At 50.3% G+C, this 139,589-nt stretch overlaps 6 protein-coding genes and 1 long non-coding RNA gene across 29 annotated transcripts in view; 4 read left to right on the forward strand and 3 right to left on the reverse strand.

Annotated features, from left to right (window-relative positions):
• The window catches only part of LOC114022212 (zinc finger protein 184), a 68,834-nt gene extending 64,326 nt beyond the window's left edge, over window positions 1-4,508 (forward strand). Inside the window, 2 exon segments of the mRNA XM_027833293.3 lie at window positions 1,884-1,991; window positions 2,818-4,508. Of these exon segments, the coding sequence (XP_027689094.3) occupies window positions 1,884-1,991; window positions 2,818-4,313 (1,604 nt within the window). The 3' untranslated portion in view covers window positions 4,314-4,508.
• Window positions 4,509-14,326: 9,818 nt separating this feature from the next.
• Window positions 14,327-25,892, reverse strand: LOC119567492 (zinc finger protein 883). Of its 7 annotated transcripts, none has more exons than XM_037913521.2 (5): window positions 25,448-25,892; window positions 22,230-22,334; window positions 20,800-20,928; window positions 19,392-19,487; window positions 14,327-18,477 (listed from the first exon to the last, which is right to left on the reverse strand). In XM_037913521.2, the coding sequence occupies exons 2-5, from the start codon at window positions 22,276-22,278 to the stop codon at window positions 16,562-16,564; spliced, it is 2,190 nt and encodes a 729-aa protein (XP_037769449.1). In that variant the 5' UTR covers window positions 22,279-22,334; window positions 25,448-25,892; the 3' UTR covers window positions 14,327-16,561. The 7 variants fall into 7 exon arrangements, with proteins under 7 accessions (XP_037769449.1, XP_037769448.1, XP_043384636.1 ...); XM_037913520.2 differs by having other exon boundaries at window positions 14,327-18,480; window positions 25,448-25,891; XM_043528701.1 differs by lacking the exon at window positions 22,230-22,334 and adding an exon at window positions 21,412-21,524 and having other exon boundaries at window positions 14,327-18,480; window positions 25,448-25,890.
• Window positions 25,893-32,167: 6,275 nt separating this feature from the next.
• Window positions 32,168-40,730, forward strand: LOC122463001. Its single transcript, XR_006285924.1, has 3 exons — window positions 32,168-34,260; window positions 36,102-36,244; window positions 40,156-40,730. It is a non-coding gene; the product is annotated as an uncharacterized LOC122463001 (long non-coding RNA).
• Window positions 40,731-41,259: 529 nt separating this feature from the next.
• Window positions 41,260-53,060, forward strand: LOC114022214 (E3 ubiquitin-protein ligase TRIM7). Its single transcript, XM_037913568.2, has 7 exons — window positions 41,260-41,941; window positions 45,940-46,026; window positions 47,033-47,266; window positions 48,773-48,798; window positions 49,372-49,487; window positions 50,635-50,667; window positions 51,167-53,060. The coding sequence occupies exons 1-7, from the start codon at window positions 41,513-41,515 to the stop codon at window positions 51,691-51,693; spliced, it is 1,452 nt and encodes a 483-aa protein (XP_037769496.1). The 5' UTR covers window positions 41,260-41,512; the 3' UTR covers window positions 51,694-53,060.
• Window positions 53,061-54,629: 1,569 nt separating this feature from the next.
• LOC102930190 (zinc finger protein 436) lies at window positions 54,630-94,952 on the reverse strand. 13 transcript variants are annotated; one of them, XM_037913530.2, is made up of 12 exons: window positions 94,691-94,952; window positions 93,777-93,854; window positions 92,452-93,138; window positions 89,111-89,237; window positions 88,063-88,111; window positions 87,512-87,652; window positions 85,843-85,971; window positions 78,675-78,737; window positions 77,704-77,782; window positions 76,881-76,995; window positions 75,848-75,947; window positions 73,807-74,634 (listed from the first exon to the last, which is right to left on the reverse strand). In XM_037913530.2, the coding sequence occupies exons 2-12, from the start codon at window positions 93,798-93,800 to the stop codon at window positions 74,250-74,252; spliced, it is 1,899 nt and encodes a 632-aa protein (XP_037769458.1). In that variant the 5' UTR covers window positions 93,801-93,854; window positions 94,691-94,952; the 3' UTR covers window positions 73,807-74,249. The 13 variants fall into 13 exon arrangements, with proteins under 13 accessions (XP_037769456.1, XP_037769452.1, XP_043384641.1 ...); XM_037913531.2 differs by having other exon boundaries at window positions 92,452-93,135; window positions 94,691-94,950; XM_037913528.2 differs by lacking the exons at window positions 73,807-74,634; window positions 75,848-75,947; window positions 76,881-76,995; ... (6 more) ...; window positions 92,452-93,138; window positions 93,777-93,854 and adding exons at window positions 54,630-56,106; window positions 56,695-56,808; window positions 57,553-57,669; ... (1 more) ...; window positions 61,665-62,348; window positions 62,896-62,973 and having other exon boundaries at window positions 94,691-94,942.
• Window positions 94,953-104,152: 9,200 nt separating this feature from the next.
• Window positions 104,153-126,599, reverse strand: ZNF692 (zinc finger protein 692). Of its 5 annotated transcripts, XM_043528725.1 has the most exons (13): window positions 125,273-125,680; window positions 124,761-124,972; window positions 124,201-124,232; window positions 119,755-120,231; window positions 118,917-118,922; window positions 118,245-118,293; window positions 117,694-117,834; window positions 116,033-116,161; window positions 108,351-108,413; window positions 107,380-107,458; window positions 106,526-106,640; window positions 105,656-105,755; window positions 104,153-104,975 (listed from the first exon to the last, which is right to left on the reverse strand). In XM_043528725.1, exons 1-13 carry the CDS (start codon window positions 125,324-125,326, stop codon window positions 104,591-104,593), a joined length of 1,842 nt encoding a protein of 613 aa, XP_043384660.1. In that variant the 5' UTR covers window positions 125,327-125,680; the 3' UTR covers window positions 104,153-104,590. The 5 variants fall into 5 exon arrangements, with proteins under 5 accessions (XP_043384660.1, XP_043384662.1, XP_037769476.1 ...); XM_043528727.1 differs by lacking the exons at window positions 118,917-118,922; window positions 125,273-125,680 and adding an exon at window positions 126,389-126,599 and having other exon boundaries at window positions 118,245-118,308; XM_037913548.2 differs by lacking the exons at window positions 118,917-118,922; window positions 125,273-125,680 and adding an exon at window positions 126,316-126,599 and having other exon boundaries at window positions 118,245-118,308.
• Window positions 126,600-133,074: 6,475 nt separating this feature from the next.
• On the forward strand, window positions 133,075-133,503 carry LOC119567657 (histone H2A-beta, sperm-like). The gene has a single exon (XM_037914441.1). The coding sequence runs from the start codon at window positions 133,075-133,077 to the stop codon at window positions 133,501-133,503; it is 429 nt and encodes a 142-aa protein (XP_037770369.1).
• Window positions 133,504-139,589: the final 6,086 nt, after the last annotated feature.

The raw sequence follows: 139,589 nt of genomic DNA on the forward strand, positions 1-139,589 counted from the left end.
AACAGAGGCCTGCCTGAAAGGGGAGGCGCCAGAGGAAAGAGATTGTGGCGCGGGATAAGAAGGGCTGGCAGGCAGGAGGCGATGGGGATTGAAAGGAGGAATCTGAAGAAACTGAGGTGGTGAACTGAAGATCTGAGGCAAAGTAAAGATACTTTCAGTTTCCCAGTTCAGTAACCAGGAGGAACGGGCTGGATGGTGTCTGTCAGGGCCCCAAACCGCCCAGGCTAATGCATGAGAATTCAGGCACCCTGGATGGTCCCAGACATGCTAACATTGGTTGTAGGTGCTTGGACCCCGCTCCCACCACAAACAGCTCTGGGTTGGCTCTCCTAGCTTTTGCAGGAGAGCATCATTAGCTCTGTTTTTTTTACAGAGGAGGCCTGGGGTAAAATGAGTGGAAGAACCAGGAATTAAACCTGGTTCTCCTTACTGACCACATTGCTGCTCCTCGGCTGCTGCGAACGGTCCGTAATACAGCCCTGTGAACAGCAGCAAACTGAAATCTGAGTCATTTATAGATTTAGTGCAAAATCTGCTTTATTTATTGATAGTCTACATGCTCTAGGCCAGGGGGAAGGAAGGTGTCCACGGAGTCAGAGGACAAAAGGAGAGGATGGCTCGGCCTAGCGCAGAGCAGGATGACACAGTCAAGGCCTTTGATCTACACCAGAGAATGAAGCCATTTGAGCTGAACAGCTGTAATCCCAAGGGTCTCAGCGGTCTCCTGGCTTACTGAACCACTGCAGGTTTGTCCTGCATTCACCTCCCAAACGGCAGTGCCCTCTGGGTAGCCTCTCCGACAGCTGGAGAGTCCACGGACGCTGCTGTTATTTTTGTTACTTGGAGTGACCCCAGCCAAGATTGGGGTTCTGTTGTACTTCGCCTCACCTTCAAACCTAGCTGGTGGGGATGCCTGCCCTGAAGAGTTTGTACTTCAAATAGATAAAGGGTGGGCGGGAAAACAGAGGCAGTGACTCTCCCGAGGTCACCCAGGAATAGAATCCGGGCATCCCGACTGCCAGCCCAGCGCAGTGTCCATAGGACCAGCTGTGGTTCGGCCACAGGACTAGTCGGACAGTTCTGCCTAGCTTACCTTCCCTGCAGCACTAACATCATGACGGGGCGTTGATCAGTGTTCACATCGCCCTCCCCGTCAGTACCCGGCTCGGGGAAGCTAATGATCCAACCAACGTGCCCAATTCGGTGATGAACCCTGGTCACATGCCCCCTGAGGCATGTCGCACATACGCTAAGAAGACTAATGCAGGTCAGACTTCAGCCCTGGAAAGTCCTTACTCACATAGCCCAGGTCATAACTGTGCCCATCACGTTTGCAAGTGGACCCAGGGCGTGCTACAAGCATGCAGGGAGGTTGAAACGGCTCTTAGCATGGTTAATTTCTCTGGTGCAGTCAAGGCCGCTGATTGGACAGAACAGCAACATGTATGGTCTTCTTTTAGGGCTGGGCAGGCTATAAAGACCAGAGGATAGGCCAGAGGACAGGAGGTTTGGAGGAGACGGACAGAGAGGAACGACAGTAAGTGAGTGTAGAAGAAGAAGGCATAGACTTGAAGGCTGTGAGCTTGGAGTCAGTAGAGTTAAGGGGAGAAAGACACCAGAGGAGTTAGGGAAGTTGTGAGTGGCAGGGGCAGGAGGATGAACTGGGGGACAGGGAAATGAGATGAGGCCTGGATCGGAAAGAGAAAGGAGAACACATCACAGAGACCAGGCCAGGAGAGAGGGACTCAGCTGTTGAACAACTGAGCCAGCGAAGAAAAGAGATCCCCAGGACAAGGGGCAGCCAGAAAGGCAGAATCAGAGGGCAATGAGCTGGAGTAGAGACACCTAATGAACCCTGATATCACCTGTTTTTCCCCCACGAGCACTATTTCCGATTTCTAAACCCGACCTGATCTCCTGGATGGAACGAGGGGAGGAGCCATCCGCCCGGGATTTCCAGGGACGGGAGAGCCCCCGCGGAGCCCACGCAGGTGAGCAACCGGGTGAATCAGACTCCCCCGGCCCATCCACCTGGGTCAACGGGGCACAAACGACAGAGCCGCTGGAATTCCCGTGAGCTCCCTGCTTCTGCCTCCTCCCACCCGGGTCAGGTTTGTAGCCTGCAGCAGACGTTGTGGCTATAGCTGGTTGGAATTTGCTCATTAACATTTTTTTTTTTTTAAAGAGGGAGGGCCAAAAAAAGGAGCGTTTTCACCAAAACAAACATTTTTGCAGGAAATCTTCATTTTGGTCAAAATTTCCACTTTTTCAGCCCAAAACTGGAAAATCAAAATAATCTGCCCTTCTTAAAAAAACTGTTTTGCAATAAAATGGTTGGTCGGTTGGTTGATTTATGAAAACTGAACATTTTTAGAGACAGCTCAAAGTTTTAAACTGCAGATGGTTTTTCGAAAACTGACAATTGAGGGAAAGGGATTTCAGACTAGATGTCCCGGTGGGTCCCTTTTTAGCCTTAAATTCTGTGACTTTTCTGACTTCATGTTCTTACAGTGACATTTTTGGTGTGGGAAATTAAACAACATTAAAATTAAAAAACATTTAAAAAAAATTCTCACAAATCATAATTGTCGTTTTTCAACTAACTCCAGATGTGTATTTGTGGCAGATGTCAGTCATGGTTCCCCAACCGTCCTGGCTCATACCTGGCGGCAGCTCCCTTCCCTGGAGTCTTCAGATGGGATGTGAAGGCAGAATAAACCCCTTCCTCTCTCTTCTTTGGGGAAATCCGGGTTCCTTCCCCCCCCACCCCTGTGCAGGGAGTGACTCATGCCTGGACTCTCTCTCCCTTTATCCCAGCAGCTGATGGTTTGGTGAGCGACAACGAGGAGGAGGATGCTGAGGAGGAGGAAGAGGAGGAGGAAGGCTCAGAGGAGCTGGAACCACGCACGTCTCAGAACCCTGAGTGGGAAAAGAGCCCTGCTGGCTCCGATGAACAAAAGAAAGCCCAGCCAGGGAACAAGCATGACAAAGCCACACAGCGCGGTCCAGGCCTGAGGAAGCCGAAGGGCACCGTGGCCCAGACTCGCTGTGGCGACTGCAGGAAGAGTTTCAAGTGTGGGGCGGCTGGGGGCCGGCAGCGTAAGGGCAAGCCGACCGAGGAGCGCGCCAAACCCTTCCGCTGCCAGGACTGCGGCAAGAGCTTCATCTGGGCCTCGCACCTGGAGCGGCACCGGCGCATCCACACCGGCGAGCGCCCCTTCCGCTGCCCCGAGTGCGGGGAAAGCTACAGTCAGAGCTCCCACCTGCTGCAGCACCGCCGCACCCACACCAGCGACCGGCCCCATAAGTGCGGTGACTGCGGGAAACGCTTTGCCCAGCCTGACGAGCTGGCCGCCCACCAGCAGGGCCACGCGGCGGACAAACCCCACAAGTGCAGCCACTGTGGCAAGGGCTTCATCTGGGCCTCCCACCTGGAGCGGCACCGGCGCATCCACACCGGTGAAAAGCCCTTCAAATGCCCCGAGTGCGGGGAATCCTTCAGCCAGAGCTCCCATCTGGCAAAGCACCGGCGCAGCCACACAGGAGAGCGCCCCTACCGCTGCCCGCACTGCGGGAAAAGTTTCTGTCAGAGCTCGGACCTGGCCCGCCACAAGCGGATCCACCTGGGCAAGAAACCCCTGCGCTGCGGTGACTGCGGGAAGTGCTTCCGGGCTGGCCCGGCCCTGGCCCGGCACCAGCGCTCCCACCGGCGGGAGAGAGCCCACCGCTGCGGTGACTGCGGCAAAGGCTTCGTCTGGGCCTCTCACCTGGAGCGGCACCGGCGGGTCCACACGGGCGAGCGCCCCTTCCCCTGCACTAGCTGCGGGGAGCGCTTCGCCCAGAAGGCCCACCTGCTCCAGCACCGCAAGACCCACTCCCCCGACCGGCCTTACAAGTGCGGGGACTGCGGCAAGCGCTTCGGGGACAACGCCGCCTTCCTGGCCCACCAGCAGGGCCACGCAGCGGAGAAGAGCTACAAGTGCAGCGACTGCGGGAAAGGCTTCGCCTGGGTCTCCCACCTGGAACGGCACCGGCGCATCCACACTGGAGAAAAGCCTTTCAAATGTCCTGAGTGCGGGGAATCCTTCAGCCAGAGTTCACATCTCACCAAGCACCAGCGCAGCCATCTGGGCAAGCGGCCCTACAAGTGTAGCGAGTGCGGGAAGGCCTTCGGCCTCACTCTTGACCTCATCATACACCAGCGGACCCACATGGGCGGCAAACCCTATAAGTGCTCCCAGTGCAGGAAAGGCTTCACTCGCCGGGCCAACCTCATCAAACACCAGAGGAGCCATGGGGAGGAGGAACCCTGAGGGGATGCAGGGACTGGGCTGCAGGGTGGAGGGAGCGAAAGGGGGATAGGATAAACATGACAGTTGGAGGCTAAAAAGCGTGTGTGTGGTGGGGAATGGTATAAATGTGAGGCTCAGAAGCTAACAGGCTAGAGGAAAGATATAGATGTGAAACTTGGTGGCTAATGAGGTGGGGGAGCAGTATAAATGTGACACATGGAGGCTAATGGGGTGGGGGAACAGTATAAATGTGATACATGGAGGCTAACAGTGGGGGAACAATATAAACGTGACGCTCAGATGCAGTATAAATGACCCTTGGAGCAGCTGCCCTGGGATTCCCTGTGTCTCACGGTAGGGTTGCCAGTTTTGGTGGGATGTATTCCTGGAGGTTTCATCACATGATGTAATCTTTAATTAAAAATTAATCTTTAATTCCTGGAGACTCCAGGACAGTCCTGGAGGGGTGGCAACCCTAGTCCCTCGAAAGGTATTTCCAGATGTCTCAGAGCATGTGTGAATCTCCCGTAGAGACAGAGACCCACCTGCGCCTGACCCTAGCTCAGCATGAGAGGCCAAGGGCCTGGGCTGACAGGTCTTTGCCTCAGTCTCTGTGCCATGGAGATGAATTCACACAGCATAACGGAGAAGAGCTGGTTTCTACGGCGCTTCCCAAGGAAGAGGGGAAAAGCATTAGTAGGCAGATAATCCCACTTCAGCCACCCAGAGTGTTACATTTATACTGTAGCCCCAAACCCTGTTACCTATGAGTCTCACATTTATATTGTCACCTCCCACCCACTGATCTCTGAGCGTCATCCTGGCACTGTCGCCTCCCATGCTGTTAACCTGTGAGCATCGCCGTCGCCCTCCCAGAGGCAGCAACAGGAACAGGGTAGGAAATTACTGCCTGTTCCCTGCAGTGATGCAAGATGCAGTCGAGGGGATACAGAACTGGGAGACTGCAGCGTTAGCTCATGCAGACTAGACAGCTGAGCCTGAGAACTGTGAACTCGTTGCACTGCGGACAGGCAAGAAATGTCAGGGGAAGCCATCCCTGAATTCTAAAGAGCTACAGATGAGTGACGGAGGTGGTGGTGGGGGCAGGGTGGCAGCGCCCCCTGATTTCTGAAATGATGAGGCTGGGCAGAGATGAGAAGGAAGCTGAAGAAATCAACTGTTCTGGCCCGCCCCCAGTCACGGAGGGAGACAAAAAACCTGGCAGGCCAGCTAGTCATCTCCCCCTGCCCCCCATTTGCTATGGGGTCCTGTGTAGGGATAATGGAGATTTAAACAGAGACTCTGCTGCACTCACACCCCTCCCTCTGCAACATACCCAGGATGGCCCAGACCCTCAAAGGTATTTATTCCTTTGATATCAGTGGATTTTAGGAGCCTAAATGTCATTGAGGTTCTGGGCTAACATCCGCAGGGTGAGAAAAGCCTCCACCGGGATCGGAGCTGCAGATACTGCTGTGACCTGCCCTTGCCTGTGAGAGCAGCTGCCAGCAGATGAGGGGTTCGTGCCGGGCCTTGCTGCGGCCGCTGCCTGCCATTTCTCCAGCAGAACTGAGCTCCCTGAGGACGGAATCAGTTCCTTTTGTCACCAGATCCCAGCGTGGCTCCCCAGAGGCCTGTCCTCTCCCAACCCCTGTAGGAACGTCCGTCTGACGCTTCCGGGAGCTGGGATCTGTTTGTGGCCGCATTCTTGGTTATTTTTTTTTTGGAATGCGTCGTGCTGAGTTTAGTTCTCCACCACTGAGTCGTAGACGATGGTTTATTTGTGACTTTTCTTGCTTTCTGTTGGAGGCAAATAAAATAGAATGTAGTTTTACCAGCGTTAGCCTCCAGGATACTTGGCATGATTAGAAATACAGCACGATACTCATTGGAATAGAGTCTGTTTAATTTGAACAGGAGTGTTGTAGATCTAATAGGTACCATTAACTCAGGGCTGGTTCAGACAAACCCAGGACTTCTGTGGAATATTTATTTAGGATCCCCCGCAAGGGAGAGAGACTGCACTCTCTCTTCAGTTAAAGTTATCAACCGGGAGCCCATTAACAGGCCAAGCCTTTCATAAGTGACGAGCTATTTGAACTCCCCCAAGTACTAAACCTCACATCTTCTACTCCAAGTGCAGGGTTTCTTTGACCTCCCATTTGGAACTTAAGGATATAGTGACATGCATATTGGTTTTAGAAACCCTTACCAAAACAAGACACTCTACTGTACACGCTTCTCCTCTAGGGTGGTGTATGAGAGACCAAAGTCGCTTAGTGCCCAGCTGGAAGGCGCTCAGATACTTGGGAGATGAGCGCAATAGAAGAACCTATATAGAAAAGAACAGCTTTTGGGTGTCCACCTTGAGACTCCATAAAGGTGTTTAATTTTCCGAAGGGCAGGAGCTTGGCCCTTTCAGGCAGCTCATGCTGGGCACCCAAACTCCCTAGGCACCTCTGGAAATCTGTGGCCCAATTTTATTCTGACCACCAAATAAAAGGCCCAATTTTCAATCCCCTTCCCTTCCCTCCCCTCGCCTGCAAACTCCCAAAATTAAAATACCTGCAGTCTCAAAATTTTACGGCAAATGGGGGAAAAAAATTACAGAAAATTTCAGAGGCCTGGCAGAGTTTCACTGGTTTAATGAAGGTCTTGTCTACGCACGGTTTTTATAGCGGTGTAATTATCATGGTTGGAGTGTGATTTTTCTAATGAACGAATTGCACTAGTTTATTGATATAAAAGTACCTTATTCTGGTGTAACTTAGATAACAAGGCAGCTTACTTTGACCTAACTGTGGAAGTGTCTACACTTAAATTTCGCTCCTGTGGATGTAACTGCCCCGCTACAATGATTCCATCTCCATGAGCATCGTAGAATCAAGGTTCATGTAGTTAGGTCAATGCAGTCTCAGTGTAGACTCTGCATTGCTTAAGTTGATTGTTACTGGCTTTCAGGACCCATCCCACAATGCCCCATATTGACAGTACAATTGATACAAGGGTTCCTAGTGATGACACGCACCAATACAAGGAGCAAAGTATAGACACGGACAAGTGATACAATTACTGCGGCAGCTGTATGGTGACGTAAGTTAGTCAACTTAATTTTGTAGCGTAGACATGGTCTTATTCCCCTTCCCTCCAGGTATAGCTATTCTTGTATAAGTACTTTTATACTGAGGTCAGGTCTATACTACAATGTTTTGGCAGCATAGCTATGTTGGTCAGGGGTGTGACCAACAGCTATGCTGACAGAAGAGCACTCCTACTGACGTGGCTAATGTCAGTGGGGGAGGTGGTGTTACTATGCCAAAAGAAAACCTGCTTCTGTTATCATATGCTGTGTCTACACTAGAGGGTTTGCTGGTATATCTGTACAGGCAAAGCATTTGTAGTGTAGACCAGGCCTGACATAACTTTGTCCACACCGGTATAGATAAAACGGTACAACTTTTGTATGTAAACAAGTGCTAAAGTTGACATTTTAAAGTGATTCAATTCAACCAATGCAGCTTTATGTATGGACACACTGAAGTTGGTTTAAGCCTGTTTTACAATGGTTTACCTTGCACTGGCAAATTTTCAGGTGCAAGCTGTGTTGATATAACCAGTTTTAAATCAAAGTAAGGTGGTTTACACCAATTCAGCAAATTTAGGTGTGGACACAAGCAAAACAAAGTTGACACAGGTTGATTTAATGTTGTAATGTAGACCAGGTTTAAATTGGCTTTTAAACCAAATTAAGTAAAACCGGTGCAACTTCTGCGTGTCGACATGATCTAAGAAATTAAGCATCTTTTAAAGGATTAGAAAGTCATGACACTGGCTCCTTCTTTGAAAGTGCTTGGAGCTCCGCTGTGGAGAAAATACGAGGTAAGCGCAAATTATTACTGACTGCATCTTTCCGCTGGGATTCTGAAGGGGTGGAGGATAGGTAGGTGCACAGTGATCTGGAGCAGTAGAGGGAATTTCCTGGCTGTGGAACTCAAGAGATTCATGTTTGACTTTTCTGAGGTTCTTTAGCATGTTCAGAGGGGAGGCAGCCATGCCGTGAGGCCATGCATCACTATCCTAGGTGACCTTTGGTACATAGAACTCGTGTTGTGCGTTTATAGTAAAATCCCCAACTCTCCAGATTGCCAGTCCCATGTATTCAAAAACCATGGGTCGGGCCCCCGAAAGTCACAGGTGGCTTAAAAAAAACCCTTAAAAAAAATTAATGCTGGATTCTCTGTATTTGCTTTCTGAGCCTTTAGGGGTTAACATGTTCAAGCTTTTCTCTGCAACACAGGGGACTGGATGACGACTTCTCTCTCTAAAAAATGATTGTGGAGAGTTTCACAGGACTCCAGGAGCTGGGGCTTTTAGACTGATCAAATATCACAAGACCGGTGGTAAAGATGTTGGCAACTCTGGAATGTACTCCCCTAATTGCTGCAATTAGGGCCAGATTAAAAGCCGCCAGGGTCCTAGCCATGTCACCTGTGCCCCTCTCCACACTACAGCCCCACCCTACTTGGGATGCTAGCAGCAGAAGCTACCCCCGCAAGAGCCAGCTGATGGAAAGCCTCTGCCTCTCCTCTTTCAGCAGCCTGAGTCTGCTGTTCCCTGCCTTCAGGCAAGTGGAGATCTCACCTGGGCTTGACTCAAAGGATTCTCTCTGTAGGGGCCCCTGCTGAGCCACAATGCAGGGCAGCAGCACCCAGGGGCCCAACCCAGAGCCCCCAATTTGGCAATAGCAGTACAGGGCTCCCCAGAGCAGTCAAGTTTCCGAGTTAAAATTGGGATGGATAAGGTAGCTCCCCCACCGCCCCATCTCAGAGCAATTGTCTCAGCCTCTCTGCAGACTCAGGCAGACATCACCACAGGGGTTACACTCTGGTCACATATTAGAGCTTAACCACCACAAAGGCTAGGAACCTTATTATTATAAAAAAACAACAACTAAGTACGGGAGTTAGGGCCAGTAGTGCCAAAGGGTTAAGTTTTCAGAAAGTACCTATGGGATTCAGGAGTGACATAGTTACATAAGAGCCTAAGTCTCACTGAAAGTCAATGAATCACCTTTGATGGTGGGACATAGCATCACAGAGCCACAGGATTTGATCTATGCCTTGCCTTGCAACCAGACCCGTAGAAGTGACCCTTTTAGTGTGCCAGACCCTTCAGGGGCAGGCCCCTAGCCCCAGAGGGTATGTTGACACTGCAAAGAAAAACCTGCAAAGGCAAGTCTCAGGGGCCAGGTCAATGGACTGGAATAACCATGTAGGTGTTCCCACCCAGGATCCAAGACCCTCACAGAGTCTGGGCCTGCAACCCAAGCCTGAACATCTACAGTGCTATTTTTAGCCCCACAGCCCGAGACCCAGCCTCTGAGACTCAGCACTGCAGGTCTGTCTTGGGAAGGTAGACGTACCCCAAGATGGCCTTCAGGCACCAGCGCTCCCTGTCTCTGTCCATGGCTCCCTGCAGCGAATCCAACCCAGCCAGATTCCTGCAGGAGGTTTGGATTGGGCCACTTCAGGGCTCTCAGGGATTATATCCAGAGTCACCAGACAGCCTTTGCAAAACAAGGTCACCATTGATTAGTCCCTGGGTGTACAGAATCAGAGAGCCCCTACGCTAGCACAGCGAGAGGCAGAGTTCAGCCTGTCCAAGGCTCCCGTCAGCCGCGCTGCCATCAAAGGCATCTTGTATGGCTCTCACTCCCTTTGTCCTTGTATCCCAGCCACCTGCCCCCTTTGTTCTCCAGCTGGGGCCTTTGCTCCATTTCCCTGCCAAAGGGTGTGGGGGGGGGGCAATCTCTTTCCTTTGGGGTGCTGGTTGCGAACATCCTGGCCATTGGGGTTCCCAGATCTTCCACTGATAGGTCGTCAGTTTCAGCCATTCCTTTCAGGACCCAGTCATACCTGCCCCCCAACAGCCCGCCCCCCAACAGCCCACCCCCCAACAGTTACGAACACCTCACAGCTCCTGCTCTGCCCTAAGAGCAGCTTTTTAACCCATTTGCACTCACTAGGGAGCTATGCAGAGCACAGAGGGAAACTGAGTCGTGCATAGCGATCATAAAAATATTACCAAAATCCCTGCTTTGTCACACGCCAGCCTGGACCCCCAAAGGGTATTTAGCCACCTAGTTCCCAAAGGAGCTACCTTTGAGGCTCCAGGTCAGCAGTGAGCAGAACAATTCCTGAATACCTTTAAAAATCTGGGCCTAAGTCACTTTTGAAAATGGCACCTTTGAAAGTGGCACCGTAGGTCTTAATCCGGTTCTGAGTCCGATGGAGATTATCTGACCTCCAGAGCTCACTGCAAGGCAGATGGTGTTCTTGTGTTAAAACGAGAGCTTGTAGAGAAGCACGCGCATATTTTGAGTCAAATATCACATAGTACAGAAGCAGAGCCTGCTGCAAGCTGTCTGCAGCAGATAGCCCCGCTCCTCCACACAGCGTCTGCCTGCATCCTACGGCTGCTTTTGGCCCGGCTTGCCCAGGGCAGGTGGCTCTCTAAGACAGGCTGAGCTATCAAAGGGTTGATCGCAGGCAGAGCTGAGCAGGCAGTTGTCACAGAGAAGCATGGGCTTTAGCAGGCGTCTTCTCCAGGTTTGCAGAGCTGCCCGCTGCTGAGCTGTCCATATCAGCATGACTTCCAGCAACATCTCTGTCACACAAAGCCCCTGGCTGCAGCCACAGATGGATGCTGCTGGCTGAGTTTTATGTCCAAGCTCCCATCTGCCACCACCGAATAGGCCATGGAGTTCTTACCAAGGCTGCTAAGTCGGTGCTGCAGGCTCCAGGCCAATCATCTTCCGAACAACCCCATTAAGCTAATGTTCTCCAGGGCTTCTGTCTTATTGTGGTAGAGAACTCCGGTCGCTGTGAGCACAGAGGCCCACCAGCCAACAACTAGCCAGAGCGAGCCATCCTGTCTCATACCATGTGGCCGGCTTTGGCAGTGTCCCACCTGAAGCTGGTTTATCTTTTATTCTCTTTAGCTAAGAAGTGATCCGTGGGGAGGGTGATTTTCTCCACTAAAGAGCTGGGGTTTGTGTTCCTTCAAAGAAACATTTTTTTCTGCAAAGTTAAAGCATTTCTGCAGCATCCTTCCCTGGCCAGGTTGTGGCATTGCTGTGGCACCCCAAAATCCACACACACACACACACACCATAAAACACATTTGGTTCCTGTTCCACCCCACCCCCCTTTTGGCTCCTGTCTCCCTTTCCCATTAGCCCCCCCCCCCCCCCCCCCCCCCAAAATCATTTGGTTCATATCCCTCCTCCCCATATAATTTGGCTCCTGTTCTGTCTCCCCCCTCCCCACACACCCCGGAAATAATTTGGCTCTGTTGTCTCCCCTACTCACACGCCTTTGTTGTTGTTATAGATTGTAAGCCCCGCAGGGCAGAGACAATATTTTTGTTCTGTGTTTGTACAGCACCTGGCACAATGGTGTCCTACTCCATGGATGGGGCTCTTAGGTGCTACAGTGCATCATGGTAGCCCTGAGAGACCCCAACTGAGATCAGGCCCCCTGTGATTCCAGGGGCTGCACAGACATGTGAGAAGTCCCACCACCTTACAGGCAGGCAGATGACGGGCCAGCAAAACATACCCCCCTCCCCAAGTTCTGCACCTGGAAAGTTTTTTGGCTTTGCTAATTAGCTGCCCTAAGGGAGCCCTCCCCTTGCTGTACTAAGTGCTAATCTACCACTACTGGCACATAAGGCCCTCCCTTCCCAGGGGAACAGCCCCCTTCCCTGGCTGTCCTGCCACCCTCCCCCTCTTTCCTGCCCCACAACCAGAGCACAGGCAGGGGGCTGGGAGGAGATCAGGTCACTCCATCGGGCAGAGGTTGTGGGGGCATCACCCACACACCCCTGCCATAGCAACCCATTGGCTCCAGTCCCCCTCTTCAAACACCCTACCAAAAATCATTCAGCACCAGCAACCCCCCTCACAAAAAAAAAAAATCATTTGCCCCCCCATCTCCCCCCTACTCTGCCCCCTCCCTTACCTGGAAAGGAGGTGGCATTCAGGGCGCCCACAGCTGTGTAACAACAGGAGGGACCAGCTCTTGTCCATCAGCATCCCCAGGGGTCTCTCGTCTCAGAGGTGGATAGAAGGGGGCTCTAGCCTCCCAGCTGCAGTGTTTCCAGTCAAAATGGAATTAGGATGAAATCTAGACACTGTATAAACATGGGACTAAACCTGCCTGATTCCTTTGCAGCTGAAATTTCTCTTGCACACCTGGTTCCTTGTACCCACTTTTGCACAGACCAACAGCAGCTGTGCACAGCAGCTGGCAGGGGCTGGGCTCGGCAGCAAAGTGGGCATGTGGCGAGAGGGGTTGATGAGCAAAATTAGAGGCACTTTTGAAAATCCACATATCTTACGCACAGCAAGGTTGCCCACTCTCCCCATTTTAAGAGTCTCAAGGTATGTGCCCAGCTCCTGGAAAATCTGTAGGAAAATCTTTTTAAGTAAGTTGCTAGCTTCTGTGGTTGCAGAAAAAAGCTTGAGACCATGACCCACATGCATAACCCAAGGGCTCAGAGACCAGAAGGGGAAGAAAAAAATGTCTTTAAAACCCTGGGATTTTTAAAAATGGCAATCTCCTGATTTTGAGGCTTCTCTCCTTGTTTTGAATGCTTCCAGCTGGTGCTATTGAAGACAGACTCCCTATACTTACTCCCACCATTGGTGGCCTAGGGCATAGAGCACTGGACTGTGACTCTCAGAGGCCGATTAGGGGTTTGTGGGGCCCTGGGCCAGAGCAAGTGGGGTCCCATCACCCCCAGGGAAATGAGATTGGGGCACGGGGGCTTGCCTGCTCCCTGGCAGGAGCGGCGGGTGGGCGGAGAGCAGGTCAGGGTGATGTGGTTGCCCATTTTTCCAGGTGCCCCCCATTGGCTGGGGCCCCTGCAGATGGGCCCCGTTGGCCCAGTGACTAATCCACTATTGGTGACTCTGGAGAGCTGGGGTCTATTGTTGGCTTTTCCCCAGGCCTGCTAGGTGGCCTCAGGCAGGTTGCTCTGTTGTGCCTCGGTTTCCCCATGTGTACGAGAGGGATAATGATACTGTCATGGAGTCACAAGGTCTGGTCTATGTTCCCGCCCCCACCCCCACCCATCACCAGTCTTTGGGGAGTGACCCCCTTAAGTGTGCAGGACCCAGAGGGCAGGCCCTCGGCCTCCGAGAGTGAGTCTTAGGCAGTAGTGATCCCTGTCTCTCTCTACCCGCAAATCCAGCTGAGCCAGATTCTTGCGGGAGGCTTGTACGGCAGCCCTTCAGGGCACCAGGCTCTCTGAGTCCTGCAGAGATGCAAGCAGCCTTTCCTAAACAAGGGAACCATTTATTAGTCACCTGACACACCAGATCTGAAAGGCCTCAGGGCAGCAGAGAGAGGCAGAAATTATGCCAGTCCATCCTGGCCAAGCGAGTGCCATGAGCCAAGCTGTGATGGACTCCCTCCCTGTCTCCCCCTCCCCTTTGTCTGCCCAGCTCACAGTTCCTGTGTCCCTCCAAAAGGGCAACTCTTAGTCCAGTTCACATATCCTGCCTGCTGGGATTTCCTGTTAGGCATTGATTGTTCAGTCCTTGGGGGTCTCACTTTGTCTTGCTGCATCCTCTGTTGATCTGGGTCTGTTTCAATCAGTTCCTCAATGACCCAGTCATTCCCCCTAGACAGCGAGGTGCCACACACCCATCTCCTGCACTGTTCCAGGAGCAGCGTTAACCCTTTTGCACTCATGGGGTTGCAATGCAGCGTACCAAGGGAAACTGAGGTATGCCTAGGATTCATAAAAATATTACAGAAAATTCCCACTGATGACCACCTTTGTAAAATACTTTGAGATCTGCGGATGAGAAGCTCTAAGTAAGAGCTGGATATTATTGTTTGGGCTCTCACCACAGATGGATGCAGCAAAGACAAATACACTTCCTTCTGTCTCCCAACACTCCCCCTCCACCACACACACCCTCCCTCTCCCTCCTGTTCTTTATGAACGACTCCAGACACGCTGAGTTTTGCTAAACTACGTTCTACTTTATTACCCTCTAATCCAAAGCAAGGAAGTCAAAAGTTAAACCCTCGTCCCACCTCCGTGCCCGCAGCCCAACTACACCCCTGTGCCATTCCCAACCCATCTCTGTCCCAGTACCCACCTCCCCCAACAATAAACCAGCCTTTCAGGCTCTTCCCTGAGACAAACCGCTCGAGCGAGTGACAAAAGCCAATGATGCGGCCGGGAGAACCCGGGTCCAAGGAGTCACCTGCTGTGGTAACTAGGAGATGTAGTGTTAGCCCCTTGTCTGTCAGCAGCCGCGCTCCCAGGAAGGAGGTGGATTCCGGCAGCTGAGCTGTCAGGGTTCCCGACTCCTTGTGGCCTCCTCACCGATGGACTCAGCCTGGTCTGGTTTCAGGGCCGGCCTGGCCTGTTGACTTCCCCAGCTTTCTTTTCTGACCAGCCTCTTCCTCTCAGGAACCGGCAGACACCCCTTTCCCACACTGTTCCCTCCTCTTGGGGTGTCATGCGTAGCCCTTTAGGATTCAGGGCAGCTTTCCCTGATACTCACAGGACATTTCCTGTCTGTCCCGGTGCAGCAAGTTCACGGTTCTCAGCTGGCTGGCTCTCAAGAGCAAACGCTGTCGTTTCCCAGCGCCCTTATCTTTGACCTTCACTCCCTCCTGACTGTGTGACATCACTGCAGAGCTCAGGCAGTAACTTCCTTCCCCAGTTCGGTCTGTCTCCGTCTCTAGCTGTGAGCATCGCTACTTAACCAACTGGCCCCAAAAGGCCAGAGAGGATTTTTCCATTGACACCCACCCAGGGAAGCACAGTCAGACCCAGCGTTAGTGCAGCCAACGTAGAAAATATACTAGCTCAGCCTTTCTAACCAACCTTTGTCTAGCATGGGATGTGTCACGCCGAATCTGACGGGAGCAGTATGAATGAAATGCTCGGAGGCTCCGGAAAGGAAGGACAGTATAGACATGACACCCTGAAGCTAACGGAACGGAGGGGGAACTGTATAAATGTGACCCCTCCCAGGCTAACACAAAGGCGGGGATCATATAAATATGACACCCCAAAGCTAATGCTATTGACATCGGATTCCCTGGGTCCACAAAGGCTGTTCTAGGCCTCCCACAAAGGGGAGGGCCCATGGAAACCAGCTGCTGCGCTGCATGGTCCTGGGTGAATTCATCCCCCTGGAGCAGAGAGCAAGGCAGAGTCCTGAGCCTTGCCTTTCACATCCTGAAAGAGGGTCAGGACCCATGGAGCGGGACTTGTGCATCTGTGGCTCTAGGGCCAAATTTCACACCTTTGTCAGGCATTGGGTCACTGGCCCCTCCTTTCTCCTGGGGATCCCTGATCTGCCTATAACAAGGCAGATTCCCAGCCACAGAGGCCCTTCACTGCGCTTATTTCTCCAGGTGTCTCCAGCAGCAGGGAGTCCCACTGGTGAACCGTGTGCTGCTCCAAAGCCATTCCTTTGCTCCAGGGACAGATCCCCCGGCCCTGCCACTCTCTCTCTCCCAACCTCTGCCCCACATCCCCCACGCCTGTCTGCTCTGAGGTCTCCCCCATTTCTTTCTGAGCCGGCAACAGCACAGAAGCAAACAGAGTGGAGCAGGTGGAAAAAGTCGTATCGGTGGGCGGCACCTCCGTAATCCCATCTCTACCCCACGATGCTAGATACCCCCCTGCTCCCAGCACACCCATAAGCTGCAAGCTCCGTCTGCTTCCCATCCAACCCTCTGAACCCTAAACACTCAGCCCCCCACCTTGCTCTGCTTCCCACCCTCCCTCCACCCAATGTCTGCTGCCCCCTCTGGTTCCTACACCCCCAGTCCCCAAACTCTCATCCCCCCCTGCTTGATGTCCACCCCACCTCCCCCCATATCTAGTCCCTATCCCAGACCCAGCCCTCCACCCCCTTCCCTTCTAGCTCTCATTTCCGCCTGGGTATGGGGTGGGTGGGGGGAACCCCCTGGCCCTATGGCATTCTGGGGGGCGGGGGGAGAAGAGGGTCTCAGCTACCAGGCGGCTCAAGGGCCATTTTTCTGCATCAGCAGTGAATCATGCTGCCGGTGTGAGGGGGCAAACTTCCACCCCCCCTTCACCCGCAGAGAATCCCCTGGCTGGGGGGGAGAACATGCCAGTCCCCCAACCAGCCCCATCCAGGGCAGAGGGTGTTTCTGGCTCTCTCCAAAGACAGGGGTTCCCCCTCCCCCTACACACCCTGCTTAGCCATGTTAGGAGCTGGGAGGAGGTTGCTGGGCCCAGCTCTCCAGAGGGGCAGCAGCACTGGCCTCCCGTTCCCCTGGCCTCCATGCGCCGGGAGCTGAGAGAGACTTGGTCGCCCAGGCCCGGGGGGAAGCAGTCGGAGAAGCGGAGGGGACAGGGCATTGGAAGCGGGTGGCCGGATCCTCAGCCCAGGCCTCGGGCGGTGGCGTGGTCGTCCCGGTCCTCCTCTCGGCCTCCCACCAGGCGGGCGGCAGCAGGGAGAGCGGGCTGTCGGTGCCAGCGGTGTGGAGTCTCTGGTGGGCCGCCAGGGCCGCGCTGAGGCTGAAGGCTTTACCGCAGTCAGGACAGACATGCCGTTTCTCCGCGCCAGCCTGGGCGTGGGCCCGCTGGTGCCGGTTGCGGTGGGAGCTGCGGCCAAAGCGCTTTCCACAGTGGGCGCAGGGGAAGGGCTTTTCTCCGGTGTGGGTGAGCCGGTGCCGGTCGTAGTGCGAGCTCCAGGCGAAGCCTTTGCCACAGACACTGCACTGGTAAGGCTTCTCACCCCGGTGCAGCCGGCGGTGCCGCTCCAGGGCTGCGGCAGCAGTGAAACCTTTGCCACAGTCAGGGCACTGGTGAGGCCTCCCCTCCCGGGTGGCGTGGGTGCGCCGGTGAGCCAGCAGGGTGGAGCTGACGGCAAAGCTCTTGCCACAGTCGCCACAGCGGTAGGGCCGCTCACCAGTGTGGATGCGCCGGTGCCGCTCCAGGTGGGAGCTGACGGCGAAGGCCCGCCCGCACTCCCCGCACCGGTAGGGCTTTTCTCCCGTGTGGATGCGCCGGTGACGCTCCAGGTGCGAGATCCAGCCGAAGCTCTTCCCGCAGGCCCCACACGGGTACGGCTTGCCGGCAGCGCCGGTGTCAGGGGCCGGCGCCGGGTCCTCGGCGGGCCTTTCCCGGGTGTGGGTGCGCCGGTGTTTGGCCAGGGCTGATCCCCAGCGGAAGCGGCGCCCGCAGTCCGGGCAGGCGTAGGGCCGCTCGCCCGTGTGCACGCGCTGGTGCTTGAGCAGGTTCGAGCTCTGGCTGAAGCATTTGCCGCACTGTTGGCAGCGGTGGGGCCGCTCGGGGCCACTCTCCTCGACCTGGCAGGGCCCCTCTCCCAGCCCGCCGCCGTCCTGGGTCTGCGTCCCCTTGTGCTTGAAGCGCTGTGGGTCCGTCTGGTGGTTGAGGCGCTTACCGCAGTCAGCGCATCTCTGCGGCGGGGGCGGGGCTTCCTCCTCAGCCTCCTCCTCCTCCGCAGCTGCCGCGTGGGTGCGCATGTGGCGGTCCAGATGGGAGCTCCAGGCGAAGGCCCGGCCGCACTCCCCACACTGAAAGGGCTTCTCTCCCGTGTGGATGCGCTGGTGCCGCTCCAGGTGGGAGCTCCAGGCGAAGGCCTTGCCGCAGACGCCGCACTCATACGGCTTGCCGCCCAGGTGGCTCTTCTGGTGCCGGGCCAGGGCGTTGGGGTCGGCGAAGCTCTTCCCGCACTGCGGGCAGCGGTTGGGCTTCTCTCCACCCGGCGCATGGGTGCGCTGGTGGGTCAGCAGGGAGGAGCTGACGCTGAAGCGGCGCCCGCAGTCGGGGCAGGCATAGGGGCGCTCCCCAGTGTGCACCCGCCGGTGGATGGTCAGGTCCGAGCGCTGGATGAAGGTCTTGCCACAGTCGGGGCATTCATGGGGCCTCTCGCCCGTGTGGATCTTCTGGTGCTTGGCCAGCGCCGACTTGTGGCTGAAGGTCTTGCCACACTCGGCGCAGGTGTTGGGGCTCTCCCCGCTGTTAGCCGGCGGCTTCTCCCCTGCCTCGGGGCTTTGGGGAGCCTTCCCAGCGCCGTCGGCTTTTCCCGGGGCTGGCTCCTCTGGCCTCGCTTCCTGCGGTTTCTCTTCTTCTTTCCCACTGGCGGTGCTGTCTGCTGCTAGGGGAGAGAGACCCAGACACGAGTCATTCCCTGCATGGCGAGGGGAACAAACCACAACTGCCGAGGAGTGTTCGTGATGATAATGCAGCATTCAGGCCTCTATATTTGCTGGAGATAGAATTTTGGGTCTTGTTGGCCCGTTTGGCTTTTGATATTTTTATATTCTTACTAATATGGGTGAACAAAGAACACTGTGTGTTACATCTGCCCACAAGGAGATGGGGGGAGGGGGAGGAAGAGATAAGAAATAGAGCTAAAGTGTTGCTGAGTAGAGTGGGGGTGTAATATACGAGCGTACACTTGAAAACTGCCTCAAATCCTATCTCAAGGCAAGGTCAGGCAACCAGTCGGGAGGGGCGAAGGGACTGGAGTGGGGCAGGGGGGTATAAGAAACACTAACAAGCCAAAGAAATGCCTGTCCCTGACTGAAGCATAACCTCACTCCTTACCCCTCCCATGGGGTACAAAAGAGGTGGTACCGAAGCCCCCAGACCGAAGTCCCTCCAAAATGGCACATGACCATAAATGGTAAGGGGTTGGACAAAGGGCGTGCACTACAGGTATAATTATGCCTGCTATGGAGGGGGGAATGGGGACACTGGGGAAACAGGCTCTGCCAGCGTGCAGAGCTATGCCTATGCTTGCCTGATTAACGCCAATAAACATCACGTTGCCTGCACTTTGGACTCCTGGTCTTCTGCTTTCTGTCTGCCCTCAGCAGGGAGATTGAACGGCCAGCAGCCACATCTCCCCCCAGAACCCGACCCCAAAAGGAGGGGGACCGATTCTGCCTCTGCATCCCATCCGGACGCTCGCAGGGAGGGAGCTACTGCCGGGGCTCAGTCAGGGTTGGTGGGTAGCCATGCGTGACATTGCAGGGATCCTCTCCTTCCTGGAGAGGGACTCACCTGCCCGGCCACCTCTGGGTACGTGAAGATCCAGGGCTGTCGGCTCATCCCCTCGGTCCAGCCGGGAGAGCAGGTCAGGCTTGGAAATTGGAAATTCTGCTCGGGGACAGGGCGAGCGACAAAACGAGCAAGATCAGAGCAGGTTGGGCATTGCCACGCCCCCCCCCCCCCGCCTCCCTCAGCCTCAGTGGCCCCTTCCCAGAAGCCCATGGGGCTCTTGCTCTCTGCCACAACCAGGTCCTTCGTCCTTCTCCCCTCTGTGAGAGGCCTCAGCTCCTATCCGCCTTCAGCCTCTCTCCTCACCGCTCAAGAAACCCAACGACATCATAGCCCATCAGAGAGGAGTCACATTTCTACTAGCTTGTTCCCCACCCCGTTACTCCTGCCCCTGTTAAATAGGCTGCTTTTCCCTTTCCCCACCCCAGAGGATCCCCTCTCGCTCAGCCCTGCTATCCCATCTGCCAATTCTCACCCCAAAGCTCCTCAAGGGAGATCTCTGTGTCCAGCCCTCAGATGCCCGCTCTCCCACTCAGATTCAGCCTCCCTCCGCTGCCTTTCCTAGTAACTCTGAGGGGCCTGTCCCCCGCACTCCTGGACATATCCTCCTCACACCCTCTGCTGCCTCCAGTGCAGGGACCCACCTCCTTCCCTCCCAGACCCTTCTGGCACCCTGGGACATGTCCTGTCCTGTTTTTCGGGCTTCTGCAGCCCTGCCTTTGGGATATCCTTTTCCTCCGCCTTTGTCTCCCTCTGTTATCACTAGGGTCCTACCAAATTCAGGGTCCATTCTGGTAAATTTCACGGCCATAGGATTTGAAAACTGGTAAATTTCACGTTTGCAGATGTTTAAATCTGAAATTTCATGGTGGTGTAACCGTGGGGGTCCCAACCCAAAAGGGGATTATGGAGGAGTCACAAATCTGTTGGGGGGGGGGTGTCACGGGATTGCCCCCCTCACTTCCATGCCACCTTCAGAGCTGGACTCTGAAGGCAGCAATCAGGGAGCTTCCTGGAAGTGGGTCTGAGCTCTCCTCCCCGCCCCCGCCCCCGAGCGGCTGTGCAGGGGTTGGACAAGTCCTGTGCCTCCCCAGGGCAGCTGGAGCTAGGAGCCCGCTGGCTGGGGCTCTCCTAGCAGCAGGAGGAGATCAGATTGAATGGGGAAGGGCTTATTTCATGGTCTGTGACCTGTTTTTCACAGCCGTGAAATTGGTAGTGCCCAAGCTACCACCAGCCCTAGCTACCACTTGGGACCCACTGTCCCACTCCCATGGCTTCATTCACTCCCTTCTCCACTACATCCCTGAGTTCTGGGGCATAGGGGGAAGCAGGGGGTGGATTCCCCAGCAAGAAAGACCCCTGAATGGGGCCACTCGCGGCTCCCTACGGAGAAGAGGAAGCGATTACTTACCAAGGGCCATCAGGGTTTCGTAGCTCTCCTGCATGACATCCCTGTACAGGGCCCTCTGCCGGGGATCCAGCAGCACGTACTGCTCCATGGTGAGACACGGCTCCTGCCTCCTCCACCGGTCGCCGACCCCTGCAACAACAAAACCTCCCCTGCTCAGCACCCGCCGCCCCAGCCGTAAGTCCGCCGGCGCAGGCACCGCAGGGCCAGGCTGCCCTCTGCCTCCCGGGGTGGACTGTCGTTCCCTCCCCTGTGCAGGCCTAACGTGCTTCTGCTAAGCCCCTACCTCTTATTCCTGGGAGCAGCCCAGGCTGCAGCATCAGGTTCCTGGTTATTAAGTAGACTCTGTGGGTGGTACCCTGATTACAGCAGCTGGTGGCCCTCCATGAATCAGAACTTTCTTGGAGGTGCCTAAGGCAGTGGAATAAACTCTCTCAGGAAGCAGGGACCCTCACAAACCTCCCCACCACCAGTGCAAAGCCCAATTCTTGGACCTGGCTTCTCCGACAAACATATAGCACTGGGGGAGGGGGATGAATATAGATGTTAAAAATTGTGATTGCAAAGTGCATAAGTGCTACAATAACGAAGGCCATGTAAGCGCCCAACACTGACATGTAAGCGAGCACAGCTGTGCAGAGTACGGAGGTTCCACGTCACAGAGGGTTTCATGATTTCTAAACGGACCTGCGTTCGGAGTTGGCACGAACACCGGAAATTTCGAAATTCTCGGCAAAGGAAAATTCAAAAAGTCATTTCAGGGCATTTGAAAAGTTTTGTTTTGACTTGTTTCATTACTATTTTGCATTATATGATGGCAATTTCAAAACGAGTCATTTCAAAACACACAATCAAAACGTTTTCTTCCCTTTTTTCCCCCAAATCAATCTGATGACAGAACTGCATATTCCGATGGCATAAGGTTTCCATCCCAGTGTCTCCGACCAGCTCTAGAACTAAGGGGTGAAGTTTTCAGAAACAGCGAGGAGACCCAATTCCCATTCATTTCAGTGGGGAAGGGGCTGATAGCAGGAGGCGTGGAGCAGGGGCAATGGGGAGTCTGGAGTCTCAGGAAAATGTGTTGGGGGGGGTCTCCCCCTTTCTCCCCCATACCCAGGGGCTACTCTGCTGTTGACACAGGGGCTGGAGGGAAGCAGGTGCGCATGTAAGACAGACCAGCTGATCTGGAAAGGTCTATGCCAGGGGTTCTCAAACTGGGGGTTGGGACCCCTCAGGGGTCGTAAGGTTATTACATAGGAGGGGGTCACGAGCTGTCAGCCTCCACCCCAAACCCCGCTTTGCCTCCAGCATTTATAATGGTGTTAAATATATTTTGAAGTGTTTTTAATTTATAAGGGGAGTCGCACTCAGAGGCTTGCTATGTGAAAGGGGTCACCAGTACAAAAGTTTGAGAACCACTGGTATATACTAACCAACTTCAACTTCTCCATCTGGTGGCTGCATCCTCCTGGCAGCCCACATCCTGGTCCCATCTGTGCTGCATTCCAAGCCAGGAACAGACTCAGCCAAGGATGAGACTGGAGGGAGGGGAAGAGACCAGATCCCTTTCATCTACTGAGGGCATCATACCCCTCACCCTCTCTTGGCTAGAAGCAGAAGGGTAAGATTCCCGCTCCTGGGTGGGACTCAAACCTGCAACCTCTAGATCCAACAGTATGAGCTGCAATTGCCAGACGTAAGAGACCCAGGTGGTGTGCCCCACCATCAGGAGCCAGCTCAAAGCTCTACATGTTTCTGTCACTAGAGGGGAGAAAGCCACACTAAGCATGAGTTATATCAGTGTGTGTGTGAGGGGAGCGTAGCAGAAAGGTAAGGGTAACTACAGTATTGCCAACCCCAAAGCATTCAGGCCCTAACCAAAAAATGAGATTTAAAAAATAATGATAAATGATGGGGGGGGAGGGGGTATTTTCTTTCTGGTTTTTGAGCCTATAGGGGTCACATTTTCAATCATCTCTGCAGTTTAGGAGGCTGGAAACTCAATGTTGTATTCTTGCGATTTTATCTCATGGCATTTGGTGCAGGAAATTTGGAGAAAAGGGCTTAATTTAAATGTTTACATAACTTCAGTCCTGAAACAGTGTGAGATTTTCAAGCAATATACAAAACACAGTCCTCTTTCACTGCTGCATGGTATTCAAGCCTCCATTTTGCCTATCCCCAATGAAATGGCCCTAATCCATTGGCTAAATTTCAGCTCCAAGTGGACACCAAATTACAACAACAATAATCTCCTTTGAGCCCAATAATTAAGGGTACAAGGATTATCACAGCCTTGTGAAAGAGCCACGTGCAGAGAAGGGTCAATAGCAGAATATGAACACAGAATCTTCCGCCATCAAAGCACATATTTGAGCCTCTTGAGCTAAAGGAGGAACTTCAGCAGCTGGTGCCAGTAGTAGCCTCTTATCCTCTCTGAGGATAGAGGGTGCTGTGACACACACACTCTTTACAGGGGTCAAGAATAAAATCCCCACCTTCACTACATGAATCTCCAGGTGAAATCCTACACAGGAGGTCTGACTAGTGACCAAAGAGATCCCTTCTGGCCATACAATTTAGGTCTTTAAGTGTGTTACAGTTAGCCCCTTGGGGTGGATCATTTACACCTACACAGGGTGGGTGCAAAAGTCAACCAGATCAGAACGTTGGAGCTTTTGCATTTGCTTTGCACGGATGCGACCGAGCTGCAACAAAATGTGAAGCAGATGGAGAATTACACCCCACGATTTCAGAGGGGCAGGATGGGGTCAGGGTGGGGAAAGAGGCAAAAGCCTGGGGGAAGGAGAAAGGAAGAGTTAAAGTAGTGGTCTGTCCCAAGCAGGGACTTGGTGGAAAAGGCATCGTGAGGGGTTGTGTGTTGATGGTGTATCCCATGTGATTTCCATGTGCCAGTCCCACCCAGCCTGGGCCTCATGCAGAGGGTAAATCCGAGCCGCTCCTGTGCAGTGTCTCTCTGCTAATTTACACCAGCTGAGCATCTGTCTCTGGTTTTTAGCCGATGTTTCAAAGCTAAACTATTTTCTACTCTTTAAACCCTTTTTCTTGGGCAGCCAACACAAAACTTCTTAGTCAACCACAAAAGCATGTCCTGTGGAGTCGGTAACACATGCCTTGAGTTGCTGAAAATTGCCTCCCTTTATTTTCACCCACTTCTACCAATTTACAACCCAGCAGCAGGTTCAAATCATTCCCTCCGTTGTGCATTGCCATGCATTCATTGACACAGATGTTCTTTTGCCCATTTGCCCAGCTAGGTTAGTTAATGGTTAAGAGTTAATTGTTGACTCAAAACTCTTGCAGTTAGTTATTTGCAAAGGGGGCCACCTCGTTTCCAAATCACTAATATATTAAACCTCCTAGTCTGGAGCTGCTATTAAGCTTTTGTATCTATGTTAACTAGCCATTTATACCTACTGTTTCCTGTCTCTTAGCCAATTTCCAACCCAGAATAGAACTTTACCTCTCATCCCATCATTATTTGGTTTTCTTAATAGCCTTTTGTGAGGGGCTTTGTCAAAGTTTTTGAAAGTCCAAATTAAACCTGTCTACTGCTTCTCCATTATCCACTATTTGCCGTAGTTCTCCACCTGGAGTATGCGTACCCCTGGGGGTACACAGAGGCCTTCCAGTGGACACAGCAGCTCCTTTAGATATTTGCCTAGTTTTACAACAGGCTACATAAAAAGCACTAGCGAAGTCAGTACAAACTAAAATTTCATACAGACAATGACTTGTTTATACTGCTCTATAGACTATACAGCGAAATGTAAGTACAATATTTATATTCCAATTGATTTGTTTTCTCATGACATGGTAACAATGAGAAAGGAAGCAGGTTTTCAGTAATACTGTGCTGGGAGCCTTTTACATTTTCAAGTCTGATTTTTTTAAGTAAGCCGTTTTAAGTGAGGTGAAGCTTGGGGGTATGCAAGACAAATCAGATTCCTGAAAGGGGTAAGTAGCCTGGAGAGGTTGAGAACCGCTGTGTTAGTGAACTCTGATAGCTTAGAGCAACATGATGTTGCTCTGCAGAAGCTATGCTGGTTAGTCTCGATCACATAATACTGATCTATCAGCCTATAAAGCTGAGGGTTTATAACCGTCTTTAAATATTGCTGGAAAGAGATTTTCCAGATACTGAAATCAGGCTCACTCATCTGCAATTCCAAGGGCGAGAGCTCTTTACAAATGTATTCGCTACCCTTCAATCCTATGCTCTAGCAGCTGATTCTCATGTCTGATTGCATTTTCTTTTGGTGTTGGCATCATATTTCTCCTTCTCTAGCAAGGACACTTTTGCGAGAGCTGGCTAATTAAATCCCACCTTTCCGTGCATGATCATACAGGGGCTTTTTGAAATCCAATTTACATCCCCCCCAGAGCCAACCGCAGCTCCATGCCGCCTTCAGCAAGTTAAATCACACACAAACACACACAGAGGAGAATGCTAACTTCTGGATCCACTCATGCAAACCGGAGCAAGAGCCCGGGCTGGCCAGTGACAGCAGCAGCTCGGGGACTCGCGGACCCCCGGGGAGCAGAGATTATGGGGAGGGTAAGGAGGAGCCATTTTTACAGTCTGGCCACAGCCAAGACTGAATTCTCTCTCTCTCTTTCTCTCAATCACCTGCAGGCTCCGGCTCAGGAGCTGGTGTGGGCAGAGCCCGGGGCAGGTCCCAGCCACCGGAGAGAGTCCCAATCTGGGCTGGGCGCAGAGGGCGCTTTGCTGAAGGTCTTTCCCTGGCGCAGCAGCTGCTCAGTCCTGGCTCTTGGGTCACTATGGACGCAGCTGCTGGCACTCAGCGTCTGACCCAGGAAGCTCAGCCCCCTGATATCCTGAGCGAAGGAGAAGCAGCAGCAAATACAGAGGAAGAGAGCAAAGGCATAAGCCAGAGCAGCCTCCCGTCCCTCCGCAATAACCAGAGCCCTCTGGTGGCACCAGCTCCTGGATCCGCATTGCTGCGCTCCCCCCGGGGCAGAACATGGCCCAAAGGGGGCGGATCTGGCCAGAGGGATTCTGCCCCCACCCCAGCCGCCTGCGGGGAGTGTGTGTCGGGAATCCGGGTCCAGCCAGGGCCGTGCTCGGCAGCCGGGCTCTCCATGCCCCTGTGCCACGCAGCGCCCCGCGGGGAGCGGGGCTGGTCCCCGCCGGCCTCGGGAGCCAGGCGTCAGGCCGGATGCTGGCGGGTGTAAATCAGCATCGCTCGGCTGACTTTGTGGAAGCTATGGCTGGTTACACCGCTGGGGATCTGGTCCCCATTGACTCCCATGGAGCGATGCTAATGTACACCCGCTGGGGATCTGGTCCCCATTGACTCCCATGGAGCGATGCTAATTTACACCTGCTGGGGATCTGGCTCCACTGACTCCCAGGGAGCGATGCTAATTTGTACCTGTTGGGGATCTGGCCTCCAGGGAGCGATGCTAATTTACACCCACTGGGGATCTGGTCCCCATTGACTCCCATGGAGCGATTCTAATTTACATCAGCTGGGAATCTAGCCCCATGGAGCTATGCTAATTTACACCCGCTGGGGTTCTGGTCCTCAGCACTTACATGGGGATCTTCAGCCAGACATCTCAAAGCGCTTCACAAAGAAAGGTAAATCTCATTATTATCTGTAAAAAGAACGCAGAGTACTTGTGGCACCTTAGAGACAAACACATTTATTTGAGCACAAGCTTTCGTGGGCTAAAACCCACTTCATCAGATGCATGCAGTGGAAAAAAGAGAGATATATATACACAGAGAACATGAAAAAATTTTGTTGCCACACCCACTATAACAAGCGTGATCAGTTAAGGTGAGCTATTATCAGCAGGAGAGAAAAAAAAAAACACGGAAGGGCTGTGACTTGCTCCGGATCATGCACCAGGTCAGTGCCAGAGCCCGGAGCAGAACCGAGGAGTCCTGCACAGGAACGACCCTCCAAAAATGTGTTCAGGTTCCCACACCACATAACAGCCCAGCAGGAAGCTAGAGCGGAAGTTGCAGCCCAGGGGGGATCATGTATCCTGTTATTGTTCGTACAGCACCTAGCGCAATGGGACCCTAGCCTATGACTAGGGCTCATCGGGGGCACCACAGTGCACAGAACGGAACGCTAGACACTCCTATCCCTTTGGAGCGCCTGAGACACGCAGCAGGGTTCGCTGGGAGGAGGTCAGGGAAAGACCCAACAGGAGTCTAAGCTGGTCTAGAGAGATCAGATGTGACAGAGACTTGGCGGGGAGATGGACAAGGTCTATTCACACGGTGAAATCCTAGCGGATCTTAAACATAAAAAAGAAGCTTACAAGAAGTGGAAGGTTGGACATATGACCAGGGAAGAGTATAAAAATATTGCTCGGGCATGTAGGAATGAAATCAGGAGGGCCAAATCGCACCTGGAGCTGCAGCTAGCAAGAGATGTCAAGAGTAACAAGAAGGGTTTCTTCAGGTATGTTGGCAACAAGAAGAAAGCCAAGGAAAGTGTGGGCCCCTTACTGAATGAGGGAGGCAACCTAGTGACAGAGGATGTGGAAAAAGCTACTGTGCTCAATGCTTTTTTTGCCTCTGTCTTCACTAACAAGGACAGCTCCCAGGCTGCTGCGCTGGGCATCACAACATGGGGAGTAGATGGCCAGCCCTCTGTGGAGAAAGAGGTGGTTAGGGACTATTTAGAAAAGCTGGACGTGCACAAGTCCATGGAGCCGGACGAGTTGCATCCGAGAGTGCTAAAGGAATTGGCGGATGTGATTGCAGAGCCATTGGCCATTATCTTTGAAAACTCGTGGCGAACGGGGGAAGTCCCAGATGACTGGAAAAAGGCTAATGTAGTGCCAATCTTTAAAAAAGGGAAGAAGGAGGATCCTGGGAACTACAGGCCAGTCAGCCTCAGCTCAGTCCCTGGAAAAATCATGGAGCAGGTTCTCAAGGAATCAATCCTGAAGCACTTACACGAGAGGAAAGTGATCAGGAACAGTCAGCATGGATTCACCAAGGGTAGGTCATGCCTGACTAATCTAATCGCCTTCTATGATGAGATTACTGGTTCTGTGGATGAAGGGAAAGCAGTGGATGTATTGTTTCTTGACTTTAGCAAAGCTTTTGACATGGTCTCCCACAGTATTCTTGTCAGCAAGTTAAGGAAGTATGGGCTGGATGAATGCACTATAAGGTGGGTAGAAAGCTGGCTAGATTGTCGGACTCAACGGGTAGTGATCAATGGCTCCATGTCTAGTTGGCAGCCGGTGTCAAGTGGAGTGCCCCAGGGGTCGGTCCTGGGGCCGGTTTTGTTCAATATCTTCATAAATGATCTGGAGGATGGTGTGGATTGCACTCTCAGCAAATTTGCGGATGATACTAAACTGGGAGGAATGGTAGATACACTGGAGGGCAGGGATAGGATACAGAGGGACCTAGACAAATTGGAGGATTGGCCCAAAAGAAATCTGATGAGGTTCAATAAGGATAAGTGCAGGGTCCTGCACTTAGGACGGAAGAACCCAATGCACAGCTACAGACTAGGGACCGAATGGCTCGGCAGCAGTTCTGCGGAAAAGGACCTAGGGGTTACAGTGGACGAGAAGCTGGATATGAGTCATCAGTGTGCCCTTGTTGCCAAGAAGGCCAATGGCATTTTGGGATGTATAAGTAGGGGCATAGCGAGCAGATCGAGGGACGTGATCGTTCCCCTCTATTCTACATTGGTGAGGCCTCATCTGGAGTACTGTGTCCAGTTTTGGGCCCCGCACTACAAGAAGGATGTGGATAAATTGGAGAGAGTCCAGCGAAGGGCAACAAAAATGATTAGGGGTCTGGAACACATGACTTATGAGGAGAGGCTGAGGGAACTGGGATTGTTTAGTCTGCAGAAGAGAAGAATGAGGGGGGATTTGATAGCTGCTTTTAACTACCTGAGAGGTGGTTCCAGAGAGGATGGTTCTAGACTATTCTCAGTGGTAGAAGAGGACAGGACAAGGAGTAATGGTCTCAAGTTGCAGTGGGGGAGGTTTAGGTTGGATATCAGGAAAAACTTTTTCACTAGGAGGGTGGTGAAACACTGGAATGCGTTACCTAGGGAGGTGGTAGAATCTCCTTCCTTAGAAGTTTTTAAGGTCAGGCTTGACAAAGCCCTGGCTGGGATGGTTTGATTGGGGATTGGTCCTGCTTTGAGCAGGGGGTTGGGCTAGATGACCTCCTGAGGTCCCTTCCAACTCTGATATTCTATGATTCTATTCTGCACCCAAACACACACTTTGGAAAGCATAGGCGCTCGGTGGCCGGTGAGCACAGAGGAAGCTGGGACACTATCATTAACCCCCATTTTACAGATGAGGAAACGGAGGTCTGGAGAGCGGAAGTTACCTGGCTAAAGTCCTCCAGCAGGCCAGTGGCAGAAGAACCCAGGTGTCCTGCTCTACGCAGTAGTCACACTTGCCCATGGGGAAATAGCTGCTGTGAGCAGAGCCAGAATGGGGGACGGGCACTGATGGGGAGCAGCATCCGGGCACAGGTAGGGGGAGGGCTCTTGTTGGGAGTCACCCCTCTGCTCCTCTTGGACTCCCCAAGCTGCCCCCCAACTTTTGGTGGCTTTCCCACCCCACATACATTTTTCCAGTCCTTCTGGCATCACTGGAGGAGATGTGAAGGCAAATGAAGAAGTCATTAGAAGAAAAATACACAGGTGGTCAAGAGGAGGCATGAGTGACTGGAGCTTGCTTCAGTTTCTCCCTCTGTAAAAAGGGGTTAGTGATAACTGACCTCCTTCGTAAAGCACTTTGAGCTCTACTGATGAGAAGTGCTAGATAGTAAGTGGGTGTCACTCCTGTACGAGAGCGAGGTAGTCGTATTCCATGGCCTTGGTGAGTCCCCCCACCTGGCATATTACATAGGCATAGCAATCCTGTCACAGAGTGGCCCCTCTCTATGACACTGAGGTGATCCCCACCCCCACCTAGGATCCTGCACGCACATTTATTGCGCGCAGGAGCAGGGCACAGACACAAGAGAAAGACCAAGTGCAGAGTTTATACAGAGCTGGCTCGACTTCTGCAAGTGTTCAGGGGAGCAGAGCCTGAAGCGGGGAGAGGGGGGGTCAGGGAGGGCAGCAGCTCTGGGACTCACAGACCCCCGGGAGCAGAGGTGGGGCAAGGAGGGGCTGTTTGTGCAGCGTCACTTTCCTGCCCAGGCCTTTCCCCCGGGTCTCTCCCCTCACCTGCAGGCTCCGGCTCAGGAGTGGTTCCAGCCACTGGAGAAAGTCCAACCCATAGGCTGAGCACAGTGGGGGCTTTAATGAAGGTCTCTCCGCAGGAGAGCAAGAAAACAACAGGGCCCAATGGGCCGACGCGGGATGCTCAGCATGCATGGGGGAAAAGCTGATTCACTTCCTCCAGGCTCACAATCATACATCCCTGGTGATGCTGCAGGAAACTAGCTGGCCTCTGAGCTTGGGCTCAGAACTGGGGGAACTGCACTGCACTGCACTGCCTGAGGATTGTCTGAGCCCGGCTGTCTGATGACCCCAGCTGTGGAGAAGGACTACAGTTTCCAAGGGGGAGCGAGAGCTCCCAAGGAGGAAAAAGAACTACATTTCCCATCCACCGCTGGGAGTGCAGGCCAGTTTTCCACTCTCAGCTTCAGCTAGCCCAGGCTATTTCTCCTGCTGTTTTGGACAGGGGAGAGACAGCCACACAGTGCGCAGCGGCCGTCAACAAAGCTGACAGAATGTTGGGAATCATTACGAAAGGGATGGATAATAAGACAGAAAATATCATATTGCCTCTATCCACGGCACGCCCACACCTTGAATACTGCGTGCAGATGTGGGGGTCGCCCCCCCTCAAAAGGGATATATTGGAATTGGAAAAGGTTCAGAAAAGGGCAACAAAAATGATGAGGGGCATGGAACAGCTCCCAGAAAAGGCGAGATTAATAAGACTGGGACTATTCAGCTCGGAAAAGAGACGACTAAGGGGTGATATAATAGAGGTCAATAAAATCATGACTGGGTGTGGAGAAAGTAAATAAGGAAATGTTATTTATTCCTTCTCATCACACAAGAACTAGGGGTCACCCAATGAAATTACTAGGCAGCAGGTTTAAAACAAACAAAAAGAAGTATTTCTTCACACAACGCAGAGTCAACCTGTGGAACTCCTTGCCAGAGGGTGTAGCAAAGGCCAAGATTATAACAGGGTTCAAAAAGGAACTAGATAAGTTCATGGAGGATAGGTCCATCAACAGCTATTAGCCAGGCTGGGCAGGGATGGTGTCCCTAGTCTCTGTTTGCCAGAAGCTGGGAATGGGCAACAGGGGATGGATCACTGTAGGGTTGCCTGTTCTGTTCGTCCCTCTTAAGCACCTGGCATTGGCCACGGTCAGGAGAGAGGATACTGGGCTAGATGGGCCACTGGTCTGACCCAGTATGGCTGTTCTTATGTTCTTATCACTGCTGGTGTGAAGTAGTTTGGGAAGGCACTGGGAGCTACAAAGTACCTCGACAGACAAGATGAGGGGGATGGCTTTGGGACACAGGCTGCCAGGGGATCCATCTAGGGCCTGCAAACAGCTGAGCTCTGCAGTTGGGGCACCGGACTGTTCCAGAACTGCACCTTGGGTGATGAAATCGCTGTTGACCCACAGGGCTCTGACTCAAGTAAGTAGAAGGTAGGGAGGGTGTGAGTGAGAGAGATGCTCCCTGGAGTTTCCTTCTGAGCCACAGCAAATATGAGAGTCAGGACAGTGGGATAGGAAATGTATCCCAGATCTGGGAAAATGTATCCAAACTCCTGGGCAGGAAGGAGGGAATTTGTCTGGTTTTGGAGAAGGGTCTGTAATGCACAGAAGACTCTGGTGCTGTGTTTATAACCCAGCTGCTCTGGGCAAAGGCATCAGGTATTAGACATGGACACAATGAGGAGCACTGGGACAGAGAAACACACACTGTGTGTGTAGAGCAGATGATAGGCGGTATTAGCAGAAGGCAGGTCTTGAAAGAGAAGAGTGACAGAGGATCAGGATGGGTTAGGCCGGAAGGAGTTCAGTGGGACAATATTGCCACCTTTCTCAGAGGCTAGTGACTATTTATTATTTTATTACCATAGCACATAGGAGCCACAGTCATGGGCCAGAACCCTGTTGTGCTCGGCACTGTAAAAACACAGAACAAAAAGATAGCCTCTGATCCAAAGAGCTTATTAATGAATTGCAATCATTGGGCTCGGGTATGTGGGTTTAGCACAGAAAAGTGGTGGTGGGGGGACTCTGTGGGGAAAAATTCAGAAGCCACTTGCAAGTACGGTGACCATACAGCAAATGTGAAAAATTGGGAGAGGGGATGGGGGAGGTAATAGGAGCCAAAAATCAGGACTGTCCCTATAAAATCAGGACATCTGGTCACCCTACTTGCAGGTCACCGACAGTGGTAGGGGAGCGGAAAGGTATAGGGACATGAGGTCTAATCCTCTCTCTCTGTGAACAGCATATAGTTGGATGGGTTTTTATTACAGAGGTACCAGTTGTAGCTCCATGGTGAAGGCTGAGTTACATATTATGCTTAAAGAGAATGAGTCCTTTGCTCTGGTACAAATGAAAAATGCAAGGGATCCCCCCACAAAATTGATAGCAGTGACTTGGAGCAGGGAATTCATTTTCTAAGAATTTTCAAGTAAATCTGTTAACTAGTTGAGGGGTAGTTTAGATCATAGGCACAGCTCTGCTAACTCAGTTGGTAGCGCATGAGACTCAGTCTCATGGGTCATGGGTTGGAGCCCCATGTTGGGTGGTAGGTTTGGCCCCTGATGGAAGACAGGATACTGTGCTATGGAAATGTACAGTTAGGAAACCCAAATCACCTTAACTCAGCCTTTCAGCCTCCCAAGCGCTTAGAAGTAGTCCCTTTGCAAATTAATTGGTGACCAAACAGTAAGGATTAATTTTCTTGATCTGCAACACATTTTTGTCAGTCAGTAACAAAGTGAAGGACAGCAGCCCAGTCCAACAGGTAGAGCACTGGACTGAGGGGTCAAAAGGAGTGAATTCAAGCCAGTGAGTCACTTTGCAAACTTGGTCAAATCACTTCACCTCACTGTGCCTCAGCCTTACCAATCTGTAAAATGGGAACAATGTTACATACATCTCTCTTTACAACACGCCTTGAGAGCTAGGTTTCAGAAGCATTACACATAGCTTGACACAAGAACAAGCACAAGGAAACATTACACACACTGACTAAGTGAAAGACAGCTACTGCCTGTTGCAAAATGATCACTTTAGGGCATCAGCTGTTTGTCTTTGCCCAATTTAAAGGGCCAGTGTCACAAAAGGCATTCAGGGGGGAAAAATTCCAAAAAGAGGGCAATCTTCCAGTAGAGAGAGTTAATAGAAAATAAGAAGCTTTGAGGGAAGGGAGCAATGGTACTTAAGTTATGCTTTGGCTTGTAATGTCATCACTTGATTAATAATAATAGTACTTTTCAATGGGAGGTTTTTTTTTTTTACAAAGGATCATTAACCCCAGTTTACAGATAGGGAAACTGAGGCATAGACCAATGTGACTGCCCCAAAGTCACGTAGAAGTCAGAGCCAGGAACAGAACCAATGTCTTTAGGGTCTTAGTCCAGTGTCATAGCCACTAGGTAACACTCCCTATTATAGCAACTATTCCTACAAACTTTCTTTTCTAACCCATGCACGAACATGCTTCTTCGTAGCATCCAATTAAATTTTCCATGGGAACACCAAATAGATTGAATAGATGTATAGATTCCAAGGACAGAAGGGATCATTGTGTTCACCTCGTCTGACCTCCTGTGTAACACAAGCCATAAGACTTCCCCGAATCAATCCCTGTTTGAACTAGAGTTGACCTTTTAGAAAAATGTCCAACCTTGATTTAAAAATTGCTTATGCTGGAGAATTCACCACAACCCTTATTAAATTATTCTAATGGTTAATTACCCCCATTGTTAAAAACTTGTGCCTCATTTCTTGTCTGAATTGGTCTAGCTTCAGCTTCCAGGCACTTGATGTTGTTAGACCTTTGTCTGCTAGATAGAAGAGCCATTCAGTGGAGTCGCATCATACCCGCATTTAACTTACGCGAATTCAACTATACGCGCTCGGCAAAAAAAAAGAAAAATAACAATAACTCGCGGCGGTGGAGTACTGTACAGGAGTCGACGGGAGAGCACTCGGGGGGGTCGATTTATCCTCGGGGGAAAATAAATCCTCTTGCCTCTAGATAAAGGGCTGCGGCCTTGCAGTCTAGGAATGTATCAGAAGCACTAACGTTTCCTTCCTGTTTCTCTGTCTCAGACACGGTGCCTATTGCAAACCCTCTCCAAAGCCTCCAGGACGAAGTCACCCTCTCCCTCTGCCTCGACTATTTCAGCGATCCCGTGACGCTAACCTGCGGGCACAGCTTCTGCCTGGCCTGCATCAGCCTTTGTTGCAATGTAAATAGATTCTCCCCCTCCCCGCCGGCATACTTACAGTTTCTTTCTAGAATCTCTTCCCCAATGGCTCTGGAAATAGTTATCACTTTATTTGTGCACTTTCCCCTCTTTTAAAAAATTTCCCCTCTTTTAATATTTTTTGAAAGAAAGTGTGACCTTAAAAAAAATCATATTTTGGAATAAGAATAGGACATTGGATGTGGCCCAGCACACTCCTTAATCCGAGTTGAGGCAGAGGTGGGACGTATCGCTATTTGCAGTGTGGCCTAGTGGATAGCAAAGAGGAGTGGGGTGCAGGAGGCCTGGATTCTATCCCTGGCTGTGTCACAGGCTTGCTGGGTGAGTTTTGGGCAAGTCACACTCCATGCCTCAGTTTCCCCATCTGTAAAATGGAGATAATGATATTGAACTCCAGTGTAAAATGCTTTCAGATTGATGAAAAGCATTATACAAGGGTAAGGCATAGTGCCAAGAGTTCCAGGTTCCATGTTGCTGGATGACTGTAGAGGCACACAGTGAAAGACAGTCCCTCTTGGGAACAGTTTACAATCAAACTGCTGGCTGACCACACTTCACCTCAGTGCCTCAGTTCTCCATCTGTAAAATGGGCCTACACTTGAGGTGGCTGGCAGGTGAGGCACCAAAGCCAAAGAAACTGACAGAAGTTGGCCCTTGTCACAGAGTCACTGGGGTGATGCTCTGGAACTACTCCATACAAAGCCAGACAGGACTCTGGGGGAGCCTCCTCTCTCTGAGCATACTGTCTCCAGGGCAAGAAGCTTACACAGCTTCAACCTTCCTGGATCTGACCTCAGAGCATTCAGTATCCCCTTCCACACCGTGTGCTTCCTGCAGGGAGTCTGCCCAGGCAGGGCTCCTGGGAAAGCCAGAGGGTCCTGCACCCCAACTCCGCAGTCATATGTGACTCTCAGCCAGCCAATAAAACAGAAGGTTTATTAGTCAACAGGAACTCAGCGTAGGACAGAACTTGGTAGCACAGAAATCAGTGACTTTCAGCAAAGTCCATCTTCGGGGAGGGGAGCCCAGAGCCAGGGCTCTGGCCCTCCCCCTGCACCCCAAGCCAGCGGAGACTGAGCTTCCAGCTACCTGCCCCGGCCCCCCCGCCTGTTGCTCCTCCTCCAGCCTTTTTTCTCGCCTCCCGGGCCAAGAGTCACCTGGTTGCATCCCCTTCCTGGGTCTCAGGTTACGAAGGGGCTGCCATAGCATCCATGCAGGCAGCTGGAGCAGCCCCTGCAAAAGTCACACACCTAGACATTGGTGCAATACACCGGGAAATTGAGGCACACACAGCATTCATGCAAAACAGTATGACTCACATGGGCTCACATACAGCATAACAAGGGAAAATCCCCACTATGTCACTGCCCTTCCCAGCCTTGGTGTGGGAAACAGGAGCTGATGATGCACCTGACCTCCTAGGTAAGCTCTTTGAGATCTGCTAATGAAAAGTGCTATATAAAAGCTAGTGGTTGTATTATTCAGCTCTGGCCTTGATACTGCTTGTTTAATTTCTTTTGTTACCGCACCCACGGTCTGTATTTGTCAGATGAGCTTGAATAACATACTCACAATATCGAGTAACGTTCTAGGGGCAATAAGAACTTAAATGAGATCAGGCACATCCCATAATCAATGCTGCCAGCTCTCATGGGTTTATCACAAGTCTCATGATTTTGATGTTTTATTGAAAGCCCCAGCTCTTGGGGACAAGTCTAGCTATTTATCAAACTTATGTGGCCCCCCCATTACCAAAGTATCCAAGTGATTACATGAAAATCTCAGCTCTCATTTTGTTAAAAAAGTACATTTCTGCCCCTTAGGGTTACAAAGACAAATGTGGAAACCTGACTCAAGTGTATCCTGAGGACTCAAACCCCAGAAGGCAAAGACAAAGAACTCAAAATTTCTGTGACATAGGGGCAATCAATGATTTTGACCTCCTTTGTAAAGAACCCTATGGATGGTAAGTGCTACATAAGAACTAGAAAGTATCAATGATCATTATTTCAAAAATTAGTGATTTTCAAGCCAATCTTGTGATTGGGGCCTGACATGATTTTTGAACATCTGGTGTAGGCAATACCACACATCATCTCACCCAACTCTGGCATAAGAACGGCCGTACTGGGTCAGACCAATGGTCCATCTAGCCCAGTATCTTGTCCACAATGGCCAGTGCCAGATGTTTCAGAGGGAATGAACAGAACAGGCCAATTATTAAATGATCTAGTCCTAGCTTCTGGCGGTCAGAGGTTTGGGGTCACCCAGAGGATGGGGTTGTGTTCCTAACCATTTTGTCTAATAGCCATTGATGGAGCTACCCTCCATGAACTTATCTAATTCTCTTTTGAACTCAGTTACACTTTTGGCCTTCACATGCTCTGGCAAGGAGCTCCACAGGTTGACTGTGTGTTGTTTGAAGAAATACTTCCTTTTGTTCATTTTAAACCTGCTTCCTATTAGTGTCACTGTGTTATGTGAAGGGGTCAGTTACACTTCCCTATTCACTTTCTCTACACCATTCATGACCGTATAGACCTCTATTATATCCTCCCTTAGTCATCTCTTTTCTAAGCAGAACAGTCCCAATTGTTTTAATCTCTCCTCACATGGAAGCTATTTCATACTCCTAATTATTTTTTGTTGCCCTTTCCTGTAACTTTTCCAATTCTACAATATCTTTTTTGGGATAGGGTGACCAGAACTGCATGCAATATTCAAGGTGTGGGCATACTGTTTAATGATCATAATGGTCCCTTCTGACCTTAGTATCTATGAATCTATACCATGGATTTCTATAGTAGTATTATGATATTTTCTTTCCTATTAGCTATCTGGCATATCCTATCTGGCTGGGATAATTTAGCTGGGGATTGGTCCTGCTTTGAGAAGGGGGCTGGACTAGATGACCTCCTGAGGTCCCTTCCAACCCTGATATTCTATGATCTCTTTCCTAATGTTTCATAACATTCTGTTAGCTTTTTTTTGACTGCCACTGCACATTGAGCAGATGTGTTCAGAGAACTAGCCACAATGACTCCAAGATCTCTTTCTTGAGTAGTAACAGCTAATTTAGACCCCATCATTTTGTATGTATAGTTGGGATTGTTTTTTCCAATGTGCGTTTCTTTGCACTTACCAACACTGAATTTCACCTGCCATTTTGTTGCCAAGTCGCTCAGGTTAGTGAGATCCCCTTGTAAATCTTTTCAGTCAGCTTTGGACTTAACTATCCCAAGTAATTTTGTATCATCTGCAAACTTTGCCACCTCCTTTTCCAGATAATTTATAAATATTTGAACAGCACAGGTCCCAGTACAGATCCCTGGGGACCCTGATATTTACCCTTTTCCATTGTGAAAACTGACCATTTATTCCTACCCTTTATTTCCTGTCTTTTAACCAGTTACTGATCTAGGAGAGTACTTTCTCTCTTGTCCCATAACTGCTTACTTTGCTTAAGAGCCTTTGGTGTGGGGCCTTGTCAAAGGCTTTCTGAAAGTCCAAGTACACCGAGTCACCCTTGTCCACATGCTTTTTGACACTCTCAAAAAATTCTAATAGATTGGTGAGGCATGATTTCCCTTTACAAAAGTCATGTTGACTTTACCCCAGCAAATCATGTTCATCTATGTGTCTCATAATTCTGTTCTTTACTATAGTTTCAAGCAGTTTGCCTGGTACTGAAGTTAGGCTTACTGGCCTGTAATTGCCAGGATCACCTCTGGAGCCTTTTAAAAAAATCGGTGTTAAATAAGCTATCCTCCAGGCATTTGGTACATTGGTTGATTTAAGTGATAGGTTACATATCACAGTTAGGTTTCAGAGTAACAGCCGTGTTAGTCTGTATTCGTAAAAAGAAAAGGAGTACTTGTGGCACCTTAGAGACTAACCAGTTTATTTGAGCATGAGCTTTCGTGAGCTACAGAGTGAGCTGTAGCTCACGAAAGCTCATGCTCAAATAAACTGGTTAGTCTCTAAGGTGCCACAAGTACTCCTTTTCATATCACAGTTAGTAGTTCTGCAGTTTAATCTTTGAGTTCCTTCAGAATTCTTGGGTGAATACCATCTGGTCCTGGTAACTTATTACCTGTTTAATGTATCAATTTGTTCCAAAACTTTCTCTATTGACACCTCAATCTGGGACAGTTCCTCAGATCTCTCACCTGAAAAGAATGACTCAGGTATGTGAATTTTCTCCACATCCTCTGCAGTGAAGACCAATGCAAAGAATTCATTGAGATCTCCACAATGACCTTGTCTTCCTTAAATGCTCCTTTAGCGTTGTGATCATCCAGTGGCTCCACTGAGTGTTTAGCAGGCTTCCTGCCTCTGATATACTTAAATAAAATTGCAGTTGGTTTTTGTGTCTTTAGCTAGTTGCTATTGGGATTCTTTCTTGACCTGTCTTATTATACTTTTACGTTTGATTTGCCAGAGTTTTATGCTCCTTTCTATTTTCCTCACTAGGATTTGACTTCCAATTTTTAAAGGATGCCTTTTTGCCTCTAACTGTCTCTTTTGCTCTGCTGTGTAGCCATGGTGGCATTTTCTCATCCTCTTACTGTTTTTATTAATTATTATTAGGGGTATACATTTAGTTTGAGTCTCTATACGGTACATCAGGAAACAATCACCCAATGGAGGAAGCTTTAAATTCACAGTAGCTTTCCTGTGTAGACAAACCCTCAGACTCCAGATCTTCAAACTTTAGATCCTCCTCAGTTTAGCCACTTGTCTGCACTGATACGTGACATTCACACGTTCTTTACTCCATTCAAACCACTGAAGACACATTCGTTCAATTTCAGCATGAACTGGTAATTTGAAGGCACCGAGGCTGGTTGAAAACCAGGAGGGAAAATGTGAATGTATTTTCAGTTATCCCCTCCTCTGTTTTTTCACCAAAGATTGAAATGTCCATTGAATTTGAATTCAAACCCAGAGCTGCAGCCAAGGCTGTGTATTTCTGAGAGCCCGATTCCTTTGGAGTATGCCTGGGGGAAGCCAGTGGGGAACTAGGGGCATGGCTCCCTGAGAGGCAGGGAGTTTGGAAGGTGGTGGGGGTGGCTAAGAGACGCTCAAGCTCCAGTAGCCACTAGGGTGGCCACCACCCAGCACAGCCCCTTTTCTGAGGTAGCTGGCCCAGACCAAGTGGTTCGGATGTCCCGGTCTTTTATACCTCAGAGGTGACAACCCTAGCAGCCACAGCTTGGGAACCCCTGGCCTAGGGCATTGGCTGAGGTGGATGGGGAGCCAGGTCAACCGTGGCTGAGTGAGGGGGATAGATCCAGGGGACTGGCTGAGGAAAGGGTCAGGCCTGGCAGGGTGCAAACCAAATTGAGAGAGACCTGGCCATGTGTTGCTGGTGGGCTTACCCCAGGTGTCCAGCGGCTGGGGAGGGGCAGGTCTGGCTGGGGGCAGAGTGGGAGGAGGCCTGGCTGCTTTGGGGCTGACTGAGGTTGTGGGGGGTAGGTCTGGCGGGCCGGTTGAACAGGGTCAGGCCTGGCTGAGGGTTGGGGATGAGCCAGGCCAAGCTAGGAGAAATCTGGCTGGGGCTGGCAGGGCAGGCTGGTCTGGTTGGCATGGAGAGGGGGCAGACCTGCCTTCCTAGGGGTTGGAGGAGGGAGGGCAGGCCTGGCTGGTCAGGGAAGGGTTGTTGGGGGTCAGGCCTGGCTGGGGACAAATGGAAGGCTAGGAGAGGATTGGGGAATGGGATGGGGCTGATGGGGGGGAAGGACAGTGCTAGTAGGGGAGCCTGGGGGATTGGGGAGCTGGCTGGCTGGTGAACAGAGCAGACTGGATTGGTGGGGTGGGTTTGTTGGGCCTTTGATTCCTCCCTCAAGAGGCATAATTTTTTTTTTTTTTTACAAGTTGCCAACCAAAAATCCAGAGAAATAATCACCCTGGCAGAGAGGAGCCTGATGGGAAATGTACAGACAGGTAAACGGAGGCCAAGAGAGGGGCTGGGACCTGCCCAAAAGCCATAGAGGGGTCAAAGGCCCAGCCATTAATAGAACTCAGGAGTCCTGACTCCCAGGTCCTTCTGCTCTAACCACTAAATGCCACTCTCCTCCCAAAGCTGGAGAGGGAACCCAGGAGTCCTGACTCCCAATCCCCTGCTGTTCTAACCCGTAAACCCCTCTCCCCTTCCACTGCTGGGGATAGACCCCAGGAGTCCTGACTCTAAACCCTCCTGCTGCTCTAACCAGTGAACCCCTTTCCCCTCCCAAAGCTGTGGATAGAACCCAGGAGTCCTGACTCCCAGCCCCTCTTTTTTAACCCATTTAACCCCAACCTGCCTGGTGCTCCTGCTGGGAAACAGGGGAAGCCCCATGCCCCAACCCCATTTCTCCAGGAGGAGCACCGGGGGCAGGGGGCGCAGAGGGGACTGCAGACGGAAGGGTTGGGGAGGGGCCCCCATTTGCTCTAGTCAAGGGCCTCAGAAACCCCTAGTCCACCTCTGACCCCAGGCGTCCTGATTCCCAGCCCCCTGCTGCTCTAACCACTCTCCCCTTGTAGAGGTGGGGACAGAACCCAAGAGCCCTGACTCCCAGCCCCCTTGTTCTAACCACTAGACCCCACTCCTGTCCCAGGGCCCTGGACAGAACCCGGGAGTCCTGACTCCCAGCCCCCCTGTTCTAACCACTAGACCCCACTCCCGTCCCAGAGCCCTGGACAGAAGCCGGGAGTCCTGACTCCCAGCCCCCTTGTTCTAACCACTAGACCCCACTCCCGTCCCAGAGCCCTGGACAGAAGCCGGGAGTCCTGACTCCCAGCCCCCTTGTTCTAACCACTAGACCCCACTCCCGTCCCAGAGCCCTGGACAGAACCCAGGAGTCCTGACTCCCAGCCCCCCCCGTTCTAACCGCTAAAGGCCACTCCCCGCCCAGAGCCCTGGACAGAACCCGGGAGTCCTGACTCCCAGCCCCCCCGTTCTAACCGCTAAAGGCCACTCCCCTCCCAGAGCCGGGAGAGAACCCAGGCGTCCTGCCTGTAGCTAGCCACGAGAGAGCGCTGCGCTGTCTATTGCTGCAGGAACCAGACGAGCCTTCCCCTCTCCTCCCTCTTCCTCGGCTGCCTGCCCGGCGATTGGCATCTCCTCCGGGCTCGCCTGCGCTCGCTGCGGTGCAGAGCCACCCCTGCCCGGCGGCCCCGCTTGGGCCCGGGCCCCGCGGGAGAGGCGGCTCCGGCGGCCCCTGCAGCCCTTTGTGCGTTTGCAGCCGCAGCCATGGAGGGCGCGGCCGGGCCGGCCCGCAGCCTGCGGGACGAGCTGACCTGCCCCGTGTGCCTGGAGTACCTGCGGGACCCGGTCATGGTCTCGGACTGCGGGCACAATTTCTGCCGCGCCTGCGTCACCAAGTGCTGGGAGGACTCGGAGCGCAGCCTGGGCTGCCCCCAGTGCCGGGAGCCGGTCCCCCACCGCCTCTTCCGGCCCAACCGGCAGCTGGCCAACATCGTGGCGATCGTCCAGCGCTTCGGGGCCCAGGCGGCCGCCGGGCCGGGGGCGGCCGGGGCCGGGGTGTGCGAGCGGCACGGGGAGGCCCTGAAGCTCTTCTGCCAGGAGGACCGGAAGCCCGTCTGTCTGGTTTGCCACCTGTCCTGGGACCACCGAGCCCACCGGGTGGTGCCCATAGAAGAGGCTGCTCGGGGCTGTAAGGTAGGAAAGCCGCCCGGTGCTGGAACTAGGGGTGCGTCCGCACCCCCCTGGCTTGAAGCGGTTTCCGTCCTATACAGCCCGGCTTCTCAACCGTTTTCTTTCCGAGGCCCCCTCCAACATGCTATAAAAACTCCACGGCCCGCCTGAGAGTCCCAACAACTGCTTTTCTGCATATAAGGGCCAGGCAGTTGATGGAGGCCCCGCACCAGAGGGGGGCCGGCAAAGCTATGGTGCTCAGGCTTCAGCATCAGCCCGGGGGGGGGCCGGGCTCATGGACCTGTGCTTCAGCTCTGTGTGGGGGGGCTTCGTCTTTCTTTCCTTCCAGTGAGTCTAATGCCAGCCTTGCTTCGTGGACCCCCTGAAACCTGCTTGCGCCCCCCCCCCCCCCCAGGGGTCCTGGACCCCTGGTTGAGAACTGCTGGTATACGGGGTTTCCAGTTTGGTTCAGTGGCTCTCAGGACTCCCCTGTGCGATACAAGTTGTGCCAGCTCCCCTGAGCTGGTGTGTTGCTAGGGTTTCCAACCTGGAGTCTCCAGGAATTAAAGATGAATCTTTAATTCAAGATTCTGGCATGCAATTAAACCTCCAGGGATACCTCCAGGGATACATCCCACCAAAATTGGCAACCCTATAGGGGCAAAATCGTGGGGTGTGGCTTTGCCTGGGAGAAGTGTCTCTTGGGTGGCTTGCACAGGCCAGGGTGTGTTTCATCTTCTGCAAGGTAATCCTGTATTAAGAAGGAATCTAAATCGGGTGTTAAGGAAGCACGTCAGTCCTGCGTCTGGCTGAAGGAAACAGGCTGCTCTGATTATTTTCCTTCCTTCCTCTAATCAGCTTTCTTTGGATAGCCTGATCTTCGAGTCATTGTGGATAGTTCTCTGAAAACATCCACTCAATGTGCGGCAGCAGTCAAAAAAGCTACCAGAATGTTGGGAATCATTAAGAAAGGGGTAGATAATAAGACAGCAAATATCATATTGCCTCTATATAAATCCATGGTACACCCACACCTTGAATACTGCGTGCAGATGTGGTCGCCACATCTCAAAAAAACTATATTGGAATTGGAAAAGGTTCGGAAAAGGGCAACAGAAATGATTAGTGACATAAAACAAACACAATCAAATTTATTGCAGGCCTTTGTAACTGAGACAGGTTCCTACTGCAGGGTGAGGCCTAAATGCTAGCCCGAAAGCCTGGATCGGAAGCAGATTTTTATGAGAATTTGAGGGGATCTCTGGAGCTGGGGATTTAAGGTGGGGGGCGAAGGTTAGAGAAAAGGTTTAGAAAACCTGACCTGAGAGGAGAGGTTAAAAATCTGCACATGTTGCCTTGGGAAAAGAAGAGTGGGAGGAAAACCCTAATAAGTTTTCAGTTCTGTTAAGGGCTATTATAAAGGGGACAGTGATCATTTCTTCTCCATGTCCACAGAAGGCAGGACAAGAAGCAATGGGCTTAATCTGCAGCAAAGGAGATTTCAGTTAGATATGAGGAAAAACTTTTTAACTGTCAGGGTAGTTAAACTCTGGAATAGGCTTCCCAAAGGAAGTTTTGAAATCCCCACCATTGGAGGGAATGGCCAACACCTGTCAGGGATTGTCTAGGTTTACTTGGCCCTGCCTTAGCGTGGGGGGGGATGAGATGAATTCTTGAGGTCCCTCTACATTGCTATGATTCTATGTCTAGGGGTTTGAGGGGAGGGGGGCAATGTTTGGTTCCAGTTGTGGGAGGAGCAGAGCCGGACGTAGGGGTGTTCCGAGCTGGGGGGGATCGGTTTGGGTGTCGTGTTGGAATGACTGAGGGTATGTCAGGAGGGGTGGGAGATTTGCAGGCAGGGGCTGGGAGCTAATTTTGGGGCAGTGTTTTTGCTGCCATGTCTGGGGATGTTCAGAGCTGGGGTTTTAAGGGATGCGTGGATTTGGACTCGGTTTTTGAAGTAGGTTGGAGGGGCTAGGACTTGGTTGCAGTGGGTTGGTTTGGGCAGGATGGATTTTTTTGGTACGTCAATACATGACGGAATTTCTGTCTGGGAGGTAAAACGAAGAAGGCTCCTCTATTTCCAGTTGTGCCTGAGGTTTTTTGTCCCTCTTCCTTCCCCCCCTCCCCCGGTTGAAGATCCATTTGTCCTGTTGCCTCCTCTTCTCACATCTGCATGGTTGAGCGTGAAGTGTAGCTAAGAAACAAAGTCCCAGAGAGGCCTACATCTCGCCCTCAGACATGCAAGTGAGCAGTCCCAATGGCTCCTAGGGAAGCTGTATGTGTTTTTGCAGAATTTGTGCCTGGATTTGTTGGGCTACGTAAAGGGTAAAGAATAACAAGGTCGGTATTTTAACAACATTCTATAAATCGGTGAGATGCCCTCACCTGGGATACTGTATTCATTTCTGGTCAAGCAGTAACAGAAGGGGTTTACAGATGGGCATAGAGCATGATCTGGACTCCAGAGAGACTTGTGAATGGGCAGGATTTGTCAGCGCTGGGGCTGCTCAGTTTAGAGAGAAGATAAACAAGAGGGGGAGAGATATAGGTATCGGAAAGAGTGAATGCAATAGAGAATGGAGATTAGGAGACAGGGTGAGTAGAGTTTCCTCAATACTGTACAGAACAAGGGGACATTCAATGAAATTGAAAGGTAGCCAGTTTTAAAGCTGATCAAAGGAACTACTTGTTCACATTATATGCAATTAGCCAGTGGAACTCATTGCCACAGGATATAATTGAGGCTAGTACACGAGCAGAAGTCTATACAGGACTGGATATTTGTATGAATACTTCTAGCCTTAAATTGTTCTTTATTTGTACCGCCCTTTGTTTTGAGCTATAATAGTAAGGATTAAAAGTGCAAGGGCCACATTTTCAAGTCAAAGAGTGATTATGAATTACCTCTCCTTTGCCAACAAAGGACACTCTGAAATGGCATGATTTTTCAGAGGACAAGCACTGAGTCTTCCTGAAAATCAAGGGCCCTTTAATCTTCTCAAACTGGGCACCCCCCCCAAAAAGTTGACCCCCCCCCCCCCCCCCCCCGGAAGACTAGTCATTCCTCAAACTGTGGATCCAAGACCAGTGGAAGGGACATATACACTTGTGCTTCAGTGTTCCTTCCTAAGTCTCTATGACGGGGTGGGCAAACTTTTTGGCCCGAGGGCCACATCGGCATTGCAAAACTGTATGGAGGGCCGGGTGGGGAAGGCTGGGCCTCCCCAAACAGCCTGGCCTCCGCCCCCTCCCACTTTCCACCCTCTCAGAACCCCTGACCCATCCGACCCCCGCCCTTAACCGCCCCCCGGGACTCCACCCACTATCCAATCCCCCTGTCCCCTTACTGCCCTGACGGCTATCCACACCCCCAGACAGATCCCCTGGGACTCCTACGCCTATCAAATCGCCCCCTTTCCCCTGACTGCCCCGACCCCTATCCACACCCCCACCCCTAACTGCCCCCTGGGACCCCACCCCCTATCCAACCCCCTCTGCTCCCTGTCCCCTGGCTGCCCCGACCCCTGTCCACACCCCCGTCCCCTGACATCCCCCCCCCGGGACTCCCACGCCTATCCAACACCCCCTGCTCCCTGTCCCCTGACTGCCCCCCAGGACTCCCTGCCTCTTAGCCAACCCCCCCTCCCCGCCCCCTTACCATGCTGCTCAGAGCAGTAGGAGCTCGCAGCCCCGCCACCCATGCTGCCCGGGGGAGGGAGGACAGTGGGGGAGGGGCTGAGGGCTAGCCTCACCGGCAGGGAGCTCATGGGCCGGGCAGGATGGTCCCGCGGGCCGGAGTTTGGCCACCTCTGCTCTATGAGCTAGAATAATGTTTGCCTGGAGGCAGACTAGCCCATAATTCCCTACTGCAGGGTTTATCTCACCTTCTTGTGAAGAAGCTGGTGTTGGAGCCTGGAGATGGGCTCCTGGTCTGACCCAGACTGGCAATTCCTGTGTTCCTAAATCTGGGAACTTTGTGGCGAAACCATCCCAACAAAGATCCTTCTTGCTTCTTCCAGGAGGCACCACAAGAGCATCTGGCCGGTCTGAGAAAAGACAGAGAAGAAGCCAAAGCCAACGAGGAGAAGAGAAGTGAGGAGCTGCTGGTATGTGCCCAGAGCCGCCCTCCACCCCAGGTTTGCCTGGGATCACAGTGCCCTGAGTGAGACAGCAAACGCAGGGCCTGTTTCTCTGTAGCCCCTGGGGGAGATGGGGAGAGAGAACATGGGCTGGCTGGCTGGAGAGTTTGGTTCAGTGCAGGTGGACAAGGTTGTGAGAAAAATCCCTGCTGTTGCTGTTAGCAAAGGTGCAGATGCCCTTGAATATGCTGCTGCTGTTGTCTGCTCTAAGAACTGCCCGTCTGCAGAGCTCAGCAGCCATATTGTTCTCTGGGCTGCTGGAAACCATCACAGAGGAGGCACGCACGCTCTGCTACCCCTCTCATAGGGACTTCGCTTTGGTTCCCTCTCTGTGCCCCTTTTCCCCTCCCTTTCCTCTTCCCTCACTGGGATGAGGAATTGGTCATCTGGCCAGACTCCAGGTCACCTCCCACTCCAGGTCACCTCCCTCTCCAGGGCTGGGCTTCTGTGGAAAGATGAGGGCTTCTGGTCTCTCCTGAACTCTGCCCACTCACAATCTCCAAATGAAATCCCATTTGCAGTGCATGGAGCATATCTTCATAATAGGATCATCCCTCTCCCTTGTCGCCTATTGTGGTCAGCGGTAAAATGTTTATCAAGGATGATGTCTACCTTGTTAATAGCTCAGTTAATTAGGCTTCAGAGTTAACATGATTTTGATACATGGTGACAGTTCATGTCTCTGAGAGATATTGTTTCAGGCTGTTTGCAGACTCAAGTAACCCTTACTGCATCATTCACATTTTCAGTTATTTTTTTGCCACTGTCAGGGGAAAAAAAATAGAAACTGAACCTCAGATTTTGGGGCACAAGATGCAGAGACTAAGGAAAAGTAACAGGTTACTGAGCTACTGCTAAAGGGCTCGATCCTGCCCTGAGGATCCTGCTCTGTCCTTTCTGTTTAAAGAAGTCTCCCCATCTGCTGAGAGACTACTTATGGTCTGTTACCGAGCCACCCTCTCTGTAATTGCAGAAACAGACAGAAGCCGAGAGACAGAAGATCCTCTCTGAGTGTAAGGAGCTGCGTGGGTTCCTGGAGGAGAAGGAGCAGTTCCTGCTGTCCCGTCTGGAAGCGCTCGACGGAGACATTGCCCAAAGAAGGGATGAGAGTGTCTCTAAACTCTCAGAAGAAATTTCCCACATTGACAAACTGATCACTGAGAAGGGAGGAGAGACGGGGCAGCAGCTGGTGAGCCAGTCCGCGCAGGTGAGAGATATCATAGGGTTACTATAATTATCTTCCATCTTGCCGATTAGAGGAAGGCAGAAAATGAGGCATGGAACAAAGCAAGTTGATTGCAGTGCTGGGACTAAAATCCAGGAGTTCTGACTCCCAGATACCCCATCTATAGACCTGGCTCCTCTCCCAGAGTTTGGAGTAGAACCCAGGAGTCCTGATCCACTGCAAACTCCTTCACTCGACAGGGATGTGTTTGTCATATGTGTATTCTGATCCATTCCCTGTCAGAGTCCAGGATTCAGAGTTCACAACATAATTGACACACACATTATCTAGATGCTACTTGGAGCCAGTCAACCCACTCCCCCTTTAAATTTGTATTTTTTTTAATCATCTCATTTTCACAGTAAGGAACACTTTTTAAAAAAATGCATTTGTTTTGGTCCATTTTGTTCCATGGCCGGATTTTGAACTTAAAGGCTTCAAAAGCTGTTTGTTACAAAAAAGGAAACAATTGAGATTTCTTGCATTAAAAACATCCATGAAATTTCAAAGTTGGGAAAAGAGAACTTAAAAAAAAATAAAAAAATCATGGGGTAAATTTCAGCCAGCGTTCATGTTAATAGCTCAGTGGGACAAATTGTGCTCTCAAGTGGGACTGGTTGGTGTAAATCTACTGAGTCAGTCTAGCTTGACACTGGTATGAATCAGATCTGAATGTGGCCCCTGTTCACATAGGTCTGGTCTGCACTAAAAAATAGATGGACCTAGCTACATTGCTCAGGGCTGTGAAAAATTTCGCACCGTGTGATGTAATTAGGTCAACCCAATCCCCACTAGAGATGCAGCTGGGTGGATGGAAGAATTCTCCCATCAACTTAGCTACCATCTCGCAGGGAGGTGGATGACCTGCAGCGACAGGAGGACACCTTCCGTTGATGTAGGAAGTGTCTACGCTATGGTGCTTCAGCTGTAGTGCCAGAGCTGGGCTGCTCTAGTGTAGACGTGCCCATTGAACACCTTCCTCCCAGTCATCTGGAATCCCTCTGCAAACACAAGTGAGTTTAGCTTCGAAGCTAGAAGGGCACTCCTAGCCTTGCTCTACAGATAGGGAAGCTGAGGCAGAAAAGGACTGACTTTCCAAGCAAGCCAGTGGCAGGACAAAGAGTTGGAGCCAGGAGTCCTGCACTGTAATGCCCCCCACCCCCCAAGCTCATCCTTCCGCACCACTTGAGCTCCCTGTTTAGCAGGATAGGGAGACCTGGGGGGCTGGGGCTCTCACTCCCAAGGCAGAAAATCTTTTCTTCTTGTAAAGTGCATGGGGAGATGCTTTCCCCTGTGGCCACCTCCCAGCTGACCCTTCCTGAGGCTGCTGAGAGCAAACATCCCAGCTGGAAGGAGCTGGAAGTTGCAGCTGCTCTCTGAATGGGAGCCTGTGTGTCAGACTCCAGTGCGGACTCCCCTGCAGGACCAAGAGGCCTCCCCAGTCTGGGACACATTCACTGACTGCCTCTTCTTTCTCCTCCTCTCTAGGGTGGTGGTGGCGGCAGCAGGAGCGGGTAAGTCCTGGGCTCCATCTCCCTCCCCTTCACGCTCAGCTCGGCTTGGAAACGGCACTGAATACCACGGAGTGCGACACGCTGGCGCGTGATCATGTGTCCCGCTAGCAGCTGCCATAGCAAGGAGGGGAGGGGCTAGCTGCTATGTGACAGCCAATGGGATTACTCCTTTAGCTTCTGTGGTAGAGGCTTTGTCTTTTGGTGTTAGAGAGCCCAGGTTCTATCCCAGCTGGAGACCTGTGCTGTCTATGGTCCTAGTGTTTTACGTGAGATACACCCACTCTGGATCTCTGTCTCCTTTCTTTCCACATAACCCTGGGATTGGTGCCCCTTGTTACTGGAGTAGCCCAGGGTGAGAGAACTGGGCTAATGGGAATTCAGAGAGCTCTCGAACGGGTCTCCATTCCTGCCCTCCGAAGTCCTGTTCCAGGCCATTCGGAGCATGGGGTTGTAGTCACATGACTCACAACAACCCGGATTGTCTTGCAAAGCTCAGATCCAAACTGGCCTGAGAGCTCCCAGGTTTTCTGAGGCCAGGCCTGTTTCTAACCCTTCGTCCTCCTCTCTCTCCAGCAGCGAGAACTGGACGTTTCAGAAGCCGGAGCCTGCGTTTGCGGAGCTGGAAAAAAGACTCAGGAGTTTCTCTCAGAAAAGCGCCGTCCTGAAGGAAGTCCTGCTGGAGTTCAAAGGTGAATGGAAGCATCTGTGTCTTCTCTGCTCATAGCTGCCGTAATATTGGGGAGGGCTGTTACGTCAGTAGCTTACCTGGTCTCTCAGTCCCTAACTTATATCAGTCGGCCTTACCTGTGGCTGTGTCAGTGGTTTCTGTCTTGCCACCCTGTAATTTTAAAATCCGCTGCTAGACTAAAGCAGCAGCAACCCCGTGGTTAAGGCTGCAGCATGTGGTCCTCTAAATCACTTCACATCTCCTCCAGTGACCCCCCACCACCACATATATGCTCCGTCCACATGTGCTGCTCTTTCTCTGAGGGCTTGTTTTATAGCAAGAGTTGGAAGAATTGGGTGTGTAGCATGTCTCTCACTCCTTGCAGTGGAAGGCACTGTTCTGAGTTGGGTTGTGAGGACCTGGTGACAGTGTGTCTTGCAAGGGATAGGATACTTTCCCCTTCACTGGGCATTTCCTAGCTCTGAGTGGTGTCTATAATGAAGCCTTAGACCAGTGGTTATCAACCCACGGCCCGTGGGTGGCTTGTGGCCCAATCGGCACACAGTTGTGGCCCATGGGACATCCTCAGGGCCATACAGGTAGTATATATATTATGTGGATGCAGCCCACATAACACACAGGGCTTGTCTTAAATCGGTGCCACTGCGATTGATGCAGCAGCATCGATTTAGTGGATCTGGTGGAGATGATGTAAGTCGAGGGCTGAGAGCTCTCCTGTCAACTTCAGTACTCAACCTCCCCAAGAGACGGCAGCTACGTTGATGGGAGAGCGTCTCCTGTCAACATAACACAGTGCTGTAAGTTGACTTAAGTTACATAACTTGCCTAACTTAGATCGACTTACCTTGCTAGTGTAGACCAGGCCATAGAGAGCTGCATATGCAGCCCACAGTGATAAATAGGTTGAGAACCACTGCCTTCGACACGGGATATTAAGCGGTGGTTGAAACTCTTCCAACAATGGCCTTTGTGCTAAAATGGAAACTCCTTCATCTTCCAGTGTAATGGAAAAACTTGTTTCCCATTCCCTACCCCGGTTCAGTGGCAGAAGGAAAGCTTTATAGATATTGTTTCACTTTTTCAACCTGGTCTAGATGCTCATCCCCATGAAAGTCAGGGCTCAATTCTCTCTCCTTTCATTCCCCTAGAAAATCTGCGCTTTGAGCTGGAGAACGACACAGGTAAGCCTCCGCCTCCCTCCACTGACTTCTTCCAGTGCCCCAGGAACAATGCTGGAAACTGACGTTAACCCTGCTGCTGTGGCAGTAACAGTGTGGGCGTAGGCCTGGCGAGATGGCTGAAGGGAATTCAGCCAAAATCTCCCCTCAGTGTTTTGTTTCCCTTTTGGATAAGGAAACAAAATGCTGACGGCTGCGAAGCAGGGTGAGACAAACACCTGTTGCATTTCCTCAGCAGACCCCCTGCTTTCTAGTGCGCTCTCCTGAATTCCTTCCTGAATCTCCTGTTTTCTTTAAGGCAAACACAGTTTGGAAACTGTAAGAGCATGCAGTGTTTCTGGGCACAGAGACCTCCCCTTTCCACTGCAGCTTCCTTCATCTCTCAGGCTATTGCCCGGCCACACAGATAGTGCCACAGCTTAAAAGAGGGAAGATCTGGTGGCGTAAGGGGCTGTCCCCAGGGATGAGCTCTGCTGTTAAATCCCTGTCTCCCTCTCTCTAGCCGATATAACTCTAGACCTGGACACCGCAAACCCCTACCTGGTGCTGTCCGAGGATAAGCGCAGCGTGAGGCTGAGGAGCGCCCCGCAGGACGTGCCGGACAGCCCCAAGAGATTCGATTACTCCTTCTCTGTCCTGGGGGCTGAGGGCTTCACCTCGGGGAGGCACTACTGGGAGGTGGAAGTTGGGGATGGGGACAGCTGGGCCGTGGGGGCTGCCAGGGAGTCGGTGAGGAGGAAGGAGAAGATCGACTTCATGCCCGAGGAGGGGATCTGGGCGGTGGGGCTGAATTGGAAGGGCAAGAACTGGGACCAATACCAGGCTTTCACCTCCCCTGAGACTCCCCTGTCCCTCTGCGAGAGGCCCAGGAAGATCGGGGTCTACCTGGACTACGAAGGGGGGTGGGTGGCGTTCTACAACGCTGATAACATGGCCCCCATCTTCACCTTCACGGCCGCCTTCTCGGAGAAAATCTTCCCTTTCTTCTGGCTCTTCTACGTAGGCTCCTCTCTCACACTTTGCAACTGACATGCCTGGCCTGGTTTGCTCCTTAAGGGGACCTGCAAAGGGTGGGGGTCCTGGCCCCTCCGTTCTTTGTTGTTGTTGGGGTGTGTGTTTGGTTTTTTGCTGCTTTCTGAGGTATAAAGAGAGCCTGAAAGTTTGAAATGATCTTTTCCCTCCAAACTTTTCTCTTCTCATTACACTAGAAATTCAGAGCTTGTCTACCCTGGAAAATGCCATGGCCTGCTGGGAATCTCTGCTTAGATGCTGAGGAGCACAAGTTGTATTGCCTTTCAATGAGACTTGCGCTCCTAGGTTGTTTTTTAACACCCCCCCCCCCCCACCTGTCCTGGAAGACTATAGCCCACTGGAGACCTGGCAGCCATACCAAAGAACCTGCTTGAGATGAAGTGAATTAGTTTATTCAGGCAGGTTGTTTTTTTTTAACACCCCACTAACTCAGTTGCCCTACACACACTTGGGAGAAAAGCTCTCTTTGTTAATGACTCACCACTCCCACCTGCTCGTTTGAGCTCCTGATCCACATCTCTGAAACCTCCAGTGAGTCTGCCAGAGAAAACTAGACTTGATTCTCCTGATGTCTCAGTGGTAAATTGAGCTGTGTGGGGGAAGAAGGCATAAACAGCTGGGCCTTTTTTTTGCACTTTGCAGGTCACCTTTTGCGAATGTAGCTGCTCCAATTCCCTCTCCCCTTCCTCCCCAGCCTTAGCAATAGGACGCTTTCTCTCATAACACAATGTTACCCCTTCTCCTGGCCACTAGCACGTAACAAGAGTAAAGCCTGCTTTCCCTATGTTGTCAAATACCTAGTGAGTGTTATAGGATTGCCCTTGATGTTGGTGTTTTGGGGCCATATTGAGGCTGCTGGAAGCCCAGGGCCTCAGTTTTGCTCAGGCTTGTTGGGCATGAGCTGTAGACGACCTAAGGGCCGGGGGTGGTGGTGGTCTGTGATAACCTGCTGATCCACTGGTGAATGGAGCCAACTTGTCTAGAGGCCACATTCTGGAGTTACATGTGAGATAAGCAAGGGCAATCGAACCCAGGGGGTTCCCAGTGAGGTTGGATGATGATTTTGAGTTACACTAGCACAACTGCAAGTTACAGCAGTCTGGAGTGACTCCAGTGTCAATTGAGAGCAGACTCCAGGAGTCAGTCCAGATTTGATTCCAGCCCTAAACCCCATTGATTTCAGGAGTTGCCCTGGTTGAACACAGATGCAACAGGGTAAAGTTAACTAGAGGGGTTTTCCATCTGCTTGTATCTAACTCCAGCCTAGCATTCACTCTAGCCTCTGTAACCCCATCAGTGCTGTGCCTCTCTGAACTGTCGCTCTGTTTCGTAGGAAAATAAAATTCACTGTGCAAATAGAAAAAGCTCCTGTGGGGTTGAGTATTTCACTGCTGCCTGCCTGGCATACAGCCTTATGCAGGCAACAGAGCTGCCCTAAACAGGAGCCTCCCTCTTCTGCTGCAGCTGGTGAGGACAGCAGGGGTGGGCTGAGTGTGATGGCTAATCCACAGGAACTAATGGATATTCGCAGTACTTGGGCTGAACACTGCTATGTCCCCTTGGAGGGACTGCAGCTCTGCCCCGCTGTAACCCGGGCTGAGCTGCTTTCATGACAGGCTTAAGGGCACTGAGGGGGCTAGAACCCAGCTTTCCCCATATGGTGCCTTCATGAGTGCATAACACGATGGCTCCTCCGTCTGCCCGTCTCAATGCCAGGTAAGCGGAGTACATTTCCACGCCTGGCTGAGGCCTTGTCTGCGATGGGACGTAGCTGCGCCGGTGCACACTCCTAGCACCGATGAGGTTCGGCGCATCGTAACATTGCTTGTGCCCACCTGAGACGCAAACAGAAGGTGCGCTGGCAGGTGCCTGCACGGGTGTGACCACTAGCTGAGGCAGCGGCCACGACGGGCAGACAAGGCTGCAGAAAAGGGAACATCTAGCTTGCTCTTCTCAAGACTGGGGCAGGGTCCATAAACTGAGCCATGTGACTACGTGGGGAGCAAGAGAGTGCCAGTGGGTGCCATATAATAGTGGGCACCAGTGTTCCCTCTATTTTTTCCCACGCATGTGCGGAATGAATTTTGTTATGTGCGGCAGGGGTGGGGTCAAGGGGTTCAGGGCTGGGGCAGAGGGTTGGAGTGCATGGGGTGAGGGGTTTGGGGTGCAGGCTGCCCCAGGGCTACAGCGGGGAGAGACGACTCTCCCCAGCTCTCTCTCTCCCCCTGTAGCAGCACCTGGGCTGGGGCGGGGAAAGGTGCCTCTCCCCCGGCCGTGACAGGTCCAGGCTGGGGGAGAAGCATCACTCCCCACCGCGGCACTTAAGGGGCTGCTGTGCAGCCATACGACTTAGAGGGACCTTAGGTGGGCACTCCTGCTGCGAGGAGCAGACACATGGACCATCCTGCTCGGAGCATGCTCCCTTAGGGGGAGATCTGGGGGGAGGGATAACTCAGTGGTTTGAGCATTGGCCTGCTAAACCCAGGGTTGTGAGTTCAATCCCTGAGGGGGCCATCGGGGGGGGGGAATTGGGAATTGTGCCTGCTTTGAGCAGGGAGTTGGACCAGATGATCTCCTGAGGTCCCTTCCAACTCTGATATTCTATGATCTAGTTAGCCTGTAAGAGCTGTGAGGCTGGCACATGCTCAGTGCAGACAAAATCTTGCCAGCATTTAGCTGCAGAACTCTTCAAGTCACCTCTACTGAGCACGTGCAAGCTGTTTGGTGGCTTATAACTGTGGCCGATTCAGGTGGATTTTTTTTTTTTACAGGGGTGGCAAAAAGCAGGGTCCAGACACGAGGATGACCCACCCCCACCAAATTTCAAATCCCTGCTCCACAGCATGCAGTTATTACACCACTTTGGTGAAACAAAGGTGAAACTTTCACCTGGCAACACACCTTCTTCCCAAATTGGCTCAAAAACAAGGAAGCCGTTGGAGCTGATTTATTTTTGAGAGTTTCAAGCCCCTCAAGTTGAGGCCGCCCCCGACCATGAGTGCTGACAGGCTGAATGGTTAGAATGGCAAAGTTAAATGATAGAGACAAGGGCTTTAGAGATCAATCTAGTAGCATGGGTACTGGTGGTACACGCTTTCTGGCAGGAATTTTATTCGATGCACGCTGGGGCGTAGATGGTACTCGAATACAAACAGTGATGGCCTTCCGGGCACAAGGCGGCTTGCTGACAGTCCCCTCCCCAGTGGCAGCTCAGCACGTGGCTGTGCTGATCAAGGCTTCACCTGGTGATTGCTAGGCCAGGCAGAGCCAGAGCATCACTACCAGCTCGGGACCGGCCGCTGCCGGCTCCTGACCGGTGAGCCGACGCTCACCCTGTCCAAACTGAGGCGACGCCGAGGTAGAAATCCTCCCCGCCATGGCTTTTCTGATGGGCAGCCAGGTGTGCCCTCTCCTGGAAGCCTTTCCCACATGCGGGGCACTTGTGGGGCTGCTGGCCCGCGTGGACGCTCTGGTGGTTCCTGAGGTCCGAGCTGCGGCCAAAGCCGATGCCGCACTGGGGGCAGTGGAAGGGCCGGTCACCGGTGTGACTCCGCCGGTGGAGGATGAGGTCTGGGTGCTGGGCGAAGCCCTTCCCGCAGTCGGCGCAGTGGTAAGGGGCGTCCCCGAGGTGGCTGCCCTGGTGGGCCAGGAGGTGGGAGCGCTGGCTGAAGCTTTCCCCGCACTTTAAGCAGGTGTGCCGTTTCTCCTCCATGTGGCTGTACCGGTGCATTTCCAGCTGGCCGGGCCACTTGAAGCCCTGGCCGCACTCGGGGCACTTGTAGCGATCGTCCTGCAGGTGGGTGCGCTGGTGGTTGACCAGGACGGAGCGCTTGCGGAAGCGCCGCCCACACTTGGGGCACTGGTGGGGCCACTCCCCCATGTGGCTCTTGCGGTGGGCAGCCAGGTCGCAGCGGCGCAGGAACCCCTCCCCACAGTCGGGGCAGGGGAAGGGGATCTCCCCGGTGTGGGAGCGCCGGTGGACAGCCAGGTCGCAGCGCCGCAGGAAGCCCCGCCAGCAGTCGGGGCAGGGGAAGGGCTTCTCCAGGGCATGCAGCCGCTGGTGGCGCAGGAGGTGAGCGCCGTCAACAAAGATCTTCCCGCACTCGGGGCACGGCCGCTGCTGCTGCTCCGGCTGGAGGCTCAGCAGGACCTGGATGTATCTGTGGCCCTCGCTGCCTCCCACGGGGGAAGTGGGCTGGGCTCCCTCCTGCCCTTCTAACCCGCCCCAGCTCACACAGACGTCCTCCTGTTCATGACCCCCTTCGCATTTCATTGATGACGTTGGGTGCGGCTCCCCCTGCACCGGTGTCCAGGACGCGTTCCCTTCGGATTTCACGGACGGCGTCCTGCACAGCTCCACTTGCTGGGGACCCTGGTGTTGAGCATTTTCACAGGCCGGGCCCTCACCTGCTGGGACAGAGAAAGAATCCAGACAGGAAACCTCAGAGAAGAGAATGTGTAGGCGGGAAACAAACCACAGTAACAGCTGGGGAGATGGAAAAAAGAATTAAGTTCCTGCTCAAACTCTTCCCCAGAGGACAGAGAGGAGGGGACCAGTTCTGCCTCCACCCCATCTGACGACTCAAGGGTGAAGGAAGCTACTGCTAGGTGTCAGTCAGGAACGGGTGGGCACAGAGATGCTGGTTTTCTGATTGGCCGAGGGGTGCTCCGCTCCCTTCCCTGAGCATGCTCCATCCTTGCTCCTCCCCCCAGAGCCTCCTGCCTGCTGCTGAACAGCTGATCCGTGGTGGGTGGGAGGCGCTGGGGGGACGGGGAGGAGCTGATTGGCGAGCACCCATGGAGTTCAGCGCCTACGTGTGGGCACTCGGGTGAAGAAACCTACTGCCAGGGGTCAGTCAGGAATGGGTGGGAAGCCATGCTGATGGTTGCCGTGACACAGCTGATGATAACCCTGCTCTGGGGGGTAGAGGGCAACTCAGCAGGCCAGCTATTTCCTTTCCTTGCTGATGGTGTGCATCAGTAGAGCTGGTTCCTCACCTGCACAGGTGCCCCGTGGGCTCTCCTTCTTATCACAGCCATGCAGATCGGGGACCCACGGCTCGCCCTCCCCTTTCAACTGGGAAATCACATCAGGCTTGGAAATTGGAAATCCTGCGCAAGGCAAAGAAACCAAGTGAGATGAGGTGAATTCATGGAATATTTCTTACGAAGAGCGTTCCATGATTTTTAACCCCAGCTCATTTTAAAGCGGTAAAATCCCAGGGCCAGCTCCCCAGCTGCTCAAAATCTCTGCACATTCTGCTATGGGGGGGGCGGGAAACAGCTCTCTGCTGAAAACACTGAGAGCCAGACACTCATCAGCAAAGCGGTTCCTGTAGTGTATGGAAACCAACTTTATGTCCTAGAAAGTGGAAACTCCACCTTGGATCCACTTCTTACAGACGGAGAGGGGCCCAGTGATAGAGAGTCACAGGGACACTGGGACCAGTGGGATTCAGTGCAGTAAGGGATGGGAAAGAGTTGGGGGTATCACCCAGTGCAGCAGTTCAAGGGCGTTAGAGGTCAGCCAAGCTCATTCTGTGGAATGAAGCCATCAACGAGCTTGTGAAATCAGGAACCAAATCCCCACAGTCCCTTCCCCAGAGGACAGAGAGGAGTCCCCCCATCCTCCCTTCACACCCATCTGAACACTCAAGGCCAAGGGAGGTCAGTGGGGTGGGAGCTGGTTTCAAGGTGGGTTGGAAGCTTGGAGTGACATCTGCCATGAGGGTCTGACTCCTAGTGGGGACAATCGTGACCTGCGTGGGATGAGGCAGAACACACTAGGCTTTTGGAGGATTCCCAGCTGTTCCTTTCATTGGCTGGTGGTGTGTGTTAGTTTAATCAATTCCTCACCTATGCAGGCACCTCTCAGGCTCCCCCTTTCCTCGGAGCCCTGGAGATCCGAGACCCACGGCTCTTCCCCTCGCTCCAGCTGGGAGATCACACTGGGTTTGGGAATGAGAAATCCTGCTGAGGGGGGAAGAACACGGTGGGATGGGGTGAATGAATGGTTTGTGAAATGTCTGTTACAAAGAAAGTTCCATGACTTAACCTAGCCCCTCCCCACTCTGTGGGGACGTGGCATCAGAAGACGGACGTGGGAGACCCTTTGGAAGAGTCGGACACGCTTTGCCCCCTGGAGGAGACAATGGGATCTGCACATGCCAGGTGATCCAGCCATAGCACTAATATCAAACCGCTTAGGCCAGATACCAGGCTGTAGCAGGGAATGAAACTTTCAACAAAAAGACTTCTCTTCAGAAAATGAGATTTGGTTGAAAATTATTTCATTGCAAAACAGTTTAGCTTTCAATTCCATTTTTAGAAAATATTTTGAAATGGTAATTCTTTTTTGGGAGAAAGAACTCTGCCAGAGTTCTACTTTCTCCCGTCTCTCCTTTTCCACCCGAAAAGAGGGGGAGGAAAGTCGAAGAGCGAGATAAATTAATAGTGAAGTGTTACGCTGAAGGGTTAAGCACTGAACGTGATATTTGTGGAGAGAAAGCTTCTAATACCCAAGGGAACAAGGAATCCCTTACCCAGCGAGGTCACACTCTCGTAATTCTCCTGCATGACGTCCCTGTAGAAAGCTCTCTGACCGGGGTCCAGCACAGCCCACTCCTCCTCCGTGAAATACACAGCCACTTCCTCGAAGGTCACCAGCCCCTGAAACAGCCACAGTTCCCCACTCGGGACCTGTTCCCCAGCCACAATCCCACCTGATCCAGACTGTTCTAGTTTCCTGTTTACTTTCAGTAAGGCTTATAGTACCTCTAATCCCCAAGTTAGAATCTCCTCCCTACTGCTCCCATGTGCTGCTCAATGGCTCACTCACTCCTAGGTCTAACATCTCCCCACCCATCATTCAGGCCTCTGGCCATTCCCTCTGCTCATAGGTACTGACTTATTTTTCCAGGTGAGTGCGTCGCCTGAGGCCCTGCCGCTTCCCACAAGGCTCCGCCCTCACTCCGCCTCTTTCCGCCCCCCCCCACAACTCCTCTGCCTGTCCCTCACTCGCTCCTCTCAGTCCCCTTCCCCAAGGCCCCCTACCTGCCCACTTCTAGCTCCTCTCTGCCTTCCCCTGAGCCCCTGCCGCGATCGGCAGCCAGCCCTGGGGCCCCGCTGAAGAGCTGATCGGCAGCCAACCGTGGCCCGTCCAACAGATGTGGCTGGTGGGTGCTGAGCACCCCCTATTTTTTTCCCGTGGGTACTTGAGCACTGGAGCACCCACGGAGTCTGTGTCTATGCCTCTGCTACCTAATGCACCTTCAGTCTCCCAGGATGAGGGTCACTCATTAGTATGTGAAACTGAGATGGTTCTCACTGGGTTCACAGGGACCGACCAAGCAAATCTATGGAAGCTCCACATGGAATTCCTCCAATGCAGGCTCCAGCAGGTGCGAGATGGAGCCCTCCTGCTCTTTATTCTCACCCAGCCAAATGAAACCTGAACCTTCAGCATCTGGCTCAGTCCACAAGGTTAATTTCTCTCTTTGGTTCCTTCTATTCCCTCGGGGGACCGTGCCACCCTGTCATGCTGTTTTATGCATGTGTTGCTGGTTCATTTTTGAGAATCTTGCCCCCCCCCCACCCCCCAGCTCTGGACTAGAGGTGGCCTGAACTATAACAATGAACAGCTGCATTCTTTGCTTTACAGCAATGAGTCTCAACCTTTCCAGACTACTGTGCCCCTTTCAGGAGTCTGATTTGTCCTGCGTATCCCCAAGTTTCACCTCACTTAAAAACGACTTGCTTCCAAAATCAGACATAAAAATACAAAAGTGTCACAGCTGACGCATCACAGTATGGATAAATTGCTGACGTTCTCATTTTTACTATCTAATTATAAAATAAATTGATTGGACTATAAATATTGTACTTACATTTCAGTGTATAGTTTATACTGCTCTATACACAAGTCATTGTCGATATGAAATTTTAGTTTGTACTGACTTTGCTAGTGCTTTTTATGTAGCCTGTTGTAAAACTAGGCAAATATCTAGATGAGTTGATGTACCCCCTGGAAGACCTCTGTGTCCCCCCAGGTGTACATGTACTTCTGGTTGAGAACCACTGCTTTACAGTAGCTTGAGACCTGACCTGCGGAGTTCAGATCTAGATCTGAAGAACTGAACTTGCCCAAAGGGAAACAGATTTAGAAAACCCAGCATCTTTCTTTTTAAAGACAACTGGTTCAGTTAGTATTATACAGAAGGTTTGAAGAGGATAAGTTTAGTTGGCAGGGGGAAAACAATCAGAAGAAATGGAAATGTTGCATTTTATCTGACATTTTCCTTTTTAAGCTGTTTTAGGGTTTGGCTGGGTTTTTTTGAAAAAAAAAACATTAAAAAACTTCTGTTTCCTTTCTGTGGGAAAATCCCCACTTTTCTGTCAGTTTTAAAAGCTCCTTCCCCCGCTGGAAAAAAGATCAAGGTAATAAAAAGGTGGGGGGGAGGGGGAGGCATCTCGGTGAAACGAAACCAAAATTTTCTTAAACAAACAAAAAACTGACCAAAATGAAAAAATTGTTCACAAATGTTTCTGTCTATCAAAAAAGGGTATTTCACATTGGAAAAAAAAACCCACCCTGACCCAAAATCTTCCACCAGGTTTCTCCAGGGTATTTGTTCGTTTCACACCGCAACAAAATAAGGGACAAATTGAAGTGTGGGGGCAATAAACAGTCACTTGAAACCTTTAAACCTGGCATGGGGCGCTGTCAGCAGACAGGATACTGGGCGAGATGGACTTTGGTCTGACCCAGAGTGGCCGCTCCTATGTCCAGAGCGGACGTCTCTCTGTAAAAGTTGGGTTCTAGTTGAACCACAAGTTGCTGGGTTCTATGAAGGCCTCCTGGGGTGGGAGTCTCTCGTCTGTGTTATGCAGGGGATAAGACTAGAGGATGATCATAATGGTTCCTTCTGGCCTTAAAATACAGGAGTCTCTCTTTGGCGTGCTGGTCATGCCAACGTTTCTGCAGCAAGCACCTTCACTCTGTGCTCCATACTGCCCGATCCATGGGGAGGCGCTGCCTGTGAAACTCCACCGAGCCATGACGCTGCTTATTACGCTAGCTGCCGTCACCTCCCCGTTGTGCTGGTCTGTGCAGCTGTTGCCTCATCTTAAGACTGTGAGCATTTGGGGGCAGGCGCTGTCTCTTGGTTCTAGGTTTTCACCCTGTTCTGCATAATAGGGCGGGGGTCTCTAGGGACTTCAGCAATGCATAGAGCAAATAATAACTATACCACTGTTGCTGACGTGCACGCACTTGCCCACGACTCCTCACGCAGGGCGCCCAGTGAGACTTGCTGGGCAAGGATTTTGCCGGCCCAGCCCAGGTCTCAGAGGGATGTTTCCATACGACGACGCTTCCTTTCATCTGTGGGACCTGGTTCAGGCTGAGGCCCTCACAGCAGGGGCGGTGGAGTCTTCCCAAACGTTGGGAGGGGGGACCGGAGGGCCCCCACTGTTTCCCCACCGATTCCCCAAAGGCCCCACCTCCCAGCCAGGCCAACAGCTGGAGCCCGGCCGGGGAGCCCTGGCACCTCTAGGGAACCGCGGACCCTCCACCTTCCAGCTCCCCACAGCTGCACACATGGCTCTTACCCCAGCCCGGCTCTGGCTGGGGCCTCGGAGCCGCAGCCTGGCCATGATAACAGCCGTGCGGGCAGCTGTGAGGAGCCGCAGACCCTCCACCTGCCCTGGGCTCTAGCTGCCGGCCTGGCTGGGGAGTGGGGCCTCGGGGGGCAGAGGAAGGGCAGGGGTGGGACCCATGACGAAAAATGGATGGGCCATGGCCCCCCTATTCTGGCGCCCCTGCCCCACAGTATCCTATCCGGGAGGTGTGGGAGGGGACGTTTTATCCTTTGATTTCCCAACAGATCTCTCTCCCCCACCATCCCTTCTCAGCCACACGCCTGGCTCTGCTCCCGCAGCATTTCCCCACCTCGCGCCGTATCAGCTACCTGAGCAGGCTGGGTCAACTCCCCCTGCCCCAGGCAGGCTTCAGCCAACGCAGCCGCCTCCTCGCTGCTGTGGGGCTCCCTCGCTGTCACCCAGGCCCGCACGTCCGGCCGCAGTGCCCCCAGGAACCACTCCCGCACGATGACGTCCACTATCTGCTCCTTGGTGCGCTCCCCGGGCCGCAGCCAGAGCCGAGCAGCCCGGCTGAGCCGGGCTAGCGTCTCTCGGGGAGCTTCTCCGGGCCGGGCAGCGCCTGAGCGGAACTGCAACCGATGGGCTTCCTCGCTGGCCTGCTCTGAAACGGCCGCCTTGCCCTCGGCACGGCCCCTAGTGGGGCCTGTCCCCAGGGAGACGCAGGCCTCAGGTGCCTCCCTGAAGAACGAAGGAACCTCGTCCCCATGAGGCCAGTCACGGGATGGCACCGCCTGCTCAAGGCCTGCGGTGTCTGCCGCTTTCCGAGACCGGGGAGGCGTCCTCGCCGTCCTCAATGGAGAATCTTCCCCCTCCGAGCATCCCAGCAAGGACTGGGACAGCGTCTGCGGGGATAAGGGCCAGCCAGGGCTCTGCTCCTCAGCCTCGCTCTCCTCCCTCTTGGGATGCTGGACCGGAATCCCACAACGCCCTTCCCCCAGGGCACGGGGTTCTCCCCACATCCCAGCCGCCGGGGTCTCCTGTTGCGCCTGGTCCTGCTGGGAAAACGCCGGGGTTGAAAAACTTGGACCAGCTACACGCGGAGTCTGTCGCTGCAGCCGAGCTGATGGGGCTGTCACCTTAGCGTGGGTGCTGGAGACTCATCACACTTTTATATCCTGAGGTTCAACCCTCATAACCCACCCAGCTGGAGGGGGTCGTGGCAGCCTCCATAGCAAGACTCATAAGCATAGGTGCCGACTCCATGGGTGCTCCAGCCTCGGCTCAGCACCCACCAGCTGTTCAGAGGCTGGGGGAGGGGCTTGGGCAAAGGCAGAGAGCAGCAGGCGGGGAAAAATAAAAGTCAGCACCTATTCTTGCTCATAAGCCAGACAGAGGGGGAGATGGGAATACCACGGCACCCATGCTATAGTTTTCTTCCCAGTGGGCCTGTTCCTATAAACCAGGCTCCAGATCACGCAAGTCCCAGCACAGGTCTGTCACCCCCTGCCACCTGCTCACCACCATCTTCATCACCCCCCTGCGTTTTCTGCCCCTCTCCCTCCAGGAGGAGACCCCATAAGTTCCAGAAATATCCCCTACCTGAGCTGGTTCCACAGCAGCCATTTCCCTTCCCAGCCCCCCGGGGAGCCAGGGACAATCCGGACCTGATTCTGCAGCCTGTCAGGGCGAGAAGGGAGGTTTCAAAAGGGCCTTGGCACCATTTCACGCCCTGATTCCCTCCTGGCTCTTTCCCTGCAGACAGATGCTCTAGACACGGGGCAGTCACAAGGCGGACTGCTGGCCAGACCCGGCCTGCCAGATGCTTTTGAAGAGGACCCCACAATCTTTTTTATGTATTTATTGTGAGTGTGATTGTGATTATATATATATACATGATTGTCTCTGGAGTCTGGACCTTGAGGAAGAAATTTGGACCCTGACTCTGCCCCACTTTATTACAACATCTTGGGATGGTGTTCCAAGAAGGAGGAGTGCTTGGCAGAGACGGGCTCCACCTAACGAAGAGAGGGAAGAACATCTTCGCAAGCAGGCTGGCTAACCTAGCGAGGAGGGCTTTAAACTAGGTTCACTGGGGGAAGGAGACCAAAGCCCTGAAGTAAGTGGGGAAGTGGGATACCGGGTGGAAGCATGAGCAGGAGCGCACGAGAGGGGAGGGCTCCTGCCTCATACTGAGAAAGAGGGACGATCAGCAAGTTATCTCAAGTGCCTATACACAAATGCAAGAAGCCTGGGAAACAAGCAGGAAGAACTGGAAGTCCTGGCACAGTCAAGGAATTATGATGTGATTGGAATAACAGAGACTTGGTGGGATAACTCACATGACTGGAGTACTGTCATGGATGGATATAAACTGTTCAGGAAGGACAGGCAGGGCAGAAAAGGTGGGGGAGTTGCACTGTACGTAAGGGAGCAGTGTGACTGCTCAGAGCTCCGGTATGAAACTGCAGAAAAACCTGAGAGTCTCTGGATTAAGTTTACAAGTGTGAGCAACAAGGGTGATGTCGTGGTGGGAGTCTGCTATAGACCACCGGACCAGGGGGATGAGATGGACGAGACTTTCTTCCGGCAACTCACGGAAGTTACTAGATCGCAGGCCCTGGTTCTCATGGGAGACTTCAATCACCCTGATATCTGCTGGGAGAGCAATACAGCGGTGCACAGACAATCCAGGAAGTTTTTGGAAAGTGTAGGGGACAATTTCCTGGTGCAAGTGCTGCAGGAAACAACTAGGGGCAGAGCTGCTCTTGATCTGCTGCTCACAAACCGGGAAGAATTAGTAGGGGAAGCTAAAGTGGATGGGAATCTGGGAGGCAGTGACCATGAGATGCTCGAGTTCAGGATCCTGACACAGGGAAGAAAGGAGAGCAGCAGAATACGGACCCTGGACTTCAGAAAAGCAGACTTTGACAACCTCAGGGAACTGGTGGGCAGGATCCCCTGGGAGAATAACATGACGGGGAAAGGAGTCCAGGAGAGCTGGCTGTATTTTAAAGAATCCTTATTGACGTTACAGGGACAAACCATCCCGATGTGTAGAAAGAATAGTAAATATGGCAGGCAACCAGCTTGGCTTAACAGTGAAATCCTTGCTGATCTTAAATTCAAAAAAGAAGCTTACAAGAAGTGGAAGATTGGACAAATGACCAGGGAGGAGTATAAAAATATTGCTCGGGCATGCAAGAGTGAAATCAGGAAGGCCAAATCACACCTGGAGTTGCAGCTAGCAAGAGATGTTAAGAGTAACAAGAAGGGTTTCTTCAGGTATGTTAGCAACAAGAAGAAAGTCAAGGAAAGTGTGGGCCCCTTACTGAATAAGGGAGGCAACCTAGTGACAGAGGATGTGGGAAAAACTAATGTACTCAATGCTTTTTTTGCCTCTGTCTTCACGAACAAGGTCAGCTCCCAGACTACTACACTGGGCAGCACAGCAGGGGGAGGAGGTGACCTGCCCTTTGTGGAGACAGAAGTGGTTCGGGACTATTTAGAAATGCTGGACGAGCACAAGTCCATGGGGCCGGATGCGCTGCATCCGAGGGTGCTAAAGGAGTTGGTGGATGTGATTGCTGAGCCATTGGCCATTATCTTTGAAAACTCATGGCGATTGGGGGAAGTCCCGGACGACTGGAAAAAGGCTAATGTAGAGCCCATCTTTAAAAAAGGGAAGGACGAGGATCCTGGGAACTACAAGCCAGTCAGCCTCACCTCAGTCCCTGGAAAAATCATGGAGCAGGTCCTCAAGGAATCAATTCTGAAGCACTTAGAGGAGAGGAAAGTGATCAGGAACAGTCAGCATGGATTCACAAAGGGCAAGTCATGCCTGACTAACCTAATTGCCTTCTATGATAAGATAACTGGCTCTGTGGATGAGGGGAAAGCAGTGGACATGTTATTTCTTGACTTTAGCAAAGCTTTTGATACAGTCTCCCACAGTATTCTTGCCAGCAAGTTAAAGAAGTATGGGCTGGATGAATGGACTATAAGGTGGATAGAAAGTTGGCTAGATTGTCGGGCTCAAAGGGTAGTGATCAATGGCTCCACATCTAGTCGGCAGCCGGTATCAAGTGGAGTTCCCCAAGGGTCGGTCCTGGGGCCGGTTTTGTTCAATATCTTCATAAATGATCTGGAGGATGGCGTGGATTGCACCCGCAGCAAGTTTTCAGATGACACTAACCTGGGAGGAGAGGTAGATACGCTGCAGGGTAGGGGTAGGATACAGAGGGCCCTAGACAAATTAGAGAATTGGGCCAAAAGAAATGTGATGAGGTTCAACAAGGACAAGTGCAGAGTCCTGCACTTAGAAAGGAAGAATCCCAGGCACCACTACAGACTAGGGACCGAATGGCTAGGCAGCAGTTCTGCAGAAAAGGACCTAGCAGTTACAGTGGAGGAGAAGCTGGATATGAATCAGCAGTGTGCCCTTGTTGCCAAGAAGGCCAATGGCATTTTGAGATGTATATGTAGGGGCATTGCCAGCAGATTGAGGGACGTGATCATTCCCCTCTATTCGACATTGGTGGGGCCTCATCTGGAGTACTGTGTCCAGTTTTGGGCCCCACGCTACAAGAAGGATGTGGAAAAATTGAAAGAGTCCAGTGGAGGGCAACAAAAATGATTAGGAGACTGGAACGCATGACTTATGAGGAGAGGCTGAGGGAATTGGGATTGTTTAGTCTGAGGAAGAGAAGAATGAGGGGGGATTTGATAGCTGCTTTCAACTACCTGAAAGGGGGTTCCAAACAGGATGGATCTAGACTGTTCTCAGTGGTAGCAGATGATAGAACAAGGAGTAATGGTCTCAAGTTGCAGTGGGAGAGGTTTACGTTTGCTATTAGGAAAAACTTTTTCACTAGGAGGGTGGTGAAACACTGGAATGCGTTACCTAGGGAGGTGGTGGAATCTCCTTCCTTAGATATTTTAAGGTCAGGCTTGACAAAGCCCTGGCTGGGATGATTTAGTTGGGGATTGGTCCTGCTTTGAGCAGGGGGTTGGACTAGATGACCTCCTGAGGTCCCTTCCAACCCTGATATTCTATGATTCTATGAACACAGACCCAACCTCTCCCTCGAGGAGGGAGCGCATTTCAACCCACAGTCTGAACCAAACCCGAGAAAGGAGCCGCTCTGGGGGATCCCCCCTGACACGGTCCCCGGGCAGCGCATCCCCCCAGCAGCGCGGGGACCAGGCAGAGGCAGGAACTGGCTTTTCCTCTCCCTGCTCCTCCCCTTCTCCCAGGGAAGTCAATCTGCCCGGGGTGCTGCAGGGAATGGGGCTGGGCAGGGCTGGGAACCGGGAACCTCCCTCCCCACTGATTGCTCCTGCTGCCCCTGCCAGTCTCTGCCCCCGTCTCCCGCCTGTCCCCTCCCCTGCGGGGGAGACTCGGTCCCTGGCCCGGGCCCGGGGCGGTCGCTCCCCCGGCGCTGGCTCGGCTCCTGCCGGCGCTCAGGGGGGCAGAGCCCGGGGCAGGGAGGGCAGCAGCTCTGGGACTCGCAGACCCCCGCCCCCGGGAGCAGAGATGGGGCGAGGAGGGGCCGTTGGCGCAGAGTCACTTTCCTGCCCGGCCCCAGCCCTTCCCCCGGGTCTCTCCCCTCACCTGCAGGCTCCGGCTCAGCTGTCGGCAGAGCGGGGTTAATGCAGGTCGCTCCCCGCACAGCTGGGAAGCAGGAGCTCCTCAGCTCACAACGGAGCTAGCAGCGGCTGCATCTGACCCAGGAAGCTCAACCCCCGGTCTGCTGAGCAGAGAGAGCTCGAGCCCTAGGAGCTTCCCCTCCTGAGCAATACCCAGAGCCCCCTGGTGGGGAAAAGCGAAGGAAACCTCCTCCCTCCTCACCCCAGCAGTGGGGACAGAAACCTGGCTCACGAGGGATCTGGCCAGAGACTCCTTTTCTCTTCTCTGAAGAGAGAAAGAAACTTCCAAAGCAAAGGAACCAGAGTCAGAGCCCAAACCAGCGTGTCTGAGACCTTTTCCTTGTGCTCAGAAAACATTCACTAGCAAACCTGGACTTAAGGCCTGCATTTACTCCAGAATGGATGTCACCATTTGCCCCAGTAGGTGCCCAGACACTATGGTGATGGACACCACAGGAGACCCCTATGAAAAAATAAATGAAAACCAGTATTGCAAGATTAAGCTACAGCCCCTTTATTTCTGGAGGAGAGTAGCCCACACAGGGGCTTAATGAATTACTTTATGTGCATTTATTACCTTTCACATCTTTAGTCAATTCATTATACAGCTTGTCTACACAGGGGAATTCATTTGGATTAAAGTAGGGTATGAATTTAAAATCCAATAGCTAGACATAATCAATTCTCTGTGTGAATACTCATATTCCAGAATAAAAGCATTTTATTCCAAATTACCGTAACCTGCTTGTAAGGCTGGAAAGCCCACCTTCATTAATACTTCCTATGTATACTTGTGGATTAAGCTAATAAAGTGGATTAAAGTAATTTGGAATAAAGCACTCTTACTGCAGAATCAGAACATCCACACAGGAAGTTAAATTAGGAATAGTTATTCCAGAATAACTCCTCATGTAGACTCAAACCCAGGAGTCCTGTAGAGGACCCATTTACACAGCAAAACAATTGTTGTTGAACTAGTCACAGGGAAAACAACCGCTTAGCCCCAGGTATCTGGCAGGGGTGATGAGATTAGTTGTCATGATTAATAGCTGAGTATCAACCCCGTTCTGTGCAGACGCAAAGCACCTTCAGGGCTGACTTGGCTGCCAGCTGATCCCAGGCTGTTAGAACCTGTAGAGTAGACAAAGTCTAACCACGTGATTTTCAGAAGTAACTACAGATTTTGGGAGTTCCAGCTTGAGGCACCTGGGGCCTGAGTTTTCAGCAATACTGAGAACCTGCAGCTCCCAGTGACAGAGATTAGTGCTCATTTCAGAGTAGCAGCCGTGTTAGTCTGTATTCGCAAAAAGAGTACTTGTGGCACCTTAGAGACTAACAAATTTATTTGGGCATAAGCTTTTGTGAGCTACAACTCACTTCATCGGATGCATTCAGTGAGCTGTAGCTCACGAAAGCTTATGCTCAAATAAATTTGTTAGTCTCTAAGGTGCCACAAGTACTCCTTTTCTTTTTATTAGTGCTCATGTAACTCGATGTGGTTCTTTGTCCCCATCTAACGGCTAGAACACCCAGAATATTAACTGTTGCAGGACTTTAACCTGAGTCTCCGACATCCTAGGAAAGTGCCCTAGAGCACTGGCTATAGAGTCAGTCTCTGTCATTTGCTTTCTCAGGCCCAATGCATATTTAATAGGAAATAGAACTGCTCCAGCAGAAGAGATTTGGAAAACCACCCTGGAGTAGCAAGTCAGTAGGGTACACAGGTGGGATGGGGGAAATCTGGGCTCAAATCCCTGCTCCAAACCAGGCAGGGCAGTGATTTGCATTGGGATGCCCCACATCACAGGTGAATGCTTTAATCCCCAGGCTAGTGGCTATAATGGGGGCTCTCTTCCTGGTTTTTCACAAGATTAGGCATCTAACTCCAGGGTAGGATTCACGGTTGAGAATCTTGAGTTGGTGGAAGGGCCTGTCTCTGGTCCGTCAGCCAGGAGCCGAAGACCCAGACCAGTAGGGTTAGGTGCCCATATACTTCTGAGGATCTGAGCCCTCAGCATATCCCATTCCTCTGCATCTCATTTTGGGCTAGTTTAGGCAACTCCCTGCTCAGCAAGCTGGCTTCTGAACAGCCCTTTCCTAGGGGCCTAACTCTCCTCACACAATGCATGGGGAGCCTGGGACCTAACTTGGGACTGAGAAGCCCACTAGGTAGTAGGGAGTTTGGTACTGCAATGCCTAAGTACCCTTACGACACTAGCGCCTGGTCCGTTAGCACAGGCAGGAGCTACTCATGCTTTCAGTTCGAGGGGTTGAACCTCACAGAGGGCCTGACAAGGGCATTGTTACACTCAGTCCCTTGGAGGATTAGGCCCTTGTGTTTCTTAAGGTGGGCACCTGAAAAATAGAAGCTGCTTTTGGAAAGTGTGGGGATAACCTGGAGAGGACTGAGGAAGAAAAAGATAGAAATAAAGGCTGATCCAGGGGTTAGAGCAGTATCCTTGAATATTGGAGGTCTGGGTTCTCTTCCCTCTCCCACCATGTACTCCCTGTGTCACTCTAGGCATGTCAGTCAGGCCCTGTTCAGTGGAAGCTAGGAACTCAGATACTATGGTAACAAGGGCCAGATAGCTATGATAGATGGACTTGGGAGATGTGGGTTCAATTCCTAGCTAGGCCAGTAACTTAATCTCACTGTTATTATGGATGCAATTTTTGTCAAGGTGATCATCCCTGTCACGGAACCCGTGCATTTTACCACTGATTTCAACTTGGCTGTTAAAAGAGGGAAGTTATTTTGTTACTATAAAGTTAAGCAGTGTTTGAAAAAGAAAGTATTGTCGAAATAAATCAATCCATAAAATTCCATAGCTTTCTTTTGCAAAGTAAAGACAACGTAAGGCTTGTCGACCAGAACATTTAGTTCTCTGCAAGCTTGCTGCAGACCAGCTGACCCTGTGCACCCTGCCTACAAGCATTAGCGGTTTGTTAATGTGCTTTGATCTCGTCCCCTTTGATAATATTGACGTTTATTTATTTATCACAGCACTGTAACAGTTAAAAGGAGGCTTGGAATGATTCAATTTCTATCTGGAAATGTTGGCAACCGTCTATTTTGCCATACACACACAAACCCATGAAAGAACATTTCCATCTATAATAATCAAAATGTACAGATAGGCAAAGTAAGAAAAATGCTGCTTGAGAACTTAGGAGAGTCAAATTCCAGTGAGTTAGACTTCTGAATTAGGGTTGTTACAGATGCACTCAAACATGAATAGTAAAAGCAGTTGTGATTTGTTGAATTAAGGATATTTAGTTGGTATGTGAAGGGATAGCTCCGTGGTTTAATCATTGGTCTGCTGAATTCAAGATTGTGAGTTCAATCCTTGAGCAGGCCATTTAGGGATCTGGGGCAAAAATGGGGGACTGGTCCTGCTTTGAGCAGGGGGTTGGACTACATGACCTCCTGAGGTCCCTTCCAACCCTGATATTCTGTGACATGTGATGTAGACAATTTGTATTTTAACCGTTGATAAAGCGTTAACTTTTTGAATCTCAGCGTGTCTATGTCATTAAATAATTCTCTGCCCACCGGTGTCATTTCCTGCAACTGTGAAAATTTAAATGGATCAAAATCAGGAAAAAAATTGCTTAAAAATAAACATTGATATTATCGGTCAAAATGGTGAAAATAAAAATAAAAATTGAATTGTATTAAGTCTCATTAAAGAAATGAACTGTAACAACTGGTTAATGCGCTTTGATCAGCTCCAGTGTCAAAGAGGACTAGATCAAAGTGCAGTAATGAACTCTTAACGAGCTGCAGCAAGGCCCTCAGCAGGCACATGTAAATGTTTCCATAGGCAACCCCTGTTTGTTTAGCAGAAACATCTTACTGTTCATAAATGCACATTTATGTTCACAATCAGCCTTTATTCCAATTTGTTGCCATGGCTCAAAATGATCTATTTTTCACCATGACTGTGCTGCGAATTAGGCACAATTTTACCATGACAAAATCCTATCCATAACCATTATTACCACCCCGTGTCTCAGTTACCAATCTGTCCTTACTTCACAGGGTGCATGCAAGGACAAAATCCACGGATGATTGTCAGGCATCCAGTGTAAAGGTTGTATAAGCCTTAAGAAAGGTAAGCACAGGCACAGTTCGGCTGGCATAAACCCCATTGACTTCAGGCAGGTGCATCCTGCAGAAGACTCAGGGTATGTCGACACTAGAAACGCTATAGCGACACAGCTGCAGCACTGTAGTGTAGACACTAATTACTGCAACCGAAGAGGAGCAATGGTCTCAAGTTGCAGTGGGGGAGGTTGAGGTTGGATATTAGGAAAAACTTTTTCACTAGGAGGGTGGTGAAACACTGGAATGGGTTACCTAGGGAGGTGGTGGAATCTCCTTCCTTAGAAGTTTTTAAGGTCAGGCTTGACAGAGCCCTGACTGGGATGATTTAGTTGGGGATTGGTCCTGCTTTGAGCAGGGGGTTGGACTAGATGACCTCCTGAGGTCCCTTCCAACCATAATATTCTATGATTCTATGATTCTGTCAATATACTGCTGTCTATGCCAGGGCTTAGGTGAGCTTAACTTTGTTTCTCAGGGTGAATTTTTCACACGCCTGAGCAATGTACGTAAGTCAACCCAACTTTCTAGTGTAGACCAGCCCTCACTGAGGAATGGTTTCCTCTCCATGACATGAACAGGCCCTGAGTGCGAATGTATGGCTCCCCCTCGGGGAGAAGTGACTCTGTCCACAGACAGCCCACCCCAAGCTCGTCCTCTCCAAGGACTAGAAGACCATGTGCCGAGGAAACGCAAGGCAGAGTCTGCCTGATATCCCCAAGAGATTTGACTCATACTTGTGTTCTGGGCTTCAAGGAGAGTCACTACCGGGAGGTGGAGGTGGGTAATTGGGACGGCTGGGCCATAGGGGTGGCCAGGGAGATGTTGAGGGGGAATGGGGAGTTCAGTGTCAAGCCAGAGGAGGGATCTGGACAGTGGGGCTGTACCGAGGGCAGTACTGGGCTCTCAACTCCCCGCACACCCCTCTGGCCTTGAATGAGAGCCCAGGGGAAATCGGGGTGCATCTGGACTATGACTGAGGGGAGGTGACATTTTACAACGCAGACACCGAGGTCAGTTCTTCAACTTTGAAGCTTCGTTTGCTGGGAAAATCCTCCCTTCCCTCTGGCTCACATCTCCAGGGACTGGTATCTTGTTGAGAAGAGGTTCAGAGCTTTTGCTGACTCTGCATAACAAAAACCTGCTTAATATGCAAGGCAGTTATCCCATTAGGAGTTAGGCGCCTAAATGCCTTGGAGGAGTTGGGCCTCCATCACTTGAAATCTTCTCCCGTGACATAAGTGAAGAGGATCCAGGAAGAAAACAAAAGGGCCTTGTGCTTAACAGAAGGCAAGCGGCGAGATATGGTTTCAATTCCTGGCTCAGTCACAGACTCTCTGTATATAAGAACATAAGAACAGCCATACTGGGTCAGACCAAAGGTCCATCTATCCCAGTATCCTGTCTTACGACAGCGGCCCATGCCAGGTGCTTCAGAGAGAATAAACTGAACAGGCAATCACCAAGTGATCCATCCCCTGTCACCCATTCCCAGCTTCTGGCAAACAGAAGCTAGGGACACTATCCCTGCCCATCCTAGCTAATAGCCATTGGCGGGACTTAGCCGCCATGAACTTATCTAGTTCTTTTTTGAGCCCTGTTATAGTCTTGGCCTTCACAACATCTTCTGGCAAAGAGTTCCAGAGGCTGACTGTGCGTTGTGTGAAGAAATACTTCCTTTTGTTTGTTTTAAACCTGCTGCCCATTAATTTCATTGGGTGACCCCCTAGTTCTTGTGTTATGAGAAGTAACGAACACTTCCTTATTTACTTTCTCCACACCCATCATGATTTTACAGACCTATATCACGTCCCCTCTTAGTCGGTTCTTTTCCAAGCTGAAAAGTCCCAGTTTTATTAATCTCTCCTCATACGGAAGCGGTTCCATACCCCAATAATTTTTGTTGCTCTTTTCTGTACCTTTTCCAATTCCAATATATCTTTTTTGAGAGGGGGCGACCACATCTGCATGCAGTATTCAAGATGTGAGCAAACCATGGATTTATAGAGAGGCAATATGGTATTTTCTGTCTTCTTATCTATCCCTTTCCTAATAAGCAATCTTTGAGCAAGTCCCCTGGGGTAAAGTTTTCAAACATGCCTAAGACTCGGACCTCAGAGGTATTTAGGCTCTTAATGCTCACGATTTCAATGGATGTTAGGAGCCTAAATACCTTTGAGGATCTGGGTCTAAGTGACTTAGGAGACATTGATGTTCAGCGGGACCGAGGTGTTACTGAACATCTTACCCTTAGGCCCATATCGGCACCTAACTCCCATTGAAACCCACAGACTTTAGGAGTCTAAATACCCTTGAAGGTCTGGCCCTCAGTCTGTCTGTGATTCGGTCTCCCATGTAAAAAGAGGGGATAAGAATCCTTACTGTCTCCTGCCCTTTGTCTGTTTGGTCTATTTACACTGGGAGCTCTTCAGGGTAGAGACTTTCTCACAGTGCATGCCTGCAGCTCTCAGCACAATGGGCTTACAGTCTCCATTAGGACGCCAAGGTTCTGCTCTAATACAAAGACCACAACACGGGCAGGCTTTTCTGCAGCTGGACGGGGGGTGGCTGCTGAACCTCCACTCAGAGGAGCTGCACCAACCGGCGGTGGGGTAATTTCACAGGAGAAAGGCAGGGAAACAGCAGCAGGAGCTGTGGCCATTGGGATGAAGACAGGCTCACCTACCCTCCCCCCTGCCCTGCCCAGGCTGGCAGAACCAGCAGCCCCATCAGAGAAGATGCTCTCCCCATCCCAGGCATTACACAAAATAATTCTTTATTGAGGATTTGTCCAAAGCCCTGAAGCCGAGAGTAGCAAAGCCGAGGCCTGTTCCTGGGGAGAGCGAACCTCAGCATTTCTCTTCAGAGCTCCCTTGCTCCAGAGAAGTGCTGGTGTCAGTCCTCTTGGCCCTCGGAGAGTCTGCGCTCTACTGACTGTGATGTGGGGAGGCTGCGCAGGGCTGCGGGGGCTTTGCCTCCCTGTCCTCATACTCTCAGTACCTGGGCAGAATTTCAGATCTTCTGCTGCAGTCCCCCGCCATGGTTCAGTCATTATCCCCACCCCTCTGCTAAGTGCTTTATGTCCCACTCTCAGCAGAGTCCAGCTGGAAGGCAGGATCCTGCTGGGATCATTTCTGCCAGCATCCCCCGTGGTTCAGCCCCCAAGCACTGGTCAGACCTGGATCCCGCTCAGCATGGCCCGTTACTCGGCGGAGGCTGCGATGGGGGACACTGGCCCTTCCGCCTTCTCCATTTTGCAATGGCTCGGTGCAGGGATCTCCAGCTGCTCTGTGGCAAGTGGGCATGGCGCACATGGGTGGTCCTTGGTCGGTGTGTCCTCACCGAGGCTGGAGAGCGGGGATGGCGCGTCCCAGTGGCCGGGTGCTGGCATTTCCGGCGTAGGCTGGGCTGGGCCGGCAGCCACCTCGGGATGGCTCTTGCTTTTGTGTGCGGTGACGTTGTCCTTTTTCTCAAACTTCTTGCCACAGATGTCGCAGGAGAACTGGTAGAAGGAGTCGGCGTCATGCTTCTTCATGTGCCAGTTGAGGGAGGCCTTCTGACGGCAGCTGAAGCCACAGATCTCACACCTGTGGGTGGGGAAGGGGATCAAGAGGAGAGTGTGGAGAAAGCCGGGCAGGGAATCAGAGAGAGAGAAAGCTCAGAGTGGGATGCACAGAGGAGACAGGAACACAGGAATTGCCAGACTGGACCAGACTCAAGGCCCATCTGGCCCATTATCCTGTCTCTGACAGAGCTCAGCACAAGATGCTTCAGAGCAAGGTGTAAGAACCTCACGGTGGCTAATGTGGGCTAACCTGGCCTGCATGTTAGGTCTGGTCCCGGGCTCTAGTGGCTAGAGAACTGGCTTAAAGCCTGAAGCAGGAGGTTTAATCTCCCTTCCAAAATTGCTATTGTTCATTATGGTCATTCTCAATATTCTTGTTTCCACATAAATGTCCAATCCCTTTTTGGAATCTCACTAAATCTTTGGCCTCAGCAACTTCCTGTGGCAATGAGTTCAACAGGCTATTCAGTACTCCCCAAACTTTTGAGGATCGTGCCCCCCCCTTACCCCGTCTGCGCCTCCCTTTGTCGTTCCCGGAGCCCAGGTTGGAATGGTGCCGCGGGTTGGGGAGGCGGTGAGGTGGCATGGTCAGCGGAAGGGGGCCGAGGCTGGGGGTGGGGCTGGGAGCTGGGCTGTGGCCAGGGGTCAAGGCTGGGGACAGGTGCGGGAGTGGACCCGCAGCTGAACTGCAGTGGGTGCCAGCACCCGGGCCTGCAGCCAGGTGTGGCTCTGCTCCCAGCCTTGCCCCCAGCCTTGGCCCTGGGCTGGGAACAGAGCTGCAGCCCGCGGCTGAGGCTGGGGACTGATGCGGGGCAGGGAGCAGTGCTGTGTTGAGGCTGGGGATGGGACAAGGCGTGGGGCCAGGGATGTGGCTGGGGGCGGGACTGGAGCACAGCTGGGAGCAGGAGCTGGGGGCTGGCCTGGGCCCTGCTGTGCCCTCCCGGACATTTCTCCACGCCATCCCTAGGGGGGCAGGCTTTGGGGACCTCTGGTCTACAAGTATCTAATGGGTGTAGACATCAAAGGGGTAAGGGGGAGAGGCCTCGTCTGGGGTGTAGTTAGGAAGAGGGCCCGGACAGCCCTAGGGACTGTATCCTCCAGTACTGGATCGATGGCACCTAATCAGCCATTTCCACCTTTGGTCTCTCAGTGCTGCAATTCTTAGGGACAGAGAGAGCTCAACGCAGAGGAAGGACCCCAAGTCACAGAGCGAGCCAGCTGGGTTTGCTACTTACTGTATGGGTTTCTCCCCTGTGTGGATGCGTCTGTGGACGATCAAGTTGCTGCTGGTGCGGAAGGGGCGGGCGCAGTACTCACAGATGTAATCCCGTTTGTCTGCAGGGGGAAGGAGAGCAGATTACTGGCTGCACTGGGCAGCGGGATGTAGGGCAGGGCATTTTACCCAGGTGGAAGCAAAGGTAGGGATGAGAGAAGGGCAGTAGGTTCAGGGGACAAAAAGCAAGGGGTTGCCAGAGCAGATATTGGTAGTGAGTCCAGGGCTGGAATGACAGTGGGACCTGCAGGTTGGGATTGAGGGGCACTGGCAGAATTGTGTGTGTAGGGGGAGCTCAGGACCAGAACAGCAGAGGATTCTGTGGGTCCAGACTGAGATGCATTAGCAGCACTGGGGCTAGAATAACAGCGCTGTTTGCAGGGCATGACTGACAGGCACCTGCAGAGCTGGGGCTGGGTGGGAGGGAATCCCAGGGCTAGAATAGTAGTGGGGGCTGTGGATCAGGACTGGGGGGCATCGGCAAAGGTCAAAAGGGGGAGGGGGCCCAACCCAGGGCTGGAATACCAGGGGGCCTGTGGGTTGGGATTGAAATGCATTGGCAGACCTGTGTGATTGTGGGGCTGGAATTGAGGGGCATTTGGCAGATGATTGTGTAGGAGCCCAGGGCTGGGACTGAAGGGGAGCTGTGGGGCTGGATTGAGGGGTACTGGCAGAGAGCTGTGTGTGTGTGTAGGAGCTCAGGACTGGGACTGAAGGGGAGCTGTGGGGCTGGATTGAGGGGTACTAGCAGAGGGCTGTGTGTGTGTGTAGGAGCTCAGGGCTGGGACTGAAGGGGAGCTGTGGGGCTGGATTGAGGGGCACTGGCGGGGGTTTGTGTGTGTGTGTGTAGGAGCCCAGGACTGGACTAAAGCCCTGTGGATCTGGATTGAGGGGCCCTGAGAGAGCTGTGTGCGTGCTGAGGTGAGGGGGAGCCCAGCACTGTAGCAGAAGGCAGGTGCTTTGAGGCTTTAGCCCCTGTGCTCAGGCACACTGACCGCTGTGCAGCTTCTCGTGCTCCTTCAGGTGTTTCTTGAAGTTGAAGGACTTGCCGCAGCTGGGCTCAGAGCAGGTGAAGGTCTTCTGGTGCACATGCTGGTATTTCTTGTGGTACTGCCGTTTGGGGGTGGAGGGGAAGCAGAGGGTAGGGTCAGCTGCCGCCCAGAGACCCCACAGTCCATCCTCCCTGGTTCATACCTAACTGAGCGCCCTACCACAGAACTGGGAGTCAGAGGGAATGTTTGATTTGATTTTGGGGCTCGACCAGCAACCCCAATACAGGGGGTCTCCACAGAGGGAAGCCATAACTCTATGACCCATTCAGCCCCCAGCCTTTTTGTGGAGGCTGCAGCAAAGGAGGCCGACTGGATCACGTTCCAGAGTCAACTGCAATCAGTGGGAATCTCACCATGGATGTCCATCGGCTCTGGGTTGGGGCCTTAGCCCTGATATAGAATCTTGTCCTGCTGGGAACTGAGGACACACAGACTCGTTTCACTGAACAGCCAGTCAGATGGGAGCGACCGGGGCATATGTGACAGCTCCCATTTGGGCTGGGGATTGAAACGGGGATGTCCAGAATTAAAAGCATAAGTAGCTGCAGACTGAACTATGGTAAGACCATCGCAGACTCCTATTCTCTGTGGATCAGGCACAGAGAGGGACCCGTAACACACATTCACTGGTGGGTCACACTGAACTGATTGTCAAGCCCGCAGCTGGGCTGATACCATAATGGTTTTAGGCCACGTATCCCAACAGGACCAGGCGGTGCTGGGGGTGGGTCAGGTGCCCCTCCCCACAGGTCACCGTGTCACTCACGTTCAGGTACTGGCGGTTGGAGAAGATCTTGCCGCAGCCCTCGAAGTCGCACAGGAGCATCTCACGCTTGGTTGCCTTCCTGCAGAGAGGAGGGGGTGAAGATCTTGCAGGTTATTGATGGAGCTCGGATGCAGTTCAGCAGCCCCTCGGTTCTCAAACCCTCCCTCGTCCTCTCCTCTCCCCGCTGCAGGGGCAAGAACCGTGTCCTCTGCAGCCACCTCCCTGGATCTTTCCCTGCTCACCAGCTGCCTTCGTCACCTCTCCTCTGCGGCTTGTGACATCTGGATAAAGCCCCCTTCATCTCCCTGCCTCACCGGCTCTCCAGCTCCTTTCCAAACTCGTTTTTCCCATCTGTGCCCATCTGCTCTGGTCTCTCGGTCAGCTGTGCAAAGTATTGGGGGTGGAGTGGTGGACAGATTGGACAAAACACACCACTAGCAACGGGGAATGTGTGTGGGTTGGGGGCGCTAAGGGGTGGGTCGCATGCCCCGTGGAAGACGTCAACCAATGGGTGCAGTGGGGATGTGAGAAACGCCAGGGAGTATCACTGGCTGTGAGCCTATGCAGGGACAGAGAGGAGTCGTTGCAAGAGGGAAATGGACAGGAGGCCAAGTGGCAAGAGGACTGCACATCACTGGGGCCACTGAAAAGTATGTTAAGTAACGGGCTGTGGGAAGCAGCCCCTGGTGTCTGGCTCTGGAGCTAATGGGGCTTTTCCTCACCTCTAAGTCCAACTGGAATGGCGCTGCCACCCCCACCAAGAGGCCAATCCAGACAGAGCGGGAGATCCCACCCCTGCCCAACTACTCCCCTTTGCAGGAGGCACCACCGGCTGCTCAGTGGAGTGGAGAGTCCAGCCGTGGGGAGCAGGGATACAAGGGACTGGTCTGCAGCTCAGCTCTGCTACCATAATGGCTCTAGGGCAGGTCAGCCAGCAGAGTCATGGCCAAGGTTCCAGGCCAGCTTCCTACCTGATTCTCTTGGGGCCGATCTGGGCCACATCCTTGTTGCTTGGCTGTCCCCACTTCTTGCGGCTGCAAAGGAAGAAACAAACTGATTGGGTTCTCCCAGAGGGGGTGTGTCTCTCCTCCTCCTCCTTTCTCCCCATGTAGTCTCTCTTTCCCCTGGCCTGTGTTTTCCTTTTCTGTACACCCTTCCCCATCTCCACCATGAACATCTCTCTCATCCCCTCATTGCGAGAAGGCATAGGAGACGAAGGCTGCCTGGCCTTCTCTGGGGCAGGGATCTCCAGCTACCAGCCTCCTCCTACAGGAAGGTCTTCTGGTGCCAGATCTCACGTAGCTGGCAGAATCCAAGGGTGCCCAATAGCCCCTTCTCAGGACTCATGTGGCCTTGGCACAGGAAGACGAAGGGTTCCCTGTCCTTTTTCTAGCAAGCACCAGATGAGGGTTGGAAAGGGATCCAGAGCATTCGGCCAGCTCAATGCCCTCCACGGAGACACCAGGAGTCTTTCCCCCTTTGTTCACCTCAGACACCCAAGTCCTCCCTATAAGATCAGACTTCCCACCAAAGCTCCAGATTGCCCCAGATGAGAGCATCCCTGGGAAGTCCGGTCAATCCTGCCAAAAAGCCACTGAGCCTGTGGCACTGAGTGACAGGGTTTCATTCCAAGCACCCCTGAATCCCAGAGGGCAGGGCGGCTCTGGTCTGCCCTGGATCTCAAGGACCCAAAGCAAACCCTGGTCAAAGGAGATTTCAGGGTGGTCACCCTAAGATTGCTCTGGCATCTTTCTGGACCTCCAAGCCTCACTGACACCCACATGGACAGAGCAACGCCTCCCAGGCACCGGGAAGAGCTCCAGTTTGGCCCAGCACTATGAATTTCATGTCTTGAACGTCAGGTTGGTGTGGAAGCCAGTGCTCAAATCGTGAAAGATCTTGAAATGCCTAAGTCTCATTGAAATCAATGGGAAATAGGCACCTAAACATCTTTGAGGATCGGGGCCTGGGTGTTTCCACAGACTGCTAGGCTTTAGTTGTAGGCTGGGTGCACACCCCCAACTTTCTGATAAAGGGTACCCCTGCCGAAAGGATACAGGACTCTTTCCAGCTCACCCCCCAGGCTGCTGGAATCACTAGGGTTCAAAAGTTAAAGCTTTACACAGTAGAACCTCAAAGTTACGAACATCTCAGGAACGGAGGTTGTACGTAACTCTGAAATGGTTCGTAACTCTGAACAAAACGTTATGGTTCTCTCAAAAGTTTACAAGAGAACATTGACTTAATGCACCTTTGAAACTTTATATGCAGAAGAAAAGTGCTGCTTTCCATTTTTTTTTTAACAGTTTACATTTAACACAGTACTGCACTGTATTTCCCTTTTTTTTTTGTCTCTACTGGGGCCTGATTAATTGACTGGTCAGTTTGTAACTCTGGTGTTCATAACTTTGAGGTTCTACTGTAACTATAAAAATACACAGTCAACAGCATGCCACAATATATAAATTGCTTTAAATCAACCTCTAAAATGTTCTCAGGCAGCATTTTTTGTACTTTGCCTTTCTGTAAATTTTCAATGGATCTTTTTTTTGTTGGTTTGTGTGTATGTATGATGAAATGGATGTTTGACATTGAACAATAACAATCTAATCTTTCCAAGCCTAAATATACCGCAGGCGTGCTAGATACAGCTGAGCTCAGTGCCTTCCTGCCCTGTGAGAGGCTCCAAGATTCATCAGATAACAAGCTAGCAGAGGACAACTTGCGCAATGTTACAATTGTGGGTCTCTGTGCTCATAGTGATAGTACGTTTCCATATAAGTAACCTCAGTTTGTCTGGCATACAAAAACTATTACACACAGCAAGATCCTATGTGTGTCTCTAACATGGCAAGGAAAAAAACTGTACAATGCTATATTTAGAAATAGCATGTGTTCATACAGTTAATAGACTACATTGGAACAGTTACACAAGAGGGCAGAGTTAAGGTTACATGTGCAGCCTTTAACATTTGCCTGACTTCTGCGCACTCATGGTCATGGATTTCCAGAGGAGACGAGCACAGCCTGCTCCCCTGACTTTCAACTAGAATCTCAAGTGCTCAGTGCTTCTGAAAATTAGGCCTTCGGGGTTAGTTTTTCAAGAGGACTCACCAGCTCCCGAGGTCCTGATGAACATTTTGAACATTTGGCCATAACCATGCAACCAATACCATTCTCCTAATGGCTTTTTTGGTATCATATTTCCCAATTTTTAATTAAAGTAAAAAGATCTACAAAACAATAAGACCGAAGGACAAAGCATCACTCTACAATTTCAAAGCCCTGATGGCTTGTAATAGAGATGTAAACAGAAAATTTAAGACCTTCAATGCAGTGTGGACGTATTTGGTAGGACACCCCCGAGATGCAGTCATCCTAGGGTTCCTAGGCACTACGGTAATACAAATAATAATGAAATGATACTAAAACTTAACTAGGTCAGTAGAACCAAGCTGCTCTTGGATAAGTCCATCATTTGCATGATAAAAATAAAGAGCATTAAAAACCTTTAGAAAAATCCACTCTGGACATTAAATAAGACAGAAAATGATTTCATTTCTGTGCTGTTTGACAGTTATTTTAAATACCTACTCCTCACCACACAAAATAGTTACAAGTTTCCATTATTTATAGTGTAAATAAATACAATTATCCTGTTACAAACATGATTAAATTTTATTATTTATGAACAATAAAAAGTCTTTAAATACACTGTATTGCAAATAATACAGTTAAGAAAAAAAGATTTAGTCGTAATCACGTTAATCTAATATTTTTAAACACAGAGAAAGTTTGGTCACATACACTTAAGTTTGATCTAATTTAAAATGTTCTGTCTGCATTATCCACCTTCGAAGGTAAATCTTGCAGCCACTTCGCTTTTGTTGTTGTTGGTCTGTGATGGAATGTCCTGAAAAGAGAAAGAAGTTAGAAAATAGCAAAATTGTCATTTTGGTGAAGAAAACAGATGTTAAAAATCACGGACGATCTGCCATGTTCACTGTGTAAGATGCAGGCTATGCAGCTTACTTTGCAAGTGCAAGCTGAGGCTGCTCAACGCTTTGCAATACTGTATATTGCACACAGGCATTGTCATCAGATTGGGATGACGGTACTTACAGAAGGAGATGAGAGTCATCTGCGAAGGAACACACACTCCAGCATGCGACGTGCTCTTGATGCGCTTTCTCTTGCTCCTCTGATTTTTTTTTTTTTTCTGTCTCCATGTCCCTAGCTGCTGGTATCATAATGGCTACAGCAAAAACCACACATCAATGTGTAACTAATTTGATCAAAACCATTACTTCCTTTAAACCTTAAAGGGACACCACAAACAAGTTCAGTCAATCTTTAAAATGCGTGAAAAGTTCAGGTGCTCTACATTTGATTTCAGTGGGAGTCTGATATCTATCCTACTTAGTTAGGCACGTCTGAAAATCCCACTAAGCACTTACACACCTTTGAAAATCTGGCCCTAAAAGATGATTAACAGAGTGCTCTCAAATGCACAAAGTAAAGAAACTGAAGGAAAAAGGAAGATTTAGAGGGAAATAATCTTTTTATTTTCAGTGATTTTAGAGATTAGTTGTAGGTAGAAAGTTTTCAGACACAAGCACGATTTTTGAGTAGATGGTGTACCTCTAATGGTAAAATTAAAATGCTGTAAGGAGAGGAAGAGGGAGTGCAAATTAAATACATAATTTACCATTATTGTCTGCTGTGCTTCAATTAATACCTCCAGAAATTGTTTTCTACTGGTTGCAAATTGTTACTTAGTTTCACAGCCCCTGTAAAAAAGACATTAATAGACTTTCAGTACAGAACTGAAGTCACAAAAACATCTAGAAATGAAAAAGGCAGAAGAGCTGTAACTGTGCATGTTAATACTTACTTGGTATGTGTTTGGGTGTACATTTTGGGGCTTCTTTTTCCCATAACTCGCACAAAAAATATCATTGTGAAGAGGCAGTTGAGGATGGAAGACTGTTCACACTTAATTCAGCTAATTCCAAAGGAAATGCTTTTACACCTCCCTATGTAATAAAAACATGAGAAAGTCTGGAAAGACAGAGTTAGGGTCTATAATTAATTCCCTGGTGTTATGTAAGGCAGCAGTTCATGAAGGGACTTAAGCATATGCTTCTTTTTAGGCATATAAGTAGGCCCATTGACTTCTATGGGACTATACAAGTGTTTAAGCAGATGCACCATTGTCAGCCCTTGTGATTTTATTGAGAGTCTTGTGCTATTTGGTGTTTTTCTTAAAGCCCCAGGTCCCAGAGTCAAGTGATCACAGGCATTTATTTAGATAAAATGAAAGTTTCTAGCCCTTATGCTTGGAAAAAAAACATTGAAACTGTGTCCTGAGTGTGACCTAAAGGCTCAGAAACCAGAAGAGAAATTTAAAGAACCTATAATTTATTATTAGAAAAATAAAAAAAAAAACCCAAAACCCCACAACCAAATCAAATACTCATGATTTTTGAGATGTGACTCATTACTTCTGTACACTTGAGATCGGCAGTACTGACTTTCAAATACTTTGGTGACTTGGAGCCTAATCATTCACTAGGGACCTGACCCAACTCGCAGTGATTTATTGCAAGTCATTCCTCTCACCTCAATAAAGGTTGCATTAGGCTCAGTCACCCCAAGCAGTTTCCAGCACCCACCCAAGCTTAACTTGGCTTCCTTGGATCTTCAGAGATTAACTCAACTATCAACATCATAGTACTGAAACCAACACATCTTCTCAGCAATGAGCAAATTTTCAGCATCATTTATCTAGAAATGTAATAACAGAGGGCTCTTCAATCTAACAGACAAAGGTATAACAAGATCCAAAAGCTGGAAATTGAAACTAGACAAATACAGATTATTAATAAGGCACATTTTTAACAATGAGGGTAATTAATCCTCGGAACAACTTCCCAAGGGTTGTGGTGGATTCTCCATCACTGGCAATTTTTAAATCAAGATTGAATATTTTTCTAAAAGATCTGCTCTAGTGAACACAAGAATTAATTCAGGGAAGTCCAGTGGCCAGCATTATGCAAGAGGTCAGACTAGATGATCACAATGGTCCCTTCTGGCTTTATAATCGAAGAAACAATACGCTAATGCATACATCATTTTCTGCATAAAAGTATTACAAATTCACACTAGCAGCTTCAGTGCAGAGAACCAGACACTACGCTGCTGAATATTTATTATCATTCTGTGATGGACTCCTATGAAAACTACAGCATTAGTTTACTCCTGGGGGAATTCTGAGCCACTGCGCAAGTGCAGAATTAATGCCTCCCGGAAATATTTTTTCCCCCTGTAGAATAATTGATTCTGATGGGGAGGTGAAAGGAAACTGCAATTACACTTTTCATGCACTAGGGGCTGATGTGATGCCAGAAGAGAGGGCAGCTAACTCACGGGTCAGAGCACCCAGCCATGGAGTGGGAGGGGACAGAGGCTGCCTTCCTCCGGGATATTGAGGGGGGCAGAGTGAGGCACATGGTGTTCCTGGAGCAGGTCACACAGACTGAGGTTCCGAAGGGATAGTGGGGGTGACAGTCTGGGGCGGCAGCACAGGAGCTAGGCATGGGGGGAGGTTCCCCAACAACTCCCCACCCCGCAAAAAAACCTGTTCCATACTTCTCCCACCGATATCCAGCAACCCTCCAGATTCACTCCCAGGCTCCTTCCAGCAATTCTTCCCTCTCCCTCAGCTCCTTCATTACCCCTGAAATCCCCAGGCCTTTGCACTGCTTCTCAACGGTGTGGGAAATACTTTTCTGTATTGTAGTTTAAATACATTATTATCAAAGTTCTGTATTAATATGTCCGGTAAGGAATCTATTTGACAAAAAACATTTCCTGAATCTTTTTGTTGTTGTTGTCTGTATTGTTACAGACAAACTTGCTGTCAGGTATTTTGAAATAAATTACCAAAATAATTGAAATTGGCGTGATTATATTGTATTATTTTGAAAAATAAAATATGCAGAATTTTAAAATAATGTGCATAGAATTTTAAATATTTTGGTGCAATATTCCCCCAGGAGTAACTACTTATACACTGAAGCCCTATTTAGCCATTCGCCTCTTCCCTGGTGAGCAGGATACTGCAGTACACTATGGCCACTTTGTACCATTTGGGCAACACAGAGGCCATGTTCTGGCCCCACATGGCCAGAGGAGAAATCCCTTTGTGTCAGTGGAATTCTCTCCAGGGAGGGATGGCTCCTGTGGAACCCTCCCTGCACTCTCTGGTGCTGTGGGGGGAGCGCTGATATATCAATCCTCCATTGATGTTAGGGATCTTATGCCGGTGGTATGAGTTAGAGCAGTTGAGGAGCTTCTCTAAGTTATGCAGAGGGCAGACGGTGCAGGATCAGGGAGCTGTAACTGGTTCCCTGACAGCTCCCCCTGCATTGAATGGAACTGTGACGTGGGCAAACTTCAGCCCTACTATATTCTCTCTCTCTACCCAGACTCTAGTATGCTTGTCTCCCTCGCTGTCCCATTGCTCCACCACTGGCTCCATTGCCATTGAAGTCAATGGAAAGAATCTCTATTAATGTCAACGGGCTTTGCTCAGGTCCTCACATGGCTCCCATCACAGTGGCTAAACATCCTCCGTGAGCAGCACTGGCTAGGTACACAGAAGCATTCGTCCATCAACCTAGCTGCATCTAATCAGGGGCTAAGTCGGCATAGCTATGGCGCTTAGGGGTGAGACAAGTTTCACACTCCTGAGAGATGTAGCCATGTCGATCTACATTTTAAGTGTAGACCATGCCTGAGGCACTCAGCGTGATGTGGAAGACAGCTCTGCGCTGGGAATTGGCTGCGGTTTGGTCTGGCTGCTCTTGACAGGGGTCTGCAGTTACAGAGCACAGGACAGCCCCATGCACGCCCTCGGGCCTCTAGCTTAGCCAGCATTCGAAAGCTCTGGGGTTGGGAAATGCAGTCGCTTCTCAGATGGGCACAGAGCCACTTGGATGATCGAGCTGAGATAGACAAACAGACCTCAACCCCTTCCTTCTCACTCACCCACTTCTCGCCTTCCTTTCTCCTCTCCCTATGTGCTCAGGATCCCCCTCCTCACCTGGATTGGCCCTCTGCCTGTCTTCCCCTCACCTGGATTGCACCGCCTTCTCCTCAGAGGGGCTGCCGTTGGCTGGACTCGCCTCGGTAGGCAGCTGCGCACCCTTCACGGGTCTCTTGCGGCTCTTGTTCTGGCTTTGTTCTCTTTTCAGCTCGGAGTCACTGGATGGATGAGATGGACATAGGAACTGGTTACAGTTACAACCTGTGAGAGGAGGCTCTCTATTGGCAGGTGAAGCTAGACATGGGAAACAGAGGGAAAGCAACCCAGTGCCACTCAGGGAGAGGCACATAGACTAAAAGGATCTCCTCCAAGCCAGTGTAAAGGAATCAATGTATTATTCCACATTCACACCAGGTTAGAGCTGAGAGTTTAGTCACACAACAGTCAGGGTTAGATTTGTCAGAGCAGCATTCCCTCTGCAGAGTATGTTTAACAAATGGGTCTCTCGTTTCCAATATCAGGACAAAGTCACAAGGAAGTTTGGGATTGTGGTTAAGGTACAAGACTGGGTGGCAGAACACCTGGGTTCTGTTCCTAGCTCTGAAACTGACTCACTGTGTGGGTGAAATCAGGGGCCTTTGTCGATCAGATCCCCCTTGTGGCAAGGTGGGGAGCTACACCAACTTGGCTCCACCCCCTGATGCTGTAATACTCTGTGTTTGTCATGTCCTTGTTACAACCTGGCTTTTCCTGGCCAGATCCTCAGCAGTCTCTGGCCCCTTCAGGGTGAAGGGGAGTCAGAAGTTCCATGGCTCTAGTAGGCGTTACTCAGCCCTAGGTCTCCTGCGTTTAGAACCTTCTTCTCCATAAGCCCCTGGCTGGAGTATGCAGGGGAGCCCAGGCCAGCCCAACTCACCGGGTTCAGCTCAGGGCCCGTTTGGATCAGCCAGAACCAGTCTTTGTCAGCCTCTTGCTGTTACATCCTGCCTCTCCCCCTCTGTAGGCTTGCCCTGCTTCTCTCTTTTTGGAGTGTTAGCCGTTCACCAGCCTGCTAGAGGGCGGCTCTCTAGCAGCTGCCTTTCCTCTCGGAAACTCCCCTTCTAACTGAGGTCCTTAATTTTTTTATCATGTCCAGGTGCTTCCCTGCCTAATTAACTGCCTCCCAGTACCCTCGGGTGAACCTGAGCTGCCTCATTCCCCATTGTGGAGCCTGTCAGAGCTGGGCTGGGCCCCTGAGCCTTCAAAGGGCCATCTACCCTCTGACATTGCAGTGGGCAAATCCCTTCCCCTCCTCTTACCAGTAATGAAAATAAGGTCCCTGCCCTGGGGAATTTACAATTCCAGGGCCAGATTCTGATCTCACTCACACAACTGAGAATTAGGAGCATATGCTCTCAGCAGTGGTGTTTAGGAGCATCCCGGGGTACCACAGCTACCTGTGAAATCAGAGTGAGGCCTCAATTATACCAGCAAAGTGTTGGCAACCACAAAGCAGGGAGCAGGTGGGAAAGGGCAGGGATCCAGGAAAAGCTACGGAGAGAGACACCTTGTTCTGTACGCGCCCTGTGAGTTCCTGGTTAATTGTTAATGTACGAAAGGGCCACGGAAGGTGAAGGGACAGAAGACCAGGGCTGTGGAATTACATCAAAACGAACATACACAGAATCTTCGTAAAGTGCAAGACTTCGGTCCAGCCTGGCAGCCCTTCAGAGAGCAGTGCAGTCAGCTCCCTCCCAGCCCAGCTCTAGCATCCCTTACCTGTCCAACGAGGGGTGGTAATTCTTATCGCGCAGGTCGTCAGTGTAAGTGAGGTCATCTTCTTCGGTGAAGTCTTCATCCTCGTCCTCTTCCTCTTTGGGGTCAGGCACCTCCTCTGGTTTATCCTCCAATCCTGGTGCACTGCAAGAATCAGATGTCAAGAGAGGAGGTTGGACGGAAGCGCATCTCCCTGAGCCGTGGCTCTGAGAGGGAAATCTCTGAGGACTCTGTGGGTCCTGATCCCACCATCTCTCCTCACAGCCTGATGGCCATCCTGTCTACATGTCCCTGTCAGTCACTGGTCTCTCTGCTGAAGCTGTTCACAACAGGGCTGATGCGTAATAATAGGGATGGGGCAAGACTGTCCCACTGGAAACTGCCTTGAGAACTCAGCAGTTAATTTCATACCAGATGTTGTCAGACGGGAGTGACTCTGGGTCATTGCACTGCTGGGGATACAGGACAGCTCCTCTCTAGTCCCGGGAGCATACGCGCAGGGGATAGGTGAGCACCAGGGACAGATGACGAGGAGAAGAGCCACCGTCACTTACCTCTCCGGCTCTATCCCTTCCATGCCAGCCTCTGCCTCTGCCAGGGGAGCTGTGGGGAGAGAAACTAGGTGCAGTCAGTTGAAGGGTGAGATGGAACCATGAAGCTGAGATCTGCAGAGAAGGGACGGGGAAGGAAGGTGCAGCTGTGGGAGAGAGGGTGCAGGGAGGGTTTGGGAGGAGAGAGGAACACAGAGTGAGAAGGCCCCGAGGAAGGGAACTAAATCCTCATTCAGGGTATAAACCAACCACTAACAGGCCAGAGAAAGGGGGCTAGGAAGAAACTATAAACAAGTTGTTCCATATTGTCCAAAAGACGGTTTCTTGCCCCTCCTATGAAGCACCTGATACTGGTCACTGAGGGATAAAGGGCTGGATGGACTCCCCCTTTCCTCAGAGTCGTGGGGATCCGAGACCCCCGGCTCTTTCCCTCACTCGAGCCGGGAGATCACGTCGGGTTTGGGAATGAGAAAATCCTGCTGAGGGGGGAAGAACATGGTGGGATGGGATGAATGAATGGTTTGTGGAATGTCTATTACAAAGAAAGTTCCATGACTTAACCCGGCCCCCTCTCCTACGCTGTGGGGACGTGGCATCGGAAGACGGACACGGGAGACCCTTTGGAAGAGTCGGACATGCTTCGTCCCCTGGAGAAGATGCTGGGATCTGCACATGCCAGGTGACCCAGCCACAGCACTAACATCAAAACACTTAGGCCAGATACCAGGCTGTAGCGGGGAATGAAACTTTCAACAAAAAGACTTCTCTTCAGAAAATGAGATTTGGTTGAAAATTATTTCATTTGCAAAACAGTTTAGCTTTCAATTCCATTTTTAGAAAATATTTTGAAATGGTAATTCTTTTTTGGGAGAAAGAACTCTGCTAGAGTTCTACTTTCTCCCGTCTCTCCTTTTCCACCTGAAAAGAGGGGGAGGAAAGTCGAAGAGCGAGATAAATTAATAGTGAAGTGTTACGCTGAAGGGTTAAGCACTGAACGTGATATTTGTGGAGAGAAAGCTTCTAATACCCAAGGGAACAAGGAATCCCTTACCCAGCGAGGTCACACTCTCGTAATTCTCCTGCATGACGTCCCTGTAGAGGGCTCTCTGACCTGGGTCCAGCACAGCCCACTCCTCCTGCGTGAAATACACAGCCACTTCCTCGAAGGTCACCTGCCCCTGAAACAGCCACAGTTCCCCACTCAGGACCAGCTCCCCAGCCACAATCCCACCTGACCCAGACTGTTCTAGTTTCCTGTTTACTTTCAGTAAGGCTTATAGTACCTCTAATCCCCAAGTTAGAATCTCCTCCCTACTGCTCCCATGTGCTGCTCAATGGCTCACTCACTCCTGGTCTAACATCTCCCCACTCATCATTCAGGCCTCTGGCCATTCCCTCTGCTCAGAGGCGCTGATTTTTATTTTTCCCGGTGAGTGCTCCGCCTGAGGCCCTGCCCCTTCCCACAAGGCTCCGCCCTCACTCTGCCTCTTCCCACCCCCCCCGCAACTCCCCGACCTGTCCCCCACTCGCTCCTCTCAGTCCCCTTCCCCAAGGCCTCCTGCCCGCCCACTGCTAGCTCCTCTCTGCCCTCCCTTGAGCCCGGCCAGCCCGGGGGCCCCACTAAACAGGTAATCGGCAGCCAACCCTGGCCCGTCCAACAGATGTGGCTGGTGGGTGCTGAGCACCCCCTATTTTTTCCCCGTGGGTACTTGAGCACTGGAGCACCTACGGAGTCTGTGTCTATGCCTCTGCTACCTAATGCACCTTCAGTCTCCCAGGATGAGGGTCACTCATTAGTATGTGAAACTGAGATGGTTCTCACTGGGTTCACAGGGACCGACCAAGCAAATCTATGGAAGCTCCACATGGAATTCCTCCAATGCAGGCTCCAGCAGGTGCGAGATGGAGCCCTCCTGCTCTTTATTCTCACCCAGCCAAATGAAACCTGAACCTTCAGCTTCTGGCTCCGTCTACAAGGTGAATTTCTCTCTTTGGTTCCTTCCATTCCCTCGGGGGACCGTGCCACCCTGTCATGCTGTTTTATGCATGTGTTGCTGGTTTACTTTTGAGAATCTTGACTCCCCTTCCTGCCGCCCGCCCCCAAGCTCTGGACTAGAGGGGGCCTGAACTATAACAGTGAACAGCTGCATTCTTTGCTTTACAGCAATGAGTCTCAACCTTTCCAGACTACTGTGCCCCTTTCAGGAGTCTGATTTGTCCTGTGTATCCCCAAGTTTCACCTCACTTAAAAACGACTTACTTACAAAATCAGACATAAAAATAAAGTGTCACAGCCACTATTATGGATAAATTGCTGACGTTCTCATTTTTACCATCTAATTATAAAATAAATCGATTGGACGATAAATATTGTACTTACATTTCAGTGTATAGTTTATACTGCTCTATACACAAGTCATTGTCGATATGAAATTTTAGTTTGTACTGACTTTGCTAGTGCATTTTTTGTAGCCTGTTGTAAAACTAGGCAAATATCTAGATGAGTTGATGTACCCCCTGGAAGACCTCTGTGTCCCCCCAGGGGTACACGTACTTCTGGTTGAGAACCACTGCTTTTCTTTTCAAAGACAACTGGTTCAGTTAGTGTTATACAGAAGGGTTGAAGAGGATAAGTTTATTTGGTGGGGAAAAAAAATTTAAAAAAATGGAAATGTTGCATTTTGTCTGACATTTTCCTTTTTAAGCTGTTTTAAGGTTTGGTGGGGGTTTTTTGAAAAAAAAAAACATTAAAAACTTCTGTTTCCTTTTTGTGGGAAAATCCCCACGTTTCTGTCAGTTTTAAAAGCTCCTTCCCCTGTTGGAAAAAAGATCAAGGTAATAAAAAGGCGGGGGGGGGGGGGTGGGGGGGGAGGGAGGCTTCTCAGTGAAACTAAACCAAAATTTTCTTAAACAAACAAAAAACTGACCAAAATGAAAAAATTGTTCACAAATGTTTCTGTCTGTCAAAAAAAGGCACTTCACATTGGAAAAAAAACCCACCAACCTGGCACAAAATCTTCCACCAGTTTTCCCCAGGTTATTTGTTCATTTCACACCACAACGAAACTGGAAATAAGGGACAAATTGAAGTGTGGGGGCAATAAACCGTCACTTGAAACCTTTAAACCTGGCATGGGGCGCTGTCAGCAGACAGGATACCGGGCGAGATGGACTTTGGTCTGACCCAGAGTGGCCGCTCCTATGTCCAGAGCGGACGTCTCTCTGTAAAAGTTGGGTTCTAGTTGAACCACAAGTTGCTGGGTTCTATGAAGGCCTCCTGGGGTGGGAGTCTCTCGTCTGTGTTATGCAGGGGATAAGACTAGAGGATGATCATAATGGTTCCTTCTGGCCTTAAAATACAGGAGTCTCTCTTTGGCGTGCTGGTCATGCCAACGTTTCTGCAGCAAGCACCTTCACTCTGTGCTCCATACTGCCCGATGCATGGGGAGGCGCTGCCTGTGAAACTCCACTGAGCCATGACGCTGGTCTATGCAGCTAAGACTGTGAACATTTGGGGGCAGGCGCTGTCTCTTGGTTCTAGGTTTTCACCCTATCCAGCGCAATAGGGCGGGGGTCCCTAGGGACTTCAGCAATGCACAGAGTAAATAATAACTATACCACTTCTGCTGACATGCACGCACTTGCCCACGACCCCTCACGCAGGGTGCACAGCGAGACTTGCTGGACAAGGATTTTGCCGGCCTGGCCCAGGTCTCAGAGGGGACGTTTCGATACGATGACCCTTCCTCTCATCTGTGGGATCCCGTTCAGGCAGAGGCCCCCCGAGCAGGGATGGTGGAGCCTTCCCAAAGTCTGGGCGGGGAGGGGGGGAGAGACCCCGCCCACTCTGTGGTCCCGCCTCTTCCCCCAAGGACCTTCCAGCAGCTCGAGCTCAGCCGGGGAGCTGCGGCAGCTCTGGGGAGCTGCAGACCCTCCACCTGTCCGGGGTAGGGGAGCTCAAGAGCAGCCCCTCGCCTGCGTCCCCACCCAGGGCATGTGGAGGGCCCACAGTTCCCTACAGCTGCACACATGGCTCTTACCCCAATCCGGTTCCAGCCGGGGCCTCAGAGCCGCAGCCTGGCCATGGTAAGAGCTGTGCGGGCAGCTGTGAGGAGCCATAGACCCTCCACCTGCCCTGGCTCCAGCTGCCGGCCTGGCTGGGGAGCAGGGCCTCGGTGTGGGGGTGGGCGGGAGGAAGGGCAGGGGTGGGGCCCATGGCGAAAAGTAGATGAGCCATGGGCCCCTGCCCCACAGCATCATATCAGGGGTGTGTGGGGGAAGACATATTATCCTTTGATTTCCCATCAGATCTCTCTCCCCCACCATCCCTTCTCAGTCACATGCCTGGCTCTGCTCCCGCAGCATTTCCCCACCTCGCGCTGTATCAGCTACCTGAGCAGGCTGGGTCGACTCCCCTTGCCCCAGGCAGGCTTCAGCCAACGCAGCCGCCTCCTCGCTGCTGTGGGGCTCCCTCGCCGTCACCCAGGCCCGCACGTCCGGCCGCAGTGCCCCCAGGAACCACTCCCGCACGATGACGTCCACTATCTGCTCCTTGGTGCGCTCCCCGGGCCGCAGCCAGAGCCGAGCAGCCCGGCTGAGCCGGGCTAGCGTCTCTCGGGGAGCTTCTCCGGGCCGGGCAGCGCCTGAGCGGAACTGCAACCGATGGGCTTCCTCGCTGGCCTGCTCTGAAACGGCCGCCTTGCCCTCAGCACGGCCCCTAGTGGGGCCTGTCCCCAGGGAGCCGCAGGCCTCAGGTGCCTCCCTGAAGAACGAAGGAACCTCGTCCCCATGAGGCCAGTCATGGGATTTCACCGCCTGCTCAAGGCCTGCGGTGTCTGCCGCTTTCCGAGACCGGGGAGGCGTCTGCGCCGTCCTCAATGGAGAATCTTCCCCCTCCGAGCATCCCAGCAAGGACTGGGACGGCGTCCGCGGGGATAAAGGCCAGCCAGGGCTCTGCTCCTCAGCCTCGCTCTCCTCCCTCTTGGGATGCTGGACCGGGATCCCACAACGCCCTTCCCCCAGGGCACGGGGTTCTCCCCACATCCCAGCCGCCAGGGTCTCCTGTTGCGCCTGGTCCTGCTGGGAAAACGCCGGGGTTGAAAAACTTGGACCAGCTACACGCGGAGTCTGTCGCTGCAGCCGAGCTGATGGGGCTGTCGCCTTAGCGTGGGTGCTGGAGACTCATCACACTTTTATATCCTGAGGTTCAACCCTCACAACCCACCCAGCTCGGGGTGTGGGCGGGGGGGTCGTGGCAGCCTCCATAGCAAGACTCATAAGCATAGGTGCCGACTCCGTGGGTGCTCCAGCCTCTGCTCAGCACCCACCAGCTGTTCAGAGGCTGGGGGAGGGGCTTGGGCAAAGGCAGAGAGCAGCAGGCGGGGTCTTTGAGGAGTGGGCAGAGCGGGGGTGGGAAGAAGTGGAGTGGGGGTGGAGCCTCAGGGGAGGGGGCGGAGCACTCCCAGGGAAAAATAAAAGTCAGCACCTATTCTTGCTCATAAGCTAGACAGAGGGGGAGATGGGAATGCCACGGCACCCATGCTATAGTTTTCCTCCCAGTGGGCCTGTTCCTATAAACCAGGCTCCAGATCACGCAAGTCCCAGCACAGGTCTGTCACCCCCTGCCACCCACTCACCACCATCTTCCTCACCCCCCTGCGTTTTCTGCCCCTCTCCCTCCAGGAGGAGACCCCATAAGTTCCAGAAATATCCCCTACCTGAGCTGGTTCCACAGCAGCCATTTCCCTTCCCAGCCCCCCAGGGAGCCAGGGACAATCCGGACCTGATTCTGCAGCCTGTCAGGGCGAGAAGGGAGGTTTCAAAAGGGCCTTGGCATCATTTCACGCCCCGATACCCTCCTGGCTCTTTCCCTGCAGACAGATGCTCTAGACACGGGGCAGTCACTAGGCGGACCGCTGGCCAGACCCGCCCTGCCAGATGCTTTTGAAGGGGACCCCGCAATCTTTTTTATGTATTTATTGTGAATGTGATTGTGATTATATATATATATACACATATGATTGTCTCTGGAGTCTGGACCTTGAGGAAGAAATTTGGACCCTAACTCTGCCCCACTTTATTACAACACAGACCCAACCTCTCCCTCGAGGAGGGAGCGCATTTCAACCCAGAGTCTGAACTACACCCGAGAAAGGACCCGCTCTGGGGGATCCCCCCTGACACGGTCCCCGGGCAGCGCATCCCCCCAGCAGCGCGGGGACCAGGCAGAGGCAGGAACTGGCTTTTCCTCTCCCTGCTCCTCCCCTTGTCCCAGGAAAGTCAATCTGCCCGGGGTGCTGCAGGGAATGGGGCTGGGCAGGGCTGGGAGCCCGGACCTCCCTCCCCACTGATTGCTCCTGCTGCCCCTGCCAGTCTCTGCCCCGTCTCCCGCCTGTGCCCTCCCCTGCTGGGGAGACTCGGTCCCTGGCCCGGGCCCGGGGCGGTCGCTCCCCCGGCGCTGGCTCGGCTCCTGCAGGCGCTCAGGGGGGCAGAGCCCGGGGCAGGGAGGGCAGCAGCTCTGGGACTCGCAGACCCCCGCCCCCCGGGAGCAGAGATGGGGCGAGGAGGGGCTCTTGGTGCAGAGTCACTTTCCTGCCCGGCCCCAGCCCTTCCCCCGGGTCTCTCCCCTCACCTGCAGGCTCCGGCTCAGCTGTCGGCAGAGCGGGGTTAAAGCAGGTCGCTCCCCGCACAGCTGGGAAGCAGGAGCTCCTCAGCTCACAACGGAGCTAGCAGCGGCTGCATCTGACCCAGGAAGCTCAACCCCCGGTCTGCTGAGCAGAGAGAGCTCGAGCCCTAGGAGCTTCCCCTCCTGAGCAATACCCAGAGCCCCCTGGTGGGGAAAAGCGAAGGAAACCTCCTCCCTCCTCACCCCAGCAGTGGGGACAGAAACCTGGCTCACGGGGGATCCGGCCAGAGACTCCTTTTCTCTTCTCTGAAGAGAGAAAGAAACTTCCAAAGCAAAGGAACCAGAGTCAGAGCCCAAACCAGCGTGTCTGAGACCTTTTCCTTGTGCTCAGAAAACATTCACTAGCAAACCTGGACTTAAGGCCTGCATTTACTCCAGAATGGATGTCACCATTTGCCCCAGTAGGTGCCCAGACACTGTGGTGATGGACACCACAGGAGACCCCCATGAAAAAATAAATGAAAACCAGTATTGCAAGATTAAGCTACAGCCCCTTTACTTCTGGAGGAGAGTAGCCCACACAGGGGCTTAATGTATTACTTTATGTGCATTTATTACCTTTCACATCTTTAGTCAATTCATAATACAGCTTGTCTACACAGGGGAATTCATTTGGATTAAAGTAGGGTATGAATTTAAAATCCAATAGCTAGACATAATCAGTTCTCTGTGTGAATACTCATATTCCAGAATATTCCATTTTATTCCAAATTATTGTAACCTGCTTGTGGGGCTGGAAAGCCCACCTTCATTAATACTTCCTATGTATATTTGTGGATTAAGCTAATAAAGTGGATTAAACTAATTTGGAATAAAGCACTCTTACTGCAGAATCAGAACATCCACACAGGAAGTTAAATTAGGAATAGTTATTCCAGAATAACTCCTCATGTAGACTCAAACCCAGGAGTCCTGTAGAGGACCCATTTACACAGCAAAACAATTGTTGCTGAACTAGTCACAGGGAAAACAACCCCTTAGCCCCAGGTATCTGGCAGGGGTGATGAGATTAGTTGTCATTATTAATAGCTGAGTATTAACCCCGTTCTGTGCAGACACAAAGCACCTTCAGGGCTGACTTGGCTGCCAGCTGATCCCAGGCTGTTAGAACCTGTAGGGTAGGCATGGTCTAAAGACCTGATTTTCAGAAGTAACTACAGATTTTGGGAGTTCCAACTTGAGACACCTGGGGCCTGAGTTTTCAGCAGTACTGAGAACCTGCAGCTCCCAGTGACAAGTGCTCATGTAACTCAATGTGGTTCTTTGTCCCCATCTAATGGCTAGAACACCCAGAACATTTACTGTTGCAGGACTTTAACCTGAGTCTCCGACATCCTAGGAAAGTGCCCTAGAGCACTGGCTATAGAGTCAGTCTCTGTCATTTGCTTTCTCTGGCCCAATGCATATTTAATATGAAATAGAACTGCTCCAGCAGAAGAGATTTGGAAAACCACCCTGGAGTAGCTAGTCGGTAGGGTACACAGGTGGGATGGGGGAAATCTGGGCTCAAATCCCTGCTCCAAATCAGGCAGGGCAGTGATTTGCATTGGGATGCCCCACATCACAGGTGAATGCTTTAATCCCCAGGCTAGTGGCTATAATGGGGGCTCTCTTCCTGGTTTTTCACAAGAATAGGCATCTAACTCTAGGGTAGGATTCACGGTTGAGAATCTTGAGTTGGTGGAAGGGCCTGTCTCTGGCCCATCAGTCAGGTGCCGAAGACCCAGATCAATAGGGTTAGGTGCCTATATACTTCTGAGGATCTGAGCCCTCAGCATATCCCATTCCTCTGCATCTCATTTTGGGCTAGTTTAGGCAACTCGCTGCTCAGCAAGCTGGCTTCTGAACAGCCCTTTCCTAGGGGCCTCACACAATGCATGGGGAGCCTGGGACCTAACTTGGGGCTGAGAAGCCCACTAGGTAGTAGGGAGTTTGGTACTGCAATGCCTAAGTACCCTTACGACACTAGCGCCTGGTCCGTTAGCACAGGCAGGAGCTACTCATGCTTTCAGTTCGAGGGGTTGAACCTCACGGAGGGCCTGACAAGGGCATTGTTACACTCAGTCCCTTGGAGGATTAGGCCCTTGTGTTTCTTAAGGTGGGCACCTGAAAAATGGAAGCTGCTTTTGGAAAGTGTGGGGATAACCTGGAGAGGACTGAGGAAGAAAAAGATAGAAATAAAGGCTGATCCAGGGGTTAGAGCAGTATCCTTGAATATTGGAGGTCTGGGTTCTCTTCCCTCTCCCACCATGTACTCCCTGTGTCACTCTAGGCATGTCAGTCAGGCCCTGTTCAGTGGAAGCTAGGAACTCAGATACTATGGTAACAAGAGCCAGATAGCTATGATAGATGGACTTGGGAGATGTGGGTTTAATTCCCAGCTAGGCCAGTAACTTAATCTCACTATTATTATGGATGTAATTTTTGTCAAGGTGATCATCCCTGTCACGGAACCCGTGCATTTTACCACTGATTTCAACTTGACTGTGAAAAGAGGGAAGTTATTTTGTTACTATAAAGTTAAGCAGTGCTTGAAAAAGAAAGTATTGTCGAAATAAATCAATCCATAAAATTCCATAGCTTCCTTTTGCAAAGTAAAGAAAACTTAAGGCTTGTCAACCAGAACAAGCTTGCTGCGGACCAACATATCATGTGCACCCTGCCTACAAGCATTAGCGGTTTGTTAATGTGCTTTGATCTCGTCCCCTTTGATAATATTCGTAAAAAGAAAAGGAGTACTTGTGGCACCTTAGAGACTAACCAGTTAACTGGTTAGTCTCTAAGGTGCCACAAGTACTCCTTTTCTTTTTACGAATACAGACTAACACGGCTGTTACTCTGAAACCTTTGATAATATTGATGTTTATTTATTTATCACAGCACTGTAACAGTTAAAAGGAGGCTTGGAATGATTCAATTTCTATCTGGAAATGTTGGCAACCGTCTATTTTGCCATACACACACAAACCCATGAAAGAACATTTCCATCTATAATAATCAAAATGTACAGATAGGCAAAGTAAGAAAAACGCTGCTTGGGAACTTAGGAGAGTCAAATTCCAGTGAGTTAGACTTCTGAATTAGGGTCGTTACAAATGCACTAGCAAATTAATAGTAAAAACAGATGTGATTTGTTGATTTAAGGATATTTAGTTGGTATATCTTGACATGAGATGTAGACAATTTGTATTTTAACCGTTGAGAAAGTGTTAAGTTTTTGAATCTCAGTGTGTCTATAAAAAGAACAGAAGTACTTGTGACACCTTAGAGACTAACAAATTTATCAGAGGATAAGCTTTCGTGGGCTACAGCCCAATTCATCGGATGCACAGAATGGAACATATAGTAAGAAGATATATATATACATACAGAGAAGGTGGAAGTTGCCATACAAACTGTAAGAGGCTAATTAATTAAGATGAGCTATTATCAGCAGGAGAAAAAAACTTTTGTCGTGATAATCAAGATGGCCCATTTAGACAGTTGAGAAGAAGGTGTGAGGATACTTAACATAGGGAAATAGATTCAATATGTGTAATGACCCAGCCACTCCCAGTCTCTATTCAAACCCAAGTTAATGGTATCTAGTTAGCATATTAATTCAAGCTCAGCAGTTTCTCGTTGGAGTCTATTTTTGAAGCTTTTCTGTTGCAAAATTGCCATCCTTAAATCTTCTACTGAGTGGCCGGAGAGATTGAAGTGTTCCCCTACCGGTTTTTGAATGTTATGATTCCTGATGTCAGATTCGTGTTCATTTATTCTTTTGCATAGACACTGTCCAGTTTGGCGAATGTACACGGCAGAGGGGCATTGCCGGCACATGATGGTGTATATCACACTGGTAGATGTGCAGGTGAACAAGCCCCTGATGGCGTGGCTAATGTGATTACAACACATTACGCCTATTATGGTGTCACTTGAGTAAATATGTGGACAGAGTTGGCATTGGGCTTTGTTGCAAGGAAGTTCCTGGGTTAGTGTTTTTGTTGTGTGGTGTGTGGTTGCTGGAGAGTATTTGCTTCAGGTTGGGGGGCTGTCTGTAAGCGAGGACTGGTCTCTCTCCTAAGATCTGTGAGAGTGAGGGATCATTTTTCAGGATAGGTTGTAAATCTTTGATGATGCGCTGGAGAGGTTTTAGTTGGGGGCTGAAGGTGACAGCTAGTGGCGTTCTGTTATTTTCTTTGTTGGGCCTGTCCTGTAGTAGGTGACTTCTGGGTACTCTTCTGGCTCTGTCAATCTGTTTTTTCACTTCAGCAGGTGGGTATTGTAGTTTTAAGAATTCTTGAAAGAGATCTTGTAGGTGTTTGTTTGTCTCTGTCTGAGGAATTGGAGCAAATGCTTAGAGCTTGGCTGTAGACAATGGATCGTGTGGTGTGTCCTGGATGGAAGCTGGAGGCATTTAGGTAAGTATAGCAGTCAGTAGGTTTCCGGTATAGGGTGGTGTTTATGTGACCGTCACTTATTAACACAGTAGTGTCCAGGAAATGGACCGCTTGTGTGGATTGGTCTAGGCTGAGGTTGATGGTGGGATGGAAATTGTTGAAATCATAGTGGAATTCCTCAAGGGATTCTTTTCCATGGGTCCAGATGATGAAGATGTCATCAGTGTAGTGCAAGTAGAGTAGGAGCGTTAGGGAGAGCTAAGGAAGCTTTGTTCTAAGTCAGCCATAAAAATGTTGGCATATTGTGGGGCCATGCGGGTACCCATAGCAGTGCCGCTGACTTGAAGGTATATGTTGTCCCCAAATGTGAAATAGTTGTGGGTGAGGACAAAGTCACAAAGTTCAGCCACCAGGTTTGCTGTGACATTATCGGGGATATTGTTCCTGATAGCTTGTAGTCCATCTTTGTGTGGAATGTTAGTGTAGAGGGCTTCAACATCCATAGTGGCCAGGATGGTATTTTCTGGAAGATCACCGATGGATTGTAGTTTCCTCAGGAAGTCAGTGGTGTCTCAAAGACAGCTGGGAGTGTTGGTAGCGTAGGGCCTGAGGAGGGAGTCCACATAGCCAGACAGTCCTGCTGTTAGGGTGCCAATGCCTGAGATGATGGGGCATCCAGGATTTCCAGGTTTATGGATCTTGGGTAGCAAATAGAATACCCCTGGTCAGGGTTCTAGGCATGTGTCTGCACAGATCTGTTCCTGTGCTTTTTCAGGGAGTTTCTTGAGCAGATGGTGTAGTTTCTTTTGGTAATCCTCAGTGGGATCAGAGGATAATGGCCTGTAGAATGTGAAGTTAGAGAGCTGCCTAGCAGCCTCTTGTTCATATTCCAACTTATTCAGGATAACGATAGCACCTCCTTTGTCAGCCTTTTTGATTATGATGTCAGAGTTGTTCCTGAGGCTGTTGATGGCATTGTGTTCAGCACGGCTGAGGTTATGGGGCAAGTGATGCTGCTTTTCCACAATTTCAGCCTGTGCACGTCGGCAGAAGCACTCTATGTAGAAGTCCAGTCTGTTGTTTCGACCTTCAGGAGGAGTCCACGCAGAATCCTTCTTTTTGTAGTGTTGGTAGGAAGGATTCTGTGGGTTAGTATGTTGTTCAGAGGTGTTTTGGAAATATTCTTTGAGTCGGAGACGTCAAAAGTAGGATTCTAGGTCACCACAGAACTGTTTCATGTTCGTGGGCCTGGAGGGACAAAAGGAGAGGCCCCGAGATAGGACAGACTCTTCTGCCGGTCTAAGAGTATAGCTGGAAAGATTAACAATATTGTTGGGTGGGTTAAAGGAACTACTGTTGTGGCTCCTTGTGGCATGTAGTAGTTTAGAGGGTTTAGTGTCCTTTTTCCTTTGTAGAGAAGCAAAGTTTGTGTTGTAAATAGCTTGTCTAGTTTTTGTAAAATCTATCCATGAGGAAGTTTGTATGGAAAGTTGGTTTTTTATGAGTATCCAGTTTTGAGAGCTCATTCTTAATCTTTCCCTGTTTGCTGTATAGGATGTTGATCAGGTGATTTTGCAGTTTCTTTGAGTGTGGCACAATCTCTCAGCACAGTCTGTGTGATATGTAAATTGTAATGGATTTTTTACCTTTAGTCCTTTTGGTATGATATCCATCTGTTTGCATTTGGAAAGGAAGATGATGTCTGTCTGTATCTGTACGAGTTTTTTCATGAAGTTGATGGATTTCCATTCCATATGGCTAAATTCAGTGCCTTGCATAATAACAGGTTTCAGAGTAGCAGCCGTGTTAGTCTGTATCCGCAAAAAGAACATGAGGACTTGTGGCACCTCAGATACTAACAAATTTATTTGAGCATAAGCTTTCTATGCAGCCCACTTCATCGGATGCATAGAATGGAACATATAGTAAGAAGATATATATATATACATACAGAGAAGGTGGAAGTTACCATACAAACCGTAAGACGCTGTAAAAATTTAAATGGATCAAAATCAGGAAAAAAAATTGCTTAAAAATAATCGTTGATATTATTGGTCAAAATGGTAAAAAAACAAAAAAAGAATTGTATTAAGCCTCGTTAAAAAAATGAACTATAACAGTTCATTAATGCACTTTGATCTGCTCCAGTGTCAAAGAGGACTAGATCAAAGTGCATTAACGAACTCTTAATGAGCTGCAGCAAGGCCCACAGCAGGCACATGTAAATGTTTCCATAGGCAAGCCCTGCTTGTTTAGCAGAAACATTTTACTGTTCATAAATGCACATTTATGTTCACAATCAGCCTTTATTACAAAAATTTTTGTTGCCATAGCTCGAAATGATCTATTTTTCACCATGACTGTGCTGCGAATTAGGCATAATTTTACTGTGACAAAATCCTATCCATAACCATTATTACCACCCCGTGTCTCAGTTACCAATCTGTCCTTACTTCATAGGGTGCATGCAGGTATAAAATCTACAGATGATTGTCAGGCGTCCAATGTGAGGGCTGTATAAGCCCTAGGACAGGTAAGCACAGACCCAGTTCTGCTGGCATAAACCCCACTGACTTCAGGCAGGAGCATCCTGCAGAACACTCAGGGTATGTTTACACTAGAAATGCTACAGAGACACAGCTGCAACGCAGTAGTGTAGACACTAAGTACAGTGACAGAAGAGGTTCTTCTGTGAAGGAATTCTTCTGTCTATGCCAGGGCTTAGGTGAGCTTAACTTTGTTTCTCAGGGTGAATTTTTCACACCCCTGAGCAACGTACGTAAGTCAACCTAACTTTCTAGTGTAGACCAGCCCTCACTGAGGAATGGTTTCCTCTCCATGACATGAACAGGCCCTGAGTGCGAATGTATGGCTCTCTCTTGGGGAGAAGTGACTCTGGGAACAGACAGCCCACCCCAAGCTCGTCCTCTCCAAGGTCTAGAAGACCATGCACCGAGGAAACGCATGGCAGAGCCTGCCTGATATCCCCAAGAGGTTTGATTCATACTTGTGTTCTCGGCTCCAAGGGGAGTCACTACCAGGAGGTGAAGGTAGGTGATTGGGACAGCTGGGCCATAGGGGTGGCCAGGAAAACGGTGAGAGGGAATGGGAAGTTCAGTTTCAAGCCAGAGGAGGGATCTGGACAGTGGGGCTGTACCGAGGGCAGTACTGGGCTCTCAGCTCCCGGCACACCCCTCTGGCCTTGAATGAGAACCCCGGGGAGATCGGGGTGCATCTAGACTACGACTGAGGGGAGGTGACATTTTACAACGCAGACACTGAGGTCAGATCTTCAACTTTCAAGCTTCGTTTGCTGGGAAAATCCTCCCTTCCCTCTGGCTCACATCTCCAGAGACTGGTATTTTCTTGAGAAGTGGGGTCAGAGCTTTCGCTGATTCCACATAACGAAAACCTGCTTAATATGTAAGGTAGTTATCCCATTGGGAGTTAGGCACCTAAACACCTTGGAGGAGCTGGGTCTCCATCACTTAAAATCTTCTCCCGTGACATAAGTGAAGCAGATCCAAGAAGAAAACAAAAGGGCATTGTGGTTAACAGAAGGCAAGCGGTGAGACCTGGTTTCAATTCCTGGCTCAGTCACAGACTCTCTGAATATAAGAACATAAGAACAGCCATACTGGGTCTGACCAAAGGTCCATCTATCCCAGTATCCTGTCTTCCGACAGTGGCCAATACCAGGTGCTTCAGAGAAAATAAACTGAACGGGCAATCACTAAGTGATCCATCCCCTGTCACCCATTCCCAGCTTCTGGCAAACAGAGGCTAGGGACACCATCCTTGCCCATCCTAGCTAATAGCCATTGGCGGGACTTATCTTCTATGAACTTATCTAGTTCTTTTTTGAGCCCTGTGATAATCTTGGCCTTCACAACATCCTCTGGCAAAGAGTTCCAGAGGTTGACTGTGCATTGTGTGAAGAAATACTTCCTTTTGTTTGTTTTAAACCTGCTGTCCATTAATTTCATTGGGTGACCCCTAGTTCTTGTGTTATAAGTAACGAACACTTCCTTATTTACTTTCTCCACACCCATCATGATTTTACAGACCTCTATCACGTCCCCTCTTAGTCGGTTCTTTTCCAAGCTGAAAAGTCCCAGTTTTATTAATTTCTCCTCATACGGAAGCGGTTCCATACCCCAATCATTTTTGTTGCTCTTTTCTGTACCTTTTCCAGTTCCAATATATCTTTTTTGAGAGGGGGTGACCACATCTGCATGCAGTATTCAAGATGTGGGCAAACCATGGATTTATAGAGAGGCAATATGATATTTTCTGTCTTCTTATCTATCCCTTTCCTAATAAGCAATCTTTGAGCAAGTCCCCTGGGGTAAAGTTTTCAAACATGCCTAAGACTCAGACCTCAGAGGTATTTAGGCTCCTAACTCTCATGATTTCAGTGGACGCTAGGAGCCTAAATACCTTTGAGGATCTGGGTTTAAGTGACTTAGGAGACATTGATGTTCAGCGGGACCAAGGTGTTACTGAAAATCTTACCCTTCGGCCCAGATAGGCACTTAACTCCCATTGAAACCCACAGACTTTAGGTGTCTAAGTACCCTTGAAGATCTGGTCCTTAATCTGTCTGTGATTCGGTCTCCCATGTAAAAAGAGGGTATAAGAATCCTTACTGTCTCCTGCCCTTTGTCTGTTTGGTCTATTTACACTGGGAGCTCTTCAGGGTAGAGACTTTCTCACAGTGCATGCCTGCAGCTCTCAGCAGAATGGGCTTACAGTCTCCATTCGGACGCCAAGGTTCTGCTCTAATACAAAGACCACAACACTGGCAGGCTTTTCTGCAGCTGGACGGGGGGTGGCTGCTGAACCTCCACTCAGAGGAGCTGCACCAACCGGCGATGGGGTAATTTCACAGGAGAAAGGCAGGGAAACAGCAGCAGGAGCTGTGGCCATTGGGATGAAGACAGGCTCACCTACCCTCCCCCCTGCCCTGCCCAGGCTGGCAGAACCAGCAGCCCCATCAGAGAAGATGCTCTCCCCACCCCAGGCATTACACAAAATAATTCTTTATTGAGGATTTGTCCAAAGCCCTGAAGCTGAGAGTAGCAAAGCTGAGGCCTGTTCCTGGGGAGGGCGAACCTCAGCATCTCTCTTCAGAGCCCCCTTGCTCCAGAGAAGTGCTGGTGTCAGTCCTCTTGGCCCACGGAGAGTCTGCACTCTACTGACTGTGGTGTGGGGAGGCTTCGCAGGGCTGCCTGTGCCTCCCTGTCCTCATACTCTCAGTACCTGGGCAGGATTTCAGATCTTCTGTTGCAGTCCCCCGCCATGGTTCAGTCATTATCCCCATCCCTCTGCTAAGCGCTTTATGTCCCACTCTCAGCAGAGTCCAGCTGGAAGGCAGGATCCTGCTGGGATCATCTCTGCCAACATCCCCCGTGGTTCAGCCCCCAAGCGCTGGTGAGACCTGGATCCCACTCGGTGTGGCCCGTTACTCGGCGGATGCTGCGATGGGGGACACCGGCTCTTCCGCCTTCTCCATTTTGCAATGGCTCGGTGCAGGGATCTCCAGCTGCTCTGTGGCAAGTGGGCACAGCACATCCGAGTGGTCCTTGGTTTGTGTCTCCTCAGTGAGGCTGGGGAGCAGGGATGGCGTGTCCCTGTTGCTAGATGCCGGCATTTCCAGTGTGGGCTGGGCCGGGCCGGCAGCCACCTCGGGATGGCTCTTGCTTTTGTGTGCGGTTACGTTGTCCTTCTTCTCAAACTTCTTGCCACAGATGTCGCAGGAGAAAAGGTAGAAGGAGTCGGCGTCATGCTTCTTCATGTGCCAGTTGAGGGAGGCCTTCTGACGGCAGGTGAAGCCACAGATCTCACACCTGCGGGTAGGGAAGGGGATCAAGAGGAGAGTGTGGAGAAAGCCGGGGAGGGAATCAGATGCACAGAAGAGACAGGAACACAGGAATTATGGGCTAATCTGGCCTGCACGTTAGGTCTAGTCCCGGGCTCTAATGGCTGGAGAACTGGCTTAAAACCTGAAGCAGGACGTTTAATCTCCCTTCCAAAATTGCTATTGTTCATTATGGTTATTCTCAATATTCTTGTTTCCACATAAATGTCCAATCCCTTTTTGGAATCTCACTAAATCTTTGGCCTCAGCAACTTCCTGTGGCAATGAGTTCAACAGGCTAATTCATTACTCCCTAAACTTTTGAGGATCGTGCCCCACCCGTACCTCTGTCCGCGACCTGCCATGTCCTCCCCAGAGCCCGGGTTGGAGTGGTGCTGTAGCTTGGGGACTTTGGGGACCTGTGGTCTGTAAGTATCTAATGGGTTTAGACATCAAGCGGGTGAGGTGGAGAGGCCTCGTCCGGGGTGTAGTTAGGAAGAGGGCCCGGACAGCCCTAGGGACTGTATCCTCCAGAACTGGATCGATGGCACCTAATCAGCCATTTCCACCTTTGGCCTCTCAGTGCTGCAATTCTTAGGGACAGAGAGAGCTCAGCACAGAGGAAGAGACCCCAAGTCACAGAGCAAGCCAGTTGGGTTTGCTACTTACTGTATGGGTTTCTCCCCCGTGTGGATGCGTCTGTGGATGATTAAGTTGCTGCTGGTGCGGAAGGGGCGGGCACAGTACTCACAGATGTAATCCCGTTTGTCTGCAGCGGGGAGAAGAGTGGGTTACTGGTTGCACTGGGCAGCAGGATGTAGGGCAGGGCATTTTACCCAGGTGGAAGCAAAGGTAGGGATGAGAGAAGGGCAGTAGTCCAAAGGGCAAAAAGCAAGGGGTTGCCAGAGCAAATATTGGTAGTGAGTCCAGGGCTGGAATGACAGTGGGACCTGCAGGTTGGGATTGAGGAGCAGTGGCAGAATTGTGTGTGTAGGGGGAGCTCAGGACCAGACAGCAGAAGATTCTGTGGGCCAGACTGAGATGCATTATTAGCAGCACTGGGTGTGGCTCCTGGGGCTAGAATAACAGCGCTGTTTGCAGGGCATGAGAGAGGCACCTGCAGAGCTGGGGCTGGGTGGGAGGGAATCCCAGGGCTAGAATAGTAGTGGGGGCTGTGGATCAGGACTGGGGGGGTATCGGCAAAGGTCAAAAGGGGGAGGGGGGCCCAACCCAGGGCTGGAATATCAGGGAGCCTGTGGGTTGGGATTGAAATGCATTGGCAGACCTTTGTGATTGTGGGGCTGGAATTGAGGGGCATTTGGCAGATGATTGTGTAGGAGCCCAGGGCTGGGACTGAAGGGGAGCTGTGGGGCTGGATTGAGGGGTCCTGGCAGGGGTTTGTGTGTGTGTGTAGGAGCCCAGGATCTGGATTGAGGGGCCTTGAGAGAGCTGTGTGCGTGCTGAGGTGAGGGGGAGCCCAGCACTGTAGCAGAAGGCAGGTGCTTTGAGGCTTTAGCCCCTGTGCTCAGGCACACTGACCGCTGTGCAGCTTCTCGTGCTCCTTCAGGTGTTTCTTGAAGTTGAAGGACTTGCCGCAGCTGGGCTCAGAGCAGGTGAAGGTCTTCTGGTGCACATGCTGGTATTTCTTGTGGTGCTGCCGTTTGGGGGTTGGGGAGAAGCAGAGGGTAGGGTCAGCTGCCGCCCAGAGACCCCACAGTCCATCCTCCCTGGTTCATACCTAACTGAGTGCCCTACCACAGAACTGGGATTCAGAGGGAATGTTTGATTTGATTTTGGGGCTCGACCAGCAACCCCAATACAGGGGGTCTCCCTGGTGCCACTCAGCTCTCACTGTGGGACAGCAGAGGGAAGCCATAACTCTATGACCCATTCAGCCCCCAGCCTTTCTGTAGAGGCTGCAGCAAAGGAGGCCGATTGGATCACGTTCCAGAGTCAACTGCAGTCAGTGAGAATCTCACCATGGATGTCGATCGGCTCTGGGTTGGGGCCTTAGCCCTGATATAGAATCTTGTCCTGCTGGGAACTGAGGACACACGGACTTGTTTCACTGAACAGCCAGTCAGATGGGAGCGACCAGGGCATATGTGACAGCTCCCATTTGGGCTGGGGATTGAAACGGGGATGTCCAGAATTAAAAGCATAAGTAGCTGCAGACTGAACTATGGTAAGACCATCGCAGACTCCTATTCTCTGTGGATCAGGCACAGAGAGGGACCCGTAACATACGTTCACCGGTGGGTCACACTGAACTGATTGTCAAGCCCGCAGCTGGGCTGATACCATAATGGTTTTAGGCCACGTATCCCAACAGGGACCAGGCTGTGCTGGGGGTGGGTCAGGTGCCCCTCCCCACAGGTCACCGTGTCACTCACGTTCAGGTACTGGCGGTTGGAGAAGATCTTGCCGCAGCCCTCGAAGTCGCACAGGAGCATCTCACGCTTGGTTGCCTTCCTGCAGAGAGGAAGGGGTGAGGATCTTGCAGGTTATTGATGGAGCCAGGATGCAGTTCAGCAGCCCCTCGGTTCTCAAACCCTCCCTCGTCCTCTCCTCTCCCCGCTGCAGGGGCAAGAGCCGTGTCCTCTGCAGCCACCTCCCTGGATCTTTCCCTGCTCACCAGCTGCCTTCGTCACCTCTCCTCTGCAGCTTGTGACGTCTGGATAAAGCCCCCTTCATCTCCCTGACTCACCGGCTCTCCAGCTCCTTTCCAAACTCTTTTTTCCCCATCTGTGCCCATCTGCTCTGGTCTCTCGGTCAGCTGTGCAAAGTATTGGGGGTGGAGTGGTGGACAGATTGGACAAAACACACCACTAGCAACGGGGACGGTGTGTGGGTTGGGGGCGCTAAGGGGTGGGTTGCATACCCTGTGGAAGACGCCAACCAATGGGTGCAGTGGGGATGTGAGAAACGCCAGGGAGTATCACTGGCTGTGAGCCTATGCAGGGACAGAGAGGGGTGGTTACAAGGGGGAATGGACAGGAGACCAAGTGGCAAGAGGACTGCACATCACTGGGGCCATTGAAAAGTATGTTAGGTAACGGGCTGTGGGAAGCAGTCCCTGGTGTGTGGCTCTGGGGCTAATGGGGCTTTTCCTCACCTTTAAGTCCAACTGGAATGGTGCTGCCACCCCCACCAAGAGGCCAATCCAGACAGAGCGGGAGATCCCACCCCTGCCCAACTACTCCCCTTTGCAGGAGGCACCACCGGCTGCTCAGTGGAGTGGGGAGTTCAGCTGTGGGGAGCAGGGATACAAGGGACTGGTCTGCAGCCCAGCTCTGCTACTATAAGGGCTCTAGGGCAGGTCAGCCAGCAGAGTCATGGCCAGGGTTCCAGGCCAGCTTCCTACCTGATTCTCTTGGGGCCGATCTGGGCCACATCCTTGTTGCTCGGCTGTCCCCGCTTCTTGCGGCTGCAAAGGAAGAAACAAACTGATTGGGTGCTCCCAAAGGGGGTGTGTCTCTCCTCCTCCTTTCTCCCCATGTAGTCTCCCTCTCCTCTCGCCTGTGTTTTCCTTTTCTGTACACCCTTCCCCAACTCCACCATGAACATCTGTCTCTTCCCCTCATTGCGAGAAGGCATAGGAGACGAAGGCTGCCTGCCCTTCTCTGGGGCAGGGATCTCCAGCTACCAGCCTCCTCCTACAGGAAGGAGAATTCAGGGTGGTCACCCTAAGATTGCTCTGGCATCTTCCTGGACCTCCAAGTCTCACTGACACCCATATGGACACTGCGATGCCTGCCAGACACTGGGAAGAGCTCCAGTTTGGCCCAGCACTACAAATTTCATGTCTTGAAGGTCAGGTTGGTGTAGAGGCCAGTGCTCAGATCCTCAAAGATCTTGAAATGCCTAAGTCTCATTGAAATCAATGGGAAATAGGCACCTAAACTTCTTTGAGGGTCGGGGCCTGGGTGTTTCCACAGACTGCTAGGCTTTAGTTGTAGGTGGGTACACACCACCATCTTTCTGATAAAGGGTACCCCTGCTGAAAGGATACAGGACTCTCTCCAGCTCACCCCCCAGGCTGCTGGAGTCACTAGGGTTCAAAAGTTAAAGGTTTACACAGTAGAACCTCAAAGTTACGAACACCTCGGGAACGGAGGTTGTACGTAACTCTGAAATGGTTCGTAACTCTGAACAAAACGTTATGGTTCTCTCAAAAGTTTACAAGAGAACATTGACTTAATGCACCTTTGAAACTTTACTATGCAGAAGAAAAATGTTGCTTTCCATTTATTTTTTTAACAGTTTACATTTAACACAGTACTGTACTGTATTTCCCTTTTTATTTTTTTTTTTTTTTTGGGGGGGGGGGGGGGGTCTCTACTGTAGCCTGATTGCGTACTTTCGGTTCCAAATGAGGTGACTGGTCAGTTTGTAACTCTGGTGTTCATAACTTTGAGGTTCTACTGTAACTATAAAAACACACAGTCAACATCATGCCACAATATATAAATTGCTTTTAATCAACCTCTAAAATGTTCTCAGGCAGTATTTTTCGTACTTTGCCTTTCTGTAAATTTTCAATGGATTTTTTTTTGTTGGTTTGTGTGTAGGTATGATGAAATGGATGTTTATTGACATTGAACAATAACAATCTAATCTTTCCAAGCCTAAATATACCTCAGGCGTGCTAGATACAGCAGAGCTCAGTGCTTTCCTGCTCCGTGAGACGCTCCAAGACTCACCAGATAGTGAGCAAGCAGAGGACAACTTGCACAATGTTACCATCATTGGGTCTCTGTGATAGCATATTTCTATATAAGTAACCTCAGTTTTTCTGGCATACAAAAACTATTACACACCGCAAGATCCTATGTGTGTGTCTAACATGGCAAGGAAAAAGAAACTGTACAATGCTATATTTAGAAATAGCATGTGTTCATACAGTTAACAGACTACATTGGAACATTATTGCACAAGAGGGCAGAGTTGAGGTTACATATGCAGCCTTTAACATTTGCCTGACTTCTGAGCACTCATGGTCATGGATTTCCAGAGGAGATGAGAACAGCTTGCTCCCCTGACTTTCAACTAGAATCTCAAGTGCTCAGTGCTTCTGAAAATTAGGCCTTAGTGGTCAGTTTTTCAAGAGGACTCAGAAGCTCCCGAGCCCCTGATGAATATTTGGCATAACCTAATGGCTTTTTTGGTATCATATTTCCCAGTTTTTAATTAAAGTAACAAGATGGACAAAACAATAAGACCGAAGGAGAAAGCATCACTCTACAATTTCAAAGCTCTGATGGCTTGTAATAGAGATGTAAACAGAAAATATAAGACCTACAATGCAGTGTGGATGTATTTGGTAGGACACCCCCTGAATGCAGTCATCCTAGGGTTCCTAGGCACTACGGTAATACAAATAATAATGAAATGATAATAAAACTTGACTAGGTCAGTAGAACCAAGCTGCTCTTGAGTAAATCCATTGTTTGCACGATAAAAATAAAAAGCACTAAAAACCTTTAGAAAAATCCACTCTGGACATTAAATACAACGGAAAATGATTTTATTTCTGTACTGTTTGACAGTTATCTTAAATACCTACTCCTCACCGTACAAAATAACTACAAGTAAATACAACGATCCTATGTTACAAACATGATTAAATGTTATTATTTACCAACAATAAAAAGTCTTTAAACACACTGTATTGCAAAAAGGTATAATACAGTTAAGAGAAAAGGATACAGTCGTAATCCCATTAATCTAATATTTTTAAACACAGAGAAAGTTTGGTCACATATACTGTGACAAAGTTCCTCCTCTACTTTGGTGGGTATTGCGCTTATTGGCGGATTTGTTCGCCTTGGAGCTTCACGGCAGCCCTCAGTTTGCGCGTTTTCGTGAATCCACAGTCCAGGTCAACTCCTTCTGTGTCTGACCTGGAGTTTGGAGGTTTGGAGGCCCACCCTCTACTCCGGGTTCCAGCCCAGGGCCCTGTGGAATGCAGCTGCCTAGAGTGCCTCCTGGGACAGCTGTGCGACAGCTAAAACTCCCTGGGCTACTTCCCCATGGCCTCCTCCCAGCACCTTCTTTAACCTCACCATAGGACCTTCCTCCTAGTGTCTGATAGTGCTTGTACTCCTCAGTCCTCCAGCAGTCCGCGTTCCCACTCTCAGCTCCTAGCGCCTCTTGCTCCCAGCTCCTCACACGCACACCACAAACTGAAGTGAGCTCCTTTTAAAAACCCAGGTGCCCTGATTAGCTTGCCTTAATTGATTCTAGCAGCTTCTTGATTGGCTGCAGGAGTGGGTGGGTGAAATTCTGTGGCCTGCGTTGTGCAGGAGGTCAGATTAGATGATCATAATGGTCCCTTCTGACCTTAGTATCTATGAATCTATTCTAATCAGCCAGTCTGTCTTAATTGTCCCCAGAAGGTTCCTAATTGTTCTGCAACCTTCCCTGTTACCTTACCCAGGGAAAAGGGACCTACTTAACCTGGGGCTGATATATCTGCCTTTTATTACTATCCTGTACCCATCTGGCCCGACCCTGTCACAAGTTTGATCTAATTTAAAATGTTCTGTCTGCATTATCCACCTTCCAAGGTAAATCTTGCAGCCACTTCACTTTTGTTGTTGTTGGTCTGTGACGGAATGTCCTGAAAAGAGAAAGAAGTTAGAAAACAGCAAAATTGTCATTTTGGTGAAGAAAACAGATGTTAAAAATCACGGACGATCTGCCATGTTCACTATGTAAGATGCAGGCTATGCAGCTTACTTTGCAAGTGCAAGCTGAGGCTGCTCAACGCTTTGCAATACTGTATATTGCACACAGGCATTGTCATCAGATTGGGATGACGGTACTTACAGAAGGAGATGAGAGTCATCTGCGAAGGAACACACACTCCAGTATGCGACGTGCTCTTGATGCGCTTTCTCTTGCTCCTCTGATTTTTTTTTTTTTCTGTCTCCATGTCCCTAGCTGCTGGTATCATAATGGCTACAGCAAAAACCACACATCAATGTGTAACTTATTTGATCAAAACCATTACTTCCTTTAAACCTTAAAGGGACACCACAAACAAGTTCAGTCAATCTTTAAAATGCGTGAAAAGTTCAGGTGCTCTACATTTGATTTCAGTGGGAGTCTGATATCTATCCTACTTAGTTAGGCATGTTTGAAATCCCACTAAGCACTTACACACCTTTGAAAATCTGGCCCTAAAAGACGATTAACAGAGTGCTCTCAAATGCACAAAGTAAAGAAACTGAAGGAAAAAGAAAGATTTAGAGGGAAATAATCTTTTTATTTCCAGTGATTTTGAAAGTTTTCAGACACGAGCATGATTTTTGAGTAGATGGTGTACCTCTAATGGTAAAATTAAAATGCTGCAGGGAGAGGAAGGGGCAGCGCAAATTAAATATATAATTTACCATTATTTTCTGCTGTGTTTCAATTAATGCCTCCAGAACTTGTTCTCTACGGGTAGCAAACTGTTACTTAGTTTCACAGCCCCTGTAAAACAGACATTAATAGACTTTCAGGATAGAACTGAAGTCACAAAAACATCTAGAAATGAAAAAGGCAGAAGAGCTGTAACTGTGCATGTTAATACTTACTTGGTATCTGTTTGGGTTTATATTTTGGGGCTTCTTTCTCCCATAACTCCCACAAAAACATATAATCGTGAAGAGATAGTTGAGGATGGAAGACTGTTCACACTTAATTCAGCTAATTCCAAAGGAAATGCTTTTACACCTTCCTATGTAATAAAAACATTAGAAAGTCTGGAAAGAAAGAGTTAGGGTCTATAATTAATTCCCTGGTGTTATGTAAGGCCGCAGTTCAAGAAGAGACTTAAGCATATGCTACTTTTTAGGCATATAAGTAGGCCCATTGACTGCTATGGGACTATCCATGTGTGTAAGCACAGGCACCATTGTCAGCCCTTGTGATTTTACTGAGAGTCTTGTGATATTTGGTGTTTTTCTTAAAGCCCCAGGTCCCAGAGTCAAGTGACCACCGGCGTTTATTTAGATAAAATGGAAGTTTCTAGCCCTCACGCTTGGAAAAAAAACACACTGAAAATGTGTCCTGAGGGTGACTTAAAGGCTCAGAAACCAGAAGAGAAATTTAAAGAACCTATAATTTATTATTAGAAAAATCCAAAAAAACCCCAAACCACTCAAATCAAATATTCATGATTTTTGAGATGTTACTCATTACTTCTGTACACTTGAGATTGGCAGTACTGACTTTTAAATACTTTGGTGACTTGGAGCCTAATCATTCACTAAGGACCTGACCCAACTCGCAGTGATTTATTGCAAGTCATTCCTCTCACTTCAGTGAAGGTTGCATTAGGCTCAGTCACCCCAAGCAGTTTCCAACACCCACCCAATCTTAACTTGGCTTCCTTGGATCTTCAGAGATTAACTCAACTATCAACATCATAGTACTGAAACCAACACATCTTCTTAGCAATGAGTAAATTTTCAGCATCATTTATCTAGAAATGTAATAACAGAGGGCTCTTCAATCTAACAGACAAAGGTATAACAAGATCCAACAAGATCCAAAAGCTGGAAATTGAAGCTAGACAAATACAGATTATTAATAAGGCACATTTTTAACAATGAGGGTAATTAATCCTTGGAACAACTTCCCAAGAGTTGTGGTGGATTCTCCATCACTGGCAATCTTTAAATCAAGATTGGATGTTTTTCTAAAAGATCTGCTCTAGTGAACACAAGAATTAATTCAGGGAAGTCCAGTGGCCATCATTATGCAAGAGGTCAAACAAGATGATCACAATGGTCCCTTCTGGCTTTATAATCGAAGAAACAATACGCTAATGCATACATCATTTTCTGCATAAAAGTATTACAAATTCACACTAGCAGCTTCAGTGCAGAGAACCAGACACTACACTGCTGAATATTTATCATCATTCTGTGATGGAACCTTATGAAAACTACAGCATTAGTTTACTCCTGGGGGAATTCTGAGCCACTGCGCAAGTGCAGAATTAATGCCTCCCGGAGATATTTTTTCCCCCTGTAGAATAATTGATTCTGATGGGGAGGTGAAAGGAAACTGCAATTACACTTTTCACGCACTAGGGGCTGATGTGATGCCAGAAGAGAAGGCAGCTAACTCACGGGTCAGAGCAACCAGCCATGGAGAGGGAGAAGACAGAGGCTGCCTTCCTCACAGTGCCCTGCCAGGTGAGGAGGCACGGGATATGGAGGGGGGCAGAGCGGGGCATATGGTGTTGGTGAGGCGGGTCACACAGACTGACGTTCTGGAGGGATAGTGGAGGGGGACAGACTGGGGTGGGAGCAAAGGAGCTAGTGGGGTGACAACTTTGAACCCAGGGCCGAATAGGAGTGGGGGTGTAGGGCCACATGGAGACGGGGGGAGGAAGGGTGCAGGGCCACATGGCGACATATGCAGAAATGCATGGCTGAATGGGGAGTGGGGATGCAGGGACACATGGAGACAGAGGCAGCAGATATGCCTGACTGAATGGGAGAGGCATGGGGAAGGTTCCCCAACAATTCCCCACCCCGCAAAAAAACCTGTTCCATACTTCTCCCACCCACATCCAGCAACCCTCCAGATTCACTTCCAGGCTCCTTCCCAGCAATTACTTCCCTCTCCCTCAGCTCCTTCATTACCCCTGAAATCCCCAAGCCTTTGTACTGCTTCTCAACGGTGTGGGAAATACATTTCTGTATTGTAGTTTAAATGAATTATGATCAAAGTTCTGTATTAATATGCCCGGTAAAGAATCTATTTGTCAAAAAACATTTCCTGAATCTTTTTGTTGTTGTTATCTGTATTATTACAGACGTACTTGCTTACGGGTATTTGAAATAAATTACCAAAATAATTGAAACTGGCACGATTATATTGTATTACTTTGACAAATAAAATATGCAGAATTTTAAAATACTGTGCACAGAATTTTAAATATTTTGGTGCAATATTCCCCCAGGAGTAACTACTTATACACTGAAGCCCTATTTAGCCATTCGCCTCTTCCCTGGTGAGCAGGATACTGCAGTACACTATGGCCACTTTGTACCACTTGGGCAACACAGAGGCCATGTTCTGGCCCCACATGGCCAGAGGAGAAATCCCTTTGTGTCAGTGGAATTCTCTCCAGGGAGGGATGGCTCCCGTGGAACCCTCCCTGCACTCTCTGGTGCTGTGGGGGGAGCTCTGATATATCAATCCTCCATTGATGTTAGGGATCTTATGCCGGTGGTATGAGTTAGAGCAGTTGAGGAGCTTCTCTAAGTTATGCAGAGGGCAGACAGTGCAGGATCAGGGAGCTGTAACTGGTTCCCTGACAGCTCCCCCTGCATTGAATGGAACTGTGACGTGGGCAAACTTCAGCCCTACTATATTCTCTCTCTCTACCCAGACACTAGTATGCTTGTCTCCCTCGCTGTCCCATTGTTCCACCACTGGCTCCATTGCCATTGAAGTCAATGGAAAGAATCTCTATTAATGTCAACGGGCTTTGCTCAGGTCCTCACATGGCTCCCATCACAGTGGCTAAGCAGCCTCCGTGAGCAGCACTGGCTAGGTATACAGAAGCATTCGTCCATCCACATAGCTGCACCTAATGAGGGGCTAAGCCGGCATAGCTATGGCGCTTAGGGGTGAGACAAGTTTCACACCCCTGAGTGATGTACCCATGTTGATCTACATTTTAAGTGTAGACCAGGCCTGAGACACCCAGCGTGGTGTGGAAGACAGCTCTGCGCTGGGAATTGGCTGCAGTTTGGTCTGGCTGCTATTGACAGGGGTCTGCAATTACAGAGCACAGGACAGCCCCACGCACACCCTCGGGCCTGTAGGTTAGCCGGCATTCGAAAACTCTGGGGTTGGGAAATGCAGTCGCTTCTCAGATGGGCACAGAGCCACTTGGATGATCGAGCTGAGATAGACAAACTGATCTCAACCCCTTCCTTCTCACTCACCCACTTCTCGCCTTCCTTTCTCCTCTCCCTATGTGCTCAGGCTCTCCCTCTTCACCTGGATTGGCCCTCTGCCTGTCTTCCCCCTCACCTGGATTGCACCGCCTTCTCCTCAGAGGGGCTGCCGTTGGCTGGACTCGCCTCGGTAGGCAGCTGCGCACCCTTCACGGGTCTCTTGCGGCTCTTGTTCTGGCTTTGTTCTCTTTTCAGCTCGGAGTCACTGGATGGATGAGATGGACATAGGAACTGGTTACAGTTACAACCTGTGAGAGGAGGCTCTCTATTGGCAGGTGAAGCTAGACATGGAAAACAGAGGGAAAGCAACCCAATGCCACTCAGGGAGAGGCACATAGACTAAAAGGATCTCCTCCAAGCCAGTGCTAAAGGAATCAATGTATTATTCCACATTCACATCAGGTTAGAGCTGAGAGTTTAGTCACACAACAGTCAGGGTTAGATTTGTCAGAGCAGCATTCCCTCTGAAGAGTATGTTTAACAAATGGGTCTCTCGTTTCCAATATCAGGACAAAGTCACAAGGAAGTTTGGGATTGTGGTTAAGGTACAAGACTGGGTGGCAGAACACCTGGGTTCTGTTCCTAGCTCTGAAACTGACTCACTGTGTGGGTGAAATCAGGGGCCTTTGTCGATCAGATCCCCCTTGTGGCAAGGTGGGGAGCTACACCAACTTGGCTCCACCCCCTGATGCTGTAATACTCTGTGTTTGTCAAGTCCTTGTTACAACCTGACTTTTCCTGGCCAGATCCTCAGCAGTCTCTGGCCCCTTCAGGGTGAAGGGGAGTCAGAAGTTCCATGGCTCTAGTAGGCGTTACTCAGCCCTAGGTCTCCTGCGTTTAGAACCTTCTTCTCCATAAGCCCCTGGCTGGAGTATGCAGGGGAGCCCAGGCCAGCCCAACTCACCGGGTTCAGCTCGGGGCCCATTTGGATCAGCCAGAACAGTCTTTCTCAGCCCCTTTCTGCTACCTCCTGCCTGTAGGCTTGCCCTGCTTCTCTTTCTTTGGAGTGTTAGCCGTTCACCAGCCTGCTAGAGGGTGGCTCTCTAGCAGCTGCCTTTCCTCTCGGGAACTCCCCTTCTAACTGAGGTCCTTAATTTTTTTTTATCATGTCCAGGTGCTTCCCTGCCTAATTAACTGCCTCCCAGTACCCTCGGGTGAACCTGAGCTGCTTCATTCCCCATTGCGGAGCCTGTCAGAGCTGGGCTGGGCCCCTGAGCCTTCAATGGGCCATCTACCCTCTGACATTGCAGTGGGCAAATCCCTTCCCCTCCTCTTACCAGTAATGAAAATAAGGTCCTTGCCCTGGGGAATTTACAATTCCAGGGCCGGATTCTGATCTCACTCACACAACTGAGAATTAGGAGCATATGCTCTCAGCAGTGGTGTTTAGGAGCATCCCGGGGTACCACAGCTACCTGTGAAATCAGAGTGAGGCCTTAATTATACTGGCAAAGTGTTGGCAACCACAAAGCAGGGAGCAGGTGGGAAAGGGCAGGGATCCAGGAAAAGCTACGGAGAGAGACACCTTGTTCTATATGCGCCCTGTGAGTTCCTGGTTAATTGTTAATGTACGAAAGGGCCACGGAAGGTGAAGGGACAGAAGACCAGGGCTGTGGAATTACGTCAAAACGAACATACACAGACTCTTCGTAAAGTGCAAGACTTCGGTCCAGCCTGGCAGCCCTTCAGAGAGCAGTGCAGTCAGCTCCCTCCCAGCCCAGCTCTAGCATCCCTTACCTGTCCAACGAGGGGTGGTAATTCTTATCGCGCAGGTCGTCAGTGTAAGTGAGGTCATCTTCTTCGGTGAAGTCTTCATCCTCGTCCTCTTCCTCTTTGGGGTCAGGCACCTCCTCTGGTTTATCCTCCAATCCTGGTGCACTGCAAGAATCAGATGTCAAGGGAGGAGGTTGGACGGAAGCGCATCTCCCTGAGCCATGGCTCTGAGGGGGAAATCCCTGAGGGTTCTGTGGGTCCTGATCCCACCATCTCTCCTCACAGCCTGATGGCCATCCTGTCTACATGTCCCTGTCAGTCACTGGTCTCTCTGCTGAAGCTGTTCACAACAGGGCTGATGCCTAATAGTAGGGATTGGGCAAGACTGTCCCACTGGGAACTGGCTTGAGAACTCAGCAGTTAATTTCATACCAGATGTTGTCAGACGGGAGTGACTCTGGGTCATTGCACTGCTGGGGATACAGGACAGCTCCTCTCTAGTCCCGGGAGCATACGCGCAGGGGATAGGTGAGCACCAGGGACAGATGATGAGGAGAAGAGCCACCGTCACTCACCTCTCCGGCTCTATCCCTTCCATGCCAGCCTCTGCCTCTGCCAGGGGAGCTGTGGGGAGAGAAACTAGGTGCAGTCAGTTGAAGGGTGAAATGGAACCATGAAGCTGAGATCTGCAGAGAAGGGATGGGGAAGGAAGGTGCAGTTGTGGGAGAGAGGTTGCAGGGAGGGTTTGGGAGGAGAGAGCAACGCAGAGTGAGAAGGCCCCGAGGAAGGGAACTAAATCCTCATTCAGGGTATAAACCAACCACTAACAGGCCACAGAAAGGGGGCTAGGAAGAAACTATAAACAAGTTGTTCCATAATTGTCCAATAGACGGTTTCTTGCCCCTCCTATGAAGCACCTGATACTGGTCACTGAGGAATAAAGAGCTAGATGGACCCCGGTCTTATCTGTTCTGGCAGTTTCTGTGTTCCAGCACCTCAGATGTGCTTGGCTGGACATCTGCCCTTGTTTCTCCACAGCTGGGGGACACCCACAGCCAACCCTCCCCTCGGGACCTGCAAGCTGGACGACTACATTTGAAAGCTTCACAGAAGGCAGGATATACCTGCCCACTAGGTCAGCAGTGTGAATAGCATAGGATGCCTGCCCTGGCTCCCAATTCACTCCCAGGACAGATGTGGATCTGAAAAGTTCTCCATGGAACTTGGGCCCTCGTCACTAAAAAGACCTGCCTCTCTCCCCATGAAGACCAGGGACACGCTGGGTGCTTTCACTAAGGCCACATTCTCACTTCAAGCCAGTGACCTGGTCGGTTACAACACAGTTAAAAGACGTAACAAAAAGGAGACCTACCCACATTCCTGGAACGGGGCCCCGGGACTCAGTGACCCACCCTTGTCCCTGTAACTGACTTAAATCTCTGAACCGTCCAAGGCTTCAGCCTGGTTTTAGGGTAAATGGTTAGTCCTGAAGCTGTAGTGTGATGGGGCCTGGGATGCCAATGATGGGAACATTTGGGTGTTGGGGTCTGGCAAGGTGGGTCCCTGCCTCTTTAACTCATTTCTCCTCTTGACTCGAAGGGGCCTGAATCTGTTGACTGATGGTCAGGGTCTGGTGTCAGCCTCCTGCACTGTCCAGGGGTGGGGGCAAATGTAGGGGGATAGGGACTAGTTTAGAGGAGGGTGGTTATTATTACAGGATCCCTATCATCACTATGGATGGAGCTAAGACTCATGGGTTGCTTGTTTGCTTAACAGGGTCCAGCTGATCACTTTCAGATAGGGAGGGGGTGGTGTGGGGTTGAGGAAGGGCTATCTGAACTTGTATTTCCAATGTACGGGGGGAGCCAGCTAGCCTGGCTGGGAGTGCCATGGGGGTTTGGAGTCAATGGGGCAAAAGAAATCAAGGACCAGTGGAGAGAAGGAAGAGGAATCCCAGTTTTGGCTGGACAGGAGGAGAAGGTTGTGGGGCCATGGGAAAGGGAAGACTGGTCAGCTGCATCCATTGTGCCACCACATGCTTGCATGGGGATCCGGGAACAGGGGGGGTCCTGCTCACTCCCTCACCTGTGTCAGTGCTCCCTTCTCCTAGCTCTCCACTGTGGTCCATGCTGCTGGTGGATGATGGAACTGCCATTCTCTCCACCACTGCACTGTTCCCAAGGGGGTTGGGCTCCACCTTAACCACCTTCCCAGAGGAGTCCTGGGCAAGCGCTGCCCTGCGGAGCGAGCGCCTGCGGCTGGTAACTGGGGAAGGTGGTGGGCTGGGCCCTGAGCTGGCTCCTCTTTCCTTGCACTGGGAAGTGGCTTTGCCGGGCTGCGAGCTACCTCCCGGTGGCTGCTCTTCCGGTGCAGGGGGGCCCCAGGAGAAGGTGTGTCCAGCCATGCACTCCCACACTAGACTTCCTGGGGCTCCCTTGTCGCCTGGTGAGGGGGTCTTCATATTGGGGATAAAGCTGCACTCCTGGCTGTGAACATGAGACAGGACGACCAGGCGCTGCAGGGCATCCGTGGGGAGGGCGCTGGGATCTGATCCACCCTGCCCTGGGGGAGAGAGAGGGAAACCACATGTAAACCACAGGGTGCCCCTAGCACCATACAACCTGTCTATCCCTGCCTATAACCCAAGAACCCACGGGGGACACTGCACCACCCCAACATTTACCCCAACCTCTCCATATAATCCTACCCCTAAGGGAGCCACAGCACCAACCCCTCCTCCCCCATAACCCAACTTCCTGGTTGTGTGACTCTAAGCACCCCTGTATTCATACACTGCACACTACTGGAATAATCTTTGTACAACATATGCCTTATGAGGTATCATTTGAAAACTAATAACTCACTGATCACTAATATTCTTGTGTGATGTATGGACGCGATGTGCATTAAGAGTTATGGATATAGACTAGAATTGTGACTAAAGTATGTTTAAATGAGACATGTCAGGGGGGGTTGTAAATAGGTCTGCCCTAGACAAAGGAATGTGTTTGCTTCTCTGAACAGCAGCCAGGCTGTCAATGAGAGACAATGAAGGTCCATTTACATATCAAATACCCAAAGCTATCAAGCCAACAAGTGGGGGAAGAGACAGCATGGGGTCTATGCCCAAGCAGGAGAGAGAAGCTTGGTCTAGGTTTTACTTTTCAAAAAATATATTGCCAAGTTCACTGATCTATAAAGGTGGGGTTGGGGGTGTTTGAACCTCAAGTGATAAGCAATTGAATCAACTGATTGTATACAATATTACCGACAGTACCAGGAGGTGTGAGCCAGTACGACATCGTGCATCAACTATGGGAAAGGGACTGAGAGACTTTTTCCATTAGACCATATGAACTGGAACCATAAACTCACTGAACATTAAATCCTACCAAATGAGGGTAAATCCATCCTCATCATCGTATCCACTCATTATACTCCACACCTGAACATAGCCATTATATGAATAACATACCCCCATATCTCAATGTCTGTACTTTGACCCGTTAAACTTTTACCCCAAATCGGGGAGATTGCAGATTATGTATTCCTTACGCCACCCATTCCTAAACCGAATTTCGCACCCCTTGATAATCTGAACCTTATTCCCTGATAACCAGAAACTTCTATGCTTAAACTGTGTACCGTTTTCTTTTTACTTCAACATCTTCTTATTAAAATTATTAAATCTGTTAAAAGTGCATAGAGTGAGGTCTTTTCTGAAAGCTAGTAACACACTGGTAAACTGGTAATATCATTGTGAAATGTATGTATAAACCCAATATGAGAAAATATGGATACTTAATGATATCATGCTTTAAAGTCTGTGGTCAAACAGGGAGAAACAGGTCCCCACCCAGACAGGAGCTAAGGTAGCTGTCTACCTGTTTCGAGTGAAATTAAGCAAGCTGTGACCAAAAACAATGGAAGCCCTATTTACATAGAAATCAGCAGGGGGAAGTCCACAGGATGGAAAGAACACTATGAGGTCACTCTGCCTCTTGACACAAAGTCATTGAACTTTGGAAGATATAATCAAAGAGAGAAGCCATGCCTGGCATCCCATCACTAGACAGACACAAGGGAACAGAACTCTTACAAGCTGAGAAAGATGGGCCCTTCAACCAAGGGAGGGGTTGAAGTCTCTGGAAACTGAGTATAAGCGAGAAACCTGCTTAGGCAAAGATCTTTCACCTAGGGAGACAAGGAAAGCCAATATCTTGTACTTCTGTGGAAGGTCCTGACTGAGGGAAAGTGAACCACGGCTTTGAAGAAGGAAGCTTGGTGAGAAAAAACATTTTGAACAAAGCCTGTACCTCGCTAGATTCAGTTTTAGACTTTTCAATCCACGTTTTCACTTTTATTTGCTTATTTCCCTTTCTAACTTTATTCCTTTCACATGGCATCACTTAACCTATGTCCTGCTAATAAACTTGTTTGATTTTTATTATAAACCAACTCAGTGCTGTTTGCAGGGAAGAGTGTATTTATCCTGGTTAATAAACTGTGATGTACTTTTGTCTCTTTAAAGGAACAAGCTGATCATTATTTCTCTGAACTGTCCAGGAGAGGGCTGGACATTGCAGAGCACATAGTTTCGGGAAAATTCAGGACTGGGAGAGTGTTGGGCTCAACTTGCTGGTTGTAACCAAGACTGGTGGAAGACAGAGTAGGGCTGTAGACTCGCTGCTGGGGTCAGAGCTGCTGAACCCAGGTTGTCTAGCACACAGACACTCAGGGTGTAACCTGCATACTTGTAGGCTGGCTGTGAGCATCCCAGGCTGTGGGCTACAGCAGCAAAGCACTGTACAGGACCCAGGGTTGCAGGACAAGAGGTGACACAACCCCTTACTGGTCTGGAGCACATCCAACGCTTTGACAGTGGAGTAGTTGAAATAAGATTTATACACAGCTTGCTATTTTAACTGAGGTTTGCTCTCCAAGCACTAGTAGAATAGTTTTAAGTATTTTTCAGGTGAAAAGGCTGGGGAAAGTCAAAGAAAGGTTACTGTTTTATTATTTTCTGTTTATTTCAGGGAAGGAAATAGAACAAAGGAAAGCATAAAGATGAGTCACAAGCAGAAAAGGCAGTAGGAGAAAAGAAGCAGATGCTGAGCTCACCAAGAAGCAATCAAAAGAGCTGTATGCACAGTGAGGTCTTTCAGCAGCTGATCAGAAGCAAACGGAGCTAGTGGTCATGCTGCACTCATATGCCATAAGGAAGGATGGGGCACCTGCTCCAAACCAGGGGCCGGAGCAGGTCCCTTTTTCTACTACAGGGCATGCTTGTAGGGTGGCTGTGAGCATCCCAGGCTGTGCACTGCAAAGCACAGGCGCCCAACCCCACTCTGCCCCCGGCCTCGCCCCGACTCCACCCCTGCCCCACCCCCATTCCAACCCCTTCCCCAAATCCCTGCCCTGGCCCCGCCTCCTCCCCCTCCCTCCTAGAGCTTGTTACGCTGCAAAACAGCTGTTTTGTGACAGCAAGTGCTAGGAGGTAGGTGGAGCAGGGATGCAGGCATGCTCAGGGGAAGAGGTGGAGGTGGGGCGGGGAGGGGAGGGGAGCTTGGCTGCCGGTTTTTTTCCCCATGGGTGCTCCAGCCCCGGAGCTCCCACGGAGTCGGCATCTATGCTGCAAAGCACTGTAGGACACCCAGGGTTGCAGGGCAAGTGGGACACAACCTCTTACTGGTCTGGATTGTACTCTGAACTCCATGACAGGGGGCCACAGCACCACCCCCCTAATTAATTCTAACCCCCTGTGATGGGATGTACAAACCCTACGCTGGGGAACAGAGGGTTAAGGACCATCTGTGGGCCCTGGAGGCTCCACCCAGCTTCATCTGCTGGGTGTGCTCACAATGCACGTGGAGCTTGAAAGGGCACTGCACAGCTCAGCCTGGGTGGTCAGTGCAAGGGAGCAGACCTTCCATGGTAGCTCCTACAGGGATACAGCAGGAGTTCCATACTGCCTGAAGAAGACCTCAGTACGGAGCTGCAGGCCACCCTCAGAGAGACAGCAGAGTGAGGGTGAGGAATCTCCGGACCCCTTGCAGTTGAGTACGTGTTGCTAGTCAATAACCAGGCCCCCATTGGGCCTCTGGAGAGGCAGGGGGCACTGGAGGAAGAAACCTAGGGAGCAGACTTAGTGATACCCTTGAATTACCAGCCCCAGGGTCAAAACCAAGTGGAGCGGTGGGCCTAGATTCCCCCGCTGCCAACCCAGACTTGAGCCACTAGGTGCTACTGCTAAACCATAGACTTGAGCCACAAGGAGGTATAGAGAGTTAGTGCCCCAAACACAAGGTGATCCCCCCATCATGCCCAGTCATATAACCCAGCACCACTATGGCTGAAGCACAGTCTACCCCCACCATGTAATCCTTCTCCCTGACATGATTGTCACTAAAGGGGGGATTCCCCCACTGCACCTCCCTTTTTAGAAGGACACTCAAAGCTGCATACCCCTCCCCATAAGGAGAAGTGCGTGCAGAGTCATAGAGACCCCATTTGGGCAGGAGAGGTGCCTACCTGCACTCCGGACGCAGCCCTGTGAAGTGTACCTGCAGCAGAGAGAGGTGGGGACAAAAGGTGAGATATTGAGTGAACAGCGAGGGGCAGGGAGGGAACCCTGAAAACACAGATCCTGCACCCCCTGGCTGAGCCCATCCACCCAGAAGACAAAAGGGAACCTGCTCCATGACCTCCATCAGCCCACCCCAAAATCTCAACCACCACACGGGACAGGCATCAAGGTCAGACGCCAGTTAGGGTGCAATGGGGGAAACTGGGGGAAAGGACATATTGGAGCTTGTCAGGGTAATTGGTGGGGGCATGATGGGGACAGCAGGAACATGTAAGGATCTGGGAGGGATGCACAAGGGGCTTTGTGGGGAAATTGGGGCTGTGAGGAGGGTGGGCCCTGTTAGGGGAAGGTGTGTGGGAGGTGGACTGTGAAAGAAATCAAGGGTCTCCTATGTCCATTCTACAGAGCCCCCCCTCCACTTCCTTCTCCTCCCATAGGACTTATCTCCCACATCCTGGCCCCTGCTGTGGGACCAGTACTCTCATCCCTCCCTCTCACTCCTCACCGGTCGATCAGATACTTGGCCAGCTGGGAGTGCAGGGAGAATCCCAGCTGCTCCTTGAGCCGGCACCACTGCTCCAGGTGGCCCCCGATGCGGATGCGGCACTTGCTGCGCCGGGCATCCAGCTCCTTGCGCTTCTGTTTGCGGATGCACTCAGAGGCCTGCTGGCGGCCCTGCCGCCTCTGCTCCATCCTCCCACCAAGGACGCTGCCCACCTGGGAGTGGGGAGAAAGAGACTAGGGAGTGAGCTGCAAATCCCTTGGGGCTGCACAGAGGGAGTGGGGCAGAGATCCTGTCTGTGGTGCAGTGGGAGGCACACTGAGACAGATACAGGGGACAGTGAGCCCAACTAGGGCATTACTGGGGGTGAGGAAAGCATTTGAGAACTCAACTAGTAAAGACCGTACCCACCAAAAGAAACAGTGTGGGGGGTGAGATGAGTAAGTCAGGAAAAGGCAAGGGGAATATCCCAAGAAGAAAAGGGTCTGAGGGTGGGAAGGAAAAGGGACTATCACATTGTTAGGGTCCAGGGGGATAAGGGGTGTGGGGGACAAGCCTCCCAGAGACATTCTCAAAGGCCTCTTCCCTCTCCTGCTGTATTAGTTTGTCTAAAAGTAATCAGTTTCATCAATAATACCCAACCCCTTTCCCACCAAAGGAGTAAATCGATCTATTCGTTCCTTTTTCAGTGCCCTTGACTTGCTGCTCCCCGCAATGCATCCCTAGGACCCACTGTGCCCTGCCCTTCTCACCACATGGGGGACAGTGGTACCCAATGCCCCACTCCAGCCTGCCCCAGTAACATTCCCTGAACAAACCCAGGGCCAGGCCCCACACCCATCCTGCACCAGGCACATTGAGACAGATACAGGGGGCAGTGAGCCACCTCCGCCCTGGGCTGCCCAGGAACCATACAGCCCTAGAGCTGCCACCCCACACTGGCTGCCCTCCCCCCTCCATGGCCCCTCAGCGCTGCCCAGTCCCTCCCACCAAAGCCCCTCCTCAGCTCCGCCCACCGCCCCGCCCTACCCCTATCCCTTCGACATCCTGACCCACCCATTACAGCCCATCCCCTTTTCCTCAACCCCACCCATCACCATAGCCCCACCCCTCCCCTTCTCAGACCCACCCCCATTCCTCCCAACAGAGCCCCGCCTCAGCTCCACCCACCACCCCGTCCCCACCACCATAGCCCCGCCCCTTTTCCTCAACCCCGCCTCTGCCCCGTCAGAGCCCTGCTCCTGCCCTCTTCCACCAGGGCCCTCTCCTCTATCCGCACGGCCCGGATCACCCTCCCCTTCCCTCAAGCTGAGCTTCCCGCCGGACGCCTCTGGCCAATTAGAGCGAGGCGCGCGGCAGGAGCGGCCGTTGTGTGGCGAGAGGTGGGGGCGCGCGCTAATCCCCCTTTGCTTCCCCCCTCCCCAACTGCCTCTTGCGTTTTTTCCGCCGTGGTACCTTAAATTGGGCCCGTCGGGGCACAGCGCGGGATATTGGCGTTGGGGCAGCACCGGGTCCCGCTCCGTACCCCCGAGCCCTTCACCCCTTTCCTTGAGCTTACCCCGAGGAGGGGAGGGCCCACCCTGGGGCCGTGTCCCCTTTAAGAGACAGACCCCTCCTCCCCCAGCGCTTACACAGCGCTGGCTGAGACCGTGACAAGATGGCGTCACACGACCAACTCCACAAGCTCGGAAGGAGCGCGCATGCGCCGTGGACACTCTCCGGCCGATAGAGAGAGTGTGTGGCCCGGTGCATAACGGGAAATGGAGTCCTGCGCGCAGGGCCTGACGGGTTTTCGCGTCTCCAGCTTACGGCCGAAGGGCACCTTGGCTCTCACAGGGGCATCATGGGAGTTACAGCATTTATCCATGCTGGAGTTAGATGTTCTCGTCTTTCCCCCTATCCTGATGCATGATGGGAGCTGTAGTCTTCTGCCCTTGGTGTATGATGGGAGCTGTAGTCCTCAGGCTCCCATTCAGCAAGGGACTGAAGCACCTGACTGACTGGGAACACATGAGTACTCTTGATTGTAACGGTGCTATGCATGCATTTAAGTATACTCCTGGGGGAATTCTGCATCACTGCTGCAGAATTCATGTCTTCTGCAGATTTCTTTGCTTCCCCACAGAAAAATGACTTCTGATGGGGAAGCAAAGGGAAGCAAGAGTGGTCACATGCCCCTCCCCAGCAGTGCAGACAGTGCGGTTTGGGCACCAGGAGCAGCTGGTAGAGACGTAAATCACCGCTGGGAGGAGGGGGGCACTGAGCTGTGTGTGTTAGACACACACACACACACTAACTCACTCACTCGCTATTGCAGCATGCTCAATGTGCAAGGGCAGGGCTTTGGGGTGTTTCTGAGGAGGTAGGCATGGGGCAGGCTCTCTCTCCAGAGGCAGAAAGAATGTAGCAGCCTGCCTGCTTAGTGAATTGTTCCCATTGTCTTTGTGAATTCCCGCAGGAGTATAAAACAGGTGTAAACATTTTAAGGCTCCTTTACTTTGCCAGAGTGGTGTAAAGGACAGTACGGCCTTATAAATGCTTATGCTGCTTTAGTGATTAGAACTGGTCTAAATTTTTGGAGTGAAAAAATTTCCCATCAGAATGTGATCCAAGAACTGTTTGCTACTGACCTTTCTGGAGTTGGTGAGTAGTCAATATAAATTGAGTTTGATTCCCCAGTGCTCACTTGCTTTTCAGTTGCCTATGATGTAACACTGAGCATATGGCTTTATGTATTTGTTGACTAATAACTAGAAGTAAAGGATCAAACCTAGCTACATTACTATTAGACAAAGGGGTTTGGCGATTTCCTCCAATGCTTCCTACTCCCATTCTCTATAAATTGTATTGTAGTTGAAATAAATTACCTATATTATTGAAACCAGTGTGATTATACTGCATTATTTTGACAAATAAAACATGCAGAATTTTTAATTTTTTGGCAAAGAATTGCCCCAGAAGTATTAAGTACCTTCCTGAACTGAGGCCTTAAAGAGCCCGGAAATGCAGCTCAATGGCCCCATCATCCTCTGTTTGGGGAGGATTTTCTGGTCTCAAAAAGGAAACGGAAACTATAGCCTGGTCTGTATCTAAAACTTAAAGGAGTGTTGCTCCGCCCGCCAAAAAAACAAAATCCATGCCTCACTGCTGTACTTATACCTTTCACCATAACCCCTCTCTTCAGTGGAGCAAAAGGCTGTGCAGGTGGTTGTGGTGCTGGCCTGTGAAGGAAAAGAGGCCAGGGAGTCTTTGTTCTGCCATGGGCTTTCTGAGTGCCCTTTGGCAAGTCACTTAGCTTTTCTGTGTCTCGGTTCCCCATCGGAAAGTGGGGATAATAGCACAGCCCTGCCTCACAGCAGTGTGGTGAAAATAGGTAGATGAAATATTGTAAAGCGCTTGGAAGTTTACTGATGAAATGCCTCTCTAAGAAATAGACATTACGATAACAAGGTTTTGGTTTCCATGTCCTTTTCAGGAGCCTGACCCTTTGACCTTCAGAGAAGCCTCAGTGAGGTCCCTGGAAGGGGTGGTGCAGAAGAGACAGCTATCCCCCGCTCACTGTCACCAATCCTTCTGTACAGAGTAGGCATGCATAAATGGCTCTCTCTGAGTATGTCTACTCTCAAAGTGCAGATGTAGCTTAGGCCTTGTCTATGCTAGAACAATTCTTCTGGTGTAGCAAGCAAAAGCACCATGCCAGTATAAGCTGTGTTTACACTAGGAGGGTCTGCCAGGACAGTTATGTTAGCAAACCTTTTCTAGTGTAGACAAAGCCTAAGGCTCCAATCCTGTAATTGGATGATACATTTTATGGTCAGAAGGGACCATTACGATCATCTAGTCTGACCCCCTGCACAACGCAGGCCACAGAATCTCACCCCCAACTCCTGTAACAAACCCCTAACTGATGTCTGAACTATTGAAGTCCTCAAATCGTGGTTTGAAGACTTCAAGGTGCAGAGAATCCTCCAGCAAGTGACCCATGCCCCACGCTGCAGAGGAAGGCGAAAAACCTCCAGGGCCTCTTCCAATCTACCCTGGGGGAAAATTCCTTCCTGACCCCAAATATGGCAATCAGCTAAACCCTAAACATGTGGGCAAACATGTGTCTGTCACCAGCCAGACACCCAGGAAAGAATTCTCTGTACTAACTCAGATCCCACCCCATCTAACATCCCATTATAGGCCAATTGGGCATATCTACCACTAATAGTCGAAGATCAGTTAATTGCCAAAATTAGGCTAGCCCATCATATCCTTTCCTCCATAAACTTATCAAGCTTTGTCTTGAAGCCAGATATGTCTTTTGCCCCTACTGCTTCCCTTGGAAGGCTGTTCCAGAACTTCACTCCTCTAATGGTTAGAAACCTTCATCTAATTTCAAATCTAAACTTTCTGATGGCCAGTTTATATCCATTTGTTCTTGTGTCCACATTGGTACTGAGCTTAAATAATTCTTCTCCCTTGTGGTATTTATCCCTCTGATATATTTATAGGTAGCAATCATATCTCCTTTCAGCCTTCTTTTAGTTAGGCTAAACAAGCCAAGCTCTTTGAGTCTCCTTTCATAAGACAGGTTTTCCATTCCTCGGATCATCCTAGTAGCCCTTCTCTGTACCTGTTCCAGTTTGAATTCGTCCTTCTTAAACATGGGAGACCAGAACTGCACACAATATTCCGGATGAGGTCTCACCAGTGCCTTGTATAACACAGTGATTCTCAAACTAGGGGCACCGCTTATTCAGGGAAAGCCCCTGGCGGGCCGGGCCGGTTTGTTTACCTGCTGTGTCCGCAGGTTCAGCTGATCGCGGCTCCCACTGGCTGCGGTTCGCCGCTCCAGCCCAATGAGTGCTGCAGGAAGGCGGCCAGCACATCCCTTGGCCCGCGCTGCTTCCCGCAGCCCCCATTGGCCTGGAGCAGCGAACCGCAGCCAGTGGGAGCCGCGATTGGCCGAACCTCGGGATGTGGCAGGTAAACAAACTGGCCCGGCCCGCCAGGGGCTTTCCCTGAACAAGCAGTGCCCTTAGTTTGAGAACCACAGGTATAACGGTACTAACACCTCCTTATCTCTACTGGAAATACCTCGCCTGATGCATCCCAAGACCGCATTAGCTTTTTTCACAGCCATATCAGATTAGCAGCTCATAGTCATCCTCAGATGAACCAATAGAGGTCCTTCTCCTCCTTTGTTATTTCCAAGTGATGCACCCCCAGTTTATAACAGACATTCTTATTAAGCCCTAAATGCATAACCTTGCACTTTTCACTATTAAATTTCATCCTATTACTATTACTCCAGTTTACAAAGTCATCCAGATCTTCCTGTATGATATCCTGGTCCTTCTCTGTATTGGCAATACCTCCCAGCTTTGTGTCATCCACAAACTTTATTAGCACATTTCCACATTTTGTGACAAGGTCAGTAATAAAAAGATTAAATAAGATTGGTCCCAAAACTGATCCCTGAGGAACTCCACTAATAACCTCCTTCCAGTCTGACAGTTCACCTTTCAGTGTGACCTACTGTAGTCTCCCCTTTAACCAGTTCCTTATCCACCTTTCAGTTTTCATATTGATCCCCATCTTTTCCAATTTAGCTAATAATTCTCCAGGTAGAACCATATCAAATGCCTTACTGAAATCTAGGTAAATTAGATCCACTGAGTTCCCTTTGTTTAAAAAATCTGTTACCTTTTCAAAGAAGGAGATTGGGTTGGTTTGACACAATCTACTTTCTGTAAAGCCATGTTGTATTTTGTCCCAATTACCATTGACCTCAATGTCCGTAACTACTTTCTCCTTCAAAATTTTTTCCAAGACCTTGCATACTACAGATGTCAAACTAACAGGCCTGTAGTTACCCGGATCGCTTTTTTTACCTTTCTTAAAAATAGGAATGATGTTAGTAATTCTCCAGTCATACGGTACAACCCCTGAGATTGATTAAAAATTTTTGCTAACGGGCTTGCAATTTCATATGCCAGTTCCTTTAATATTCTTGGATGAAGATTATCCGGGCCCCCCAATTTAGTCCCATTAAGCTGTTGGAGTTTGGCTTCTACCTTGGATGTGGTAATATCTACCTCCATATCCTCATTCCCATTTGTCGTCGTACTATTATCCCTAAGATTCTCATTAGCCTCATTAAAGACTGAGGCAAAGTATTTGTTTAGATATTGGGCCATGCCTAGATTATCCTTAATCTCCACTCCATCCTCAGTGTTAAGCGGTCCCACTTCTTCTTTCTTTGTTTTCTTGTTATTTATATGGCTACAGAACCTTTTACTATTGCTTTTAATTCCCTTTGCAAGTTCCAACTCTACATGACTTTTGGCCTTTCTCACTTTATCCCTACATGTTCTGACCTCAGTAAGGTAACTTTCCTTGCTAATCCCTCCCATCTTCCACTCCTTGTAGGCTTTCTACTTTTTCTTAATCACCTCTCTGAGATGCTTGCTCATCCAGCTTGGTCTACAACTCCTGCCTATGAATTTTTTCCCCTTTCTTGGGATGCAGGCTTCTGATAGTTTCTGCAACTTTGACTTGAAGTAACTCCAGGCCTCCTCCACCTTTAGATCCACAAGTTTTTCAGTCCAATCCACTTCCCTAACAAATTTCCTTAATTTTTTAAAGTTAGCATTTTTGAAATCAAAAACCCTAGTCACAGATCTATTTTTGTTTATCCTTCCATTTAGTTTGAACTGAATTAGCTCATGATCACTTGAACCAAGGTTGTCCCCTACAACCATTTCTTCTATGAGGTCCTCACTGCTCACCAAAACCAAATCTAAAATGGCATCCTCTCTTGTCAGTTCAGCAACTATTTGGTGAAGGAATCCATCAGCTATCGCATCCAGGAAAATCTAAGCCCTATTATTATTACTAGCACTTGTCCTCCAGTCTATATCTGGGAAGTTAAAGTCTCCCATGATCACACAATTCTCATTAGTATTTACTTCTTTTAAAAACATTAAAGAGGTCTCTATCCATATCCAAATCGGATCCCGGTGGTCTATAGCACACCCCAAGCACTATCCCAGGGAAGGCTCTAGTAGCTTTCTTCCCCAATGTGATTTTTGCCCAGACAGACTCTGTCTTATCTATTCTATCACTTCTTATTTCTTTACAGTCTACTTCATCATTGATATACAATGCTACTCCACCACCTTTGCCTTTATTTCTGTTTTTCCTAAACAGCACATACCCTTCAATACCCGTACTCCAGTCATGACTACTATTCCACCATGTTTCTGTTATCCCTATAATATCTGGTTTCACTTCCTGCACCAGTAGCTCTTGTTCCTTGATTTCGTTACCTAGGCTCCTCGCATTAGTGTAAAAACATCTTAATTTTTGCTGTTTGGCTTCGCTCACATTCTTTACCTGGTTGGGCACAGACATTCTACCACCAATATTACCTATTAGATTGGTAGGTACACTGCCCTTCCTCCTTATTTCCATTCTCCTACCCACGGCTGTATCCTTTCTTACTTCTTTTTCTTCCCTCTCAAAGAGAAAATCTGGCGTGGAGATTACCTGGACATCTCCCAATCATCTCCCGCGAATTCCTAGTTTAAAGCTCTCTTGATTAGTTGTGCCCTCCTTACTCAGGTGAAGTCCATCCCGAGAGAACAGTCCTCTATCCATGAATGCTTCCCAATGGCCATACATCCCAAAGCCATCATCTAGACTGTGAACAAACATGTATTGTTGTCTTTTGAGGGTAGTAGGATTGGCTTGGAACCCTGGTTGTTTGAGGGAGGTTTTAAGAGGAGAAGTCAGTTCAGGGTGCTCTGGTTTTGGGAGATCAGGGGAGACTGAAGCTGGTGCTTCTGCTGTTTCTTTTCAGGGAAGGGAATAGTTGATGACGGAAAGGGGCATCTTGTGCATTTCATAATTTCAAAAGCTTAAAGAAGGATCATTACTATGGGAAATTAAAATAATTTTATAATTGAGCTTCTCTAAGAGCAGCTGTGATTGGCTAAAAATCACATCTGAAAAGGACTGCCAGAGGGCATGATGTCACAGAACTGATGACATATCACACTTGTTTTTGCTGGGAAAGGATGTAGCTTTCCATTGGTTAGCATCCAATCAATCAGAAAGTGAGGTGTGTTGGTTTTTTCCCCTTCTGCCAAGGTTTTCAAAGGGCCAGGGGGCTGGCAAGGTTAGTTCCTAGTTCCGCTTGATAAGCTGAGCCAAGCCAAGGCAAGCCAGACTTCATCAGACCAGGCTAGAAAGCTAAGAAAGTAACACAGGAAAAGAAAGGCCAGAAAGACCAACCAAGCAAATTGCTTGAACACTGTCAGCTGGTGACATGAGTGAGAGTATGAATTCAGGTGAGACCTCCAAGCACTTCAAGGCCAAGGTGTCCTATTTATCCAGGACTGGGATGCTGTTCCCTGTTAGCCACATGGATAGGATGCTCTGCAGAGGAAACTTTGCAAAGGGAATTGGAGCCAAAGCCTTGGTTTATGTGTCTGCAGTTCTTGAATACCTGATCTTCAACATTGTGGATAGGGCTGGCTCCATCACCAAGCACCACAATAGGCATCAGATTTCCCCATGGCACCTGAAACTCGCTATCCGAAATGATTTTGAGCTCAACAAGCTGCTGGGTAGGGTCACCAACTATCAGCGCGGGGATGCAGCCAACAGCAAGTCTCTGCTTTTCCAACCCAAGAAAACCAAGGACAGGAAATCCTCCAGGAGAAGGACTGTTCCACCTCCCATTCCTGCTGAGTGAGGACTGAACAAAAGGGACGGAATCGACTTGATTGCTAATCACTTTTCCCACCCATCAACTGTGATGTAATAAAAGAGGTTAAAGTGCCCTATCTGACTTTGTGAATTCCTTTTCTCTGTTGTTCAGCTAAGGTTGTAAGGGGTAACTCAGGAATTTAGGAAGCTGCACAGATACTGTGATATGAAAGCCTTGATAGATATAATATAAGCATTTAATAAAAATAGACATGCTCAGAATGGCTTAAGAAGACCGTTAGAAGTGGTTATCATAGATTTATTATTCTGCAGGTATTTCTCCAATTGTCTGAACATTAAGTCCATTTTTCTAGGCCGTGGAGCTGCTTTGGATCAAGTTCTTGGTGAAGACCGGGAGAACAAACTCCCTAGGGGAGTAGTAAATCCAGATACAAAAATAAGAGAGAGGCTGTGGGCTAAATTTTCAAAAGTGACCAGTGTTTTTCAGTGCTGTAGGTTTTGGTTGCACAGTTTGAGATATCCTAAATGAGCTTGAATTCCAGGAGAGTGCTGAGCAGCCGATTCCTGAAAATCAGGTCTCTTTACAGTGTCCAAAGCTGGGCATCCAAAAATTGATGCACTCAAACTCACTGTCCATAAGAACATAAGGATGGCCATACTGGGTCAGACCAAAGGTCCATCTACCAAGTATCTTGTCTTCTGACAGTGGCCATTGCCAGGTCCTTCAGAGGGATGAACAGAACAGATAATGGTCAAATGATCCATCCCCTGTTGCCTATTCCCAGCTTCTGAAAAGTGAGGGCAGCCGGCTTCAGCAGTGTTACTGAGCATGCCCAGTCCGTGTGAGCATGCTCAGTCCAAGTCAAGCGGCAAATCTGGGGGGGGGACCTTGGCCCCGCTCTCCCCCCAGTGCATCCCCTCTGATAATAATGCTTCAAAAGGAATGAAATGTATCAAGTCATGGGGCTCCAATCCTGGTTGGAATCGCTAGATGCTACTATAATAATAATAATTAATAAATAATTTAGTTATTAAAATGCATTTAAACTCAAAGATGGTAATTGCAGAAATATAATGATAAATCTACAGGATAGAATGGTTTGTGTGACAGTTTAAAAAAATTAAATTATTCTCACAAAGATCACCATGACTACCCCAAAATAATTATAGAATAAATTATTATTAATATTATTTGTAAAACACAGCCCTGTTCAGATGCTCAGCATACTGTGTAACCTCATGTTGGTAGTCCAATGCTGCTGCTGCTGCTGATAAATAACCTTATAACTATATGGAAATACATGAAAACATAATATCCCTCCTCTCAATTTAAAATTGTAACCAGTCTAGGGGTCCAGTGCTGATCCTGCAAATGCTTACTACCAAGTGCTTACTCCCATGAATTAATCCCTTGGAAGTCAGTGGGCCTTCCTGAAGTAGTAAGCTTGACAGTTATGGCAATATCCGGCAGTATCCTGGACAAACCTGATTGAATTAAGTTCAAGTATTTTAGGAGTTTAGTGTATTAAGAAAGTAAATGTTTCTGTGCTATTGTGGGATTGCATGGAACTTCTTTAGAAGGAAGACCAGATTAAAGCAATCTTGGGGAAGTGTTGTGAGCTTTGAATGACGACGTTGACGAATGTAGCGGGCATAAATGATCTTTTGGTACAATACATGTGAAGTGGAATTCCTAGGAAGTATATGGGAGAAGGGGATTGCAAACTCCTACCTACTGCTTCAGCCTTTGAAGCTTTGCATTCCGGAGGGGGATGGGGGACCTTTTGTCTGCTGATCCCCCATTACATGAGGACAGTCCAAAGACAAACTGTATGGCAAAGTGGCTGATTTAGGGTTATGTCTACACTTAAAATGCTACAGCAGCATAGCTGCAGTGCAGTAGTGCTTCAGTGTAGATACTCACTACAAAAATGGGAGGGGTTCTCCTGTCACTGTAGTTAATCCACTTCCCAAGAGGCAGTAGCTAGGAAGAATTCTTCCATTGACATAACGCTGTCTAGACCCGGGGGTAGGATGGCATAGCCATATCTCTCAGGGGTGTGGGTTTCAGGGAGCTTATCTATATCTGCCCATCCCTGAAATGGATCTTTACTGACTCCCAGTGGAGCAGATTATTGTCATACCAGTGAAAAAGGTCCACAGCAATTATTTTCAATATACAGCAGTTTATTGAGAAGGAATTACACAAGCGGTAAAGGGTTATATCAAGCACATAACTCCTATGTTAGACTTTAAGAGCAATATATTAAGAGCTATACATTCCTCTGAACGAGCCTCTCTTTCACAAACATACACAAACAGGCCCTGCGCTAGCCTCATGTATTTCCTGCTTGGCAAACAGAGAAGGTGGTTACCAATTTTACAGACAGCTTCTTCTCTCCTTGTCTGTTCTTCTCAGCCCTCTGGTCTGTCTCGGATTCCCCCGAAGCAAGGCCTCAGTTGCCTTGAGACCCCTCTGGTTCACAGTCCTACTCGAGCCCACGGAGCAGAGTTTTGGCTACTCTGTCTAGCAGTGTTGCTTCTTTACATGTCAATTAAGGAATCCCAACAGTAATTTAATTTGCTTGATCTTTATACTCTTTTTCTGATGTAAGCAGAGTCAGGATGAGCTCCACCCTGACATCTGGTGGTGAGGTGTGGCAAGTTGTGGAAAAGAACTTCAGGGGCTGATCTCATTTGCATAGGCACACCCACCCCTCCTAGAATGAGGCCGTAACTGCCCAAATGGTCACTTTGGCTGTTGTGGGATCCCCAGTGTCTCTGTTATTGGGGCGGGAAGAATAAATTGTTATTACCCTGATTATGGGAACTGTGCTTGGAACTGTACTTGGCCTTTTGTTATGATGGAGGGACTCACCATCAACTAAGCAGCACTCGCTAGGCAAGGGACATGGGTTCCAAAACTCTGTGACTTGAGTGATTGATTGATTGGTTAGTTAGTACGTACCTGGTGGTGTGGGCCCCTTTCTGAGGGCCTGAAACACAATTGCACCTCTGTCTCTCTCCACTGTGGAATGTCAGAGCTAATTTTGGGTCTATTAAGAGTCTTGCTACAGGTAGTGTGCTGAGTTCACTTTGGCCTTATGGTGCACCAGCACTAAGGCTCCCACTACTATGAGCTGAAATCACTGAGCACTGTGTCAAGTAGTGGGGAGCTGGAAGAGTGCAGTGGTGCTGTTCGTGGATAGGCTGGCGGAGTGTTCGTGAGATGGTGAGCTGTGCAGAGTGGAGCCGGTCATGGTGGAGCGGAACAGTTTGTAAGACGGTGGAGCAGAGCCCTGTCGGGCAGTCAGCTTCAGGACATGTAAGGTGCCGCTTACCTCTTTCCCCCCCACACAGGCACATTTTAGCCAGACTGGGGAGTAACACTATGCAGATGAACTTTTGAACTCTGGGGCTGGACTTTTTGGACTTTGGGTGATTTGTGGATTGCTGGACTCAAGAACCCGAGGGAAAGGATGTGGCCCAATTTGCTGGGGTGGGTCTTTGCTCATGGTTTGGTTAATGAACACTAGTTGTGGTGTTTCCCCAATTTAATGCTGATGTTGTTTACCTCATGTTATTAAAGATTCTCTGCTACACTGAGACTCTGTGCTTGCGAGAGGGGAAGTATTGCCTCTTTGAGGCGCCCAGGGGGTGTGTAAGATTTTCCCAGGTCACTGGGTGGGGGCTCCAGCCAGTTTTGCATTTGCTTTGATGAGAGGGAACCCCTGTGTACTGAACCCGGCCCTTGCCGGTATCAACTTGGCCTGGCAGAAGGGTTACACTTCAAAGGAGTCACATGTCCTCAAAGGAGTCATGGCTTAAAAGCATGCCCAGTGGGTGTGTGGTTACTAATTTTTACCTAAATAGTATTTTTAGGAGGGGTGGTAGCCAACGAAGATCACCCCACGTCGACTCACTCATCAATCATTCACTCTGGCTCTCTGTGTGACATTCCTGCTGTAAGGTCACTATAACCAGGTTGACCTGTGCTCCATGCTGGAACTTTATACATGTGATATTTATTTTTGCATGGGCCCATATTTGCTGACCAATAGGTTCCATATCGATCGTACACGCAGACTTTGCCAGTTCTTTATTAAACTTGCTTCTTAAAGGGAGCCTGCTCCCAGGTTCCTTTGCAGCCATTCAGCCATATTTAAGTTGTGTCAAGTTATGCTCTCACCATTCATTCAGTATGGCCACACCAATTTGGCACCATCCAAACAGTTGGGATGTGTTTGTCAGGGCCCTCAAGATGTGGACTCTGCAAAAAAAATCTGTCTATTTAATGGTTTGAGGAGACGTCTTGCTTAAACTTTGAAATTGTTTGCTTAACAAGTTTTTTTTAATTGATATATTACTGTTACAGTAACCGAAATTAATAAGAGAGAAAGTATGGGGATTTTTCAGGAACAGTTCATGGACACATCATATGGTCCCCAAAGGCAACTGAAAGACTGGCCAATTGGACGGTTGTTGTTGTACCACTTGAAGACTGCTCCAGACTTCAGTAATTATTGATTTTTTGAGTGTTTTACTAACCAGTTGCAGATGTGTGTAAATGCTTCAGACTAAATAAAGTGAAAGGGCTCTTGTAGTGTACTCTTTGGGCAAACCATCTATCGGTCGGACGGATGTGTCTCCATTGATTTATTTCTTGCCACCACCTCACCAAGAGTAATAGTTACCAAGAGCTTTGCGTTTTTAGAACCATGGCAACAGGGAGGCCATCACCCTTTTAGTAGTAAGAGTTACGCACCCTCTCAAGCTCCTCCTGGTGTTCCCTTCTTGTTATCAACAGCACCTGGCATGGTTTGAGTTTAGGACGGTTGACTTTCATCCGGGAACTGCAACCCTGGATCTGACTGGAGCTCCATCTAGTCAGGGATCCTCTCCCTGACAGAGGCTAATACAAGAAATCTCAAATATCTAATTATGTTCTTTCTTGACTAGCCAATGAATTGGGGGTAAGGGTGTTAGGCACCCAACTCTCATTGAAAATCAGAGGGATCTAGGCACCTAACTCCTTTAGGTTCCTTTGAAAATCCCTGCCTGGGAAAACAAGGAGGAATGGAGTTGAGAAACAGCTTCCTGACTGATACTGCAGCCCCAGATAGCTCATAGTCTCAACATCTGAGTTTTCCTTTTTTAGAACTATGCGTAAATGTACACAGAGAGCAATCAGGTGGGCACATTTTCTTCATCATTCAGACATTTATACAGTTCTCCTTCTGGGCCCATTATAAATTCATAGGTTATGTCTACACAGCAGAAAAGACCCATGGCAGTGAGTCTCAGAGCCAACTGACTTGAGTTAGCTTGGGTCAACTGACTTGAGCTCATGCTGCAGGGCTAAAAATAGCAGTGTAGGCAAACTGACTCGGGTTGCAGCCCAAACTCAGAGACCCTCCTTCCTTGCTGGGTTTCAGAGACTGGGCTCCAGCCTGAGCCCGAATGTCTATACTGTTATTTTTAGCCCAAGTCAGCGGATCTGGGCTCTGAGACTTGCTGCTGTGGGCTATTTTTTTTTGTGTGTAGATGTACCAATGGATTCCAAAGCCAGAAGGGACCATTGGGATCATCTAATCTGACCTCCTGTATAATCCAGTACACAAAACTGCCCCCAAATGATTCACCCTCCCTACGGTTCTGTCACCCCCCCACACTGTGTCACAGCTCCAGTTTTGACTGGGGTAAGGGAAAAGTCTTTTTGTGTTTCATGTGGCGAGACAGGCCCTCTTTTAGTTAACAGCATATAACACTGTTCATAAGAATCCTAAAAAGCTGGCATAGTCCCTTAAGTGTTTGTTAAGGCAATTAGAGCCACAGAAAAAATATATAATGTAAATGAATGATGAGTGAATCCATTGAAATAAATAATAAATGCAATGATAACTGTGATTAATAAGTGATTAATAAACTGATAAGGGGCAGCAGGAGTCCATTATAACCCCATAAAATCACCATGTCTTTCCAATTTTCCAACTTGTTCTGCCCAAGTGTCAACGAGCAGGTGGGGTATTATGATCCCTTTCATTTCCATGAGGGAGGGAATGGCTCACAGTCCCACATTGTGAGGCTCTGGAGTCGGTACACGCACCACCG

This window comes from Chelonia mydas, chromosome 14 (genome assembly GCF_015237465.2).
Source record: "Chelonia mydas isolate rCheMyd1 chromosome 14, rCheMyd1.pri.v2, whole genome shotgun sequence".
NCBI classification, from domain to species: domain Eukaryota; kingdom Metazoa; phylum Chordata; order Testudines; family Cheloniidae; genus Chelonia; species Chelonia mydas.

What these genes read in the sequence shown, in the direction of transcription:
- LOC119567492 (XM_037913520.2), bottom strand. Translation starts at nt 22,278, where the DNA reads ATGTGGGCTGCCAGGAGGATGCAGCCACCAGATGGAGAAGTTGAAGTT. An exon ending in AGATGGAGAAGTTGAAGTTG is followed by an intron (nt 20,929 to 22,229) that starts GTTAGTATATAC and finishes TTGTTGTTGCAG; the next exon opens with GGGTCGGCGACCGGTGGAGG. An exon ending in CGAAACCCTGATGGCCCTTG is followed by an intron (nt 19,488 to 20,799) that starts GTAAGTAATCGC and finishes GTCCCCGAGCAG; the next exon opens with AATTTCCAATTTCCAAGCCT.
- LOC114022214 (XM_037913568.2), top strand. Translation starts at nt 41,513, where the DNA reads ATGGAGGGCGCGGCCGGGCCGGCCCGCAGCCTGCGGGACGAGCTGACC. An exon ending in AGAGAAGTGAGGAGCTGCTG is followed by an intron (nt 46,027 to 47,032) that starts GTATGTGCCCAG and finishes CTGTAATTGCAG; the next exon opens with AAACAGACAGAAGCCGAGAG. An exon ending in TGAGCTGGAGAACGACACAG is followed by an intron (nt 50,668 to 51,166) that starts GTAAGCCTCCGC and finishes CCCTCTCTCTAG; the next exon opens with CCGATATAACTCTAGACCTG.
- LOC102930190 (XM_037913524.2), bottom strand. Translation starts at nt 62,919, where the DNA reads ATGGCTGCTGTGGAACCAGCTCAG. An exon ending in AGTTGACCCAGCCTGCTCAG is followed by an intron (nt 58,366 to 61,664) that starts GTAGCTGATACG and finishes TGGCTGTTTCAG; the next exon opens with GGGCTGGTGACCTTCGAGGA. An exon ending in CGAGAGTGTGACCTCGCTGG is followed by an intron (nt 57,670 to 58,238) that starts GTAAGGGATTCC and finishes TTCCCCCCTCAG; the next exon opens with CAGGATTTCTCATTCCCAAA.
- ZNF692 (XM_043528725.1), bottom strand. Translation starts at nt 125,326, where the DNA reads ATGTCTCTGGGAGGCTTGTCCCCCACACCCCTTATCCCCCTGGACCCT. An exon ending in GCACGAGAAGCTGCACAGCG is followed by an intron (nt 105,756 to 106,525) that starts GTCAGTGTGCCT and finishes TCCCCGCTGCAG; the next exon opens with ACAAACGGGATTACATCTGT. An exon ending in ACGGGGGAGAAACCCATACA is followed by an intron (nt 104,976 to 105,655) that starts GTAAGTAGCAAA and finishes CCCTACCCGCAG; the next exon opens with GTGTGAGATCTGTGGCTTCA.
- LOC119567657 (XM_037914441.1), top strand. Translation starts at nt 133,075, where the DNA reads ATGAGTGAGAGTATGAATTCAGGTGAGACCTCCAAGCACTTCAAGGCC.